Genomic DNA, 142,740 nt, shown 5'->3' with positions numbered 1-142,740 from the left:
CCACATGCACCTCGGACTGGGCCAGCCCCGGAAAGGCCCGTCCTGGCCACCAGGGGGCAGGGCATCTGGCTGCAGGGCCAATCGGGAGCAAGGGGCAAATCTGCATGTGTGTGAGAGAGAGAGAGATAGAGAGAAGGGAAGCACAAGTGCCTCTCTGTCTCTGTCTGTCTCTCTCTCTATGAAAATGGCGGAGAAGGCTCCGGAGCCGCAGGAGGTGGCTCAAAGAGCCGCATGCGGCTCCGGAGCCGCGGGTTGCCGACCCGTGACCTATAGAGTCCTACCAGGACCTGCGGATTAGGCAGATGTGGAGGTTCGATGGTATTACGATATCGTTGCAGGATGGAAGCAGTTCTGGCAAAGCAGTTCCTTTGCAATTGACTAATGGAGAATTTCTCAAATTCGATGGTGTTCAAGTGGTGCTCCAGTTGTTTTGGGATTGCACCCAAGGCACCTATGACTATTGGTACTACCCTTGCTTGCTTTTGCCACAGTCTTTCGATTTCTATTTGTAGGTCTTTGTATTTTGTTATCTTCTCCAGTTCTTTCTCTTCTATTCTGCTATCTCCAGGCACTGCCACGTCCACTATCCAGACTTTTTTGTCTTTCTTATCGACAATTGTTAAGTCTGGGGTGTTATGTTGCAGGTGCTTTCTGTTTGAATTCTGAAGTCCCATAGCAGTTTAATTTTATCATTTTCTATGACTTTCTCTATTTTATGATCCCACCAGTTTTTGCTTACAGGCAAATGATATTTTTTGCAGATCTTCCAATGCACCATTGTTGCTACTTTGTCATGCCGCTGCTTGTAGTCAGTCTGTGCAATCTTCTTGCAACAGCTTACCAGGTGGTCCACTGTTTCTTCAGCTTCTTTGCATAGGCGGCACTTACTGTCTGTTGCTGTCTTCTCAATTTTGACTTTGTATGCATTTGTCCTTAAGGCTTGGTCTTGTGCAGCCAGAATTAGTCCCTCGGTCTCTTTCTTCAATTTTCCTGCTCTTAGCCATTGCCAGGTTTTATTATTATCTGCTTTCCCAGCTATTTTTTTCATGTATTGGCCATGTAGTGCTTTGTCTTCCCATGCCTCTATTCTGTTCTTCATTTGGTCTTTCTTGTAGGCCAGTTTGGTCTCTCCAGTAGTTAGTAAGCCTTCCTGATATACTAATTTCAGTGCATCTTCATCATTGTTCTTCAGATATTCTTCCAAAGTCATTTTTTCTCTTCAAACCATCTGATGTACTTGTAGCATTCCACGCCCACCTATTTGCCTTGGTAGATAAAGTCTATCAATGTCACTGCGTGGATGAAGGGCGTGATTCATGTCATTATTTTTCTGGTCTGCCTATCCATTGCTTTTAGTTCTGCTTGAGTCCAGTCCACTATTTCAGCTGTGTACCTAATGACTGGATTGCCCAGTGTTGATTGCCTTTATGGTATTTCCTCCATTGAGTTTGGACTTTAAGATCTTCTTCACTCTCTTGATGTATTCACCTCTAATCTTTTTCTTGACTTCAGTGTGCTTGATGTTGTCAGCTTGAAGGATACCCAAGTATTTGTAGTACTCTTCCTCGTCCAGACTCTTAATGTTATTTTCGTGGGGCATCTTGATTCCTTCAGTTTTCACTATTTTTCCTTGTTTGATAGTAAGTGTGGCACATTTGTCCAAGCCAAACTCCATTACAATATCTTGGCTATATATACGGACAGTGTTGAGCAGCGATTCTATTTCAGATGATGTTTTTCCATACAGCTTCAGATCATATTATTATATATTATTATTATTCTCATCATCGCACAGTCAGCCAGATGTTCAGACTGGATTTGTATTTTGTCTACCTATCGAGTCCTTACAGGACCTGGGATAGGCAGATGTGGAGTTTGATGGTTATTACAGGTATCGTCGATGGAAGCAGTTCCTAGTAAGGCCGCCTTTTGCAATTGACTAATAGCGAATTTGTCAATGCCAATGGTGTTCAAGTGGTGCTCCAGTTGTTTTGGGATTGCACCCAAGGAGCCTATGACTATTGGTACTACCCTTGCTTGCTTTTGCCACAGTCTTTCTATTTCTATTTGTAGGTCTTTGTATTTTGTTATCTTCTCCAGTTCTTTCTCTTCTATTCTGCTATCTCCAGGCACTGCCACGTCCACTATCCAGACTTTTTTGTCTTTCTTATCGACAATTGTTAAGTCTGGGGTGTTATGTTGCAGGTGCTTGTCTGTTTGAATTCTGAAGTCCCAGAGCAGTTTAATTTTATCATTTTCTATGACTTTCTCTATTTTATGATCCCACCAGTTTTTGCTTACAGGCAAATGATATTTTTTGCAGATCTTCCAATGCACCATTGTTGCTACTTTGTCATGCCGCTGCTTGTAATCAGTCTGTGCAATCTTCTTGCAACAGCTTACCAAGTGGTCCACTGTTTCTTCAGCTTCTTTGCATAGGCGGCACTTACTGTCTGTTGCTGTCTTCTCAATTTTGACTTTGTATGCATTTGTCCTTAAGGCTTGGTCTTGTGCAGCCAGAATTAGTCCCTCGGTCTCTTTCTTCAATTTTCCTGCTCTTAGCCATTGCCAGGTTTTATTATTATCTGCTTTCCCAGCTATTTTTTTAATGTATTGGCCATGTAGTGCTTTGTCTTCCCATGCCTCTATTCTGTTCTTCATTTGGTCTTTCTTGTAGGCCAGTTTGGTCTCTCCAGTAGTCAGTAAGCCTTCCTGATATACTAATTTCAGTGCATCTTCATCATTGTTCTTCAGATATTCTTCCAAAGCCATTTTTTCTTCTTCAACCATCTGATGTACTTGTAGCATTCCACGCCCACCTATTTGCCTTGGTAGATAAAGTCTATCAATGTCACTGCGTGGATGAAGGGCATGATTCATTGTCATTATTTTTCTGGTCTGCCTATCCATTGCTTTTAGTTCTGCTTGAGTCCAGTCCACTATTCCAGCTGTGTACCTAATGACTGGGATTGCCCAGGTGTTGATTGCCTTTATGGTATTTCCTCCATTGAGTTTGGACTTTAAGATCTTCTTCACTCTCTTGATGTATTCACCTCTAATCTTTTTCTTGACTTCAGTGTGCTTGATGTTGTCAGCTTGAAGGATACCCAAGTATTTGTAGTACTCTTCCTCATCCAGACTCTTAATGTTATTTTCGTGGGGCATCTTGATTCCTTCAGTTTTCACTATTTTTCCTTGTTTGATAGTAAGTGTGGCACATTTGTCCAAGCCAAACTCCATTACAATATCTTGGCTATATATACGGACAGTGTTGAGCAGCGATTCTATTTCAGATGATGTTTTTCCATACAGCTTCAGATCATCCATGTAAAGGAGGTGGGATAGTCTAGCAGATGTTTTTGATGTTTGATAACCATGTCCTGAGTTATTCAGTATTGTTGACAGAGGAAACAGTGCAATAACAAATAGTAATGGTGATAATGAATCTCCTTGAAATATTCCTCTCTTGATATTAACCTCTCCCAGCTTTTCACCATTGATCTGCAACTGTGTCTTCCATTGTGCCATCGATCTTTGCACAAATTTTCTGATGTTTCTACTTACTCCTGTTATTTCTAGGCACTTGATTATCCATCATGTGGCAGAGAGTCAAATGCCTTTTTGTAGTCAATCCATGCCACATTCAGGTTGGTCTTCCTTCTCTTGCAGTTTTCCAAGATCATTTTGTCTATTAGGAGTTGATCTTTTGTTCCTCTGCTATTGGGGCGGTTTCCTTTCTGCTCAGGTGGAAAGAGATTGTTTTCAACTAGATGCTGTTGTACTGCATCAGCTACCACACCAGTTAGTAATTTGAAAGTTGTTGGTAAGCAGGTAATTGGCCTGTAGTTACCTGGTGTTGCCCCTTTTGCTGGATTTTTCATTATTAGGTAGGTTTTCCCAGTTGTTAGCCACTTTTCAATTTCTCCTCCTTGTAGTATATTGTTGAACTGCTTGGCAATGAGTGGGTGTATAACAGTTAGATGTTTCAACCAAAACCCATGCAGTTCATCTTCACCTGGTGCTGACCAATTTTTGATTTTCTTTGCTCTTTTTTCTACCATTTTTGTTGTTATTACTAGTTCTTTCATTTCAACTTCTGTTTTATTTGCATCCACCTCTTTTAACCAAGCCGCATCCTTGTTGTATTTCTTTGGGTTATCCCATATCTGCTTCCAGAACTGCACTGTTTCTTCCTTGTCAGGTACTGACTGATTCCTTGCAGTTTCTCCATTGATGGATTGGTAGAAACGTTTCTGATTGGATTGAAATTGGAGGTTCTGCCTATAGTATTATTATTATTATTATTATTATTATTATTATTATTATTATTATTATTATTATTATTATTATTATTTTATCTGTTAGATATATTTGCTCCTTTTTCTTGGTTAAGGTCCCCTTTTTTCACACAATAATCCTGCAAGGTAGGCTGGGCTGAGAGAGAAAGCAAAAGGCCCAAGGACATCCAAGGAGCTTCTATGGCGGAGGGGAGATTACAACCTTTTTAACTACTAGAGCAGGGGTGTCAAATTTAATTTCACTGAGGGCCGCATCAGCATTGCAATTGCCCTCAGGGGGTCGGGTGGGTGTGGCCAGGGTGGGTGCAGCCTACTGGGTGGGCGTGGATGGAATGGGTGTGGCCTACTGGGTGGGTGTGGCCAGGGTGGGTACAGCCTATTGGGTGGGTGTGGATGGAATGGATGTGGCCTACTGGGTAGGTGTGGCCAGCTCTACATCGTTCGCGTCAAGGGTGCCTATGGGGGCCTGGGCAGGAGTGGGATAGATCTGAGGGTCTCTGGCAGAAGGGGATGGGACCAGGGCAAGTGCCAAGGCATGGTCCACTGGAGGAGCCTCACTGTTCCTCTCAGGCCATGCAGGGGTGGGGGCTTATGGAGCTAAGACTGAACGTGTTTCAGCATAGATGGCCACCACAAAATTGTACATTGGCTCCAGACTGACCTGGGCCAGGGCCAAGGCAGAGGAGGCTGTTCCCTCACTGTTTCCAGGATGGCTTCGCGGGCCACATGAAACCACTTCGTGGGCTGCATCCGGCCCCCGGGCCTTATCTTTGACATGTCTGTATCAGAGGGTAAGCTTTTCACTAGTGTCCTCTGCTCTATGGAACATTCTCCCTTTGGAGATTAGAATGGTCCTAACCCTGTTAACCTTTACTAAGGCCTAAAACCCTGACTATAGTATGTTCCTGAGCCTGAGGCGCTGAATGGACCGACAGCCCCATTTCTTGGGTATATTGTTAACGAGCCAAATATCCAGCTCCTGTGTGCCTTGAATTACTTGTTTCAATGCTTTCTATTGTTTTTAAATGTTTTTGAAAATTTCAGTTATAACATATGCTCTCTCTATGTTGCTCAAGACAAGGTTAAAATACAAAACGCAAACCTCCCCCCCCCCAAAAAAATCCAAAGAAGACAAAAAAAGAAAGAGAAAATAACACAAAACAATAAAAACATTAAAAAAAGAAAAAGACGCATCAACCCACCCCAACACATATACACACATTATCCAGGCTAGTTGAATACTGATTAATACATTACTATGATATTACTTCCTACCCCTTGCAAAACAGGCCCTCTGAAAAAATTTAAACTACCAAATCTATTTGCAAATTATGGATCTGTCTTCTATATGTTATATAGAAGTAATTAATAGGAAGAATCAGTTGTAACATACTGTATGTTCTGAATTGCATTTCCTGTAAGCTGAATTACTTTGTGTAAGCTGTCCAAAGTCATTTACTGAGATAGACGGCTATAGTAATAGAACTAACAAACACATAAATAAATCTGGGTCTCTCCAGGGCTAGTCTAACCCCTTCATCAACCTGGCTGCTGTTATCCCTCAGAAGGGGGAAAAAGGGAATGCACAAAAAACAACCCCCCCCATAAAAATAAAAGCATCACTTATCTTGCAATATTAGCATTTGGATAACTTACCAATGAAGCATACAAGAGCAGTAAAAATAGAAGAAGCAATAGCAGCAACAACAGCGGTGACAATATAACCACGGTTCTCAATGAAACGATTTCCCATTTTTGAATATCTGCAGTTCTGCATATTATCTAAGGCAGAAAGAAAAAAAAAAACAAATTTTAAACCAACAAGGTCTCCAATGTCAGGTTAAGAGAAGGCTGACAAGAAGGTAAGAAGGTTCAAATCAAATACATTGCTGGATGGAAGTACCTATCTGGAAGAGAAGTTAGAATCAAGAGTTCTTTTGACCAGCCTCTGCCCTTTCTTTTCTTAGAAACCAACTGATGACTCAGCTACAATCTACGGAGGGAAGTTGTTTAATTTTGAATAACTTCCCCAGGCAGGAAAGAGATAAAGATGCACAGGATTTTGAGTTAAAAAGAAAAAAGAAAAATACAGTTTTATTGAAAGCGCCTCCAAAATATTTAAATTTTTCTCTGTGCGGGGGCAGGGAGAAGAAATGGCTATTCAGGCCAAATCAGTAGATGGGTTTTTCCCATCATGGGCAACCTAGAGATGTGTGGACTTCAACTCCCAGAATTCTTGGCTGAGGAGTTCTAGCAGACCAAATCCACACACCTCCAAGCTTCTCAATTCTTCAAGTTGGGCCACACACTACCACAGATGATCCAGAAGCTGAGTTAGATCTCTGCAGAATTTACTCAAAAGCAGAATGATCTTGTCTAGGTGTAGGCAACCTTGGCTCTTTTATGACTTGTGGACTTCAACTCCCAGAATTCCTGAGCCAGCATGGCTGACTCAGGAATTCTGGGAGTTGAAGTCCACGAGTCATAAAAGAGCCAAGTTTGCCTACACCTGGTCTAGTCAATAGATCAATGATAAATACAAGTGTGAAGGTTTCTTTTGCCTTATGTAAAAATACTACATAATCAATATAATGAAAGATCTCACTTCTCTGCTTTGAAAAGAAACCATGATTAAATTGGTATTTGGAATAAAGTGATTTATAAACCACCATTTATAAAGTACTGTTGAGATAATTCCTAAAAGAATAGAAGAAAATTGCCCCCCACTTTTCTCTGAATTGCCCATCACTGTTTAGCCTGGGAAATTTATGTTCTCATTCAGAAAATACTATGTCTTCATTCAAAAAAATGTAGAGTATACTGAACAATTGCTAAAAATCCAACCCAGCCACCACAACAAACTGGAGTACCGTAGACAAAAACTGAACACCAGGGCAAATGAAATCAAAAAGACAAAAACATCTATACCCACACTTCCTCCACACACAAGAGAAAACTCCAAGAACTAGATTGTATAAGGCAGTGGTTCTCAACCTTTTTAATGCCGCGACCCCCAACCGGTTGTAAGTTGAGGACTACCCAACTGGTTGTAAGTTGAGGACTACCCAACCGGTCATAAGTCGAGGACTTTCCCTGCCCTGGAGTGCCATGCATGCGTGGTGCCGCCCCCTGCGCCGGCCGAGGCGTAGCTGGCAAGCGGCAGAGACGGAGAAGGCCGAACACCAGCTGGGCCACCAGCTGGCCCAGCCCAAGGGAGGTAAGGCACCCGCCGGGCCCCACACATGCCAGCAGCCCTCCCTGCACCCACCGGCCTCCCACCTCCCACCCTTGGCCCTCTTTTACTTACATTTTTAGTAGTTGCTCAGCAGGGAGGGGTGGAAACTTCCAGACAGCTCGCCTTTGCTGCAGACAACTTGCAGCACCGTTTGCAGAATGGGACTTTTGGCGGGCTCAGCAGGGCAGAGACAGCCTGGACAATTCCTATTGGCTTTTGAAAGCCAATAGAATTAGACTCTATTCAAGAGAGTCTATTCTATTGGCTTTCAAAAGCCAATAGAATAAATGGGAGTAGCACAACTAAGGAAAAGGGGAAAAAATGGCGGACTGCGTTGTTTGGCGACCCCTGTGAAATGGTCGTTCGACCCCAAATGGGGTCCCGACCCACAGGTTGAGAACCGCTGGTATAAGGTAAGATAACCTTTATTGTCATTTTTTTACTATGGACACAACGCAAAAATTTCATCAAAAATGAAATTTAGTTACCCGCTGTCAAAGTGAAACACATACATGACACACACCCAAACAATACAATAAAAAAGGTAACTTATGGGTACAGAAAACAACAATTAAGATATTTCCCCTAGCAAGAGCAGCACTGAAATGATAATACACACACACACACACCCCCACACACACCCCCCATACAATTAACACGAAAGGGCTGAAAATCCTATAAAAACTTGATCGAAGTACTACCCTTTTGCTAGCTGCCCCAAAGAACAAGTCTCTTTGTTATTAGGAAAAAATGGATCACCTCCTTTCCCTCAGCATGTGCTTCTTGTCTTATTTACCTGTGACTTCATGGCTTGGGAAAAGGGAGCATAAAATTCTTTTAATGCTCCTTGCCTTTATTTTCTTGGAAACCAGTTGATGACTCAACTGCAACCTCCGGAGGAAAGTTTTTTTTATTGCTGAATAGCTTCCCCAGTCATAAAAGAGACAACGGCTTGTGGGATTTTGAGTTTAAAAAAAAGGGGGAAATACAGCTTTATTGTAAAGCTCCTCCAAATTATTTAAAGACATCCCTTTTCTCTGTGCAGGGGCAGGGAGCAGAAATGGCTATTCAGGCCAAATCAGTACACAGGTTTTTCCCATCATGGGCAACCTAGAGATATATGGACTTCAACTCGCAGAATTCTTGGCTGAGGAGTTCTAGCACAGGGCTTTTCAACCTTTTCACCCATTGTACCACTTTTAGGATATGGCAATATCCGAGTACCACCAGTCGCCTAGCAAAGTGTCAAAAACCTGATGACCCCCCCCCCAAAAAAGGAAAAAAGTGATAAAGTACAGGTAGTCCTCGACTTACAACAGTTTGCTTAGTGACTGTTCGAAGTTACAATGGCACTGAAAAAAGTGCCCCCCAAGCCACAGCTGAGCAAGACATCTGCCTGCCTGCCTGCTTGGCCGCGCTCTTCCTCCTGTCTGAGGTTTTCATTGTTGTGAGCATTTCTGTTGAGGGTTGGCAGCAGGGGTGGGGTGGGGTGTTTGGTTTTTATTCCCCCCCCCCATCTGCTGGGTGGTTGCAGCAGGTTTTGGTCATGTCACATGACCCTGGGACACTGTGACCGTCATAAATATGAATCAGTTGCCAAGCTTCTGAATGTAAATCACAAGACCATGGAGATGCTGCAACATTCCAGCTGATCAGTGCTTCTTCTGGGCTCAACAGAAGCACCAGGATCAGTGCCAAGCTCCAGCTGGAGCCTGGCGCTGATCCTGGTGCTTCCGCTGAGCCCTGACAGACCCGAAAAAGCGCCGATCAGCTTGAAAGTGGCACTGTTCCTGGCACTTCCACTGAGCCCTGACAGCCCTGCAGCTCCAGCCATCTCTCGCTCAAGCTTGTGCAGTGCTGCCACCAGTTCAGCTCATTCCCCTCCCCTGCTACCACTTTTCTAGGATGGTCACACACCACCTGCCGGGTGCCAATGTACCACAGGTGGCACCTTCTGCAAAAGCAGAATGATCTAGTCTGTAGACCAGTGATAAATACAAGTGTGAAGGTGTCTACTGCTTTATGTAAAAATATGTATCACACAGATTTCACTAGACAATACCTCCCTGCTTTGAAAAGAAACCATGACTAAATAGACATACACAGTACACTGATTTATAAACTACCATTTATAAACCACAATGCAGTGCTTTTATATAAGAGACAATCAACAGGTTGACTCCCTGCCCTGGGGTTATGCTTCATTCATATAACATCCCTGCTTTTCACTGACCTGGATCAGCACCAGAAAACCATAATTGTCACCTTTGTGTAGCTCTACACCTGAGTACACGAGAGGGCATGGAGATCCACCATCTCCTCTGAAGCAGGGATTCCCCAATCCCCCGGTCTGCAGCCACTGAGGAAGCAGGTGCACAGCTGGAAGTGCGCTGAAAGCACGTCTTCCACCTGCAGGAATGTGGCAAGTCTGCAGAGGTCTGGGCAGGGGCGGGAGAGTGACAGGGCAGAAGCTGGTCCTCCGACAGCTGCACTTGCAACTGGTTTGCAACATCTGAGATCAGCGTCCTTCCTCCTCTCCCCCCTCCTGCTTCTATCTCCTCCTCTTCCTCCACAGTGCCGAGCTGATTTGCCCCCCCCCCTTGCTGGTCTAATCTAATACAATAGAAATAAAGTGCATTATTTATTTGTTTATTTACAAAATTTAAAATAAATGTAATGCATTTGAATCATCCTGAAACCTCCCCTCTTCAGTCCATAGAAAAATTGACTTCCATGAAACAGGTCCCTGATGTCCAAAGGTTGGGAACTTCTGCTCTAAAGCACCAAGACCTCTTGCGTGGCTCACATTCTTCAGCCCAGCTCTGGATCACGTGCATAGCCTGACTCAGAAATTCTGGGAATTTAAGTCTATGGGTCATAAAAGAGCACCACACGCCCTACCTACAGGTACCGGTAGTCCTTGACTTACAGCTTATTCATTTAATGATCGTTTGAAGCTGTAAAGGCACTGAAAAAAGCGACTGATGATCGTTGTTCACACACACACGGTAGCTGAAATCTGCCCTGATGTGAAGGCGACGAGATAAATCAGGTTAAAAGCCTCGTTTGAAGTGAGGCAATGAAAAGCCCTTCACTGCGTAATCCATCACGGGGAGTGGGTTGGATTTAACGGCACGCAACCTAGCAATGAACTTGTAATTCACTCAACCAAAGTCCCAAAAAAAAAAGAAGCTATAAATGAAAGTTAAAACTTAGTAGCCGAAACGGCACCTCTAAGCATGCGGGCAACGCTCGGGCATGTGCCTCTCCCCCTCCCCACCTCCAGCAGGCTTACCCGAAAGCTGGGAAGCCCAGGATCTTTCTCTCATCCAGGGAAGTCTGCAAACAGTGCAAATCACGATTGCGCTGAAGCCGGCACCAGCGCACAGGTTATGTGTGGGGGACGAACCCAGGCGGAGCTCCAGCTGATAGGCGCGCACAAACAGCAGACTGAGCGGGGAAGGGCGTGTGGGACGGGGCTGCGGGGCATGGAGGGCAGTGAGGGTATGAGAGTAGGGCGGCCGCCGAGGCGGAGATCCACTACTAGAGCCCGAGGAGGGAGGCGCGCTCGGAAGAGAGAAGAGGGGCAGAGAGAGGAGGAGAGATTATAAAAGGAGGAAGTTTGGCGGGAAAGAGGGGAGCGAAGGATAGAGAAGGCGATAGAGCAGTGTTTCTCAACCTTGACAATTTTAAGGCATGTGGACTTCAACTCCCAGAATTCCACAGCCAGCAATGCTGGCTGTGGAATTCTGGGAGTTGAAGTCCACATGCCTTAAAATTGTCAAGGTTGAGAAACACTGTGATAGAGAGAGGACAAGGTTCTGTGGAGCAACCCTGAGGGAAAGGTAGAGAAAGGAATGAGTGGAGGAAGTGGAGAGAAAGAGATAGAGTGAAAGGGAGGCAAGCAGAGGAATCAATCAAGGAGCACAAATCCCTTCGTGGCCCTCCTTTCCCCAAAACTCATTTGTGCTCCTGGTTTGTTTGTTTTTTTTGTTGTTTTTTTGATAGCTTAATTTGGAGTAATGTTTCCTCAACTTACAAGTTAACTTAGTGACTGCTTGAAGTTATGAAGGCACCGAATACAGTGGCTTATGACCATTTTTCATTTCTGACCTTTGCAGCATCCCCAGGGTCAGGTGCCTCCCTCCTTTTCATTCCCATCTCCTTCTTTCCTTCTCTCTCACCCTTTCTCATTCCCATCTTTCCTCCTCCCTCCAGTGGTCCTAAGCCACTGTATTCAGTGCCTTTGTAACTTCAAGCAGTCACTAAGTTAACTGTTGGAAGTTATCACTTTTTTCCTTTTTGGGGGGGGTGGTCATCAAGTTTTTGACACCTTGCTAGGGGACTGGGAAAGCCCTGAGTTAGAGTAGTTGGATTGCAGCTGCTTTCTTGCAGGTGTGTGGAATGGCCCGTAACCCACAGGTTTTACAAAGTTAAATGAGGAAGTTGGTTACAGCTTATTACAGCGTTTCTCAACGTTTGTGTGACGGCGACCCCGTCACACAAACGCTATGCGCATGCGCGTGCGTGGCGCCGCCCCCATGCGTTGCGCGCATGCGCGGTGCCCCCGGAGGCACGCGCCGCCCCCATGCGTGGCGTGCATGCGCGGTGCCCCCCCAGGGGCGTGTGCCGCCCCCATGCGCAGCGCGCATGCGCGGTGCCCCCCCTGGGGGCGTGCGCCGCCCCCATGCGCAGCGCCCCCCGAGGGGCACGGCGGCACCCCCATGTGCAGCGCCGCCCCCGGAGGGGACAAAATGGCGGATTGCCGCCTTTGGTGACCCCCGAAAAGTGGTCGATCGACCCCAAATGGGGTCGCGACCCATAGGTTGAGAACCGCTGGCTTATTAGGAAAGATGAAATAGACAACCAAGAATGGTTTATTGACCATTCTTCGTCCAGATTTTATATCAGTTGCATCTGCTAGTACAGGCATTCTGCTTCAGATTTCTGTTATTTTCAGCCTCTGGCAAAATGAATGAGTACTTTTCCAACAACCTGTAAAATCCAAGACCCTGTGCTTTCATTGTTTAATTCCCCCCTCCTACAGTAGTGGCCAAAATTGTGGAAACCTTTTGGGAAAAGTGTACAGTAGAAATGCCACCTTTGGTTAAGTTTCCACCAATTTTTCTTCTAACTTCTTTATAACTGTAGCCTTGTTCACTTGATAATACTATTTTATATCGCTTTTTGGGCAACTAGTCAACTCTTTGCATCACTACTTTAATTTTATTATGTTTTACAAGCTCACTAAATGAAAGAACACAAAAAACCCAACCAACCTGATAGCGATCACATAACACACTGACAAATGTCCTCCTCTCAACTTCAATACCTGACATCAGTAACTGACTCTTACTGTAATCTGATTGGCTCATTGCCAAAAGAAGATGATGAGCCTCCTGCCCATTGCCCTACCCATAGAGACCCTTTGGATCTCCCCTAACCCTGGCTGGCCCCCACAGGCATCCCTCCTCAGGAGCAACATTGAGGTGGCCACACCCACCCTGACCATGCCCACCCACACTGCCATGACTACCATAGCCACACCCACTCAGTGGCCACACCCACCCGGCACTCGGCGATGCATAAGTGGGTTTCGGGTTGTAGTTTGGGCACTCGGTCTCTAAAAGCTTTGCCACCACTGCTATATGCTGTTCCTTATGGCCTTCCTGGTCATCATTATCTTCTTCTTCTTCTTCTTCTTCCTCTTCTTCTTCTTCTTCTTCTTCTTCTTCTTCTTCTTCTTCTTCTTCTTCTTCTTCTTCTTCTTCATTTATTTATTTATTTTATTTATGAGACTTATATACCGCTTTAAGTGCAAGCACTCTCTAAGCGGTGTACATCATTATCTTCTTCTTCTTCTTCTTCTTCTTCTTCTTCTTCTTCTTCTTCGTTATTGTTGTTATTGTTGTTATTGTTTTTTTTATTAAGTGTCTATATAGAGATTCTCAGTCATCCAGGTCATGGTTGTCCCAAATATGTTTTTTTCAAAAGGCAATTGGACTTTCCTTCATTTCTTCCTTGAAGACCTTTTGCTTCTCATCCTCAGTTCTGATTTTATTTATTAAACCAGCGGTTCTCAACCTGTGGGTCGTGACCCTTTTGGGGGTCGAACAACGCTTTCACAGGGGTCACCTAAGGCCATCGGAAAATATATTTCCGATGGTCTTAGGAACCGAGACACCGCTCCTCTATCCATCTCCAGGCGAGGGGAGCAGGAGGCAGAGGAAAGCCCGAGCAGGGAAGGATCTGGCCCGGCGAGGGCGATGTTGTGATTCCGTGCCAGCCTGTGCTCGCAACAGCTGAGTCTGAGGAATCTGAGAAGGAGGTGGAGGAGGCATTTGAAGGGCCATCAGGGGCAGAGGGAGGTTCTGATGAATTACAGGACTCACAGTTTGATGCAGAGCCTGGGCCCTCCAGTCGTTTTCCTGATGAAGCTCAGCTGTGTGAGGAGCATGAGTCAGACACGGAAGACCCACACCTCATGGACTTGCTAATTGATGCCCGCACACGTCGTCAATTAGCGAGAGTAAATCAACAGCAGTCAATGTGGCACCTCCAGAGTAAAAAGAGAAGGCAATGAGAGGCAACGCCTTGGGACTGCTGAATAAAGGGAGGAGATGTGGGCAGTCTGGTTGCTGAAGGCAACCGTTTACAAAGTGCTTCTTGGAATCCTGGTCTGTCTTGCTTGTGACTTCTCGTCTGTTTGCATCGTGTTTCCTTTGGACTTGAGTTTTGCTGTTTATGTTTTGGACTATTTGACAGGTTTGTCAACCATATTTAAAAGAGTTTTGTTTTGTTGTAAAGTCTCCAGCCTATTTCATCAGCAGGGGTTTGGTCCTTGTGCCTTTAACAAGGATGACAATAGGCTGGGATAGAACAGGCAGAGCCGCGTTTGGGCACTGCTTCTGGCACTCACAGATGCTGGCTTGGCTCTGGCGTGCTTCAGGGTAGAGGTTGTCTGCTGTGTTGCCGCTGGGAGCCTCAGTTGGCTAAAGCGCCTTTCAGAGAAAGAGCCCTGCTTTCCCCTGCAGGGTGACCCAGCCAGCAGCGTCCTACTCTTGTCGTTTCAGGGAGGAGGGAGAGGAAGAAGAAGAAGAAGAAGGCATCCGCTCGGCAGGCTGCTACCTCTGCCTCCTCGTGACGGAGAAGTGCTTTGAGGCAGATGGCAGGTTATAAAATTGACGCTCGACTCAAAGGGGGGATGGACGGGCCTACGAAGCCACTGCTCCTCCGTGGGCAGACAGATAGCTGGACGGCTAGGAAAGTTCCCCAACTCTTCTGCTGTGGAGGAAGAAAACCAAGCTTCGAGATCTCGCGAGCAGGCGCGCAGAAGTGACTGAGCTTGCAAGAAGCCTGGCAAGCTTTACGTTGAGGCGGGCGGTTTAGAAAAGGAAGGAGCAGTCTCCTCATGGCCCGGAGTGGAGGAGGGATGGTGGTATGTTTGTTCACTTCCCAGAAAAAGCTGCTTGGGACATCTCCACTGCTAAAAGATAATGCCCTTGCTTTCCTATGATGTCGAAGGTGTCCTACGTTAGGAAAAAACAAAACACAATCCCCATGCAAAAACAGTCCACCCGTGATAATGCAAAACCTAATGAAGAGCGTAGCTGTTTTTATTAGTTATACTTTAAAATACTAACTCTAGGCAGTTTTTATAGAAAATAAATCTTATATAAAATGAATAATATGTTATTTATAAGTTATATGCTATTCTACAATAGTGTGCACTATTCTATTATTATCTGGCTAGGAAAGTCCAAGTTACAATCCCTTTGGTTCCTCCCAGTGGAGCATAGGAGAATTCAAGGAGATGTTTGCAAACATGTAATGAATTCGCATATTTTGAAGGAAAAAGAATTTATTGTACAGACTAGAAGGGAAATGGATTATTTCTTTAAAGAAAACACAAAATAACAAACATCAATACAAACGATTTGGGACACAGCGAAGGTATTTAAGGGGACTAGCAAAAGCCTATATAGCAAGAAAAAATAGGGAGAAAAGACAAAGGCAAAATATACTACAGGAAGAGATTTAAAAAATCGAATCTAAATTACAAAAAGAGCCTCAGAATGAATCGATCAAAATGAGAATGGCATTAGCTAAACATAAACTAAATGTGATGGAGCAAGAAGAAAGAATTAAAGAATTGAAATTGGCCAAACAAAATTTTTTTGAACATGCAAATAAACCTGGGAGATGGCTCTCTTATAAACTAAAAAAAGAGAAAGAGAAAAAAATTATTCAGGAACTTTATGATAGAAAAGGAGAGTTACAACACAAAATGGACAAAAAAAGAAAGAAATAATTCAAACCTTCTTCAAGTCATTATATAAAAAAGATGAAATAGACCGGGAAAAGATTAAACAATATTTAAAGGTTAATGGTCTGCCAGAATTAAAAGAAGGACAAAGAGACATACTGATTGGGGAAATAACAGTTATAGAATTAAAAAGGGCGGTGCAAAAACAAAAAAACAATAAGAACCTGGGACTGGATGGCCTGGGGAGACTGGGGAGCTATATAAAACCTTCCACAAAGATTTTGAAAAGATATTACTGGAGGTGTATAATGATGTGTTGGAGAAATCTAAATTACCAGACTCCTGGATAGAAGCCATCCTATCTCTTATCCCAAAAGAAGGCACAGATCCCAAACAGGTTAAAAACTATAAGCCAATCTTGCTGCTAAATACGGATTACAAAATTTTTACTAATTAGTAAATTAGAATTAGTTAAAGATTGTATGGTTAAATGGGCTCAAAATTTTGAAGAGCCAATTTTATTAGAAACATGGGAGATAATTTGGGTGAGAAATGTTAAATTTACGCGAGCTCCAAATTTACGGGAAAATTTTTATAAAATGTTTTATAGATGGCACCTTGATCCACAAAAGATGTCTCATATGTATTCAAATTTGCAACCTAAGTGTTGGAGATGTGGTTGTCTAGATGTAACGTATTATCATATTTGGTGGTCATGTAAAAGCATAAAAGCTTTTTGGATTAAGATATGGTGGAATATTCAAAAATTTTTTAATAGAAGGATAAAATTTACCCCACAATTGTTTTTGTTAGGTATTATATCTGATTGTGATGATAAAGAAATTATTTTAATGTTAAACTTAATTATAGCGGCAAGGTTGTTGATAGGACAATACTGGAAGAAGGAATTTTTGCTGACTCTGGAGGAATGGTTTTTTAAAGTTTCTTATTTATCTGAAATGGCAAAAATTTCGGCTTATTTGAAAGACCAATCCCAAGAGAAATATTTATTGGTGTGGAAAAGATGGATAAATTTTATACAGTATAAGTATGATATTAGAAAATATTATTTAGCTTTTGAATAATTTATATTTAAAGTTTAAGATAATGATTAGAAATGCTTTTTTTTCTTTTTCATGTATATTGGAGTTAAAGTATTCAAAAATTTGTTTTTTGAATGTAGTTATATTTGTTTGAAGTGTATTTAAGTTTAAATGGTTTTCTTGGTTTTTTTTTAGTTCTAGTTAACCTTGTATTCAGCTCTGGGAAGAAGGGGGGAGGGTTTTGGGGGGGTTGGGAGGGAGTGGGAGAGGGATTTTATTGTAAAATTGTAAAAATTTATAATAAAAAAAAGAAAAGAAAAGAAATTTTTTTTTTACTAATATAATGGCTGAAACACTAAAGTTAATTTTACAGGATATAATACATCCAGACCAAAATGGTTTTTTACCCTAAAGACAAATTAGAAACAATATCAGAACGGTGTTAAATGTCCTAGAGTATTATGAAACACATGCAGGAAAACAGGCAGCTTTGATCTTTTTAGACGCGCAGAAAGCATTTGATAGCCTCAGTTGGCAATTTATGTTTCAACAGATTGAAAATATGAAATTTGGTGAGAAATTCAGTAACATAATAAAGGCGATGTACAGAACACAGAGGGCTAGTGTGATAATTAATGGAGAGAACACAAAAAGTTTTGAAATAAACAATGGGGTAAGACAGGGATGCCCAATTTCACCTCTACTTTTTATCTTGACTCTTGAAGTATTATTAGTTCAAATTAGAGCAAATAAAGAAATAAAAGGGGTCAAAACAGAGGAACATAAGGTACAGGCATTTGCTGATGACCTGGTTTTCTTCATTGAGGAACCTATAGAGAGAGGAAATATTTTGATGGGTGAAATAGAAAAATATGGAATAGTGGCAGGATTAAAAATTAATAGAGAAAAGACTAAAATGTTAGTAAAAAATTTAACTGATAAGCAAACATGTTTTCTCCTGCAGCACTCTTTCAGCGGTTAAAAGTTTGTAAAACATTGGGGAGTTGTAATTATTGAAATTATTGTTATTTGAGCTGTTGTTTCTAGAACTGGCAGGTACATATCATTTTATATGAAGGTAAATATGAAGGTACTCAGGATTGGTAATAATATTTTGTACACCAACTGCACAAATCATCATCATCATCATCATCATCTTTCTAGCATCATTCCCACAGGAGCAGGGTTTGCTTTTTGGACCAATGAATGCCATCTTGTACCATCAAATGCAGTATCTGAGGCATAGCTGCGTTTTGATGGAGATAGTTGTAGATCCATTGATTGCAACAACAACAAAAAAAAACTTGACTGACTGGCTTGTTGCATGGGCCTGTTAGAATACAGGTGAAAAGTGAAGCGGCATCATAGAAATTAATGTTTCATCAGGATCCACTTTTAGTTTTTGAACTTTGCCGTGAATTGTTGAAGTGATGGGTGGTGTTGCTGACCAAAGGCAGCTAATAAAGTGGATGGATGTCTTGCAATGTTCTAGGTACCTAAGTTCATGCCGATGACTGTTGGTCTGAGTGGAGTTTTCTGTTTGTGGATTTTCGGGAGTTCATATATGCATGGAGTGACCTCTTGAGGGTAAAGATGGTAGTATTGTGGCTTGTCATTGGCATTGTCCTTTAGTAGTTGTTGCAGGCAATCAATGACCTTTTTGTTATAACTGCTGGTAAGATCTCTCTTGGTGTATGAGAGCTTACTCAAACAGAAATGCATCTGTCTTTACACAAAGGGAAAAAACAGACCAACCCTTCAAAAATAGTGCCATAAAAAACAAAATAGAAATACAAGTTAAGATAGGCAAAAAAATGGTAAGTGAACACCTGTCCAGCCTAGACGAGTTCAAATCACCAGGACCAGATGGATTACACCCCAAGGTTCTTAAGGAACTGGCAGATGTGATCTCAGAAGCACTGAACTATATTTTTCAAAGATCCTTGAGCACTGGGGAACTACCAGAGGACTAGAAAAGAGCTGATGTAGTTCCCATTTTCAAAAAAGGGGGAAAAAAAGGACCCAGGAAATTACAGACCTATCAGCCTGACCTCAATACCTGGGAAGATTCTGGAAAATATAATCAAACAACGAATCAGCGAACACCTACAGGCAAACAAAGTCATTACTAAAAGCCAACATGAGTTTGTCAAAAACAGATCATGCCAGGGAAATTTTATTGCATTCTTTGACCAAGTGACAAAATTAGTGGACCAGAGGAATGCTGTGGATATAATTTACTAAGACTTCAGTAAGGCATTTGACAAAGTAACCACAACCTACTACTTGATAAGATAGAAAACTGTGGGTTAGACAGCATCACCACCAGATGGATCCGTAGCTGGCTGACTGGCCGTACTCAGTGTGTGGTCCTCAATGGAACCGCATCTACATGGAGGGAAGTGTGTAGTGGGGTGCCCCAGGGCTCTGTTCTGGGACCAGTGCTCTTCAACATCTTCATCAACGATCTGGACAAAGGGATAGATGGAGAACTCATTAAATTTGTAGACAACACCAAGCTGGCAGGAATAGCCAACACTCCAGAAGACAGGCTTAAGATACAGGAGGATCTGGACAGACTTGAACACTGGGTGCTATCTAACAAAATGAAATTCAATGGTGAAAAAAGTAAGGGTCTACATTTAGACAAGAAAAACCAAATGCACAGGTATAGTATAGAGGGTACCTTGCTCAACAGTAGTAACTGTGAGAGGGATCTCGGAGTCCTAGTGGACAATCATTTAAATACAGTATGAGCTAGCAGTGTGCTGCAGCTACCAAAAAAGCCAACACAGTGCTGGGCTGCATTAACAGAGGGATAGAATCAAGATCATGTAAAGTATTAATACCACTTTACAATGCCTTGGTAAGGCCACACTTGGAATACTGCATCCAGTTTTGGTCACCACAATGTAAAAAAGATGTTGAGACTCTAGAAAGAGTACAGAGAAGAGCAACCAAGATGATTAGGGGACTGGAGGTTAAAACATATAAGGAACGGTTGCTGGAATTGGGTATGTCTAGTTTAACGAAGAGAAGGACGAGGGGGTACATGATAGCTGTGTTCCAATATTTCACGGGCTGCCACAAAGAAGAGGGAGTCAAGCTATTTTCCAAAGTGCCTGAAGGCAGGACAAGAAGCAACGGGTGGAAACTAACCAAAGAGAGAAGCAATTTAGAACTAAGGAGAAACTTCCTGACAGAACAATTAACCAGTGGAACAACCTGCCTCCAGAAGCGGTGAATGCTCCAACACTGGAAGTTTTTAAGAAGAAACTGGACAGCCATTTGTCCAAAATGGTATAGGGTTTCCTGTCTGAGCAGGGGGTTGGACTAGATGACCTCCAAGGTCCCTTCCAACTTTATCATTATTATTATTATTATTAGAAAGAACCTTTTATCCAAAGGACTGAATTTTACAATAGTTGAGTGTGCCCTTTTATTCAGATAACTGGGATAGGGTTAAGATGGCTTGCAGGATCTATTTTGCTTTGTTTTTAAGAACTTTGAAGACCAGCAAGTGAAGCTAAACACAAATAGTGACCCAGACAGTAATTAAGCTCAGGAGTTTATAATTAGCATGAAAAACCATCTCTATACTTTTTTTTAACACACAAAACCCTTCATGGTCCTCCTTTCCCCAAAACTCATTCATGATTCTGTTTTTTGTAGTTTAATTTAGAATATTGTTTCTGATTCTTGGCAATTTCATTGATGGTTCAGCATTATGGAGTGTCAATCCTAGAATTCCATAGCCAATGTGGACATTGATGGGAAATTGACAAGATTGGACACATGTAATAAAACTTTGTTGGAATTAAGATTGCCAGAAGAAATATCAACAACCTAAGATATGCAGATGATACCACTCTAATGGCAGAAAGTGAAGAGGAACTAAAGAGCCTCTTGATGCGGGTGAAGAAGGAGAGTGCAAAAGTTGGCTTGAAACTCAACATTAAGAAAACCAAAATCATGGCATCTGGCCCTCTCAATTCCTGGCAAATAGATGGGGAAGAAATGGAGGTAGTGACAGATTTTATTTTTCGGGGCTCAAAGATCACCTCAGATGGGGACTGCAGCCAAGAAATTAAAAGACGCTTGCTCCTGGGGAGAAAAGCTATGGCAAATCTAGATAGCATACTAAAAAGCAGAGACATCACCCTGCCAACAAAAGTGCGTATAGTCCAGGCCATGGTTTTCCCAGTTGCAATGTATAGCTGTGAAAGTTGGACCATAAGAAAGGCTGAGCGCAAAAGAATTGAGGCCTTTGAACTATGGTGCTGGAGAAGACTCCTGCGAGTCCCTTGGACTGCAAGGCATTCAAACTGGTCAGTCCTAGAAGAGATCAACCCCAACTGCTCTTTAGAAGGCCAGATCTTGAAGTTGAAACTCAAATACTTTGGCCACCTAATGAGAAGGAAGGATTCACTGGAGAAGAGCCGAATGCTGGGAAAGATTGAGGGCAATAGATGAAGGGGATGACAGAGAATGAGATGGCTGGATGGAGTCACTGAAGCAATAGGTGTGAACTTAAATGGACTCCAGAAGGTGTTAGAGGACAGGAAGACCTGGAGGAACGTTGTCCATGGGGTTGCGATGGGTCGGACACGACTTCGCAATTAACAACAACAACAATAAAACGTTTTGGTGATAGCCAGCAGATGGCACCATTTAAATGATCATGAAGTTGGACTTGGTGAGTGCCTGGAAACAATTTTGCATTGGACTTCTGTACTACGAGTAGCTCTGAAAGTCTATTAGCTTATTAGCCCAATGGACAGCAGGGCAAGATCTAAATCAATAGTTAATCAATTATTAATTAATATAGTTACATGTTGAAGCAAACTGACAAAAAGGTAGAGTTTTATTGAGCTGAGTTAAGGAAATTCCCTCTTCCATAGAAATATCATATTCACAATCAATTAAAACAGGGCTTTTCAACCTTTTCAGAGATTGTACCACTTTTAGGACATGATAATATTCCAGTACCATCAATGCTTAGCAAGGTGTCAAAAACTTGAAGACTAAAAAAAAAAGATGGGGGGGGATTTTGGGTTTTACTGTTAGATTCATTTGTTGTTATAGAAATATCTAATTTATAATATTATGGAAAAGTAAAAAGTTGAGGTTCAATGTTAATGCTTGCTTCTAGTCAGTGCAATAGAGAAAGTCAGAAGTCAATGCCTTTTCTTTTTCCCTTCTCCCCCTCTCACACACAAACACATTCTCCCAGAAAGCTTTTTTTTTTCTCTCTCTCTCTCTATCTCATACACACTCTCCCCCAGAAAGCCTTTCCTCTCTCTCACACAAACATATTTTCTCAGAAAGTCTTTCCTCTGACTCTCTCACACACATTCTCCCCCAAAGACCTAAAGCAAATAATCAAGGCTCACTGCAGCATTTACTGTTAACAGTGCACACTAGAGAAATTCCCTCCAGAAAATAGTGGGAGGAACTCTTGCAGAAAAAAGGATGCTGTCAGAGCAACAAAGATGATTAGGGGACTGGAGGCTAAAGCATATAAGGAACGGTTGCTGGAATTGGGTATGTCTAGTTTAATGAAGAAAAGGACGAGGGGGGACATGATAGCAGTGTTCCAATATCTCAGGGGCTGCCACAAAAAAGAGGGAGTCAAGCTATTTTCAAAGGCTCCTGAAGGCAGGACAAGAAGCAACGGATGGAAACTAATCAAAGAGAAAAGCAGCCTAGAACTAAGGAGGAACTTCCTGACAGAACAATTAACCAGTGGAATAACCTGCCTCCAGAAGCAGTGAATGCTCCAACACTGGAAGTTTTTAAGAAGAGACTGGACAGCCATTTGTCTGAAATGCTATAGGGTTTCCTGCCTGAGCAGTGGGTTGGACTAGATGACCTCCAAGGTCCCTTCCAACTTTTTTTTAATGATGATGATGATGATGTTGCCTTCAGAAGTTGTGGGTGTTCCAACACTGAAAGTTTTAAAGAAGAGATTGACAACCATTTGTCTGAAATTGTACAGGGTCTCCTCTTGAGCAGAGGGATGGGCTAGAAGACCTCCAAGGTCCCTTCCAACTTAGTTATTCTGTTATTGAGACAAAGCAAAGTAGTTGCTAGGGAACATTTTGGTATGATAATGGACAAGTGGAGACCTGATCTGAGTTTACATTCAGGCCTATACATTTCTATGCCCTTATAAGACTGAAGTGCATATGTTGCCCTTTAAAAGGAAAAGTGTTTTGATGGAAGATTCCTATTTTTGGAGTGTCTTAGTGAGGGGGCTGTCCACTTCCTTTCTCTGCCAACCACATGCTACTTTCCCATCTCTGTATTTCCCTTTTCTTCATACTTCCCTTATCAGAGGATTGAATTAAAAGCAATCGCTTTAAAACTGCATCTCGGTATCAACTGCCTTGCAGACATGCTCATTTGGAGAAAGAGAGAAGAGGTTATTGCTTGAATTGAGACAGATGGGAAGCATGATTTAAAGTGAAATCTATAAATGGATTAGGGCTTTAACTTTTCCAGCCAGGAATTCCGAAGTCTAGCCCAGAAAGCAGCAGTTAGGAACGCACATTGACAGAAACCTACTCACATTCCAATGAGTTTGTGCCATTGTTTGATCAGCAGAGACCACAATGGCGAACTAGAAATGCAAGTCTACAGAAAAATCACCCTTACCAACCAGGTGCTCCACTGCCAAAGCAACAACCCAACCTCCCACAAAAGAAGCTTTGTAAGGCTGCAGTAACCCAGAACAGCAGAAAAAGGAAATAGAGCATCTATATAACACATTCCAACAAAATGGATACCCATGCAACTTCATCAAAAAGTCCCTGACCCCCTCAACTCAATGCAACAACTGTAAAAAGAATTACACTGTCATACATCAGGAACATCTCAGAAATGGCAGAGTACTATAACCACATAGAATCAGCGTAACACACAAGCCAACAAAAGCCCTTCAGAACATCCTAAAGCAAACCAAAAGACCCAGCAATCCCAGAAGAAAAAACAGGAGTCATCTATTCTACACAACATGCAATGTAAGAACTGCAACAACCACTAGGTGGGACAAACAGGCAGAAGGCTGGCAGAACGCATCCATGAACACCAACTGGCAGTCAAAAGTCACGACGAAAATTCTTTAATTTCCTAACATATAGACAGATTTAACCATAATTTCAATTGGAAAAATGTGACAATCCTAGATGGGGCCACATCCAAAAATGCCAGGGAATTTCTAGAAGCCTGGCACTCTGACAAATCAGCCACCAATAGACACATAGACATTAACAACATCTATAAACTATGCAAAAGAGACAATCATCCAGCCCAAAAGAACAAAAGACTCCAGCACCTCTCACCAGTAATCAGCACTCAGATCAGCATAGATTAACTCCAGGATCACCGTCAAGTAAGCAATAACCCAATCAAGAAACTGCCAAAGAGCCATTAGTAAACAGTCCAACCAAAGAATCCCTAAGACTGCCCCCCACCCACCCAGACAGGCAAGACACGAGAATATAAACTGACAGCAAACAGCACGCCTTACTAGTACTGAGGATGTTACCTAGTTAGGGGAATGAAACGTTTGCAAGAAAACAAGCTCAGAGAGCATCAAGGACCCCTCCTTTCAACCTTGAGCTACAAATATTCTCCTTCATTGGCACTGTTTACCTCTCTGTCACCTTCCAGATGAGTTGAGTTCCAACTCCATGCAAAGCCAGCAAGAGCTTCTTCTGGAGAGAAAGAGTCCTGGTACTTTCACCCCAAGGTAGCCAGTTTGGGAAAGTTTCTTTAAGACTGTGCAGGTCTTAAATCCATGCAGTATTAATGGAACCCACAGTGGAGAATAACAAAATAACAGAGTTGGAATGGACCTTGGAGGTCTTCTCGTCCAACCCCTTGCTCAAGCAGGAGATCCTATTTCATTTCAGAGAAATGGTTGTCCAATCTCTTCTTTAAAACCTTCAGTGTTGGAGCACCCAAAACCTCTGGAGGCAAGTTGTTCCACTGGCTAATTATTCTCACTGTCAGGAAATTTCTGCTTATTTCTAGTTTGCTTCTCTCCTTGATTAGTTTTCAGAAAGTTTATATTGGGTCTCCAGGCATATGAATGCCAGCAGAGAACAGCAGTAAATACTAAGTTCTTCGCCAGTTCTAAGAATAGGAATGGTAAATGCCAGTCCATCCAATTGGTGCCTATCAACTTTCCCATCTCATCTTACTTAAAAAAATAAATAAATTAACAAAATGGGAAACTAAGCCACTCCTCCAACCACCGACTACGTTTTCATTTAATAGACTCCACATTCTAGGATTGTCCTTTAAAAATTGGAGGTGTTGAAAAATGCAGCTCAGCGAATTGTTTAAAAGTGTATCTAATTAAAAAGAAAGGTTGAGTGGGAAAGAATAAAAAGGGAGGAGCAGAAGGAGTTCTTTGGAAGGGGGATAATAATAATAATAATAATAATGATGATGATGATGATGATGATGATGATGAAGTTGGAAGGGACCTTGGAGGTCATCTAGTCCAACCCTCTGCTCAGGATCCTCTATTGCTGGATTACTTATCACACCTGCCTCCCATCACCCTTTCAAACCACAGCCTCTACTTTGCCAGATCAATTTCTTCTCTCTCTTTCAGTTTTTAATTTAATGTCAATGTCATAAAAGTAAACATTCTGAGCCGTGATTCTCAGACTTGGCAACCTGAAGATGTGTGGACTTCAACTCCCAGAATTGTCCAGCCAGCTACAGTATGGTTGAGAAAGATTTTAGGAGTTTTAGTCCAACACAAGTCCAGTCCAAATCATAAAATATGAAAGTCTTGATTTCACAGATGGAGTGTGGATCCAGAGCCAATATTTCCCAAAAAGTTACTTATACAGAATAACAGAGTTGGAAGTGATCTTGGAGGTCTTCTAGTCCAACCCCTGCTCAAGCAGGAAACCCTGTACAATTTCAGACAAATGGTTGTCCAGTCTCTTCTTAAAAACTTTCAGTGTTGGAGCATTCACAATTTCTGGAGGTAAGTTGTTCCACTGATTAATTTTTCTGTCAGGAAATTTCTCCTTAGTTCTAGGTTGCTTCTCTCCTTGATTAGTATCCGTCCATTGTTTCTTGTCCTGCCTTCAGGTGCTTTGGAGAATAGCTTGACCCTCTTTTTTGTGGCAGCCCCTGAGATATTGGAACACTGCTCTCATGGAGAACTTGTTTCTCTCCCCTCCACTTTTAGGATCAGTGTCCACATTAGATGCCATCACCACAGAAGAAAAAAAAAAACATGAAAAATTGAAAAAAAAGAGAAGAATTGCATAGATTTATTGAACAAAGCAACATGCTCGTTCCTTTAATCCAACATCATTAAAAGTACTCTGCAGATCTGGACTTTTTGCATAAAACAGAAAAAAAATTTCTTATGATTTGTAGTTTTGATGATTAGATAGGTTAAATTAAAGAAAGAAGAGAGTTTTGATGTAATTTTGGAGAAAGGGGTAAATTTATAATTGTACCTATAACTACTGTAAAAAGGTTCAGAAACCACTTCTTTTCTCTTTCATTTTAGTTTTTTTTTCTTTCTTGCATTTTTAGCCCTCTGCTTTCTTTTTCTTTTTTCTTTTTTTTTACTTTTTAGTCATTTGTCTTAGCTCTTATTTAAAAAAAAAAAACTGGTAGAATAACATGATGGTAATAAAAAGAGAAATACTCTGCTAGAAGTTCCCTGAGGATGGGCTTCCATATGGCCTAATTTAATTCAGCCTTTAAATTGTAATGATCCACATTTAAGAACTTTATAATGAAGAAAAGTAGCAACATCTTGACATGTTTGGGCTCATGACGTGTTCGACTTCAGATTCTGAAGTTGGGAAATTTTGGGTTTTTTAACTTCTCTTTTTTCTATGATTAACTTCTTTTTTTTCTTTTCAGGAAACTTTCTTACTATAGAATCATAGTGTACATTTCAGCTGCTATTATCAACTGCTATGTTTTCATAAAAATTCAGCATTTTTTTTAAAAAAAGAGCTCAGTAAAATCCAAGTAATAATAATAATAATGATAATAATAACAATAATAATAATAATAATAATAATAATAATAATAATAATAATAATCCCCCAGTGAGGCACTACCTTGACGTGGTTGTGGGGCTTGTGTACTCTGAGGAAGATGAGAGCTATGCCAGAGGTTCAACCATACTGGACAGGTCTCATCAGAGGAGTCAGACAAAGAGTGTCTCTCCCATAAAAAATATGGTGAGACGTAAATTTCAGAATGCCATACCGGCTCGGACGTCGCCCGGGTTAACAAGGTCCGCACTAGATATTGGAGTTCCTGGATATCTGGTGAAAAATGGGTTACAGGACTCAGGACTGTTGGCTGAGCAACCAGGGCCAGCAGCTGCAGAACTACTGGAAGAAAAGGTGTTTACCCGTCGCAGATACACAGTGATGGAAAACAAAGAAATAATGATCTGTTACTACAGATCAAGTCCAACAAGACGAGGATATCTAAAACGAATGCACGAATTCTGGAAAGAACAACATCCAGAATCAGAAATAACAGAACAGAGACTAGCAGATCAACGCCGATTTATAACACGAAATAAAGTATTTACAGAAACAGAATTGGACGAACTGCAAAGGTTTACCCAGGGCAAAGAAATCAAAGCCTTACAAGAAGTAATTCAGAATGTAGAGGCAAACCAGGGGGAGTTGGCAGTGAAGGAATCCAGCAGAGATATACAACTGTTCTCATTTGGAAACCAGGCACCTCTTCCTCAGGAAGAACAAAACCCTCTAACTAAAGAAATAAAAGAATTGAAACAAAGAATAATGAGCATCTAGAACAGCACAAAAACAACAGAATAAGGCTGCCTGCATTGAAGCTTGTTCCAAAGAAACAGCTAGCACAAGCATTAAAAGATGCAAATACTGCAATAGCAAGTATAAGCACCAATTCACTGCAAGAAACAAACCAATTAATGTACAGCACAGCTGCAGTTATAACAGAATACCTGGGATGTAAAATCAACAAAAAAGAAAAACAAACAAACAGTGCACCACAAAAATGGAAGGTTAGACTAGAAAATAAGATCAGCAAGTTAAGATCACATGCAAGCAAGCTAGAACAGATGAAAGAAAAGAAGCTGAAGAACAAGAAGACCAAAGAATACCTAATCAAGAAATACCACTTAGAAACAAGGAAGATCAAGGAAGCACTGGAAATAATAAAGCAACAAATAACAGCTATAGCCAGGAAAATCAGTAGATATGAAGCTCGAATTGCAAACTATAGGCAGAACCTCCAATTTCAATCCAATCAGAAACGTTTCTACCAATCCATCAATGGAGAAACTGCAAGGAATCAGTCAGTACCTGACAAGGAAGAAACAGTGCAGTTCTGGAAGCAGATATGGGATAACCCAAAGAAATACAACAAGGATGCGGCTTGGTTAAAAGAGGTGGATGCAAATAAAACAGAAGTTGAAATGAAAGAACTAGTAATAACAACAAAAATGGTAGAAAAAAGAGCAAAGAAAATCAAAAATTGGTCAGCACCAGGTGAAGATGAACTGCATGGGTTTTGGTTGAAACATCTAACTGTTATACACCCACTCATTGCCAAGCAATTCAACAATATACTACAAGGAGGAGAAATTGAAAAGTGGCTAACAACTGGGAAAACCTACCTAATAATGAAAAATCCAGCAAAAGGGGCAACACCAGGTAACTACAGGCCAATTACCTGCTTACCAACAACTTTCAAATTACTAACTGGTGTGGTAGCTGATGCAGTACAACAGCATCTAGTTGAAAACAATCTCTTTCCACCTGAGCAGAAAGGAAACCGCCCCAATAGCAGAGGAACAAAAGATCAACTCCTAATAGACAAAATGATCTTGGAAAACTGCAAGAGAAGGAAGACCAACCTGAATGTGGCATGGATTGACTACAAAAAGGCATTTGACTCTCTGCCACATGATTGGATAATCAAGTGCCTAGAAATAACAGGAGTCAGTAGAAACATCAGAAAATTTGTGCAAAGATCGATGGCACAATGGAAGACACAGTTGCAGATCAATGGTGAGAGCTGGGAGAGGTTAATATCAAGAGAGGAATATTTCAAGGAGATTCATTATCACCATTACTATTTGTTATTGCACTGTTTCCTCTGTCAACAATACTGAATAACTCAGGACATGGCTATCAAACATCAAAAACATCTGCTAGACTATCCCACCTCCTTTACATGGATGATCTGAAGCTGTATGGAAAAACATCATCTGAAATAGAATCGCTGCTCAACACTGTCCGTATATATAGCCAAGATATTGTAATGGAGTTTGGCTTGGACAAATGTGCCACACTTACTATCAAACAAGGAAAAATAGTGAAAACTGAAGGAATCAAGATGCCCCACGAAAATAACATTAAGAGTCTGGACGAGGAAGAATACTACAAATACTTGGGTATCCTTCAAGCTGACAACATCAAGCACACTGAAGTCAAGAAAAAGATTAGAGGTGAATACATCAAGAGAGTGAAGAAGATCTTAAATCCAAACTCAATGGAGGAAATACCATAAAGGCAATCAACACCTGGGCAATCCCAGTCATTAGGTACACAGCTGGAATAGTGGACTGGACTCAAGCAGAACTAAAAGCAATGGATAGGCAGACCAGAAAAATAATGACAATGAATCATGCCCTTCATCCACGCAGTGACATTGATAGACTTTATCTACCAAGGCAAATAGGTGGGCGTGGAATACTACAAGTACATCAGATGGTTGAAGAAGAAAAAATGACTTTGGAAGAATATCTGAAGAACAATGATGAAGATGCACTGAAATTAGTATATCAGGAAGGCTTACTAACTACTGGAGAGACCAAACTGGCCTACAAGAAAGACCAAATGAAGAACAGAATAGAGGCATGGGAAGACAAAGCACTACATGGCCAATACATTAAAAAAATAGCTGGGAAAGCAGATAATAATAAAACCTGGCAATGGCTAAGAGCAGGAAAATTGAAGAAAGAGACCGAGGGACTAATTCTGGCTGCACAAGACCAAGCCTTAAGGACAAATGCATACAAAGTCAAAATTGAGAAGACAGCAACAGACAGTAAGTGCCGCCTATGCAAAGAAGCTGAAGAAACAGTGGACCACTTGGTAAGCTGTTGCAAGAAGATTGCACAGACTGATTACAAGCAGCGGCATGACAAAGTAGCAACAATGGTGCATTGGAAGATCTGCAAAAAATATCATTTGCCTGTAAGCAAAAACTGGTGGGATCATAAAATAGAGAAAGTCATAGAAAATGATAAAATTAAACTGCTCTGGGACTTCAGAATTCAAACAGACAAGCACCTGCAACATAACACCCCAGACTTAACAATTGTCGATAAGAAAGACAAAAAAGTCTGGATAGTGGACGTGGCAGTGCCTGGAGACAGCAGAATAGAAGAGAAAGAACTGGAGAAGATAACAAAATACAAAGACCTACAAATAGAAATAGAAAGACTGTGGCAAAAGCAAGCAAGGGTAGTACCAATAGTCATAGGCTCCTTGGGTGCAATCCCAAAACAACTGGAGCACCACTTGAACACCATTGGCATTGACAAATTCGCTATTAGTCAATTGCAAAAGGCGGCCTTATTAGGAACTGCTTCCATCCTGCGACGATATCTGTAATACCATCAAACATCCACATCTGCCTATCCCAGGTCCTGGGTAAGGACTCGATAGGTAGACAAAATGCCAAATCCAGTCTGAACATCTGGCTGACTGTGCGATGATCCATAATAATAATAATAATAATAATAATAAAGTTGGAAGGGACCCTGGAGGTCATCGAGTCCAACCCCTTGCTCAGGCAGGAAACCATATACCATTTCAGACAAATGGCTGTCCAGTCTCTTCTGAAAAACTTCCAGTGTTGGAGCCTTCACCGCTTCTGGAGGTAGATTGTTCCCCTGGTTAATTGTTCTAACTGTCAGGAAGTTTCTCCTTAGTTCTAGGTTGCTTCTCTCCTTGATTAGTTTCCATCCATCATTTCTTATCCTGCCTTCAGGCACTTTGGAAAATAGCTTGACTCCCTCTTCTTTGTGACAGCCCATGAGATATTGGAACACTGCTGGATGGTTCTGTGGAATGAACTACCTAAAAGAAATAGAGATCAGATACCAAAGTGCATCCAGCTTTGGCTGCCACAATGTAAAAAAGATGTTGAGACTCCAGAAAGAGTGCAGAGAAGAGCAACAAAGATGATTAGGGGACTGAAGGCTAAAGAAGGTTGCTGGAATTGGGCATGTCTAGTTTAATGAAGAGAAGGACGAGGGGGGACATGACAGCAGTGTTCCAATATCTCAGGGGCTGCCACAAAGAAGAGGGTCAAGCTATTCTCCAAAGCACCTGAAGGCAGGACAAGAAACAATGGACAGATACTAATCAAGGAGAGAAGCAACCTAGAACTAAGGAGAAATTTCCTGACAGAAAAATTAATCAGTGGAACAACTTACCTCCAGAAATTGTGAATGCTCCAACACTGAAAGTTTTTAAGAAGAGACTGGACAACCATTTGTCTGAAATTGTACAGGGTTTCCTGCTTGAGCAGGGGTTGGACTAGAAGACCTCCAAGATCACTTCCAACTCTGTTATTCTGTATTCTGTATAAGTAACTTTTTGGGAAATGTTGGCTCTGGATCCACACTCCATCTGTGAAATCAAAACTTTCATATTTTATGACTTGTACTGGACTTGTGTTGGACTAAAACTCCTAAAACCTTTCTCAACCATACTGTAGCTGGCTGGGCAATTCTGGGAGTTGAAGTCCACACATCTTCAGGTTGCCAAGTCTGAGAATCATGGCTCAGAATGTTTACTTTTATGACATTGACATTAAATTAAAAACTGTGAAAGAGAGAGAAGAAATTGATCTGGCAAAGTAGAGGCTGTGGTTTGAAAGGGTGATGGGAGGCAGGTGTGATAAGTAATCCAGCAATAGAGGATCCATATTATTATTTTTCTTGGGATTTTCCCTGCCCCATATGATGCAAAAGTACACTGGAGAAAAAAAAAGTAGGGAAAGGGGTGGGCAACAAAGTGGATGTGCTGAACATCTATTGGAGATGTTTTTATTTACTTGTTTGTTCATGCTGTTACTGCCTTTATTATTATTCTTATAAATAACTCAACACAGCAAACATACTCAATACTCCTTCCTTCTCCTAGTTTCCCCACAGCAACCACCCTGTGAAGTGAGTTGGGATGAGTGATAGTGACTGGGTCAAAGTCAACCAGTCAGTTTTCATGCCTAAGGTGGTACTAGAACTCATAGCCTTCTGGTTTCTAGGACAGCCCTTTAACTAGTAGCCCAAACGGGCATTCTGTTTTCTAACCAAGTTCTTGGCAAAGTTTACCATCCCTTCAGAGTTGCATAATGAAGCATGACAGGACTCAGGTGGACTTTGACAAACATGTTTTCTCCTGCTGTGCACACGTACATGCAGCTATCAAGCGCATATACATTTCTATTATAATTATGAAAATCACTATAATTGCCACTGTTGTTTTTTGTCCCTAGTGCTACTGCTGTTATTTGTCCCTAGTGCCAAGAACTTTGAAAATGTTCATGTGTCACTTCAGATGATGAAGCTGATGGTACTCAAAATCACTAATAATTTCCTGACCAAATCCAGAAAAAGAGTGGTAGATAATTATACCAATAGTTACTATGATTTGGGCTTTGAATTCCCATAAATTAGGAACTGCATAAGATCTATCTGTCCAAAGATCAGACTATCTTTTTAAATACTAAAGGTAAGCTTTCTACAAAGTCAATGTCTAAAACAATGATGGTTCTGTTATTACTGCTTTATTTGACTTTTGGGGCAGTAACAACTCAAAGACCAGGTCGGTCAATACCAAAAATGTATCCTTATAACTATTATCAACCGGGAGATTATCTCGTTGCTGGAGTTATACCCACCAGGACAGCTATGTATCCAACACACACTTTCACGTCTGACCCTTCCAGAGACTTTTTTCCGTAAGTTAGCTTTCAGTTTGTCTTCTCCAATCTAATTCTTCCTTGGTGCAATCACAACATAGGTTGTTTTTTTTTCTAGCAGCAGTATACTCTCAGATTACCAATTTTGGAAAAAAAAAATATGAGAGATGTTACAAAGTGAAAAGAGGAAAAGCCAAGTTTCACATGAGGAATTTAGTGAAGTATGAACTAATGGATAAGTCATAAGATATGTAGTCATTAAGAGTTGGCACCAACTTGAGAACACTTTATTAGCCAGCTAAAGGCCCGTATTTCCACATGCAATCCTTTTTCTTTGACCCCTATTCTTGGAAAGTTGCTGTTGACACGTGGCTTTTTATTGAGATTTCAGGAATGCTGATTTTTTTTTTTTAAAAAAAACTATCATCTAGCGTGACCTTCACTTCAGGAGCTACCTTATTTGGGAATCATATGTATCGTTAATAGCTTTTGAAAGAGCAATTCCAGTGAAACGTTTAGGACAGTGTGATTTTTAGTTGAAAAAAGCAAGCATTTAAACTGGCTGATGTCCAGTTTATTTTTTATTCTAGGTTACTAGAAAGGAACTTCCAGCATTTATTTGCCATCTTATTAGCCATAGAGGAGATCAACCAAAACCTCCTGCTATTGCCCAATATTACTCTTGGCTATAGCATCTACGAAAATTGTTTCAACAGAAGGACAACCTACGAAGCCACCATAGATATACTTTCTTCTAGTCATGAGATGGTCACCAATTTCAAGTGTGGAAGGGAAGAGATTCTCTTGGCTGTGATTCAAGGAGGGGACTTTGAAACCTTCTTTCAGGTGGCTACCATGTTAAGCATTTACAAGATCCCCCAGGTATGACACTCCTGGAGAATTCACACTTCAGTGGACCACTTGCATCAACTCTGCAAAATGTTGAAAAAGGACATTGTGTGGACACTGCAGTGTGTCAATTCGTTTCCTCAGTTTGGCAGTTTTTTTTACTGAGGTCTGCCACAAATAAGCCGTGATATATAAGAATATGAACGGACAGAATTTGAATGATGGCTCTGGACTTCTGATTGAAAAAGAAAGCCCATATAGAATGGACCTCTGAGGGTTCCCCTTACAACTCTTTCATTGATGCCACAAAAGGAACAAAGGATGGAAATCTCATGAATTGTTCTTTTTAGGAATAATGTTCTTAAGAAAGAACAAAGGATGCAAATCTCATAAATTGTGCTTTTTAAAAATAATGGAAAATAATTTCTACTTCATGGATTTGCTTTCAGAATGTTCTCTAAATTTCCTTCGTGTATTATTTATTATATATGTTCAGATTAGTAGTTTCCATAAACATCTTCTGTACAACTTAACTGATATAAATATATTTTAAAGCAATATCAGAAATATGGAAGAGAGAGAAATTTGCTCTTAGTTTTTATATTCTGCATGCCATGAAGCTATATATACAAACTGGAGTGGGCTTTACATGTTTGGGGTTTGTTTTGCAAGATGGTTAAATATTATATTATAAAGTTAAATATTTCAATAAACACACACATAGAAATGTATAGACTATGCAATATGAAAATATGCAAAAAATATTTGATTGCAGAAGGTCATTTGTAAAAGTGATCATATACAAAAATGCATACACTAGGAATAATGTATCATTGTTTTCATATAAAACACATACCTGCATGAGATATAATAAATTTCACAGAATTAAAAACACAATTCAGACTGGTAGACAGAAATGCAGAGTAATTCCAATTTTAAAACTTCAGAAAAACAATAATAAGGAATTGGGTTTGAATGTAAGATTGCCTTTTGTTACTTTTCCAATTCTAATCATGACAGTATGCAAGTTGTTTTAAAATTATCATAAATATATAGCAAGTTAATATGGATTTTTGAAAATCATTTTAATATGTAAAATGGCATTGTTTTTGCGTGACACTCTAACATGAAATATATTATTTATTATCCTGGAGCTTCTGCTACAAGATATTAAACATATTTTAGAATTAAAAAAATGAATAGCAATGAAAACTATGCTGAAAAACAATCATTTATAACCATTAATTATATTCTTGTAGTAAAATCTGATGCAGATCTGCTCAAAAGACTTAGAAAATCAGTGGTCCTTTTGGGATCTGGGAATAAGGAGCCCAGAACTAATCTGGACAGCTACATTCTTTTTTAAAATAAATGTTTACATTTTAAATACCCTTTTGATGTTTCAATATTTGATTTGTTCACTGCCCAGAATCCCTCTTTGAGAGAAATGAGCAGTTTTAAAATTTAATAAATAAAATAAAAATAAATTCTTCTAAGTAAAACTAAGTCAGTCCAGGAAGATAAGATTTTTGAACGACCCTTGATCAGACTTCACAGAAAAGCTAAAATCATTTCAGATTATTGTTTTTAAAGAGCCTGAATGCTATTTTCAACCCTAAGCATTGATTCCTTTCCTCACTAGCTCACTTATGGCTTTTGTAACCACATTCTGAATGATAAAACCCAGTTTCCTTCCTCTTTCTGGATGAGCCCAAAGGAAACCCCACAATATGTGGGGATCATAAAGTTGCTCCTTCATTTTCAGTGGACATGGGTTGGACTTGTTGCCCCAAAACATGATGGTGGAGATTGGTTTATGAGGACCATGGAGTCAATGGTCTCTGGGACTGGGATCTGTGTAGCTTTCACATTTAAGATTCCACAAATTCATATTGAGAAGATTAATGATTATTGTGAAGAATTATCGCATTTTGATGCTGTCCTTACACACGGGACAAGCAACGTGCTCATTTATTATGGGGATCTTGACACAATGCTTCTGTTGCCTCTTATATTGTTCAACATTGAAGAAGTCAATCAAACCCCTCTGGGGAAAGTTTGGATCTCCACAGCTTTGTGGGGTTTCACCTTAAGCACAACTTTTAGATACGGAGACATCAAACCTTTCCACGGAACACTAACCTTTGCCATCCAGGGAAACCAAAGATCCAAATTTCATGATCTTATTTTGATTCAAGATGATTCCCTTGAATTGGTTTGGTCAGAAATGTTTGACTTCCATGCTTCCAACTATAGATTGTCAAGGAGGACTTGGAAAAGGGGCATTGTGAGAAAAAACATGGCAGGCTTCCTTCCAGGTTGGCCCGAGAAAAGAATGTCCCCTGAGAGCTACAACATCTATCATGCAATCTATGCTGTGGCACATGCCCTCCAGGATGTCTTCACATTCTTATCTAGCCATGCTGTCATTTCACGAGAAGACAAGGTAGATCTTCCAAAACTCCTACAGCCATGGCAGGTAAGAGCACATTCCACTTAAGCTACAATTGAAGTGAATCTTGCATGTTGGATTGGTCTTCTTTTCTATTCCAGCTCTGGGGATATATGGGAATGTCCTCCCAGCATGCAGACTTGGCCCCTCTACATTCATTTTTTTCAACAATGGGCGATTGGGATAACCATTCTTATTTTCTGAAAGGCCTGAAGAACAGTTCCTTACAGACGCTATTGCCCTTCTGTGCTGCTAATCCTAAATCCCAGAAGGCCAACATAGTATCCTCCTTTATGGGTACTTGGAGAGTTGTAATGCTTAGAAATAATAGGAAATAGTTTGTAGCTTGGGGTTTTAGATTTGGCTGTGGTTTGTTCTTCAAGCTTATTTTAATATAGTTCCTAAATGTTTTGTTACCATATTAGGTAACATCATCAGCAGAATTTAATTGTCCTCTTCTCCTTAGTTCATAAATATTGTGCTAGTCCAGTATATAGCTAGCTTAGGAAACTGTGTGTAGAGCAAGTAGCATTTTAAGGGTTAAGGTGCTGCCCCTTTGAGGATGGCTTTCTGGGAAATGTAGTTTTAGTTGTTACCTGGTTATATCTGTGTTCTAATTGGCCACTGGGAGGGGCTTGTGTTTTATTACGGGACATCCTGTGTACGTTCCAGTTTTATTATCTCTCCATGAATCCCAGCCACGAGGCTAGAAGCTCTGTAGAATGGGGAAAATGTAACCAGAGCAGTATGTGATCTTTATGAAAATGGAGGAAAATTATTCTCTTTTTACCTGCATGAATGGACAGAATGTGAATCATGTGACAGATGTATCTATATAACTGTGAATTAATGCTTAGGATTCCTGATCAATAAATATTCTGGAATGTAGATGCTATCGCCCTCCTGTGCCGCTAATCCTAAATCCCTGAAGGCCAACATAGCATCCTCCTTTATGGGTACTTGGAACGTTGTAGTGCTTAGAAATAATAGGAAATAGTTGTAGCTTGGGGTTTTAGATTTGGCTGTGGTTTGTTCTCCAAGCTTATTTTAATATGGTTCCTGAATGTTTCGTTACCAAATTAGGTAACATCATCAGCAGAATTTAATTGTCCTCTTCTTAGTTCATAAGTATCTTGTGTAACAGTGTGGTCAGTTGTTTGGAGCTATATTTGAATTCCGAGAGCTGATTGTTGTAATACTTGTATACCTGAAGATTTGGAAAGGCTGGAATGGACAATTTTTGGATGGACAAATTGTGGTTATGACCACATCTAAGGATGTTTCCCAAGACTTGTTTTTCTATGTATCATAGACTTCTGTAGCGGAGCAGACTCATGATGAAACATGAGTTGTGGCAGCATGATGCAAATACTGTGACTTACACATCCTTATCTAGACTTTGTAAGGAAGAAAAGTTTCATCAGGCAAGAGTGAATGCCACTGAATGTGAAGAACATATATGAAAGGGTAAGGTTTCTGATGTAATGTTACGGTTAATCATTTTTGGGGGGGTTAAGTGAGAACCACTTAAATCAACCTGTGTGCCAGGACATCAGAGTAACAACCATGTATTTCTTAACATGTCATCAGAAAGAAAATTGAAAAGTCAGCATTTGCAATGTGATTCAAGCAACTCCATAGAGAAGACATGCCTCACAACTTCTCAATAACCACATTCATACAACACACTTAACACCACATCATTTTTAGTGTGTCAGCCAACCACATTTTAGCACTAAAAGTTGGGTGAAGTTAGGGGATGGCTGCCTTAGTGTGTTGTGCAACACATTATGTGGTTAGGTCAGTGTGCCATGTGAACTCAGAAATTGTTTAAGGCATTTGTAGGACTTTGTTTGTTTGATTGATTATTGAGTTTTATCTAGTATGATGAGCCAACAAGAATCTTCTATGACAGTGGTTCTGAACCTTTTTAATGCCGCGACCCCCAACCGGTCGTAAGTCAAGGACTAGTCAACTGGTGCAGCACCGTTTGCAGAATGGGACTTTTGGTGGGCTCAGCAGGGCAGAGACAGCCTGGACAATTCCTATTGGCTTTTGAAAGCCAATAGAATTAGATTCTATTCAAGAGAGTCTATTCTATTGGCTTTCAAAAGCCAATAGAATAAAAGGAAGTAGCACAGCTAAGGAAAAGAGGGAAAAAAATGGAGGACTGCATTGCTTGGCGACCCCTGTGAAATGGTCGTTCGACCCCAAATGGGGTCCCGACCCACAGGTTGAGAACCACTGTTCTATGATTACAGAAAAAATAGTAAATAAATACACCAAGTAAGCAAACAAGCTAATCATGTAAAATCATTGCTCAATTGGAAAACTTCTGAAAAAATATCTAGTATGAGCTGATATTTATTGACCAGCAAAGGTATTTTGAGTGGCTGAGATGAAACATCTATAGAATAACTAAATGATATAGAAAATAATGTCCGTATAAAAGATGTCCATATTTGGAATAGTATGTTTGATTTATTAAACTTCCTCAAAGATACTATGGAGAAAGTAGAAAAAATAAAGCTGGAATAATTTTCCCATAATGCAAACCGGGCCAGCTGTAGGGCTCAAGAAAACCACTTTAGGCAGCCATTTTTAAAAATGGCAAATTATTCATCCTTATCTTGCTATTTATTGTACATAAATACACTGTATGGTAATGAAGCAGCCAGTTTGGTGTGGTGGTTAAGCATCAGGCTAGGAACTGGGAGACCATGGATTCTAGTCTTGACTTGGGCTTGAAATCAGTGGTTGACTGACAGTCATTTTCTCTCAGCCTTACAAAGGAGGCAATGGCAAAGCACTTCTGGAAAACCTTGCCAAAAAACAGTGCTGGGATTTGTCCAGGCACTCTCTAAGAATCAGAAACTCTTGAATGGAATAAAGGCTTTCATGCTTCATACACTAATATAAAAATGAACCTAATGTGATTATAATGATGATGTTACCCATGCAGTCCTGTCCGACTCTAGGTGATTCTATGGGCCAAGTCTCTCCACCTCTTCCGAGAATCTAATAGAGGTTCATTTTAGACATACCAGAATTTAGTATTTTTATTTGGTATGCATTAATAGCACACAAGACCCATTTCTCCCCACAAGAAGTAGAGATAGACTGATCCAAAGACTTGCAGTGAGATTTGAAGGTAAATTAGATTCCCCCCCCCCACTCCCCCATTCCCCCACTTTTAGTCTACCATTTTCATCCCTACCCTATCCTAGGTCTTGGACCAAGACCCCATCTCCTTGCAGGGGCTTCCATGGTTAAAGAGGGACTAGAACCTGGGTCTCCTCATCCCACTAGAGCATCTTCACATTACGCCAATCTGACTATTGAATCGAGAAGAAGGGAATGGATAGAGTCCCCAAACACTTTTGTGGCTAAGGTGAGGACAAGAACCTGCGTCTCCCCATTCCCCAGCACCTCCATCCCTAGATTTCACTGGGCTTGGACAGAGGCAGAAGGACTAGCCCAGGGAAAGTCCATGGTGAAGAAAGTACAAGAAGATGGATCTTTCTGGCCCTATTCTATAATGCCATATTGTTTTTATACACTCTATCTCAAATGGGTACTATTGGTTGCCATGGCTCTGGCTGTGAACAGAACAGAACAGAACACAATAGAGCTGGAAGGGACCTTGGATGTCTTCTAGTCCAGCCCCCTGCTCAAGCAGGAGAACCAATACCATCTCAAACAAGTGACTGTCTAGCCTCTTCTTAAAAACCTCCAGTGATGGAGCGCCCACAATTTCTGGAGGCAAGCTGTTCCACTGGTTAATTGTCCTCACTGTTAGGAAGTTTCTCCTTAATTCCAGGTTGCTTCTCTCTTTGATCAACCATTGTTTCTTGTCCTGCCCTCTGGTGCCTGGGAGAATAATTTGATCTCCTCTTCTTTGTGGCAGCCCCTCAGATACTGGAATATTGCTATTCCAGTTGCCCCTGATTCTTCTTTTCTTTAGACTAGCCAAACCCAAGTCCTGCAGCCATTCTTCATTTAAAATCTGCTTAGCTTACGAGAGAGTTTGATAAGCAGGGTCATGGGAGATGTGCATAAATTGAAGCATGGTGGGTTGTGAAAAGAAAGGATGGGCAAATGTTTTTCTCCTTCCCTCATACTGGATTTCAAGAGGGAGGGCAGCAGAGGCATCCACAAATTGTGTAAATAAATAAACTTGGTCATTTAGGTGTCTTGCTCCCTTTATCTGTGTCTTCTGTAATCTTTCTTGATGTTTGATGATACTTGTACAAGGACTCTCGTGGTATTGCAGTTTTGTTTGCAAAGAGGCATTCCCCACCATGGTTTTTTCTTGCTGAGTTTTTTTTTTTTTTCTTGCTTTGCTACAACCCACAGTGGTTTCTTGTTTTCATTGCACTATTCTCCATCATCACTGCCATGGTGAAATCTCTTTCCTGTTTGGTCCTCATCCAAATATAGAGATGTAGAGAAATATCGAGAGTGGGAACAGGAAATGTCACAGGTCAAACAGCCCTGAGGTTCTGCCTGGTGATATTTCTGCAAATTCAGGGAAATTGCTTACTGGAGCAAAGTGGTTATTTTACTTCAGCATCTGCCCTTCTTAAGGAGGAGCCAATCTCTTTAATGGGTAATATAAACTATTTCAAATGCTCTAACATGCAATAACCCAGTCCTGCTGAGCCTGTAATGTCAGAAGGGGCATATCTGTCAGCATTGAAACAGACAATGTGAGAAGAACATTGGAGCAAAGTACTATGAAAACAGCAAGCAGGAATTCAAAAAGACAAACCTAATGAAACAGCAACCACTAACACATTACAATGTACACTATAACAAACAAACCAAAGATTTAATTTACTTGTCTGTCTGTCTGTCTGCCTATCTATGTATTTGTCTGTTTATCTCTCTCTCTCTCTATGTATTTATATCTGGGGATTTTATTGCGGTTTTATTTTTATAATCTGCCTCAAATCCCTGTGAATGAGTTGGGTGGCCATATCAATTTTCTTAATAAAATAATTATCTGTCTGTCTGTCTGTGTCTGTCTGTCTGTCTGCCTGCCTGCCTGCCTGCCTGCCTGCCTGCCTACCTACCTACCTACCTACCTACCTACCTACCTACCTACCTACCTACCTATCTATCTATCTATCTATCTAATCTATCGTCTGTCTATCAACTATATCTATCTATCTATCTATCTATCTATCTATCATCTACCTATCTATCATCTATCTATCTGTCTGTCTGTCTGTCTATCATTTATCACTCAATCAATCATCTATCTAATCTATCGTCTATCAATCAACCATCTATCTAATCTATCGTCTGTCTATCATCTATCAATCAATCATCTATCTATCTATCTATTTATCTATCTACCTACCTACCTACCTACCTACCTACCTACCTACCTACCTACCTATCATCTATCATCTATCATCTATCATCTATCTTTCTCTCTAGGAAATAACGGTCACTCTGATCCTGGGACGCTGCAATCATCATAAATAACTGCCAGTTGCCAAACTCCTGAATTTTGATTCCCTGATCATAGGGATGCTGTGTTGGTCATAAGTTTGAAGACCAGTCATCATCTTTTTCAGTGCTGTTGTAGCTAACTGAATGGTTGCAAATTGAGGAGTGTCTATATGTGTAAAATACAGTAGAATTACAGAATTACAGAATCACAGAGTTGGAAGAGGTCTTGTAGTCCAACCTCCTGCACAGGCAGCCGATCCTAGACCATTTCAGACAGAAGAATGAGAAAGTCCAGTTGTCTTTTGGAAAAACACCTTTGGCACACCCACAACCTAGATCCTCACTTTCTTAAGCTTTTCAGAAGCTTTCTGATAGCTTTGTGTTACATTTCTTATAAAGACTTGATTTCTGTGAGTGGCAGGCATTCCAGAGAAAATTATTGCAGGTATATTTTTCTGACATTATCAAATGATTTACCTGATTTGCTTGGGGGGGGGGAATTGTGTTACCTTTCTCATTCCAGCTTCACCCTTTCCTGAAAACTGTCCGCTTTAACACAATCATTGGAGAAGAGCTATTTTTTGATGAAGATGGGGAGTTGGTGGCCAACTATGACATTGTGAATTTGGTTGTATTTCCAAACAAATCAGCTGTACGGAAGACCGTGGGAAGACTAGAGAGCCAGGTTTCCACAGGTCTAGTGATCAGCATTCAGGAAGAGGCCATTGTTTGGCCCAGCTCGTTTAATCAGGTGGGAAAGAAACTTAAACTCCACTAAGGCAATTAACGTAGAACTCGGGTGTCAAACTCACCGCGTCATGTGACATGTCACAACGTATCGTGACTTTTTTTCGCATTGCCGGAGCTGGGGTGGGCATGGCCTCCACATGATGAAAACGACCCACAGGCCGGCATTTTGACACCCCTGATGTAGAAAGTAAAAGTGTGAGTTGAAATTCAGGCAGAATTCACCAAATAGCCTTAGCCAGCTGCTATCTCCCAGGTGTCACCTTTTTTGTTGTTGTTCAATTGCTAAGTTGTGTCCGACTCTTCAGGATCCCATGGATCACAGCATAACAGGCCCCCCTATCCTCCACTGTCTCTTGGAATTTGCCCACACTCATGCCCCTTGCATCAATAACACTATCTAACCATCTCATCCTCCGCCATCCCCTTCTCCTTTTGCCTTCAATCTTTCCCAACATCCGGGTCTTTTACAATGAGTCCTCTCTTTTCATTAGCTGGCCAAAGTATTTGAGCTTAAGCTTCAGTATCTGTCTTTCCAAACAACAGTCAGGGTTGGATTTCCTTCAGCATTGACTGATCTGATCTCCTTGCTGTCCAAGGGACTTTCACGAGTCTTCTCCAACACCACAATTTGAAAGTATCAATTCTTTGGTGCTGAGCCATCCTTACGGTCCAACTCTCACAGCCATACATTACTACTGGGAAAACCATAGCTTTGACTATACACGGTTATCTATTAGGGATAAAATAACATTGGGTGTTTGTAACCAACCTTATCACATAATTCACACACAAAATGCCTTGATTAGGCTTAGCAAGGCATTTTGTGTGTGAATTATGTGGTAAGGTTGGTTACAAACACCCAATGTTATTTTATCCCTAAGAGATAACAGTGTATAGTCAAAGCTATGGTTTTCCCAGCAAGATATAGGCAAAGATATCTTTAGCAAGATATAGTCAAGCCTCCTTGTTACTGGGAAGATATGGAAGAAATATTTTGCAACAAAAATGAAGTTTAACAGATAAATAACATAAAGTTTTATGGATCAGAATCCATTTCATATGGCCAGGCCTACCATTAGACAGGGGGCAAGTGGTTACCTCAGACAGCAGCTATTTCTAGGTGATAGAATTGCTGGGTGATAGGCTGCATGGCCATTGGGGACCGCTGACATAGAACCCTCAAATAAAACACAGATCCTCAAGCATTGTTGTTTTCTTGACACTCTTCAGACAAGGCCCCGTTCAGTCTGTACGGAATTCTGCCAACCAGGATACCACAAAGTGATCCCGGAAGGACGCCAAGTGTGCTGCCATGATTGTGCCCCCTGCAGAGAAGGGACAATTTCTACCCAAACAGGTAGACTGCTATGAGAATATGGCAAGTGTTGAATGACAAAAAGGCAGATTCACTGAGATTTTTTTTTCTTCTGTAAGTCTTACAGCTACTTTAATCATCTTGGCAAGTACAAATCTAGAGTGTTTGGATCCAAACATTTTATACCCCAACATATTGAGCCCAAATGCACACCTTAAAAAGGAAAGGTATAAACAAGCCCCAGCTAGAATCTTTCTAATGGTGCTGCCTATGATTCTCAGCTACACCATATTTGTCCATGGACAACACCCACGGTAATCTGTGGAGACTTTTGGCTGTTACATTAAAATAAATATTGAACGGGTGTATGTTTTAATTTCAAAAGAAACAGCTTTGGAGCTATTTTTTTAATGACTGGAAGAGAACTGGGACTGTGTAAAGCAGTGTTTCTCAACCTTGACAATTTTAAGGCATGTGGACTTCAACTCCCAGAATTCCACATGCCTTAAAATTGTCAAGATTGAGAAACACTGGTGTAAAGCATTTGAAGAAAAGCAATTTGGCCCATGGGCATGAGAGAAGACGAAAATCCTTGTATGTCTTGGAAAGCTTTGTGTGGCTGTTTTGCCCAGTTGTTTCTGTAAGAGGATGCATGTACAGCTACTTGGCTGGTAGCTCCCTCAGAAGTGCTGCCCACCATAAAATATATTAAGACGTCCTGTTCCTGGTCTATCTATTTAGTGATCAATTAATTATATGCCATTAAATCATTTTCGACTCCTAGCAACTACTTACAATAAATAAGATTTTCTTCATGACAATCGGTCCCCAAGCTGTTTTCTCATGTCTTCTAATGGTACACTAGTCACCACTGTAGTTGAGTTTGTCCATTTTACAGGTGGTCCATGACTTAAATGAGTGGTCGCTTAGCGACTTTTCAAAATTACAATGGACCCCCTCCAAAAGAGACTTATGACCCAGTTTTGAAGTTCTGTTGTCACTCCCCCTGCAGTCAATCAGTCAGTCAATCAGAATAGAGCTAGAAGGGACCTTGGAGGTCTTCTAGTCTGGCCCCCTGCTCAAGCAGAAGACCCTATTCCATTTCAGATAGATGGCTGTCCAGTCTTTTTTTAAAAACCTCTGGTAATGAAGCCCCTACAACTTCTGAAGGCAAGGTGTTCCACTGATTAACCGTTTTTACTGTTAGGAAGTTTCTCCTTGATTCCAGGTTGCTTTTCTCCTTGATTAGTTTCCATCCATTGTTTCTTGTCTTGCCTTCTGGTGCTTCGGAAAATAGTTTGACCCCCTCTTCTTTGTGGCAGACCCTCAAATACTGGAAGACTGCCATCCTGTCACCCCTAATTCTTCTTTTCTCTAGACTAGCCATACCCAATTCCTGCAACTGTTCTTCATATGTTTTTGTCTCCAGGCCCTTAATCATTTTAGTTGCTCTTCTTTGCACTTTTTCCAAAGTCTCAACATCTTTTTTTGTACTGTGATGACAAAACTGGATGCAATATTCCAGGTGTGGCCTTACTAAGGATTTATATTTTACAAGCTTGGCAACTTGCCTGCATTTACAGCTATGTGCAGCACCTCACAGTCATATGACTTTGATTTACAACATTTTTGCCAGAAATTGGCATTTGCTTCTAGTTTCCAGCAAAAACAGACAAACACTGAACAATGGGTTCACTTAATGACTGCCATGTTTACTTAATGACTGCTGCATTCATTTTACAGCCACCATGTTTACTTAATGACCACTGCTAAAAAGGTCAGGTCCAGTCATGTGGTGTCCCACTTTTTGACCATCATGACTTACGACCATAATTGCCAGACTTAATTATGGTTATAAATCAAAGACAACATGTCACCAGTACTAACTAGAGCAGGGATTCCTAAACCTTTTGTTATTTAATGTAATCCTGATCTTCCCTAAAAATCCAAATACCAAAATGAAAATAATATGATGAAACTTTGGGAATAGTTTTATTGTGACAAATTAAAAAATGTCTTCAGATGTCCCCAGAGTCTGTCTACACTTTCTCAAGGGAGGTGCACCTCAAGTATGGAAACTCTGGTTTAAAGCATACCTCTTCCTCTCTTCTGTGTTCTAGCAATTACAGCTACATTTAACTAAAGTAGCTACCGAAAAGCCCTTGATGCAAAAATAGAAAAAAGCACAGGCATACTACTAGTTTACCTTCACAGCTGTAAGAAATTATTAAATACACCATAGGATGAGGAGCTGTATAGTCAGAAACTTCCAAATGTTCAGATAGCTATTTTGTTTACATGTTTGTTTTGCAAATTACCAGAGAAATGCATATGAGTATGAAAAAACATGGATTGGATGTGCTTCAATTTCTCTTAATTGAAAAATTAATGAAAAATTTTGCTGTGCCAGGACTTGTAGCTGTAAGACGCTAAAAAAAAGATGCAGGCATGTCTTGAATAGAGGTTTGAAGCTGCAGGACACAGCTTGACAAACTCTGAGTTTATTGCTTCTTATATACTTGTTACATACATAGGCTTTACCATTAAATGCTGACATAAAGTTTTCTAGTAACATATTACCTGTTCAAAGACCAGATAAAAACAAATACAGTTGATCAAAAGGAGAAAGAACTGACAAAGGCAGGAAGAGATAGGAAGCAACTTAATTAAGCATATTATCTATTTAAGTAGGTGAGGCATTAAGTCAAAAGGTATGACCTTCTGGCTGCTTCATTGGGACAAAGGGTATCAAAAGGTTATGAGATTTGTGGGGGGGGGGGGAAGCATGGCAGTTTGCTGCGAGTGCATTTTTCCCCACATGTAGCAACTTTGGCCAAGGCACTGTCTGAAAGATTGATTGACTCAAGATGTTCTCTACAATAGTCTGACATGGCTAGGCACAAAACAATTGCAATTAACTATACCTTGCTATATTACAGACGAGCAGTTGCAAATGCCAAATACATGGAAATATCTCTGCAGTCAGATGCATTAGTATTATCTCAGCAGTTTTCAGTCTCTAGATCTGACTTCTTCTCCGAGATTCATATTCTAATGCTTTTTAAGGAATTACAATAAAAGCCAGAATAAAGGAGAAAATGTCAATTATTGTGGAAAAATACCAGGTGGCAAAGTTTCTAAATATATTGTGTTTTTCAGATGCAGTTGATTGTCACGAGTGCTCCAAAACTAAATATCCAAACAATGGCAGAGATCAATGTATCCACAAGATTATAGTCTTTCTAGCATATGATGAACCTCTGGGAATCACTCTGAGTTTCTTTGCCCTGTGCTTAAGTGTAACTACAATTCTGATTTTAGGAATCTTCATTAAATATCTAGACACACCACTGGTCAAAGCCAACAACCAAATGCTCACCTACACCATCCTTGTCTCCCTCCTGTTTTGCTTCTTAGCCTCCTTCTTATTTATTGGTCCCCCTCAGAAAGTGACTTGTCTCCTGCGCCAAACTGCCTTCAGCATCATCTTTTCAATTGCTGTCTCTGCTGTGCTGGCCAAAACTTTGATTGTGGTGCTGGCATTCGTGGTTACAAAACCAGGAAACAAGATGAATACATGGCTGGGGAAGAATTTGGCAATGGCTGTTGTATTCTCTGGGTCCATAATTCAGTGTGGCATCTGCATGATTTGGATTGGAATTTGTCCCCCCTTCCCAGAACTTGACACTGATTCTCAGATTACACAGCTGGTACTGCAATGCAACGAAGGGTCTGTCGCCATGTTTTACAGTGCTCTTGGTTACATGGGCATTCTGGCAGTTATTTGTTTCACTGTGGCTTTCCTAGCCAGAGAGTTGCCAGGGGGTTTCAATGAAACCAAGCTAATCACTTTCAGTATGCTGGTCTTTTGCAGTGTTTGGGTATCCTTCGTGCCAAGCTACTTGAGCACCAAGGGCAAATATATGGTAGCTGTGCAGGTTTTCTCCATTTTGGCTTCCAGTGCTGGGCTAGTGGGTATCATCTTCCTTCCCAAGTGTTACATAATTGTATTGCAGCCTCATCTGAATACCAAAGAGCACCTAATGATGAAAAGAAGAAAGTAATAATTTCAAAAGGTATTCCATGATGAAGGTTTTTTTCAGTGAATCTTTTGCTATTGGGAAGAAAGCCAACCACTGGATTATAAATGCATACCAATGAAACCAGTAGCAATTATATTGTTACAACGTCTCTTTTTGTAATAGTCAAAGAAGGACCTAGTGCATTACTTGGACAAATAAAATTGTAAGATTATCATGGCAGAGAGAATTTACCATTTGTTGATTTATTACAGATTATTAAGGTTCATATATGACATTCAGATCTAATAAAAGGTGAAGAAAGCGATTTTTCTTGTTAGGAACTCAGTGACTTTCTCTATTATCAGATAAACAGATCCTCCCATTAGTCATTGCTTCTCTAAGATTTCCAGGGCCATAAACAAGTAAACCAGGGTAAAAGAGTGGGGCAAATTAGAATGTCAACAAATAAAAAGAAAGAAAATACTCTAAGCCCATTACACTTACTCCTCAGGCAAATCACATTTTACATGAAATCTTCCCAAGAGGTTTGGAGAAATGAACAACCCTTTTAGAAAAGGCAAAGAGATTCAAGATTAGATAGCTAAATAAGATGAATAACTGAGAGACCAAGAAACTCTAGGTGGTTTATGTTTCTTTAATTGATTGCGGTAACAGTTCCCACTTCATAAATGCTACTTCTCCATTCTCAATTGATTTCTTCTTTGCATCTGTATGTGCATTAACATTTTCTAAATGTTTCTAAATACTTCTTCCTTATTTCTGGAACATTCACAGCAGCTTCAATGGTTAACAATCTGTTAACCATTCAGTCAGGTCTGCTTCATGAAGAGTCACTCCTTGAACTTCAGGATAGTATTATAACTTTGACAGTTTGTGAACAAGCTTTCTCTTTTTCCAGAGCAGGGGTATCAAACTGCCGGCCCACGGGCTGGTTTCATCATACCGGAGCCGCACCCACCCCATTGCCGGCAATGGCGAAAAAGCTCCGATACGTTGCGCGACATCACGTGATGTCGCAAGTTTGACATGTCTGTTCCAGAGCCTTATCCCAGAGCCTCAAAACAAAGTGACCAACATTAGAAATGAGAGACTTCTCACTTGGGCCCTTCAGGGCTTCTCATATTTGCATTTCTTTTATTTATTTTTTTAATGAATCAGAATTAAATTGCCTATCACTATAAGACAGTCCATGTCAGTTGCTTTTCACCCAAGCTGTCTGATTTGCATAGATTCTGAAAGTTGTTGATTACAAGCCACTCACAACTTATGAACACAATTGGGACTAGAATTTCCATTGCTGAATGATACAGACATTAAGTGACTCGTCATGTGACCATGCACAATTTTACAACCTTTTTTGCTGCAATCATTAATTGAACCATGCCATAGTTAAGGATATCCAGCTTCCCCCTTTGACTTTGCTTGTTGGAAGTCAACCAGGAAGGTTGTGAATGGTGATTATGTGATCCTGAGATGCTGCAACCATCATAAATACATGTTAGTAGCCAAGTGTCCAAATTGGAGTCATGTGACTGCAAAAGACACTGTGACGGTCCTAAGTATGGGGAGCAGTCATAAATCATTTTTTTTTAATGCGGTTGTAACTTTAAGTGATCACTAAATGACTGGTCATAAGTCAAGAACTATCTGCAGTTCTATTTTAGAGGACCATTGTTCAGATTCAGGACTTTCCAGTTTTTTAGTTGCCCGGTATTTCAACCCCATCTCCTTGCTGAATACTGTTTCTTTCATCACTGTATCAAAATTGCACTGGATGCAATTTTCACATATCCTTACCCCTAGTTCTCTTATATGTGGTGGAATGTAGTCTGGATTCACAGGAGGGAGGGGGAGCATTCCAGAGGAGCAAGAAATCGCAAAATTTAGATAGCTTGATTGGGAGGAAGAGAGATTAGGCAGCTGCTCCCTAGGAGTTCTCAGAGTATATCATTAATGTTGCAAGTAGCTTGTTTTAGTTTGGCAAGTTAGAAGAAACTCAGAGTATATTTCTTGGTTTTTGCAGCCTGACCTATAGAGTAAAAATGTAGTAACTGTTGGTTAGAAATCTCCAGTTGAGAGGTATCTATGAATTATTGGAGGATGGTTCAGGAAGAACTAATGAAAGCAGAGCTGTCACAATGGAATCCCCACCTCTTTTGGAGGTACATTGTCAGGCACAAAGAATCAGGACCACACAATTGGTTCCAGTTAAGATGATTTATTGCTTATGCCCAAACACAAGAATCGCTTCCATTAACAATCAGCACTAAATTGGTGCTGGAGAAGACTCCTGCGAGTCCCTTGGACTGCAAGGAGTTCAAACCAGTCAGTCCTAGAAGAGATCAACCCCGACTGCTCTTTAGAAGGCCAGATCCTTCTGAAGTTGAAACTCAAATACTTTGGCCACCTAATGAGAAGGAAGGACTCACTGGAGAAGGGCCTAATGCTGGGAAAGATTGAGGGCAATAGAAGAAGGGGATGACAGAGAATGAGATGACTGGATGGAGTCACTGAAGCAGTAGGTGTGAACTTAAATGGACTCCAGAAAATGGTAGAGGACAGAAAGACCTGGAGGAACATTGTCCATGGGGTCGCGATGGGTTGGACACGACTTCGCAATTAATAACAACAACAACAACAAGAGTTAACTGAATACAAGCTTCAATTAGAGTCCACCAATGTAATAAATTACTTAATATGAACCACAGGGAGAGAAAAAGAAATATTTATTCTTTCAATAAATGGGTTTGAATAAACAAGACTGGTTTTGTCTGGAAGCTGACACATGCTAAAGTAAAAAAAAAAAAAGGAAAGTTAAAAAAACCTCCAAAATAGTTGACCAGCAGTTTAATTCAGGAGAAAGCAATCAGAAAAATCAGCCTCTAGATACTTCACAAGTCTATCTACAAATGGAGTACTTTGAAGATCAAAAAATGACTATAAATGAAGTTCTCCCATTGCCAAAATTAACAAGAATTGACAGCCAGACGCGATCGATTGAAAGTTATGACAACCTGGATAAGCAAGCTGAAATATGGAATAAAATGGACTATACTGCGTATATGATACTGGAAGAAGGGGAAAAGAATTTTGATTAGATTGATTTGTTGATAAACATTAATACTCAAATACTGAGATTTGATGACATAGAAGCGACAGTACGGAAACCAGCTTGGTATAGAAAAAAAGCCAGAGTTAGACTTAAAAATGTGATTTAAAATTTTAATTATTGGGTCAAAAAGGCTTTAGAAATTTGGACTGATTGGACAATCTAATTGAGTAAATGAAAGCAGTAAGATAATAATTGGTGTAATAATATGTCTGTCTTAGATACGATACTTAATTTGGTTGAGAGTTAAATTTTACTTAACAGGTCAAAATGATTCTTTTTTCTTTTTACTCTGTTTATATAGAAAACTATTTTGTAATAGCAGAAGAATTAGAGAGATCTATGATAAGAGAAGAAAGGGTATTAATTAATGATGTATCAAATTAAGAGATGGAATATATGTGAAAATGTTATTCTTGGAATATTATGTGTTTAGAAGGGATACCCAAAATTTTATTACTATGTTTGTTTAAGATCAATTGGAATATTTTAATTGAAATTAGTGGAGCTTAAAAGCAGGAGTGATTTATATAGATGGAATAGTAGGGATGATTCTGTGGATTGATTGAATTTTAAGAAGAAATAGATTAAACTAAATGTGCTATATTATGTGACGAAATAGAGGGGGGGATTTTTTTTAAGGTATTAATTTTAGTTATATATATATATGACTTGTTTTGTTATGATTGATTACCCTTTCACCATGGTGTTTTCCTGAGCATTTTAATGTTAGAATTAAAAAAACCAATAAAATGTATATTTTAAAAAAAATCAATCTCTACTTTGTTGATAAAAAAAGATAGAGGCTGCTAAGGAATGGAAACGAAGTAGTTACATAAATTGACTTCCCTTTTTTGGGAGGCTTGGTTTTTTTCATTTTCAATTTTTGTTTTGATGGGCTTCTTTAAGGCAGAGAGATGCTCAACATGAATCGTCAACCACCAGGAGTTCACCCCACACTAACATCAACTCAGCCCAAAGGTACTGAATTAATATTCTAATTGCCTTCACTTTTTTGAACCATGAGGCTATTCTTGACTGCATCTTTTGATATTAGCATAAAATACAGTAAAGCCCAAAGAAAGACCCAGTTTTTTTCTTTTTAAAGGAATTAAATTTAAATTGCTATTTTGCAAGCAAATTTCAGCAGCTACATTGTTGAGAGACAAGAGACTTGCAGGGCCAAAAAAAAGAGATGAGAGGTGTAGGCCAGAGGCTTCGAACTGTGCACCCCTGCTGTCTAATTTCAATCTCAAACAGGGCAAAAAAATAAATTAAAAAAATGCAGCTGTCTCTTTTTACTCTCATTTCAAGTTTATTGAAAAATACTTACATTTGACAAGGGCTTGTTTTAGCAATAAGACGCTTTTATGTGGTTTTAAGAGAACAGTTATATCAGTCCTTGAGGCTGATTTTGTCTGTCTTTTTTGTGTAGGTTTCAGAAATGGTTTTGTTTCTGAAAAGTTTAGCCACGCTTGACATCGGCTTGCTGATATGCAAGGCTGTAGCTGTAGGTCAGTGGTGGCGAACCTATGACACTAGTGCCAGAGGTGGCACTTGGAGCCCTCTCTGTGGGCACGCATGCTGTTGCCCCAGCCACGCCTCCTCCCGTAGCCCCCTCCTCATCAGCAGCCCCCCCAAAGAAGAATCACCCCCGGGTGCGGCCTGTGCAGAGCTGCACAGCCTAGCACATGGCAGCTGGGCAGCAGATGATGCTGCGGGGTGCTGGTGGAGGGCGTGGCCCCCATGGCGCTGCAGGACCGCCTGGGCAGAGCGGGGGTGGGCCGGTTTTTGGGCACTCAGTCTCTAAAAGGTTCGTCATCACTGCTGTAAGTTATGCACCAGGGTGCATGTGTGTAAAAAAAGTCAAGATGCTGGCATAGCTGAAGCTTCATCTCATTTTTTTTACATCTCTTGCACGGCAGGGCTTCAGTTATATTGCCCTAACTGCCATCTTATCAGCTCTATGAGGTGGACCCTATTAGGAAATCAACTCCACAGGCATATTAGAACTACAGGTAGTCCTTGACTTACAACCATTTGTTTAGTGACCATTGGAAGTTACAATGCCACTGGAAAAATGTGACTTATGGCCAGTTCTCACCCTTACAACCTTCGCAACATCCCCACGGTCCACATGATCAAAATCTAGGTGCTTTGCAATCAGCATATAGTTATGACCATTGCAGCATCCCGGGGGGGGGGTCATGCAATCATCACTTGTGACCTTCCCAGCCAGCTTCAGACAAGCAAAGTCAATGGGGATGTCAGATTCACTTAACAAACGTGTGATTCACTTAAGAATGGCAGTGATTTGCTTAACAACTGTGTCAAAAGAGTCATAAAATTAGGCATCTCATTTAACAACTGCCCTGCTTAGCAAATGAAATTCTGACCCCAATTGTGGCCATAAGTCGAGGACTATCTGCATATTTCATTGAAATACAGTAACGGAATCGTGCCAGTTTGGCTGGTTTTTTGCCCTTCTGTCCCTCTTATACACCCAGGAATTGAGGGGGCAATCTTTTTAAAAATACTTTCCCAATAACCTGGACTTAATACATGCTTCTTCTCTACCTGCCACAAAGAAGAGGGAGTCAAGCTATTCTCCAAGGCGCCTGAAGGCAGGACAAGAAACAATGGATGGAAACTAATCAAGGAGAAAAGCAACCTAGAACTAAGGAGAAATTTCCTGACAGTTAGAACAATTAACCAGTGGAAAGACTGGAAGAGAAGAGACTGGAAAACCATTTGTCTCAAATGATATAGGGTTTCCTTCCTGAGCAGGGCATTAGACTAGAAGACCTCCAAGGTCCCTTCCAACTCTATTATTTTGTTATTCTGTTGTATTCTTATGGCTTCTGGATGGCTTCTGCAAGGTCATCTCCATGGCTTCCTACTCATCTTGGTTTTTTGACACACATACACACCCTATACACACTGCAGATGTCTCTCCTATACCTATCAATATTGTGCAGGTGATCCATCAGCTACAATGAATCCAGCTGTTTCATAAGAACGCTTTACATTTCCCAATGTTATTGATTTGTTTTTACTGTATTTATTTCCCAATGCTCCACAGATGCTCCGTCTTGCTTCTGGCCCAGAATTGCTATTTTGATATTGCTGATTGCAAGCATTGCTCTGAAGTGCACGCTGATCGTTCTGATGTTCTCAGGTAATGATCTGGTGTCATCCTATAATCTGAAAATCAAAACTGGCCCTAAAGTCAGCACCCAACCCCTGACTAATAACAACCAGGACTGACTCCACTGTGCAATTGCAACAGCTCATTCATGCAGTCACCAGGAATCAACACTGATCTGAAAGCACCAGTCCTGCCCCCTTTAGCATTTGCCCCCAGGGTTACATTTTCTAAAAATAAGTCTGTTGATTTCTCTTTGTCTTAAAGATGATACAATTCTATTTCTAAAGAAAAGAAAACATAATCTTTGAAACATGAGTTGTCTTCAGCATACCGTGAAAAAGGGGATTGAAGACCTATGTAAGAGCACTATTTTCTCCAACTAACGCTCATTTTTTTTCCTCCCTGATTAATACATCAATATGTCCATTAATTCTTTTCCTCCTCTGTCTTTCCCACTTCTCTCCAATACTTGGTGGCAGGAAAATCAATATTTGATCATTCACTAGGAACATCTTTTGTTCCTTCCCCCCCCCCCGGGAACAAATCAAAGTTGAAGAGAGCGTTGTTTTCGTTCCCCATTTTAAGAGGCAGAACTCTGGGGAGCAGAGGTTATAAATATCTTAGTCTTCCCATTTCCCCTCACAATATTTTTCTTTGGCTGCAGAGGAGTAGCATCAGGGCTGCCATTCAGCTATGCTATGCATTGCTTGCTGTTAACCCAGTGGTTCTCAACCTTTTTAATGCTGCAACCCCCAACCGGTCGTAAGTCGAGGGCTACTCAACTGGTCGTAAGTCGAGGACTATTCAACTGGTGCAGCACCGTTTGCAGAATGGGACTTTTGGTGGGCTCAGCAGGGCAGAGACAGCCTGGACAATTCCTATTGGCTTTTGAAAGCCAATAGAATTAGACTCTATTCAAGAAAGTCTATTCTATTGGCTTTCAAAAGCCAATAGAATAAAAGGGAGTAGCACAGCTAAGGAGAAGGGGGGGGGGAAATGGTGGACTGCGTTGTTTGGCAACCCCCGTGAAATGGTTGTTCGACCCCAAATGGGGTCCCGACCCACAGGTTGAGAACCATTGTGTTAACCTGACATAGCAATGGGGGGAGGGATTGTCGGGGTGGGAGAAGGGGGAAGGTTAGCAGGAGGAATTGAAACTAAGCATTGCACCATCCTGGGAGAATTGCCAGCTGTTCCAAGGTCAAGCAAAGGACTGCAGAAACATTCAGCCTGTGGACACAGGGTCTATTTCCCAAATACTTTGTTAGCACCTAACTGGACACTCTTTGATAACCAGGGGGGTGGATGGGAACAAGGGAAAGTTAACCATATGCTTGAGTGCAAAAACCTCAAATCTAGCTTCTCTTGTTCTGTAACCACTTAGCTTTAGTAAAGTATACCTTTGGCTAACTATAGGCCTGAGAATCTTTCTTTTCTAACAAGTTGGGACAATTGACAACTAGAGCGTGAGGTACAGATTACACAGATCACCATGAAGCTTCACAAAGAAAACACAAATTCAAGAGGGTCACTGCAAAGCCCCATCTCTCTCTCTTTTTGTCTGTGTGAGTAAAGTGGCATGCACACATGTGAATCATGTGTGCATGACACATAAGGAGTGGCAGAGCTTCAATCTCATAGTCCTGACTATCTTGCCTGTCACCAGAGAAAGCTCAGAGTATTGCAGCAAACTGCCCACAGCCTGGAGTTCAATCCTGACCAGCTCAAGGTTGACTCAGCCTTCCATCCTTCCGAGGTTGGTAAAATGAGGACCCAGATTGTTGGGCGTGCGATATACTGACATGGTAAACTGCCCAGAGATTGCTGTAAAGCACTATGGAGTGGTATATAAATTTAAATACTATTGCTATTATTATATAATAGTATTTTTAATTATATTCATTCAATCAATCAATCATTCAATCCAGTGTCAATATGGCCACCAATCTCAAAAACATGGTTCTGCTTACAACCATTAGAAATGATATCAAAAGAACAGAAGTCTAAATAAAATGGGAGGAATGAGTATTAGGTATGTTCGCTCCCTTATTTATAAAGTAACAAAAGCAGGATAAACATTCAATAAAGTTAAAAAAAAATAAAGTGGTCCATTAATGTGATGAAAATGGAGAAAGAATTAAATCAATGATTGGAAAGTAGCCGAATTGAGTATGGCTGTTTTTAAAGGGATAACAAAATTAAATTCAGCTAATTTTTGGTCCCAACATGCCTTTCAAAGCCTGAGTAAAACTTTTAGCCCAAGAAAAGCCCTCCACACTTTGAATTTAGAGGAAAGCGAGGTTCAGCCAATGGAACCTCACTTTCTATTCCTCCTCCACTCGCTTCAGAATCAGTGCTGCAAATTTTGGCAAACACTTAGTAGCATTGGTGATCTGCTCCATCTATCACTTCCTTAAAAAGCCAAATCAAAATATTTATCGTTCAGATTCGAACACTGCTTCTCCCCTCTGAGAATGAAATTGCCCAAAGTAGTTTGCAAATCACAAAAGAAACAAATCCACATCTATCCCTGAAGAGTCTCCAAACAGCCAAACACGGGGTGAGAATTAAGTAGCTGCTAGTCCTTAGACAAAGCTAGTCCTTTAGCCAAAACTGCCCTTGAAGCAGTAGGACTCCAACACACCTTCTCCAAAAGATATATTAGATATATTAATAAACTCCTTACAATGTCTTTGTAAGAAAAAGAAGAAAACCACGATAACTGTGTTCTAACATCAAGCTATTATCTAAGCTTCACAGGTTCCTAGTGAAGGAATCAAGGCAAGAAAAGAGATCCAAAGTTGTCTACAGAATTGTATTCCTTGTGGATCAGCTAAAGGCCACATAACAGGTAACCCAGGTTATTTCCATCACTAAACATCAGCTATATCAATATCAGCTATGTTTTTTTTAAATGTTCAGAGCACATAAGGAGAACTGAAAGCCAGATGTAAGGATCCATCTGAGATATCTCCTCAGAGATATCATTAATTTACAGAGTCAAGAATACTTTTTACAGGCTTCTGATAGGTTAAGAGTCCCAACCTAGAGGAAGCAAGGCCAATGGAATTCTAGAAGAGAAAGAAAAGTGGGAGGGAGCAGAAGCATAGAAGTTGTCCAATGAGAGAGTTTGAATCCAGGCAGAAGATTTTGCAGCTGTTGTCCAAATGATTCAAACAGGAGCAGCACAAAGTAGAGGTGTGCCTTCTGTGGCTTCCCACTTTAAGTGCAAGAAGAGAAATGTGCAAGGAAGAGAAAACAGGGAGTAATTTTACAACCTGGCTCAATCTTGGATGTGTTTTATATTGAAATAGGAAGGATTAGGAAACAGAAAGTCTGATCCATAGGAAGGATCCCTAAATCTCCTCCTAGCTCTTCTGACCTGCTGTGGCTAAGCCATAAAATTGCAAGCTGGGCAAAAATATTAACTAGGTTTAAAATAAAGGCACTCAGCATTTCACGTAGCGGCATCCATTCTCATCCGAGTGTCGATATCAGAGAGTTTCAGTTCCGCAGTTGTTCAACTTTGAAGGAAATAGTTGTGTGCATGCATGCATGCTATTTCCTTTTCTGTTTGTTTTAGTGGCCTCACAAATCAGTCTTTTAGCTGGCATACTTTGATTTTTGTGTCTCAAGCTAGGTGAACCATTTCAAGAAGGAGGCTAACCACACTCGGTTTATCTCTATTTTAACTTGTGATCTTCGTGTGAACCAAAGCTCTGTGATTCTAAGACAGATAAAGAGATAAACCACATGAATTGCGATCTATTGTTTACAATCTGCATTGGGAATTTTTTTTCTCTCCCTGCCCCCATTCTACGTTTCAAAATAATTTTAGTCCAGATTTCGCAACTTGCCGCCCTTGATTTCTAATGGGGTCTTGCCTAGAAGACAAGGTATCTTCATGTAACATCAGTTCCATATATCCCTGCGATATGAGCTCTATAGTACTGAACACTTTTGAAATTACTTATGGTTTTCAATTTTATTACGTATTTAAAATCAACATCATTGTAAACTCCTCACTGAAAAATCCCCTGAACTGAGGAGAGATCCCACCTCTAGATTCCTACTCTTGTAAAACAAACTGATAACTATAAAAATTATTTGAAGAGCTATACGTTCCACACTTGAGGGTGAACTTTTTCCCATCCTTTCTTTCACACAGCAAATTTGACTCTGAATCCAAGCACAGCTCATCCCCAGCTCTACGTATCCTCTGATTTGAAAAGTGTTAGATGGAGAGGAATGAATCAGCAAGTGAACAGCAGTCTTCTGAGATATGACGTTATGGCCAGTGTCCTAAGCCACGAGAGCTTCAATTCTGGGAAGCTTTGCTGGGAGGTGGAAGTGCTGGAGGGAGGGGAGTGGTGGGGGGTGGGAATTGTTAGGGAATCTGCAAACAGAAATGGGCCGATTCTCCTTGAGCCCCGAGGGGGTTACTGGGGAGTGCAGCAAATGAATGGGAAGCATGAATCAATCACTCAGCCCAGGACAAATCTGCAGTTGTGCCATCCCCCAAGAAGGATTCGAGTTTCTTTGGACTATGTAGAAGGTCTTGTGGCATTTTTTGATGGCGATACAAATGCTGAAATCTTCACTTTCCCAAAAGCAAATTTTGCTGGAGAGAAGATTCATGCATGGTTCTTGATCTATAAGTGGAATGGACAGCTTCTCCTCCACCCGTGACACAGTGGGACAAAGATGATCATCCTGCTGGAAGAACTTCAGACCACCTGCCTTAACCTCTCTTCCATTTATTCTGTTTCTCTCTGCCTTCCTGTACGATGTGCCCTTTGACTTCTTTTGTCCTTCCTCTCTGCTACCACCTTGTTTAATTCTAAATGAAAGATCCTTTGAGTTGCAGTAATAAGCTTCATGTCAAATAATACTCCTAACTGAAAGACTAGAACAGTGGTTCTCAACGTTTGGTGACGGCGACCCCCGTCACACAAACGTGCCGCGCATGTGCGGTGGCACCCCCATGTGCGGCGCGCATGCGCGGCGGTGCCCCTGAGGGGGGAAAATGGCGGATCGCTTTCTTTGGCAACCCCCGTAAAATGGTCGATCGACCCCAAATGGGGTCGTGACCCATAGGTTGAGAACCGCTGGACTAGAAGGAATAAATCATGTTTCAATCTGTCTCCTAAATTTGAGAACAAGTGTGCTAGGCAGGACTAGGACGCAACTAATTATCTTGATTTTGAAAGCTCATCTGCCAATCCATCCCTCAAACCATGTACCTTGTAGCCATTGGCTCTCTTTATGCTGCTGGCCACTCACAATTTTAAATTTTCTGATCCCATCATCCAATGGGACCTGCTTTGGTTGGTTCAGATATTGAAAGCCAGGTTTTCACAGTTCAGTGTTTTCCATGCTGAATTTGAAGAAGCAATTTTTTTTTTCAGAATCTTTCTATGGGATTCATCTCAATTAACAGCTGATGCCTATCAGTTTTGATGGTTTTGACACAGAATTCATCCATTCATGGCTGTGGTAACTAAATAGACTTTTCTTACACAATAGCACTAAAGGTTCCTGGGAGCAATATGGAAGATCCATCACCTTAAATGTTTCCTTCTGAGAAGATTGTGTGGGAACTAACTGTTGAACTATATATGAGTACCTTTAACTGCAGGAGTCTAAGATAGTGGGGTTGGATCAAGGGTGCAACTGATTTTCTAAGATGGATGGGTCCTAGGTATGTGCCAGGAATCAAGATACAAGGGCAATTCGGAAATAAACCTCTGTTTGGTTATCAATGACAGACACTTGCAGATATAGAACTTTTATATACACAGTAGAAAACTACAACATTACATTACTTTTTGACATAATCACCATCCAAATTGAGGCACTTGTCATAATGTCTTGCAAGGTTTGAAATTGCTTAATAGTAATCGCTTAGCACCAAATCTGGGCTATGGGTGTGTGTGATTAAAAACATCCCAATGGAATGGCTTCAAAAGTTCTTCGGTATGTCTAGCGGTGTGCGGGTAAGCATTAACATGAACCAATACCACACCGGAAGTCAGCATGCCCCGACCCTTGTTATGGATGGCTCGTCTGAGTTTTCGTAACATTTCATAGTAGACTTCTGAACTGATGGTCGAACCACGCTCCATGAACTTCACTAGCAGTAATGTGGTGGACTAGTATGTAACCATCTGACCAGAGCGTGTATAAGTAGCATTTTAAGGGTTAAAAAGCCGTCTCCTTAAGAAATGGACTTCTGGGAAATGTAGTTTAGTTGTTACATGGTTATATCTGTGTTCTAATTGGCCAGTGGGAGGGTCTTGTGTCTTTATTACCAGATATCCTGTTACGTGCCAGGTTTTATTATCCTTCCATGAATCCTAGCCTCGTTGGCTAGGCTAGGAGCTCCGTATCAGCATGAAAGATTTGTGTAGAATGGGGAGATCCATTATTCCTTTACCTATGAGATGGGTCCAGATTATAACCTACATTCTAAAAGAACTTCTGCAATAACTGTGAGTTAATGTTTTGAGGATACCTGGAAAATAAAAGTAATTTTATATGACCTCATCAGTTGAGTTTAATTCTGCCTGTTTCAAGTGGAGTCCAGCAACCTTCTCTGCATGGGACAGGAAAAGTAATCCTCTGGCATCTTCGCATTTGGCATATCTTCACATTTTCTATGGCACCACTTCTAGTGTGGTGTTGGTTCACGATAATGCTTGCCCACACACCACTAGAATTAGGTAAACTTAACTAAATAAAATAAAGTAGAATTAGCTCATCTGGTCTTGTTTCCTGTCTAGTCTTCCTGGGAGGGATGACCACAACCTTGCAAGTTTGATAAGACAAATCTCTCGCCAATCCTTTTTTAACTCCTTGATGAGTCACGGATATTCCTTTCTTTCTCTGCCCATTATACAACTGTGGGTTATGCCCCCTTTTATCTCATTGTTCCCTAGGAGAGATACTCCCCACATACCATTACAGTAGAAGATGCAGAGACTGGAAAAAAACAATCTTGGCTTTGGAGGGATAGAAAAAGAAAGGATGGAACCAGAATGAACACTACATTTAACTCCCAATGACATGTTGACACTAATATATTTTATGTCTGATGGGTGTGTCAACATCCAGCTCGAGGATCCAAATAAATCACCGGGTTCATGCTGTTTCCAAAAACCTTGCTGTTTATTGAATACACGGCATGGTACTGCTGAAGCAAAATTAATTCTGAGGTTCCAAGACTCCAATTCAGACAATTAAACAACCAAACCCAGTAGTTGGATTCAGCCGGTTCACACCAGTTCGGTAGAACTGGTAGCTAATTTTTTGTTGACTTTGGCAAACCGGCTGATGCCCTAGCCCTTTTTCACAAGACCCAGAAGTGCATGGATGCCACTTCTGGTGGGCTGTTCTGGGCCTGGGAGGCCTCCCGAGCTCAGAACGGACTTCCAGAAATGGCGCCCATGCAGAGAACCAGTTGTTCAGGTATTTGAATCATACCACTAGCCAACCCCCACCCTCTCACGTAGTCTCTATAAACAATTTTATTTTGTTATAGGAACTGTCTGCTTCTCCTTCACACCTGCTGCAATGTTCTTGGAAACGGTTCAGACTCTCATGGTCTTCAGCAGAATCATAAAGGTTTCATTTCTCCATCTAAACACTTATAAAGCAACACATCCCCCCTTACTTTAATGGCAAGTAAAAAAAAAGTGGCACATAACTGCCAAAGTTTCATTCTTGACAGGGCGATTGTCTACAGCAATTGTCATTTGAGGGAACTATAAGAGGGCCTCCAAAATTACAATACAGGTAGTCGGTGACTTACGACCACAATTGAACCCAAACTTTTTGTTGCCAAACAAGATAGTTGTTAAATGAATTTTGTCCCATTGCAGTTGTTTAGCTAGTAACACAGTTGTTAAGTGAATCTGGCTTCCACATTGACTTTGCTTGTCAGTAGGTCACAAAAAGTGATCACATGGCCCCAGGACACTCCAAATCCTCATAAATATGAGTCAGTTGCCAAGCATCTAAATTTTGATCACGTGACCACAGGGATGCTGCAATGATTGTGTGAAAAACGCATGTAAGTCACGTTTTTCAGTGCTGTTGTAACTTTGACTTGTCACTAAGTGAACTGTTGTAGGTGGAGCACTATCTGTATGCAGAGCAACTCATGATCCCATGGAACCCTCACTGACAGGTTGTCAATGACTATAACCTGAACCAGGAATGAGTCTTCTATCACTACTTTATTGTAAAAGGTTAATTAGGAGATGGAACAGCCATCCCGTTTTTCCCAATCCAGTCTTCCAAATTTTTTTTCTCCAAAGAGTTGTCATGAAACTATGGAGTTCAACTTTCTTAAATCTGGTGGGAAAATGGAATCAAATAGAAATAGGATGTTTGTCCCCAGAACTTGAGGTTCTGGGTCTCAATAAAGCTAAAATTATCTGCTGTCAACTCATAAATTGTCTCCTGGTCATCTTCAAGCCATAATTGTCAACAAGGCATCAGTTGTATATTAATGATTGCAATTAAGGAATTACCCTATCCATCCCCCTTTTGAATGAAACATCATTTATGGGGCTGGATTTCTAAGAAAATTATGCAATTGCTTCAGATTGGCTTTTTAAAAAGCTCAAGGAATTGGGACTTTCTCGTCTGAAGATTGTGAAACTTGCTACCGCCATTAACAAGCTCTGGAAGATGGACGCAGATGGGTATGTATATATGGATCCACCAAAGAGACACTTGCAAGCTTCTAAACAGAGCAAAGGTAATGACTTAAAACTATTTTTTACTTGCTTCTGTATGTGGACAGTATTTTTTTTTCCCTAAGGCAATCTAAGAAGATGGTAAAAGTGAATCTAGTCCCTAGGAGTTTTATATTTTTTTACTGTAGAAAAAAAAGGAGAAAGTTAACAATGTTTTCCTTAATATCTACAGGTTCATGAAGAATTATTTTTCTTTTTTGTTCGTGGAGACTACAAATACAAAATTTGCCATTTTGACTGATTGGCATGGTGAACAACTGAGGTTTTAAACATTGAAGCAAATTTGTTCAGTTGCTACCATGGGACAAGAAACTGGAGAGATTAAAAAAAATAGATTTAAAATTTGTCATAATGGTGGGAAAGTACTACCCACAATGGAGGAATGGTTGCTGAAGATGATGGAAAAATTAACTTCAAATGAAGTTAATGTTCTAATAAGGATGGCTAAGTTAACTTCTTTGATCAGAGGAAAAACAGTATCTACATCTGTAGCTGGTTGGAAACCCCTTTTAGATTTTTTGAATCAATTGGAAAAAAGATGTCCTTATTGATGTATGGCTCTGATGATTAAAAAAAACTGTCTAATAGAAAAATGAGAGGGTTTTTTTGCAAACATAGGCAAAAAGATACTTTTATAATAGTACTTACATTTACTGCAAAGGAAACCAGATGTTTCTTATATTTCCTTCCTTCTTTCTGCACTTTTTCTTCTTTTTCTTTCTTTCCTTGCTTCTACACTTTACCTGTGTTAGTTTTTGAGCTTTTTGTAAACTTTTAATAAAATTGTCATAAAAATTGAAGCTTTTCTAGATTGACCTTCCCCTATTCCATCATCTTCATCATCATCATCATCATCATCAAGTTGGAAGGAACCTTGGAGGTCATCTAGTCCAACCCCCTGCTCAGGAAGGAAACCCTATATCATTTCGGACAAATGGCTGTCCACTCTCTTCTTAAAAACTTCCAGTGTTGGAGCATTCAAAGCTTCTGGAGGCAGGTTGTTCCACTGGTTAATTGTTCTAACTGTCAGGAAGTTTCTCCTTAGTTCTAGGTTGCTTCCCTCCTTGATTAGTTTCCATCCGTTGCTTCTTGTCCTGCCTTCAGGCACTTTAGAGAATAGCTTGATTCCCTCTTCTTTGTGGCAGCCCCTGAGATATTGGAACACTGCTATCATGTCCCCCCTCATCCTTCTCTTCATTAAACTAGACATAACCAATTCCAGCAGCCTTTCCTTATATGCTTTAGCCTCCAGTCCTCTAATCATCTTTGTTGCTCTTCTCTGTGCTCTTTCTAGCATCTCAACATCTTTTTTACATCGTGGTGACCAAAACTGGATGCAGTATTCCGAGTGTGGCCTTACCAACTTCTTGGTGTCTGTATAACAGCTCTTCGTAATACTTTTTAAAATTTTTATTACAAAATATTACTCCTTCCCTATCAGATTTTTATGAGCTAAATTTCATATTGTTTTCCTCTTCTCCATCATCTAATGATCTGGTCATATTAGGCAGGAGAAAATATTTAAAAAGCAAAGAAGATGGAATACATGCAGATACCCATATGATCTGAATTCCTAAAGATAAGCATGTGTGCTTCAAGGTTCATCTTTAATTTTATCTTTAGGAAAGGGGAGAAGACTGCGGTGTTTAGTTTGCCCCAAAGTTCATATCCTGCCATTTCTTGTGTATTAAGTGGAATAATGCATATTAAGCAACTCAACCAAATCATTATTACAGTCATAAACCAGCATAAGAAGGATGGAATACAAACAAATAATAATTTTAAAAGCTAAAAAATAAATATATATAAAAATATATAGCGCACTAAATCTTTCAAAACACAAAATACTCTCAACAAACAATTCAAAGACATGTTAAGGCTGGTTTGAGGCACAGGTCATCCATCATCTGGCGGATTTTAATCACTGCTGTGCAAAATCTGGCAAGATTATACGTTGTGGCAGGATTGGTGTCCGTGAGCGCACAGAGGCATAAAATTGTCCTGTGCGCCCTACTATTTATACAATATTGGTGAAATGAGGCTAGTATGAATGTCTCTGTGGTGCAGGCATAGAAGGAACATTTTAAAACTTACTTACTAAATTTATCGGCATCCCCATCTCACTGTTACAGTGACTCTGGGCTCTGCTCTGTTGTCTCTAGATGGCCAGAGTCCCAGTGACATTGCGTCTCTGGGTGGGGAATTTTCCTGTTTCCATTTAAGCAACTAAATGGACTTGTTCCACATTTTGTCAGTCCTGTGACAAGGGAAGGCGAAACAAAGCCAGGGGTATCCACTAACCAGCTTCCTCAACTACTGAAGCCTTTTCTTAACCCTGTAAGGACAGCACCATCCACAGGTCTTTTTCCTGAAAGAGAAGAAGATCTCAGAGCAAATTTTATGCTAGAAGACTTTCTAGGCTGCTCAAATGCATTGCAGGTTGACATGGCTGTGCCTGTAGAAAAGATCTCTCACCGAAAAGATTCAAAGCACATCACCGCATCCCATGATTTTCTTTGCTAAGTTGCACCTGCCTATAATTTATTCTCTCTACAAAATACATATTCAAAGCAGTCTGCTGCCAGCTACACCTAAGGAAGCAAAAAACAAAAACCACTTATGGCTCCCACTTATGGCCAAAGTGTGATTAGCTGCTCTGAAAATAATTGAAATTCTCCCTAAGAAAGACTGTAAGTTGCTTGTTTTTGACCTTTGCAAAAATCTAAGTCCTCCCTTAAGGCTTTCCCAGCTCCAAGATCACTGCAGATGGGACTGCAGCCAAAAAATTAAAAGACGCTTGCTCCTGGGGAGGAAAGCTATGGCAAATCTAGACAGCATACTAAAAAGCAGAGACATCACCCTGCCAACAAAAGTACATATAGTCAAGGCCATGATTTTCCCAGTTGCAATGTATGGCTGTGAAAGTTGGACCACAAGAAAGGCTAAGCGCCAAAGAATTGAGGCCTTTGAACTATGGTGCTGGAGAAGACTCCTGTGAGTCCTCTGGACTTCAAGGCATTCAAACGGTCAGTCTTAAAAGAGATCAGCCCTGACTGCTCTTTAGAAGGCCAGATCCTGAAGTTGAAATTCAAGTACTTTGGCCACCTAATGAAAAGGAAGGACTCACTGGAGAAGAGCCGAATGCTGGGAAAGATTGAGGGCAATAGAAGAAGGAGACGACAGAGAATGAGATGGCTGGATGGAATCACTGAAGCAGTAGGCGTGAGCTTAAATGGACTCCAGAAGATGGTAGAGGATAGGAAGGCCTGGAGGAATGTTGTCCATGGGGTCACAATGGGTTGGACACGACTTCGTAACTAACTAACAACAACAATTTAGTTTCTATGTGCAAAATTGGACTGTCGTGTCTCTTGCTTTTATGTTTCAATTTAAATGTCTACTTTGAAATTGTTTTTATGACTTTTATTTCTGGGTTCTTCTTGTTACAATACACTTTGCTGAGGAATTAGTTAAACCAAAAGGAAATAGAGTGGAATGCAGAGCAATGTCTCCTTCAGCATCCTCCTCAGGGGTTGAAGAATGATGGACCCCCTTTTGTAGGTCTGTTATTACATCACACATAAGTACAAGAGGAACAGAATTTGTAGTGCAACTAAACAATGCTGTTTTCATGATTTTCTTCAAGACAACAAGATCCTGTGGACACCCGTGGCATCTGCTTTACTTCCCCATCCATAGTCCCTGTGAAGTAGGTCGGGCTGAAAAGTGAGCCTGGCCCTCAAACCATTCTGTGAGTTTCCATGGCTGAGGGTAAACCTGGGCCTAATCACAGTATTGTAATCACCGCAACATAGTTATGGAAGCTGGTGGAGGGATGGAAGGCTAAACTCTATGATTTATATCCACAGGTTGTTCCTTTAATCTCTGCTGCAAGATTGTGCTTGGCATTTCGGTGGTGGGAAATGTAGCTCTGGCTGTGCTTTTGATTCTTCTCATACATGGTAAGACAAGTATAGACTAGACTAAACTAGACTAGACTAGACTAGACTAGAATAGAATAGAATAGAATAGAATAGAATAGAATAGAATAGAAGCTGGAAGCAGTGGTGGGATTCAGCCAGTTCGCATCACTTCAGCAGAACTGGTAGCTAATTTTTTGTTGCCCAGGCCCAGATTGGACTTCCAGAAGTGGCATCCACACAGAGAACCAGTTGTTCACATATTTGACTCCCACCACTGGCTGGAAGGGACCTTGGAGGTCTTCTAGTCCAGCCCCCCACTCAAGCAGGAAAACCTACCATCTCAGACAATTGACTGTCCTGTCTCTTCTTAAAAACCTCCAGTGATGGAGCGCCCACAATTTCTGAGGACAAGCTGTTCCACTAGTTAACTGTCCTCACTGTTAGGATGTTTCTCCTTAATTCCAGGTTGCTTCTCTCTTTGATCAGTTTCCAACCATTGTTTCTTGTCCTGCCCTGTGGTGCTTTGGAGAATAATTTGATCCCATCCTCTTTGTGGTAGCCCCTCAAATACTGGAACACTGATATCATGTCACCCTTATTTCATCTTTTCTTTAGACTAGCCAAACCCAAGTCCTGCAGCCATTCTTCATATGTTTTAGTCTCCAGGCCTTTGATCATCTTAGTTGCTCTTCTTTGAACTTTTTCCAAGGTCTCAACATCTTTTTTGTAGTACAGTGACCAAAATTGGTTGCAATATTCCAGGTGTGGTCTCTGAAGTCTTCTCCTAGCTTGTCATGCTTTTCTTAGCTATAGGAATAACCAGCACCATATTCACACTCAAGATATTTTATTTAATTATTAAATTCAGAAACCACCCATCTTCCTCTCAGAGGGACTCTGGGCAGCGTACAAATAAAATATTAAAACATAAAAATAGTATATAAAATGTTTAAAAGAGGCAAGGATGAGTACAAGTTAATCAAAAGGGGAGGGAAGAGTTTTCAGTGCTAACCAGCCCTATGGCTGTGTGCTCCACTGTAGAGCCATGTTTTTACACCTTTCCAAAAGGCCAGGAGAGCAGGGGCCTGCTTCACCTCCGGGGTGGGGGGGGGAGGATGTTTCAAAGGATGACAACAACAGCAGAGAAGTTTCTCTTCCTGGACTCTGCCAGTTGGAATTCTTTGATGGGGTCATGTCTATGGCGATTCTCAGTCATCCAGGTCAGGGTTGTCCCAAAGTTGCTGTAAGGACCCACCCCACTTTGCATCTTAAGAAGACAGAACTCTTGGAATAGTTCTTCCAACAGGAATCCTTTATTAAGAGAAAATGGTTGCAGGTGTTCTAGATGGGGACTTGGGGTCCAAGCTCTCCCATTCAAGGTTTTAAGGGGTTTCCCAACAGCCCCACCCAATCAACCCCTTCTTCCAGCGACAGTCTCAGGCATTACACTCCCACCCCCTTTTCCTTACTGCCGGCTGGATGGAGACTTCAGAGAGAACTACATGAAAGGTAATAGCCCCCTTTGTTATGGTTAGTCCTTTTGGTACTATCCAGATTCAGTTCCTTTGAAGTATACTGAAGGAAGTGAGGGCCATAAAGCCCCTTTGTTCACCCCCTTCCCTTCATCATATGACAGAATCCAGAGAGGGCAGAAATGGGGTTTTCTATAGTTGATAATTAGAGATGAAATATAATTGGATTCTGACAGTTGCTTTTCCAAAAAGTTGCTTTTTCCAAAAAGTTGCTTTTTCCAAAAAGCAACTGGACTTTCTTGGTTTTTTTTCTTCTTTGAAAACATTTTGCTTCTCATCCAAGAAGCTTCTTCAGTTCTGTCAGTTGTCTTTTGGAAAAAGCACCTTTGGGACTTTGATGGGGTCCGCAACATGCTTTTCTTACCTGATTGGGCAGGACGAGCTGAGGTAATGGGGCAAAGATGATTCTGGTTCCACACCATGTAAGGTTTTAAAGGTCATAACCAACACCTTGTATTAGACCAGGAAACATCAACTGGCATCAATGCAACTTCTGCAACAAAGGTGTTACATGCACCATTCTTTGGGCATCCAAGATTGCCTGCACGGCCACATTCTGTACCAGCTGAAGCTTCTGTATATTTTCAAGGGTAGCCCCATCTACAACATAGTGCAATAGTCCAAACAGTAGATGACCACAGCATGAGTGACCAAGCAATTAATAACTTGAATTTGTGAATTGGCCTCATTGGTGAGGAAATCCTTTGAAATGACTGAATCTGAGACAAAAATACTTCTTAATATTTTACTTTTATTCATAGAGACTTTGTTTCTTAAAATAATTCAGAATACCAAAAGTCTAATGGGTTTTCTACTTTCCTGAGCAGTTTGTGAACCAATACAAACCAGATGGTGTTGTTGGATGGCATTACACTCAAATTATTTTTTTTTTAAAGATTTTCAGGTTTATTCTGTTTCAAAATCTGCACCTTACCAAATCCAGAGTTGCTTGCTTAACTGTATTCCTTGTCGATCAGCTACAAACAGTGTAAAAGGTAAACTCCAACTGCTCTAGCATTGAGCAACATATTTATTCCTCTTTGTGGTTTCAAAGACATAGAAGATGTAGTAGGAAAGCTCACCTACTGATGAGGTGTTTTCAGAAATAGACTTTGCTCCAGCGACAGGATGATCCAGTGTCCTTCAAAGTTCCAGGGTGATCATTTTGGCTTCCTAGCAAAATGGGCTTTGGACTGCAAAATAAAGCAAGGTCATCTGATGTTGCTCAAAAGGGATACAGTCCCTTTTGTAGTTATTATACTGTCCTCTGGCAATATGCATTGCTGAAGAAATTGGCCATTCAGTTGCAACAGGAACTACAGTAAGAACAAAGGTAACTTTGCAACAGGAACTTAACAGGGGTGTGAGCTGTGTTTGCCTGCCTAGTCTTTCCATCTGAGTTAAGAAATTAGGTTGCTGCTGTTTTTCTCCCTTTGGGCACAATCCAGCAGAAAATGAAATGCTTTCTTCAGGTATCAAGGAGAGAAATGTCCCTCAGAGGTTTCCAAATGAGGCCAGTTTGAGGGAGATCTATTTCAAGCCCATCCCCAAAAGTAAAGAAATAGAAAAGCAAAGTGATGAACTTGAGTTCAAAAGAAATGTGCATCTTCCAGTGCAGTGGTTCTCAACCTGTGGGTCGGGACCCCATTTGGGGTCGAACGACCATTTCACGGGGGTCGCCAAACAAGGCTGACCGCCATTTTTTCCCCTTTTTCTTTGGCCACGCCCCTGGCACCCGGTGATGTATAAGTGGTTGGGGGTCACCACAACATGGGGAACTGTATTATGGGGTCGCAGCATTAGAAAGGTTGAGAACCACTGTTCCAGTACACAATATCAGCCATCCGAGAATAATTGTGGGTTAAAAATCATAGCTGTGTAGCTCAATGCTAGTTATAATAGGTTCACGTCTTGAATTTAGATCCACATCTATTTCAAAGTGAGACCTCCCGTTTTAGAGGAATGGTTTATAAACACTCTGGATAGGTGCACTGCATAGGCATTAACACAAGGGAAGCATATCCCCAAGTATCATATTCCTTCTGCCTAAGTTTCACAATATCTGGGTGGGGTTAGTCCTCTAGATGAAACAGTCCTACATCAGGAGCTATATACTCCTCTTCCTGCTGGTTGGAGACATGCCTCCCTTTCCTGGAAGAAGGGCAAAGATAAACAAGATAAAACTTCTAGACCAGTGGTTCTCAACCTTTTTAATGCTGCGACCCCCAGCCGGTCGTAAGTCGAGGACTACCCAACTGGTCGTAAGTCAAGGACTACCCAACTGGTCGTAAGTCAAGGACTTTCCCTGCCTGGGAGCGCCGCGCATGCGTGGTGCCACCTCCTGCGCCGGCTGAGGCATAGCTGGCAAGAGGCAGAGACAGTGCAGGCCGACCACCGGCTGGGCCACCAGCTGGCCCAGCCAAGGGAGGTAAGGCACCCGCCGGGCCCCACGCATGCCAGCAAACCTCCCTGCGCCCGCCAGCCTCCCACCTCCCACCCCTAGCCCTCTTTTACTTACATTTTTAGTAGTTGCTCAGCAAGGAGGGGTGGAAACTTCCAGACAGCTCGCCTTTGCTGCAGACAACTTGCAGCACCGTTTGCAGAATGGGACTTTTGGCGGGCTAAGCAGGGCAGAGACAGCCTGGACAATTCCTACTGGCTTTTGAAAGCCAATAGAATTAGACTCTATTCAAGAGAATCTATTCTATTGGCTTTCAAAAGCCAATAGAATAAAAGGGAGTAGCACAGCTAAGGAAAGGGGAAAAAATGGCGGACTGTGTTGTTTGGTGACCCCCGTGAAATGGTCGTTCAACCCCAAATGGGGTCCCGACCCACAGGTTGAGAACCGCTGTTCTAGAACAATGGCTTCAGTGCTGTGGTGCTTCAGCAGATTCTGCAATGGAAGGTAGAAAAATAAAGCACTGAATGATTTAACTTTAATACAGGTAACCCTCAATTTACAACCTGGACTGAGCCCAAAATTTCCATAGCTAAGCAAGGCAGTTATTAAGTTTGTCATGTCCCATTTTATGACCTTTTTTCCATGGTCATTAAGCAAATCACCACAGTTAAATGAATCATGTGATTGTTACACAAATCTGGCTTCCCCCTTTTACTTTGCTTGTCAGAAATTCCCTAGGAACGTTGCAGATGACAATCCCAGGAACCTGAGATGCTATAACCCTCATAAATACATCCCAGTTGCCAAGTGTCCAAATTTTGATCAGTTGACTGTGCGGATGCTGTAACGGTCATAAGTTGAAGAACCAGTCATAAACTGCTTTTTGTAATTTTGAACAGCCACTAAGCAAATGATTGTAAGTTGAGAACCATCTGTAGAGGCAAAGAAAGAGAACATGTGAAAAGACAAGTTTACATGGTGCTGCAATCAACACATCAAAACTAGCAATCATTAATTTGAACAAGAGAGAATTAGGGGGAGGGAAAGTAGGAACAAAATTAAAGTTTTAATCAAACCTCACGTTTACAGAGAAATGGAAGGAAGAAGATGTCTGTTAAAACCAAATATCTGTTAAATCAGAATTTATGGAAATTTTACACAAGAGCCATTTTGTGCACAATGTAGGCAAATCTTATGTAAATGATGCAAACTGTATCTTAATTATGCAACATGACTTTGTAATTTATTTTAAATTCCTAATTTTTGCATTACCCAGGTAACATTTATATAAAATATGAAGTCTGGGGTTTTTTTTTTCAATTGCATCCAGAGGCAACTGATAGAGTGTCCATAAAACAGAAAATTTACTGTGTACAATTGAGCAAAAGCAATTCTGAAAAGACATGCAGTTCTTTGATTCAATTGCTTACTTTTCCCAGCCAACCTTATCTTATTACTTCCAGTTCTCCCAAGATTTGGGGGCAGAAAGCCTTAATCCTTCGCCCAATCAGACAAAATCTGTTGTTTTGGGGTTTTGTAAATTAATAACGTAAGAAAAACTAGATGGCATGCAAAAGATGGTAATTTCTTCTCCCTAAAACTATTTTCTTTCTTTCAAACAGCAAATCTGACTCTGGATCCAAGCACAGCTCACCCCCAGCTCCATGTATCTTCTGATTTGAAAAACGTGAGATGGAAAGGAATGAAACAGCAAGTGAAGGGCAGTCTTCTGAGATACGAACTTTGGCCCAGTGTCCTAAGCCACGAGAGCTTTAACTCTGGGAAGCTTTGCTGGGAGGTGGAGGTGGTAGCAGAAGGAAACTGGGGGGTGGGAATTGTTAGGGAGTCTGCAAACTGAAATGGGCACATTCTCCTTCAACCAAGAGGAGGTTACTGGGGAGTGCAGCGAATTAATGGATACCATCAAGCCACCACTCAGCCCAGGACAAATTTGTTACTGAGCTATCCGCCGAGAAGGATCCGAGTTTCTCTGGATTATTCACAGGGCCTCATAGCATTCTTTGATGGTGACACAAATGCTGAAATCTTCACTTTCCCTACAGCCAATTTTGCTGGGGAGAAGATCCATGCTTGGTTCTTGATCTATAAGTGGAATGGACAGCTTCTTCTCCATCCGTGAGATGGTGGAGCAAAAGGGTCATCACGTGAAGATCTCCAGACTATCTGCCTTCAGTTCTCCTCCGGTCCTTGTGTTTCTCCATGCAGACCATTGTCACGGATGTCTTTGATTTCCTTTGACCTTCCTTTGCCAGCTTGATTTAGAAGATAACTGCATTATCTTCTAAATCAAAGGTCTCTTTCTACCTCACCTTCCTCATGTCTCCTAGTGCCACCCCTAGCCAGCTAACCAGAGTCAAATATTTAAGGGATGAAACCCCCAGATTTTTTTCAGACATTCAAATATCAAAAAAACAACAGATCCACGGAGATTAAAACACAGGGAAAATGGATATGTCTGGGAAACCCCAGCAAAGGATAATTCTAGGATATTTTTAAAAGAAAAGAGATATTTTAAGAGGGGAACCCACCAATATACTTCTATGAGTCAGATCACTATGGAAGCATCTTAGATGCCATTTAAGTCTTCACACAATGCTGACTTCACTTTCTGAGGGCCACCTACTGCATGTCCTGTCTCCCATTAATCTCTGCATTTAGCGGCTCAGCAAGGCATTTGCTGGATTGCTCTTTCATTGCTTTTTAATATTACTCCTCGGCCAAAAGAGAAGAAATAATTGAGACTGCTGGCTAAGTATCTAACATCCAGAACATCAAAGGAAAAGGGGTAAATCACGCCTCATTTTTAGCAAGTTGTGCAAAGCCAACCACTTGTTTTTAATCAATAAATTATGATTATAAAACTGTGTTTTAGCATGACTCAGCAAGTTGTTCACTATGAATTGGAAGAAGGAACCTCATGAGCATCTGGAATTCACCCATTATGAATAATGCCAATTGATGAGATCTATAAGCCCCCAAACTACATATTATTTCAGTGGGCAAACAGTAGATGAAACTGAGATCTCCTCTAATAATTGGGAATCCGGAGACAAAAATCACTTTTTCCTGGTCTTCTTTGGGAAACCCAAAATCAGTTAAGTTTGGAAATTGTTGTAGGCTCATTGGAAAACAAAGAACTCTCTTTTGTTTTCCTAATTAAGTTGACAAAGTGTGTTAGACAATTATTGCCATCATGTATGGAATTTCCTGACCCAGTTCTACACATTAACCACCCATTGCTTCAATGAGGTGTATCTACACCAGTCATTAAAAGGCCTTGGTTCTTTGGTATAGATCAGGGGTAGGCAACCTTGGCTCTTTTATGACTCGTGGACTTCAACTCCCAGAATTCCTGAGCCAGCCATGCTGAGGGGAAAGGGGGAGGTTTCCAAACTGAGCCATGCTGGCTCAGGAATTCTGGGAGTTGAAGTCCACGAGTCATAAAAGAGCCAAGGTTGCCTACCTTTGGTATAGATAGACCATTTTCCTGTTCTTCTCGTAAGTGCCCACACACAGTCAAAGTGTTCCCAGACTCCCATATTCAGAGTTCAATTAAAACAACTTTAAACTCCTCACTATCTGTAACTACTTCTTTGCCCCTATCAAGTCTCAACTTTCACGGAGCCTCTTGCTGGGAAGACAGATGGCTGCCCAGATACACACTGAGATCTGCTTAGTTGGTTCAGATGCTCCATTGCAATCGTGTTCACTCTTCATCTCTGTTTCCTATACTGAATTTAAGAAAGAAAATAACTCGGACTTGGAGAGATAGAAACCAAATGAGTGAAACCCAAACATTTAGTTCCCAATGAAATATTGACACTAATTTCTAATGGAAGGAGAGCCTATCTGCCTACAAAGAGGCTCTTAAAGCTAGATAGAACTTTTTATTTCAAGGCACCTTCTTCAACAATGCAGTTGTGAGTCATTAGGGGCTCATCCCCATATCCTGGGATGATTCATTCTGTTGCATAGGAGGTGTGCCAGCAACAACTCCTTCCGACTACTTTCCCAATCCAGCCACCTGACTTCTTCCTCAAGACTTGCGGTAAACACTTGCAACTAAGCTTAAAGAAACAGGTTGGGCAGTAAGGAGCAGAAACAGCTACGTCCATGTCTGAATCAGACTGAAAACACATCTCAGCTAACTCTCCTATGGGCAACTTCAAGCATCATTGTGCATCAATTCACTACTGATGATTGTAACTAAGGGACTCTTATCCCACTTGGGCAAAAATTATTTACTAACTTGGAGGCTGGTTTTGTGAAACCAGTTACACAATTGTATCAGACTGGCTGTTTGAAGAACCTCAGAGAACTGCCACTTCCTCTTGCGAAGACTATAAAACTTGCTGCCACCAAAATTAATCAAAAGTTCTAGAAGATGGATGAAGATGGATATATGAGTATAGATCCAAGTAAGAGAGACCATCCCTTGCCAGCCATTAAAGGAAAGAAAGGTAATATAGCTATTTATTTTTCTTTATTTTACTCTGCATATTGGCACTAAGATTTTTTTTAAAGGGAAGTTGAATAAAAAATGAAAATTAATCTGGTCCCTATTGTTCTTGGAGAAAAAAAAAAACCAGAGACAGTGAATTCTAGTTCTGCCTTAGCCATAAAAACCAGCTTGGGGACTTTGGGCTGGTTACTCTCTCTCACTACACAGAGTTGTTGTTGTGGGGAAAATAGGAGGAGGAAAGGGTATTAGATATGTTCATCACCTTGAGTTGCTTATAACAATAATAAAGGTAGAATATTAAATAAATGTATAAATTACATCCAGAACCTAGAAACTAAAACAGAGATGTTGGCTGGCTGGCAAGATAAACAACCGAGCTTTTAAAAATGGCAATAAATCTCATTTCGTACAATGGAACAAAATTCTGGAAAGATAAAAATCATTTTTAAACTTTACAGAATTACAGAATAACAGAATGGACCTTGGAAGTCTTCTAATCCACTTCCTGCTTAAGCAGAAAATCCTATACAATGACAGACAAATGGCTGTTCAATCTCTTCCCACAATGTCTGGAGGCAAACTGTTCCGCTAATTAATTGTTCTCACTGAAAGGAAATTTCTTCTTAATTCTAGGTTGGATCTCTCTCTGATAAGCTTCCATCCATTACTTGCCCTCAGGTGCTTTGGAGAATAGGTCAACCTCCTCTTCTCTTGACAGCCCCTCAGATATTGGAAAACTACTATCATGTCGCCTAGTCGTTCTCTTTGTTAGACGAGACATACCCAATTCCTGCTACCCCTCTTCATATGTTTTAGCCTCCAGTCCCCTAATCATCTTTGTTGCTCTTCTCTGCACTCTATCTAGAGTCGCAACATCTTTTTTATATTGTGGTGTCCAAAACTGGACCTGGTGTTCCAGGTATGGTTTTACTAATATAGGATGAAGTGGTAGTAACCTTCATAGGATCTTGATGCTATCCCTCCTTTGATGCAGCTTAGAGACTGCATTGGGGTTTTTTGGCAGCAGCAGCACACTGCTGGCTCATACTTAAGTTGTGGTCTGGTAGGACTCCAAGATCCCTCTCACAGTTTGACAACTCATCATACGAGTGGAACACTAATATTGCACTATTCTCATACTGGTGTATTACTAGTATGTATTATCACTAGTATCATGCTAGTGGAAGTCGTATGACAACTTGTCGTGCTAGTGGAAGTTTTTATAGAATGAATTTCCTATATTAAGGTTCCTTCTCTCCCTGGCACAGCACTGTATAACGTGTTAGGTTTCTTGTTTTGCAAACTGTGCTTCAGAGAGATCAAGTAATCCCATTCTTGCCTCATCAAATTGTCTACAATATTGTTTTCCTCCTTCTCCATCACCTAATGATCTAGTAATCTTAGACAGAAAAAAAAGAAAATGGGAGAAAAAGGAATACAGATTCACATCCACATGACCAGAGTTCTCTCAAGATAAACTTCCATACTTCAAGATTACAGTTTAATATATGCGGGAGGAAGAGAAGTCTGCAAAAAAGTTTACTTTCCTTTTCCAATCATTTCTGTTTTATAAAAATAGCAGATTGAAGGGAAGAATGCATATGAAGCAACTTAACAGACTTCTGCCACGTTTTGAGTATTTAAAAGTCTGATTTGTCTTCCTCCACGTGAATGGAAAATAAAGCTACTGTGTGCCATGATGTACTTTGCTGGCGCTGCCTGGAGAAAGGTTCTAAGTGGGAAATTCCAGCTGCTTCATATCTGTTCCAATAGGTGTGTGGTATCTACTTAGGGTGGGTTTGCTTTTTCCTGTAGAGCAGTTGATCCCAATCCACTAGACATGATTGATTGCTAAGATTGTATGAGTAGAATGGCACTGTCTATAATCATTTACTGCAAGAAAAAAATCGGGGTGACTATTGTAGTCTGATCAGGCTACGTGTAGAGAACTGAGCAACGAAGCAACTTTAGAGAAATACCTCATTTATATACCAAATGTCTCTTAGTTTAATTAATATATGGTCTTTTTATGCATTTTTAATATTCAGGATTTACAAGTCTCATTTTCAGCTCCGAGGGATTTTCCTGGAGATCAGGTGCTGGGATCTGCCCAGATTTTCTCAATCACAGGAAGCTGGGGTCAACATAACTTCTCCTTTCTGGTTCCTGTTTTCCACAGCCATTCTCTCTGGGCACCAGGAGAGAGGGGCTGTTCAGATGGGCTTGCATCTCATCCACAAGGAACCCAAAGGTGTTTTTTCAAAAGGCAACTGGACTTTGTTTGAAGACATTTCACTTCTCATCCAAACAGCTTCTTCAATTCTGAAGAAGCTTCTTGGATGAGAAGCAAAACGTCTTCAAGGAAAACAAAGTCCAGTTGACTTTTGAAAAAGCCCTTTTGGGACAACCATGACCTGGATGGTTGAGAATCTCTCTAGACAGATCCACAAGGAAAGTGGTAGAACTTCACTGCCTCAAGACACATCTATCCCTCACCCACAAAAGAAGTACTGGGTTTGAAGATGATCCCAGGATGGTGGAGGTTGTTCTCTAAATAAACCTAATAATAATAATAATAATAATAATAATAATAATAATAATAATAATAATAATAATAATAATAATAATAATAATAAGAATAATAAGAAGAAGAAGAAGAAGAAGAAGAAGAAGAAGAAGAAGAAGAAGAAGAAGAAGAAGAAGAAGAAGAAGAAGAAGAAGAAGAAGAAGAAGAAGAAGAAGCAACAATGGTGCATTGGAAGATCTGCAAAAATATCATTTGCCTATATCATAAAATAGAGAAAGTCATAGAAAATGATAAAATTAAACTGCTCTGGGACTTCAGAATTCAAACAGACAAGCACCTGCAACATAACACCCCAGACTTAACAATTGTCGATAAGAAAGACAAAAAAGTCTGGATAGTGGACGTGGCAGTGCCTGGAGATAGCAGAATAGAAGAGAAAGAACTGGAGAAGATAACAAAACACAAAGACCTACAAATAGAAATAGAAAGACTGTGGCAAAAGCAAGCAAGGGTAGTACCAATAGTAATAGGCTCCTTGGCTGCAATCCCAAAATAACTGGAGCACCACTTGAACACCATTGGCATTGACAAATTCGCTATTAGTCAATTGCAAAAGGCGGCCTTACTAGGAACTACTTCCATCCTGCGACAATATCTGTAATACCATCAAACATCCACATCTGCCTATCCCAGGTCCTGGGTAAGGTCTCGATAGGTAGACAAAATGCCAAATCCAGTCTGAACATCTGGCTGACTGTGCGATGATCCATAATAATAATAATAGTAATAATAATAATGTTGGAAGGGATCTTGGAGGTCGTCTAGTCCAACCCCCTGCTCAGGCAGGAAACCCTATACCATTTTGGATAAATGGCTGTCCAGTCTCTTCTTAAAAACCTCCAGTGTTGGAGCATTCACCGCTTCTGGAGACAGGTTGTTCCACTGGTTAATTGTTCTAATTGTGAGGAAGTTTCTCCTTAGTTCTAGGTTGCTTCTCTCCTTGATTAGTTTCCATCCGTTGCTTCTTTTTGATTATTCTTCTCTATTTCCTCCCATACTTCTTTCCAGTAGAGCAGTTTGTAAAGAACCTGGTCTACCCAATATTGGACTGCCATTGTCTGGATTGGTGGAAGGATTTCTGTCCTTGATAGGGAGTTGGAACAGAGGAAGTCCAAGTCCCCTTTCGATCCTGTGAATGATGCTATGGTTCTCTCTCCATATGGAAGGTCTATATCCTGGATTTTTTTCTCCTCCTGCCTTATAGGTAGTCCTCGACTTACAACGATTCATTTAGTGACCGTTCAAAGTTACAGTGGCCCTGAAAAAAGTGACTTACAACCATTTTTCACCCTTACAACCACTGCAGCAGTCCCATGATCATGTGATCAAAATTTGGATGCTTGACAACTGGTTCATATTTATGATGGTCGCAGTGTGATCTCCCTCGGTGACCTGACAAGGAAAGTCAATGGGGAAGCCAGATTCACTTAACAACCAGGTTACTAACTTAACAACTACAGTGATTCATTCAACAATAGTGGCAAAAAAGGTCGTAAAATGGGGCAAAATTCACTTAACAAATGTCTTGCTTAGCAACAGAAACGTTGGGCTCGATTGTGGTTGTAGGTCGAGGACTACTTGTATATTGTCATGGACTGCAGCCACTTTTATCGGAGGCACCCGGTGTCAGCACTTTAACAAAGGGAGGAGAAACAAAGCCAGGGGAATCCACTAATCACCTTCCATTGCTGGTCTTTCCTTAACACTGTAAGGACAGAACTATCTACCAGTCTCTGAGGCAGAAGTGGACTCGGAAATCTGGACAGCAAATTTTAGGCTAGCAGACTGCTTGAAGGACAGATGCATTGCAGGTTAACATGACCATCTAGAGCAGTGGTTCTCAACCTGTGGGTCGGGACCCCATTTGGGGTTGAATGACCATTTCACAGGGGTCGCCAAACAAGGCTGTCCGCCATTTTTCCCCCTTTTCTTTGGCCACGCCCCTGGTACCCGGTGATGTATAAGTGGTTGGGGGTCACCACAACATGGGGAACTGTATTATGGGGTCGCGGCATTAGAAAGGTTGAGAACCACTAGTCTAGAGTAAAATAGAATAGAATAGAATAGAATAGAATAGAATAGAATAGAATAGAATAATAACTTTATTGTCACTTTGAATGTACACTAATCAGCATACATTAAAATGAAATTTTGTTGCATATAACTCTCAAAGGGTCACCACCTCCAATATAGAATACATAAATATGACATAAATAAAATAAAATAAATCTGGCAGTGGCCCTAAAAACATCTTTCCTAGGAAAGATCCAAAGAACACATACCTCATCCCCCTAATTTTTGTTTGAGAAGCTGCGTCTGCCTATAATACCTCCTCTTTGTAGAACTTGAACTCAAGACAGTGTGGTGCTAGACATGAATAAGGAAGCAAAACGTCCCCTCTCTAAATTACCCTGTGCTCTGTAAAATTATCTTCACAGACTCCAACCTAAGGATCACGAGTTGTTCTTTCTGGTCTTGACAAAGGCTGCTAATCTAATTTTTTTTGTCACGTTCTTACCTCTGGGCTCATTATGTCACATAAAGCCTTTCTAAGATATTAGTAAAAAGGCAAGCTATTTAATGCCGAGCTGGGAAGCTTGGCTGCATTTTTTTAAAATAAGCTTCTCTAAATGAATGGTATTAGTGTTTTGTTATTGTTGCCTTATTCACTTCGTGCTTCCAGATGTACATAACAATGTGCACAGCACACCTGTCTGTTTTATTTTCTAACTGAAACATCCTTTTAAGGTAAACTGGGCTGAGGGAGGGAGTATGATCAGCCCACAGTCACTCAAATTTCTGTGGAGGCAGATGGATTTCAACCTATTCAAGAACTTTTATGTTACAATACTTTATATATAACATATGCCAGTGAAACATGGACACTAACCTCACAATCGATACAAAAGCTATGAGTGGCACAAAGAGTCATGGAAAGATACATGCTTGGCATTTCAAGACAGGATAGAAAGACCTGCACCTGGATTAGAGAACAAATGAAAGTATATAATAATATCATCAAGAGAGTAAAAGAATTGAAAAGAAAATGGGCTGGTCACACAGAAAGGAAAACGGATGGCAGGTGGACCTAGACCAGCGGTTCTCAACCTATGGGTCGCGACCCCATTTGGGGTCGATCGACCATTTTTCAGGGGTCACCAAAGGTGGCGATCCGCCATTTTTCGTGGTGCCGCGCATGGGCGTCGCGCACGGGGGTGGCACCGCGCATGGGCGTCGCGCATGGGGGTGCCACGCATGACGCCGCGCATGGGCCCCACCCCCATGCGTGCGGTGCCGCGCATGCGCAGAACGTTTGTGTCACGGGGGTCGCCGTCACACAAACGTTGAGAAGCACTGACCTAGACAGTCATAGAATGGATCCCACTTGATAAAAAGTGTCCATGAAAGAGACCTAAAACAAGATGGATCGACGACATCAGCAAGTATTGTGGGCCCAATTGGCAAAAGAAAGCCCAGGACTGTATTGGTTGGAAACATGCGGAAGAGGCCTTCATCCTGCAGTGGATGGAACAACAGCTAAAATAAGGTGACCAACCGTCCTCCTTTAGGGAGGACAGTCCTCCTTTTGTAAGTTCTGTCCTCCCTTAAAAAGTGTCCTCCTACATGTCCTCCTTTTCGATATTTGAAGACTAATCTGCAGGGCTTTTTTTCTCATAGAACGCTCAGAACGGTGTTCCGGAACCTTTTTTTGATGGTTTTTTTTTCAACTTTTACATGAGCTGTGCTACTTCCGCTATTGGCTTTCAAAAGCCAATAGGAATTGCTGCTGAGCGTGCCAAAACACCCAACCGGCAAACTTTGCACATGCAAGTTGTCTGCAGTGAAGGCAAATTGGCAGGAACTTAGCACCCCTGCCTGCTACCCAACTACACCATCTCCTAGTTAGTTCTGAAGATATCGTGCTGTGGGAGCCGTGGGGCCCTCTCTACATGGGGCTGCGCAGGGTGGCTGGTGAAGCTGGCAGGGCAGCTGCAGGTGGGGTGTGTCGACGGCAGGCTGCCCCCCAGGGCCGGACCTGGCGTGGCTGGTGCTTTGGGAGCCGCGGGGCCCACTCTACATGGCAGGGCAGCTGTGCTGGCAGGGCGGCTACGGATGGGGGCACGGCAGGCGATTGACCTTCCATGGGCCAAGCCAGTTTTTACGATATTTTTTTCTTCAATTTATTTGTGTCCTCCTTTTTATTGTAAAAAAGTTGGTCACCTTAGCTAAAATGATTATGATCATGATGAAATGTCAAAAGAATCTGTGTTCAAACACCAATGACTAGGCCAGGAGTGTCAAACTGCTGGCCCACGGGCCTGACATATCATCCTGAAGCCACGTCCACTCCATTGCCGGCAATGGCAAAACAATCCCGATACGAGTTTGACATGTCTGATCTAGGCCATCTAATCACTGAAGCACAGCATCGTTTATATTTAAAAAATCAGACACTGGACAGGTATGTGCCCTGAGCTTACAGCTGGTCACAGTGTGACTTACAGTTTGATATGGGATCCCACAGGCCCACTTAGGGGAGGATACTATATCCCGTTTATATAGAGAGTGCCAGCAGATGTCATGTGAGGGACGAACCCTATTCTGGGTTGTCCATAGCTGAGGTGGTTGTTCAAAGCCTGGCACCTTTTTTTGTGGGGTCATTCATATGTCTTCCTATGTCTGGGCATTCAGCCACCCATTTGGCTTTCCATTGGGAATTGACGCTAAAGTTACAATATTTCATGTAAATCAAGGAACGGGTGATGAACTTCACAATTCCCTTCCAATCCCACAGATCCTTCAGTGAATCCTCTCGTATGGAAAGTTCTGCTTGGCATTTCGACTGTGGGAAATGTGGCCCTGGCTGTGCTTTTGATTGTTCTCACTCTTCCAGGTAAGGAATGTTCTGCTTTCTTCCTTGAACCTGTCATCCTTCTCTCCAGTCACCCTATACAGGTAGTCCTCGACTTATGACCACAACTGAGCCCAACATTTCTGTTGTTCAGTGAGACATTTGTTAATAGAATAGAATAGAATAGAAAATAGAAATAGAGATAGAGATAATAGAATAGAATAGAATAGAATAATAACTTTATTGTCACTTTGAATGTACACTAATCAGCATACATTAAAATGAGATTTTATTGCATTCAGCTCTCAAAGGGTCACCACCTTTGATATACACCGCATAAATATGTCAAAAATAAATAAATAAATACAGAATTATGCATATACCCACATATGTTATATGACACAGAGAAACAACAGTTAAGTGAGCTTTGCCCCTTTTTACAATCTTTCTTGCCCCAGTTCTTAAATGAATCACTGCAGGTGTTAAGTTATTAACCAGGTTGTTAAGTGAATCTGGCTCCCCCATTGACTTTGCTTGTCAGAAGGTCGCAAAAGGGGATCACATGAACCCCCGGGACATTGCAACCAGTTGCAATGTGAAATTTGTAGTGTGAACCAGTTGCCAAGCATGTGAAATTTGCATCATGTGACCATGAGAACGCTACAAAGGTTGTAACTGTGAGAAATGGTCATAAGTCACTTTTTCCAGTGTCATTGCCATTTGAATGGTCATTAAATGAACTGTTGTAAGTTGAGAACTACCTGTAGTGCTTAGAATGCAGTATTGCAGGCTACTTCTGCTGACTGCCAGCTGCCAGCAGTTCGGCAATTCGATTCTCACCATCTCAAGGTTGTCTCAGCCTTCCATCCTTCCGAGGCTGGTAAAATGAGTACCTAGATTTTTGGGGAGCAACACACTGACTTGATAAACCACTTAGAGAAGGCTGTAAAGTACTGTGAAGCGGTATATAAGTCTATGCGCTTTTTCTATGTAAGTGCAACTCATCTGCTAAACAGGAGTGATTTAGACAAATAATGGTAATTTAGGATTATTTCTATTACTCAGTAATATTTTGCTGTCAGTATAGGTAGTCCTTGACTTATGACTAGTTGCTTGGTGATCGTTCACAGTTATGATAGACCAGGGGTGTCAAACTCAAATTCTTTGAGGGCCGCATCAGCATTGCGGTTGCCCTTGGGGGGCTGGGTGGGTGTGGCCTACTGGGTGGGCATGGATGGAGTGGGTGTGGCCTACTGGGTGGGCATGGCCAGCTCTATATCGCATCAAGGGTGCCTGTGGTGGCTGGGCAGGAGTGGGCAGATCTGAGGGTCTCTGGCAGAAGGGGGTGGGACCAGGACAAGTGCCAAGGCACGGTCCATTTCTTCATTCCTCACAAAGGGTGACACCTCCCCAGCATGCACCCAGGGGGCGGGGCCGACACAGCAGGGGCTGGTTCCTCGCTGTTTCTAGACGGCCTTGTGGAGATAAGACTGAATGTGTTTCAGCATAGATGGCCACCACAAAATTGTACATTGGCTCCCGGCCGGACTGGGCCAGGGCCAAGGCAGCAGGGGCTGTTCCCTCACTGTTTCCAGGATGGCTTTGCAGGCCACATGAAACCACGTCGCGGGCCACATCCGGCCCCTATGCTGTGTTTGACATGTCTGCGATAGACCTTCCCAGAACTATTTATGAACCAGTTGTGAAGTTCAGATTTGGGGGGCTTAGCAACTGGCCCAACTTTATGGATTTTTGCAGCATCCTGTGGTCAGGTGATCCCCATTTAAGAAGTTATTGGTCGGCAACTGGCATATACTTCCAGTTTATGCAGCAAAAAATGTCCCTTGGGTACAATGGGTTTGCTTCGTGGTCTCAGTGCAAACACACACAAAAATCCTGAAAACAGGAGCAGTTGCATGGTGACCTGCTTAATGACCTCCATGATCTAACATCAAAATTCGGGCTCAGTTGTGGTCATACCCTGCTGTATATTCCAAGATATACTGGATGATCAGAAAATATGCGGAGCGTCATAACATTTTAAGTTTTTCCCATCCCTTTTGCTGAAATGCCAACTGCATAGATCTGAACAGACTGTCAATATGCAATCCATCAGTCCGAGTAAAAAATATATATTATGCTGCATACATCACTCGTAATGTGTGAAATTGCAGAGGGTAAGACAGATAGCAATAGCACTTAGACTTATATACCACTTCACAGTGCTTTGCAGCCCTGTCTAAGCAGTTTACAGAGTAGCGTATTGCCCCCCAACAATCTGAGTCCTCATTTTACCGACCTTGGAAAGATGGGAGGTTGAGTCAACCCTGAGCCTGTCAGGATCAAACCCTTGGCAGTCAGCAGAATTCGTCTGCAATACTCCATGCTAACTACTGCACCACCACGGTTCCTTCAAGATGCGCTTGAAAAAAGATAGGGCAGATCTGTTTCCAAATTGACAAGAGGAAAAACATGGCTTAGGTCCAAAAGAAGAAGAAGGTATGTGATTAGGCAGACACCTCCCTAATTCACATGTATATAGATCATACCTTGTATTTGAGAGGCTTTATATGAGATCCTATGAGATTAGATTGGGCTTGTCACTGTGAGCTTCCAGAGATCTCTCAAGATCTGGTTTTGCCAGCAGCCCAGGGAACAGGTGAAATAGTCTAATATATCTTTGTCTATTATTCTTTGTCTTAGCTTGGTTTTTCTACTGTTTAATGTATTTATTCACTGTGGGATCCCTAAGCTTGAATGTTTTCTAGCAGACATTTCATTACCCAACTCGGTAACATCAACCGTGTTAGAAAGAAGTGAGGTTTGCATTCTGTTTATATGCAAATGGCTCGCCTTGTCGGTGTTGGTGGGAGTGTTATTAACTCTTGTTGATAATTATTAATGTATTATTATAATTCATTATTAGTATAATGATAATTAATTTTTAACAGTTAACTCTTTTTTAATTTTGTTTTACACCATGCAAACTCACTTGTTTGTGAGATGGGCAAATTACTGTTCTGCCCAGACGGAACTCGTGGCTCTGAATTCAATCTAAACAGACAGATAACTCGATAGAAATGATTTAAACAAACATTTATTGTCCAGGAATTCTAAGCAGAGGCTTACTATGCTGTAAATGCATCTGGTTTTCCATATTTGTTCATTCCTATAGGTAATTTAATATTGAATTTCCCCCTCTTCTTCTGCTGAGAGTCACACGTTGGCAAAACACATGTGGCTGGATGAACAAAGGCTTCCATCTGGCTTGTGTCCAGGAAGTCGCCCAATGACCCTTTTTGACTCCTCCCACTGACCCATCAACATACCCAGCATTTAACCCAATAACTGCCAGATATTCTAACATACTAACACATGCTCCCTAGTTAGAGTTACGTAGGTCTATGCTAAGTCCAGAACAGGCAGCTGTATAAATTAATTTAATAAATAAGTCATATTTGAGATAATTTAACACTAGGCAAGAGGAGCGGTGATTCAGTGGCTTAATGCCACTGAAGGTGGTCTCAGTTCTGGCAGTTCGAGCGTGGCAGGGTGAACTTGTTTCAGCTTCTATCCACCTAAAAGTTGGAAAGCATGTTTTATGTAAGTAGATAAATAGGTGTCACTTCAGTGGGAGACGAGCTGGTGTTCTGTGCAGGCAGGCAGTTTCCTGACAGCTCTGAACCTTCCCGATTGCAGTGCCCACCCAAGGGGGCTGCAGGAAGAGCCACTTGTCTTTCTTTCTGGTGCGCTTCACCCTCCTGTGGTGCACCTTGAGAAGCACACCATCATGTCTTTGCCAGGGCTGGTGCCTTAGCAAGCCAAACTACTTCTCTGTAATAGCATTGTGATTTCCTGGCTACTGTAACAACATCATACACCACTACTACTACTACTACTACTACTACTAATAATAATAATAATAATAATAATAATAATAATTCAAACAGACAGGCATCTGCAACATAACACCCCAGACTTAACAATTGTCGATAAGAAAGACAAAAAAGTCTGGATAGTGGACGTGGCAGTGCCTGGAGATAGCAGAATAGATGAGAAAGAACTGGAGAAGATAACAAAATACAAAGACCTACAAATAGAAATAGAAAGACTGTGACAAAAGCAAGCAAGGGTAGTACCAATAGTCATAGGCGCCTTGGGTGCAATCCCAAAACAATTGGAGCACCACTTGAACACCATTGGCATTGACAAATTGGCTATTAGTCAATTGCAAAAGGCGGCCTTACTAGGAACTGCTTCCATCCTACGACGATATCTGTAATACCATCAAACATCCACATCTGCCTATCCCAGGTCCTTGATAAGGACTCGATAGGTAGACAAAAATGCCAATTCTAGTCTGAACATCTGGTTGACTGTGCAATGATCAATAATAATAATAATAATAATAATCCCCCAGTGAGGCACTACCTTGACGTGGTTGTGGGGCTTGTGTACTCTGAGGAAGATGAGAGCTATGCCAGAGGTTCAACCATACTGGACAGGTCTCATCAGAGGAGTCAGACAAAGAGTGTCTCTCCCATAAAAAATATGGTGAGACGTAAATTTCAGAATGCCATACCGGCTTGGACGTCGCCCGGGTTAACAAGGTCCGCGCTAGATATTGGAGTTCCTGGATATCTGGTGAAAAAGGGGTTACAGGACTCAGGACTGTTGGCTGAGCAACCAAGGCCAGCAGCTGCAGAACTACTGGAAGAAAAGGTGTTTACCCGTCGCAGATACACAGTGATGGAAAACAAAGAAATAATGATCTGTTACTACAGATCAAGTCCAACAAGAAGAGGATATCTAAAACGAATGCACAAGTTCTGGAAAGAACAACATCCAGAATAAGAAATAACAGAACAGAGACTAGCAGATCAACGCCGATTTATAACACGAAATAAAGTATTCACAGAAACAGAATTGGATGAACTGCAAAGGTTTACCCAGGGCAAAGAAATCAAAGCCTTACCAGAAGTAATTCAGAATGTAGAGGCAAACCAGGGGGCAGTGAAGGAATCTAGCAGAGATATACAACTGTTTTCATTCGGAAACCAGGCACCTCTACCTCAGGAAGAACAAAACCCTCTAACTAAAGAAATAAAAGAATTGAAACAAAGAATAATTGAGCATCTAGAACAGCACAAAAACAACAGAATAAGGCTACCTGCATTGAAGCTTGTTCCAAAAAAACAGCTAGCACAAGCATTAAAAGATGCAAATACTGCAATAGCAAGTATAAGCACCAATTCACTGCAAGAAACAAACCAACTAATGTACAGCACATCTGCAGTTATAACAGAATACCTGGGATGTAAAATCAACAAAAAAGAAAAACAAACAAACAGTGCACCACAAAAATGGAAGGTTAGACTAGAAAATAAGATCAGCAAGTTAAGATCACATGCAAGCAAGCTAGAACAGATGAAAGAAAAGAAGCTGAAGAACAAGAAGACCAAAGAATACCTAATCAAGAAATACCACTTAGAAACAAGGAAGATCAAGGAAGCACTGGAAATAATAAAGCAACAAATAACAGCTACAGCCAGGAAAATCAGTAGATATGAAGCTCGAATTGCAAACTATAGGCAGAACCTCCAATTTCAATCCAATCAGAAACGTTTCTACCAATCCATCAATGGAGAAACTGCAAGGAATCAGTCAGTACCTGACAAGGAAGAAACACTGCAGTTCTGGAAGCAGATATGGGATAACCCAAAGAAATACAACAAGGATGCGGCTTGGTTAAAAGAGGTGGATGCAAATAAAACAGAAGTTGAAATGAAAGAACTAGTAATAACAACAAAAATGGTAGAAAAAAGAGCAAAGAAAATCAAAAATTGGTCAGCACCAGGTGAAGATGAACTGCATGGGTTTTGGTTGAAACATCTAACTGTTATACACCCACTCATTTCCAAGCAGTTCAACAATATACTACAAGGAGGAGAAATTGAAAAGTGGCTAACAACTGGGAAAACCTACCTAATAATGAAAAATCCAGCAAAAGGGGCAACACCAGGCAACTACAGGCCAATTACCTGCTTACCAACAACTTTCAAATTACTAACTGGTGTGGTAGCTGATGCAGTACAACAGCATCTAGTTGAAAACAATCTCTTTCCACCTGAGCAGAAAGGAAACCGCCCCAATAGCAGAGGAACAAAAGATCAACTCCTAATAGACAAAATGATCTTGGAAAACTGCAAGAGAAGGAAGACCAACCTGAATGTGGCATGGATTGACTACAAAAAGGCATTTGACTCTCTGCCACATGATTGGATAATAAAGTGCCTAGAAATAACAGGAGTCAGTAGAAACATCAGAAAATTTGTGCAAAGATCGATGGCACAATGGAAGACACAGTTGCAGATCAATGGTGAGAGGCTGGGAGAGGTTAATATCAAGAGAGGAATATTTCAAGGAGATTCATTATCACCATTACTATTTGTTATTGCACTGTTTCCTCTGTCAACAATACTGAATAACTCAGGACATGGCTATCAAACATCAAAAACATCTGCCAGACTATCCCACCTCCTTTACATGGATGATCTGAAGCTGTATGGAAAAACATCATCTGAAATAGAATCGCTGCTCAACACTGTCCGTATATATAGCCAAGATATTGTAATGGAGTTTGGCTTGGACAAATGTGCCACACTTACTATCAAACAAGGAAAAATATGAAAACTGAAGGAATCAAGATGCCCCACGAAAATAACATTAAGAGTCTGGATGAGGAAGAGTACTACAAATACTTGGGTATCCTTCAAGCTGACAACATCAAGCACACTGAAGTCAAGAAAAAGATTAGAGGTGAATACATCAAGAGAGTGAAGAAGATCTTAAAGTCCAAACTCAATGGAGGAAATACCATAAAGGCAATCAACACCTGGGCAATCCCAGTCATTAGGTACACAGCTGGAATAGTGGACTGGACTCAAGCAGAACTAAAAGCAATGGATAGGCAGACCAGAAAAATAATGACAATGAATCATGCCCTTCATCCACGCAGTGACATTGATAGACTTTATCTACCAAGGCAAATAGGTGGGCGTGGAATGCTACAAGTACATCAGATGGTTGAAGAAGAAAAAATGGCTTTGGAAGAATATCTGAAGAACAATGATGAAGATGCACTGAAATTAGTATATCAGGAAGGCTTACTAACTACTGGAGAGACCAAACTGGCCTACAAGAAAGACCAAATGAAGAACAGAATAGAGGCATGGGAAGACAAAGCACTACATGGCCAATACATGAAAAAAATAGCTGGGAAAGCAGATAATAATAAAACCTGGCAATGGCTAAGAGCAGGAAAATTGAAGAAAGAGACCGAGGGACTAATTCTGGCTGCACAAGACCAAGCCTTAAGGACAAATGCATACAAAGTCAAAATTGAGAAGACAGCAACAGACAGTAAGTGCCGCCTATGCAAAGAAGCTGAAGAAACAGTGGACCACTTGGTAAGCTGTTGCAAGAAGATTGCACAGACTGATTACAAGCAGCGGCATGACAAAGTAGCAACAATGGTGCATTGGAAGATCTGCAAAAAATATCATTTGCCTGTAAGCAAAAACTGGTGGGATCATAAAATAGAGAAAGTCATAGAAAATGATAAAATTAAACTGCTCTGGGACTTCAGAATTCAAACAGACAAGCACCTGCAACATAACACCCCAGACTTAACAATTGTCGATAAGAAAGACAAAAAAGTCTGGATAGTGGACGTGGCAGTGCCTGGAGACAGCAGAATAGAAGAGAAAGAACTGGAGAAGATAACAAAATACAAAGACCTACAAATAGAAATAGAAAGACTGTGGCAAAAGCAAGCAAGGGTAGTACCAATAGTCATAGGCTCCTTGGGTGCAATCCCAAAACAACTGGAGCACCACTTGAACACCATTGGCATTGACAAATTCGCTATTAGTCAATTGCAAAAGGCGGCCTTACTAGGAACTGCTTCCATCCTGCGACGATATCTGTAATACCATCAAACATCCACATCTGCCTATCCCAGGTCCTGGGTAAGGACTCGATAGGTAGACAAAATGCCAAATCCAGTCTGAACATCTGGCTGACTGTGCGATGATCCATAATAATAATAATAATAATTGCAAGTCCAGGTGATGCATGAATTGAAGAGAAACAGCTAGAAAAAAATAACAAAATATTGTGATTTGCAAATTGAAGTTGAGTGGCTGTGGAAGAAGAAATCAATGTGTCAATGCTGCTAACATCGGATGTTTTTGCTTTGACAACAGTTGGAGATACAACCATTTTCTTCTTATGTTTTACTTTTAGAGTTAGAGCTAGAGTTAGATGATGCTGGGGGGAGGAATGTGCATGAGAGTTCAGCTAGATATAACAATACTGGATCTAGTGTGGGACCCAAGGTTATTGGAATAAGAGATGATAAGAATTGGCCGGGCTGGAGGTCTGGAAGAAAAACCTGCATTTCAAACTAATTGGAGAATGTGATTTATGACTGTTAATTGGAGGAGGGAATTGTGTTGAGATACTATGTGCTGAGGAGAGGGGAATCCAGTTGACTATGTTAGTACTGATGCTATGCTTCTCAAATAAAGATTCTTTAAGGTAAACAATGCCTCAAAGTTCTTTGAAGAATTTCATCTGTCGCAACCATGACACATGGTTGTACTAATACTTATAGCAGCCCTTGGAGCAATACCCAAAGGGTTGCCTAGATACATGGAAATTTTGAACATTAGATCTGAATATCCTGACTTTGCAAAAAACCACCCTACTCGGTACTGCCTATATACTCAGATATTACCTTAGATTCTTGTTTAGGACTTGAACTGTTAGGTATTTACCAATCCCAGACTATGAATAAATTGAAGATTAATCGTAACAACAACAACAGCAACAACGATATCAGATGCTACCTTAAGAGCTCTTGGGTCCTTGATTAGGACTCGAGCTGTTAAGTATTTACCAGTCCCAAATTGTGAATAGAATTGAAGATTAACCATAATAATAACAAGGCTACACAAATGTAGTTTGTGATATTTTACTCTTATTCATACAGGTTTTCTTTTTAAAATAACTCCTTAAACCATCCCCCAACCTTCAAAATTCCAATGTTTTCTATTAGTTGAGGCATTTTTTTTGTGAACCAGGATGAAGTATCACAAAGGTATTTTATTTTGTGAATCAGAATAAATTATCTCGGATGGTGTCCTCGCTCTAAAGCTGATTTATTTCTTAAGCTTCAGAGAAATTCAGTGAACCGAATCTTCCATCAAAGCCAATCCCCAGTTGCCTGATGAATTGTATTCCTTGTCGATCGGCTAAGGACAGCGATACAGGTAAGCTCTGCTTTTTCCAGCATGAAAATGGGACTCTTTTCGTCTCCGCTTTCAAAGTTTTGCCACATAAAAGCTCATATACTGGTAGATGTACTCCTTGACTTATAACTATAATTAGGACCAGAATTTCCCCTGCTAAGCAAGGCCGTTGTTAAGTGAGCCATGCCTCATTTTATGACCTTTTTTGTTAAGTTGTTAAGTGAATTGTATGCATTAAGCAAATCCAGTTTCCCTCATTGACTTTCCTGAAGGTGGCTGTAAAGGTCACAAAAGGGGATCACGTGATTCTGGGACATTTCAACGGTCATAAATATGTGCTCGTTACCAAGCAGCTGGATTTTGATCATGTGACCATGGGGATACCACAACAGTCATCAGTGAAGGATTAGTCATAAATCACTTTTTTCATTGTTGTTGTAACTTGGAACGGTAACTAAACAAATGGTTGTAAAACAAGGACCACCTGTAAATGATTTCAAGAAATACATTTTGTTTCATTGACAGGGCCAGAATATTTTTTAATGGAATCCTGTTATGGCCCAATAAGGTTCCCTATCAAAATGGGCAGAGAATTGCAGAATAAAGCAAGGAACACCTGGTGTTCAGATCTTGCTGAAGACCTATAGGACTATATCAGGGGTAGGCAACCTTGGCTTGTTTAAGACTCATGGACTTGAACTCCCAGAATTCCTGAGCCAGCCATGCTGAGGGGAAAGGGAAAGGTTTCCAAGCTGAGCCATGCTGGCTGAGGAATTCTGGGAGTTGAAGTCCACGAGTCATAAAAGAGCCAAGGTTGCCTACCCCTGGATTATATCAACTGGTCATTTCTCTCTGTAGTAACTACACTCTGCTCTTGCAGTGAGCCTTGCTAGACAAATGGCCACATGAATTAAGCCCGAAGAAAACAGGGATCACCCATCTGGGGCTGGGACCGTATCCTCCTGCCTGATTTTTCTGCCTGAAGTAAGAAGATAAGTTGCTCACAATTTTTCTCTCTTTGGGCACAACCCAGCAGAAAGTGAAATGCTTCCTTCCAATATTGATCGGAGAGGTGCACTCTAGGAGTGGTGCATTTCCAGACGAAACAAATTCAGACACGGATGTATTTTGGACTATATCCCATATCTGAACCCTATTAATACAAATAATCCTCAACTTACAACAGCTTATTTAGTGACAATACAAAGTTACAATGGCACTGAAAAAAGTGATTTGCGACCGTTTTTCACGCTGACAACCATTTCAGGATCCCCATGGTCATGTGATCAAAATTCAGACACTTAGCAACTGACTCGTATTTATAACAGTTGCAATATCCCAGGCCTTTTGTGACCTTCTGTGACAAGCAAGGTCAATGGGGAAGCCAGATTCACTTAACAACTATGCCACTAACTTACAACAACTGCAGTGATTCTCTTAACAATTGTGGCAAGAATGTTCGGAAAAAGGGGAAAAACTCAGTTAACAAAAGTCTCGCTTAGCAACAGAAACTTTGGGCTCGACGGTGGTTGTAAGTCAAGGACTACCTACAACAAACTCACTTCCTGAGTGTGGAATTTTATAAAGCCTGAATGGTGAGATTTTAGGAGAGGAGAAGTAAATGAACCTTGGCACGGAGTGTGTAGCCTCTCTCTCACAAACACCAAGACAAGCCAGAAGGATCCTGATTTGAGATCCCCACTTTCTCTCTTGAGTTCCAGGGTGTCTGTAGGGAGCTTAGTTTTCTAGATGAATTGCTAGTAGCTAAATAGGTAGTCATGCAGATAGTCCTAGGTTTACAACCACAATTGAGCCCAAAATTTCTGTTGCTAAGCGAGACAGTCGTTAGACGGCTTTTGCCCCATTTTACGATCTTCCTTGCCACAATTGTTCAGTGAATCACTGCAGTTGTTAAGCTAGTAACAAAGTTGTTAAGTGAATTTGTTTTCCCCGTTGATTTTGCTTGTCTGGAGGTCACAAAAGGTGATCACGTGACCCCAGGACGCGGCAACCGTCGTAAACATGAGCCGGTTGCCAAGCATCCTAATTTCACTCACGTGACCATGGGAATGCTGCAAGGGTCGTAAGTGTGAAAAATGGTTATAAGTCGCTTTTTCCAGTGCCATTATGTAACTTTGAACAGTCACTATGCGAATGGCTGTAAGCCGAGGACTACCATACTGTCACCACATGGTTACTGAATGGGGGGATTTCCCCATCACTGGAATTCAGGCAGAGCAGAGGATTAGCCATCCTTAGTAGAGCAGAGCACTTCAATCCATGGCTCAGTTTTCTCCTTCTGAGAAGAAGGCTGGCAAGGCCCAAGGAGATTCTGGATGAGTAATGCTAGACTGCACACACACACACACACACACACACACACACACAGATAGAGAGAGAGATAGAGAGAGATAGAGAGAGAGAGAGAGAGAGAGAGAGACGAGAGACGAGAGACGAGAGACGAGAGAGACAGAAACAGAGAGAGACAGAGAGAATGAGAGACAGACACATGGAATATCTTTATTTTAATAAATTGCAACTAAGGGCAGATGTGAAAAAGAGTGCTAAACATCAAGTTTACATGGCATACCTTTATACTAGTTAATATTTATTAATCTGAGCAAATCAAGGAAGGGAGAGTTGGGAACAAAATTGAAATGACAATCAAATCTGCAATGCAAGGAAAGAGTACCTCTTAAAGCCAAATGTCTGTTGAATCAGCATTTATGCAATGTATATACCAGTGGTGGTGAACCTATGGCATGGGTGCCAGAGGCGGCAGTCAGAGCCCTCTCTGTGGGCACGCGCGCCGTCGCCCCAGTCCTAGGCCTTCAGCTGGGTTTTATAAAACCTTTTCGCTTTAGGCCTCCGCCGCTATGTGCAAAAAAAAAAAAAGTTCAATCAATCAATCAGTTTTAACTTCTTGCGGGAAAAAAAAGATCTTGCAAAGTTGGAATTGATTGATTGAACTTTTTAGTCCCACCCAGTCTGCCATTACCACCGCAGTCGTGCCTTCCCAGTTGGCCACGCCCACCCGGCACTCGACAATGCATAAATGGGTTTTTTGGTTGCAGTTTGGGCACTCAGTCTCTTAAAGGTTCGCCATCACTGGTATATACGGTAGATTTTGCAGATTGGACATGATTTGTAGATAATATATGCAAACGATGTATAAATAAATTACATAAATTATGCGATGTTTTTGCTTTCACTACATTAAAAGATGTATTGCTTGGGAGCAGAAAATAAAATAAATTTTAGTTTGTGGAGCCAAGACAATCACTATTTGAAATTATATTATAATTAAACTCTTTGAGGTACTTGTCTATAATTTCTTGGGTAAATTTACCTTGCTCCCAGGGCTTTCCGTTAGAAAGCCTTCATCTAATACTGAGCTAGGAATTTTTTTTCCCCCTAAACCGACTTGCTTTTCTTGAGGACTAGCTGCCAGGTTTCCCAGGGATCAAAGAAACTTTTAACTTCTTTTCTTCATGGATCCCCCTGGAACAGAGTACTTGTTTGAGAAAGATAGAATTACCAGTTTATGAGCAAGCCTCTTGGTCTATTAGAAGACATGATTGCAGCACAGTCTGGCCACCAATTGTAATATCTTTACTAATTAAATAAATTAAATGGCATTAATAAATGGTCATTCCTTCTCCCCCCACAACTTTTCTTTCTTCAACACAGCAAATCTGACCCTGGATCCAAACACAGCTCATCCCAAGCTCTACGTATCTCCTGATTTGAAAAGTGTTAGATGGACTGGAACGAATAAGCATATGAACAGCAGTCCTCTGAACTATGATGTTATGGATAGTGTCCTTAGCCACCAGGGCTTCAATTCTGGGAAGTGGTGCTGGGAGGTGGAGGTGGTAGAGGGAGGGGACTGGTGGGCTGTGGGGATTGCTAGAGAGTCTTCAAACAGAAACGGGCCGAGTCTTCTCGATTCTCGTGGGGGCTATTGGGGAATTCAGCGAATTGAGGGACGTTATGAGGCGATCACCCATCCCAGGACAAATTTGACCTTGTGCCATCCCCCAAAAAGGATCCGAGTTTCTCTGGACTATTCAAAAGGCCTCTTAGCATTTTTTGATGGTGACACGGACGCTCAAATCTTCGCTTTTCCAAAAGAAAATTTTAATGGAGAGACGGTTTACCCCTGGTTCTTGATCTATACATGGAATGAACAGCTTTTCCTTCACCCATGATACGGTGGAGCAATGGGCTCATCGCGTTGGAAGAGCTTCACACCATCTGCCTCCAGCTCACCTCCACTTGTTCTGTTTCTCTTTCTGTTTCTCCACCCCATTTCTCTTTCCTTTGCCTTCAATTTCTTTTGTCCTTCTTTTTCCCCCATCTCCATCCAAAATAGCCCCTCCTCCATAATCACCAAGATCTCTTTTAGATCAACAATTTCCTGAACTGCAATAATTAGTTATGCTTCAAAGTAAATAATAATAATAAAAATAACGAAAAAGAACTGGAGGCATAAATCATGTGTCTGTGTTTCTCCTGAATTTGAGGATTGTGCTGAATACTTATTTGTGTGGGGTCCTTGGTGTTCTCTGAACTTGGTTGTTTTCCTGCAGACGTTTTTCTACCCAAACTAGCTAACTTCATCAATGCTAGTGATGCACTGATAACGTTACCTAGTTTGGGCAATGAAATGTCTGCAAGAAAACAACCAAGCTCCGAGAGCATCGAGGATCATTTCAACCCTGAGTTACAAATATTCTCCTTTACTGACCCTTATTTATGGACTGGGGGAGGGGGCATGATGGCTCAGCAGTTAAAGAGGCTGGGCTTGTTTGCTGGAAAGTCAACAGCCCAGGTTAGAGGTCCGAACACCATGCAATGGGGTGAGTTATTTGCCCCAACTCCTGGCCACCTAGCATTCGAAAGCATGCAAATGCGAGTAGATCAATAGGTACCACTTCAATGGGAAGGAAACAGCATTCCGTGTACCTTAATGTACAGCCATGCTGGCCACATGACCACAGAAGCATCTTTGGACAATGCTAACTCTCTCAGCTAAGAAACAGAGACAAAACACCATCTCCTAGGGCAGTGATGGCAAATCTTTTAGCGACCAAGTGCCCAAAAACTGGCCCCGCCCCTGTCCCACCTCCTGCCCTACCCCACTCCACCCCTGCCCCACCTCCACTCTGCCCCATCCTGCCTGCCCACAGGGCCACTCACCGCCTCCAGGGCCTGCCGCAGATCGCCCAGGCAGCCCAGCAGCGCCATGGCAGCCACGCCCTCTGCCTGCGCCCCACAGCATCAATTGTGTGCATTGGGGCATGAGGGCAGAGTCTTGCCTACGCTGCCTGGCTGCCATGTCCTTGGCTGAGCTGCTCCACATGGGCCACGCTCGGGGGAGACTCTCCTCCAGGGGGTTGCTGGTGAGGAGGGGGTCACTGGCGGAGGCAAGGCTGGGGCAATAGCACATGTGCCCACAGAGAGGGCTCTAAGTGCCACCTCTGACACCCGTGCCATAGGTTCCATGCCACCACTGTCCTAGAATCAGACAGGGGAAACCTTTACCTTTTTAAATAGACTAATACACAAGATGTTACCTTGTCTTTGAAAGCTCAGCTGCCACCCCATCACTCAATCATGTATCTTGGGGCCACCAGCTCCCTTTATGCTGCTGGTAGCTCCTGATCTCAAACTTTCAGCTCTGACTCCATTATCTGTAAGTGAAAGAGAGTGTTCTCAGTGAAGGAATATTGGCATAAAGAACTCTGGACCCTTCCTTCTCTTATCTCTATACCCTTTTATATATTACTATTACTGCTACTACTAGCCAGATAACTGGAGTCAAATATTTATGGAAGGATAGAACCCCGGATGTCTTTAGATGGCAATAGCACTTATATACAGCCCCATAGTACTTTACAGCACCTCTGGGCATTTACAGTGTCAGCATGTTGCCCCCAACAATCTGGGTCCTCATTTTACCAACCTCAGAAGGATGGAAGGCTGAGCCATTCTTGAGCCGGTCGAGATCGAACTCCAGGGTGTGGGCAAAGTATGGCTGCAACACTGCATTCTAACCACTGTGCTACCACACCTCACTTAGATGCTCAGCAACAGAGAAGCACAGAGGTTTAAGCACAGAAGTGAGGCCATACTGGGAAACTGAGAGCCAGTTTGGTGTAGTGGTTAAAGCGCTGGCCCCCAAACCAGGAGACTGTTACCATCTATGGTGGATGTGTGATAAAGCAAGAAAATATTGGAGTAGGATTCAAATTCTTAATACAGTGAATATAGAAAGAAAACCAGAGACTTTTCTCTTGGGGCTAATGGACAAAGACCTGGAAAAAAAATAGGGAACTTTGATGTTATGTATGTTGACAGCAGCAAGATTACTCTATGCTCAGAAATGGAAGACTGCATCGATTCCCACAACGGAGAAATGGTTACAGAAGCTGATGGAACTAGCAGAGATGGCCAAACTGACTACACTGTTTAAAGAAAAGAATACGAACACTTTTACTGCCACAAGAATTTGTGCTTGAGGTGGAAAAAAAATGAAATTTTGATCGTGGGTTTTACCAATTAGATAGATTTGATGTTACCGAAATGACTAGTTTATATTATTTTGTAAAAAGTTGAGGTTTGAGGTTGATACTCTACTTTGCTGCACCCAAGGAAGTCGGAAGTCAATGCCTTTTTTTCCCTCTTTTTTTTCTTTCCCACCTCGCTTCTCTATTCCCTTTTTCCCTTCCCCATCTTACCCGCTATTTACTTTTGTATTTTCATTGTATCGTATACTGTTGCAAACTAATAAAACTTTATATAAAAACCAGGAGACTGTGAGTTCTAGTCTCCCCCCTTAGGGACGAAAGCCAGCTGGGTGATCTTCAGCCAGTCACTTTAGAGTTGTCGTGGGGAAAAATAGGAGGAGGAAGCTGCATTATGTATGTTCTCCATCTTGAGTTACTTACAAAGTAATAAAGACTGGATAAAAATCTAATAAAGGAATATACAAATCCTGACACAACTAAAATATGAAAAATATCAAACTTTTTCATTCCACCCCTGAGCAAAAGACCTCAGAAAGGCCAAAGTTTAATCTCTTGTATGATGCCCTTTCAAACAAGAAGTTTACGTTAGGGTTTGCAAAGACCAGAATTAAAATAACCTGCAGACCTAGAGTTGAAAAGTGAAAACACGAGGAGAAGAAGTGGGGGAAGGAGGTGTGAAAAATAAAATCCTACCAGCACTAGAATCTTACTTATCAAGTTTGGCAATTGGACCAGGGTACAAGTAGTCCTTGCCTTACAACCATCTGTTTAGTGACCATTCAAACTTACAATGCCACTGAAAAAAGTGACTTATGACCGTTTTTCACACTTACAACTGTTGCAACATCCCCATAGTCACGTGATCAAAATTCAGACGCTTTATGATTTATGATGGTTGCAGTGTCATGTGATCACCTTTGGCGACCTTCTGACAAGCAAGGTCAATGGGGAAGCCAGATTCACTTAACAACCAGATTACTAACTTATCAACTGCAGTGATTCACTTAACAACTGTGGCAAGAAAGAGGCAAATCTCACTTAACAACAGTCTTGATTAGCAACGGAAATTTTGGGCTCAGTTGTGGCCATAGGTCGAACACTACCTGGATCAATAGGTTTGTTGACCCTTTACTGTCCCATTCCTCTTCTGTTGATGCAAACAAATATAGAGAAAATTGAGAATGCAAAATAGTAATTCTAATTTCAGCCCTGATATGTTATCTCTTCTCACTTTTGGATGAGTGTGGAAGCTCTTCCATCTTTTGTTCAGTGCTTGTCCTTCACCCTGTCTATAATCATCAGCTGCATATATTTTGGACCTGATGGTCCTTTTTATATGCTGTACATTGAGGGCATGTTCTGCAAAGCTAATCAATTGGAGATTAATTAACAAGTGATGGTTATTAAGATGTGGCTTAGCATGATCAATCAAACAGAGCTTTGAGAGGTTCCAAAAGGAACCTTTTGGACAATATGCACACTTCACTCCATTATTGCTAGAAATTCTGTTTATACAGTATATAGTCAAGAATTAAACTTTGGCAGTTATGTGCCTCTTCACGTCAACGTGCCATTAGAGTCAGGGGGGGGGAGAGGTGTTGCTTTCCAATGGGTTAGATGGAGGAATGAAGCTTCCACGATTTTGCTGAAGACTGTGAGAGCCTGAAACATTTCCAAGAAGACTGCAGCAGGTGTGGAGAGGAAGCAGACAGTTCCCAAAACAAAGTGAAATTGTTTACATGGACTACATGAGAGGGTGCAGCTTTGGCTGGAGAAATTATTGTTTAATTCTATGAACTGATAGTGGGAACCTTAGAGTTAGTTTTGCTTCGATATTACCATGCTGTGTATTCAATAAAAAGTACATTTTTTGGAAACGGAATGAATCTGGAGTTTTCTTTGGATTCTCGAGCTGGATGTTGACAGCACCTCAGAGCAAACAAAGAGTACAGTCACCATGTACATCTTGAATTTCCAAGACTACTGGTTATGGCTTGTCAGATTTGCAATTGAAATCTTTGCTGCAGCTGTATTACTGGCCATTTTGTTTTATTCTGTTGCAGTCTTCTTTCTGTTGCTATATCTTCCTCTTATTTACTGTAGCTGGCTATGACTGGGCTATTTATGCTTCTGCTGCATATTTGGATGCAGTCTCTTGACCCGTAACCTGTTTCTCTGGATTATTCACAGGGCCTCATAGCATTCTTTGATGGTGACATGAATGCTGAAATCTTCACTTTCCCAAAAGCAAATTTTGCTGGAGAGAAGATCCACACTTGGTTCTTGATCTATAAGTGGAATGGACAGCTTCTTCTCCATCTGTGAGATGGTGGAGCAAAAGGGTCATCACATGAAGATCTCCAGACTATCTGCCTTCAGTTCTCCTCCGGTCCTTGTGTTTCTCCGTTCAGACCATTGTCACGGATGTCTTTGATTTCCTTTGACCTTCCTTTCCCCATTTGATTTAGAAGATAACTGCATTATCTTCTAAATCAAAGGTCTCCTTCTACCTCACCTTCCTCATGTCTCCTAGTGACACCCCTAGCCAGCTGACCAGAGTCAAATATTTAAGGGATGAAATCCTAGATTTTTTTCAGACATTCAAATATCAAAAAAACAACAGATCCATGGAGATTAAAACACAGGGGAAATGGATATGTCTGGGAAACCCCAGCAAAGGATAATTCTAGGATATAATAATAATAATAATAATAATAATAATAATAATAATAATAATAGTTGGAAGGGACCTTGGAGGCCATCTAGTCCAACCCCCTGCTCAGGCAGGTAACCCTATATCATTTCAGACAAATGGCTGTCCAGTCTCTTCTTAAAAATTTCCAGTGTTGAAGCATTCATCGTTTCTGGAGGCAGGTTGTTCCACTGGTTCATTGTTTTAACTGTCAGGAAGTTTCTCCTTAGTTCTAGATTGCTTCTCTCCTTGACCAGTTTCCATCTGTTGCTTCTTGTCCTGCCTTCAGGCACTTTGGAAAATAGCTTGACTATTTTTCTTTGTGGCAGCCCCTGAGATATTGGAACACTGCTATCATGTCCCCCCTCGTCCTTCTCTTCATTAAACTGGACATACCTAATTCCAGCAACTGTTCCTTATATGTTTTAGCCTCCAGGCCTCTAATCGTCTTTGTTGCTCTTCTCTGTACTCTTTCTAGAGCAGTGGTTCTCAACCTTTCTAATGCCGTGACCCCATAATACAGTTCCCCATGTTGTGGTGACCCCCAAGTGGGTGTGGCCACCAATAAGAGGGAGTAGGACAGCTAGGGAAAAGGGAAAAAAATGGCGGACAGCGTGGTTTGGCGACCCCCGTGAAATGGTCGTTTGACCCCAAATGGGGTCCCGACCCACAGGTTGAGAACCACTGTTCTAGAGTCTCAAAATCTTTTTTACATTGCCATGACCAAAACTGGATGCAGTATTCCAAGTGTGGCCTTACCAAAGCATTGTAAAGTGGTATTACCACTTCACGTGAACTTGATTCTATCCCTCTGTTAATGCAGCCTAGCACTGTATTGGCTTTTTTGGCAGCTGCAGCACACTGCTGGCTCATATTTAAGTGATTGTCCACACTAAGACTCCGAGGTCCCTCTTTTTAAAAGAAAGGGGATATTTTAAGAGAGGAACCCACCAATGTACTTCCATGAGTCAGATTGCTATGGAAGCATCTTAGATGCCTTTTAAGTCTTCACACAATGCTGACTTCACTTTCTGAGGGCCACCTACTGCATGTCCTTTCTTCCACTAATCTCTGCATTTAGGGGCTCAGCAAGGCATTTGCTGGATTGCTCTTTCATTGCTTTTTAATATTACTCCTTGGCCAAAAGAGAAGAAATAATTGAGCCTGCTGGCTAAGCATCTAACATTCAGAACATCAAAGGAAAAGGGGTAAATCATGCCTCATTTTAGCAAGTTGTGCAAAGCCAACCACTTGTTTTTATCAATAAATTATGATTATAAAACTGTGTTTTAGCATGACTCAGCAAGTTGTGCAGTATGAATTGGAAGAAGGAACCTCATGAGCATCTGGAATTCACCCATTATGAATAATGCCAATTGATGAGATCTATAAGCCCCCAAACTACATATTATTTCAGTGGGCAAACAGTAGATGAAACTGAGATCTCCTCTAATAATTGAGAGTCTGGAGCCATAGTCACTTTTTCCTGGTCTTCTTTGGGAAACCCAAAATCACATAAGTTTGGAAATTGTTGTAGGCTTATTGGAAAACAAAGAACTCTGTTTTGTTTTCCTAATTAAGTTGACAAAATGTGTTAGACAATTATTGCCATCATATATGGAATTTCCTGACCCAGTTCTACACATTAATCATCCATTGCTTCAGTGAGGTGTATCTACACCAGGGGTAGGCAACCTTGGCTCTTTTATGACTTGTGGACTTCAAATCCTAGAATACCTGAGCTAGCCACGCTGAGGGGAAAAAGAGAGGTTTCCAAGCTGAGCCTGTTCTTCTCGTAGGTGCCCACACACAGTCAAAGTGTTCCCAGACTCTCATATTCAGAGTTCAATTAAAGCAACTTTAAACTCCTCACTATCTGTAACTACTTCTTTGCCCTTTCAAGTCTCAACTTTCACGGAGCCTCTTGCTGGGAAGACAGATGGCTGCCCAGATACACACTGAAATCTGCTTAGTTGGTTCAGATGCTCTATAGCAATCGTGTTCACTCTTCATCTCTGTTTCCTATACTGAATTTAAGAAAGAAAATAACTCGGACTTGGAGAGATAGAAACCAAATGAGTGAAACCCAAACATTTAGTTCCCAATGAAATATTGACACTGATTTCTAATGGAAGGAGAGCCTATCTGCCTACAAAGAGGCTCTTCAAGCTAGATAGAACTTTTTATTTCAAGGCACCTTCTTCAACAATGCAGTTGTGAGTCATTAGGGGCTCATCCCCATATCCTGGGATGATTCATTCTGTTGCATAGGAGGTGTGCCAGCAACAACTCCTTCCGACTACTTTCCCAATCCAGCCACCTGACTTCTTCCTCAAGACTTGCGGTAAACACCTGCAACTAAGCTTAAAGAAGCAGGTTGGGCAGTAAGGAGCAGAAACAGCTACGTCCATGTCTGAATCAGACTGAAAACACATCTCAGCTAACTCTCCTATGGACAACTTCAAGCATCATTGTGCATCAATTCACTACTGATGATTGTAACTAAGGAATAAGCTGGACTCTTATCCCACTTGGGCAAAAATTATTTACTAACTTGGAGGCTGGTTTTGTGAAACCAGTTACACAATTGTATCAGACTGGCTGTTTGAAGAACCTCAGAGAACTGCCACTTCCTCTTGCGAAGACTATAAAACTTGCTGCCACCAAAATTAATCAAAAGTTCTAGAAGATGGATGAAGATGGATATATGAGAATAGATCCAAGTAAGAGAGACTATCCCTTGCCAGCCATTAAAGGAAAGAAAGGTAATATCTTATAGCTATTTATTTTTCTTTATTTTACTCTACATATTGGCACTAAGTTTTTTTAAAAAGAAAAGTCAAATAAAAAGTGAAAATGAATCTGGTCCCTATTGTTCTTGGAGAAAAAAAACCAGAGACAGTGAATTCTAGTTCTGCCTTAGCCATATAAACCAGCTTGGGGACTTTGGGCTGGTTACCCTCTCTCAGCCCAACTCACTACACAGAGGTGTTGTTGTGGGGAAAATAGGAGGAGTATTAGATATGTTCATCACCTTGAGTTGTTTATAACAATAATAAAGGTAGAATATTAAATAAATGTATAAATTACATCCAGAACCTAGAAACTAAAACAGAGATGTTGGCTGGCTGGCAAGATAAACAACCCAGCTTTTAAAAATGGCAATAAATCTCATTTCGTACAATGGAACAAAACTCTGGAAAGATAAAAATCATTTTTAAACTTTACAGAATAACAGAGTGACTATTGTAGTCTGATCAGGCTACATTTAGAGAACTGAGCAACGAAGCAACTTTAGAGAAATATCTCATTTATATACCAAATGTCTCTTAGTTTAATTAATATATGGTCTTTTTATGCATTTTTAATATTCAGGATTTACAAGTCTCATTTTCAGCTCCGAGGGATTTTCCTGGAGATCAGGTGCTGGGATCTGCCCAGATTTTCTCAATCACAGGAAGCTGGGGTCAACATAACTTCTCCTTTCTGGTTCCTGTTTTCCACAGCCATTCTCTCTGGGCACCAGGAGAGAGGGGCTGTTCAGATGGGCTTGCATCTCATCCACAAGGAACCCAAAGGTGTTTTTTCAAAAGGCAACTGGACTTTGTTTGAAGACATTTCACTTCTCATTCAAGAAGCTTCTTCAGTTCTGAAGAAGCTTCTTGGATGAGAAGCAAAACGTCTTCAAGGAAAACAAAGTCCAGTTGACTTTTGAAAAAGCCCTTTTGGGACAACCATGACCTGGATGGTTGAGAATCTCTCTAGACAGATCCACAAGGAAAGTGGTAGAACTTCACTGCCTCAAGACATATCCATCCCTCACCCACAAAAGAAATACTGGGTTTGAAGATGATCCCAGGATGGTGGAGGTTGTTCTCTAAATAAACCTCTTTTTGATTATTCTTCTCTATTTCCTCCCATACTTCCTTCCAGTAGAGCAGTTTGTAAAGAATTTGGCCTACCCAAGATTGGACTGCCATTGTCTGGATTGGTGGAAGGATTTCTGTCCTTGATAGGGAGTTGGAACAGAGGAAGTCCAAGTCCCCTTTCAATCCTGTGAATAATGCTATAGTAATAATAATAATAATAATAATAATAATAATAATAATAATAATAGTAGTAGTAGTAGTAGTAGTAGTAGTAGTAACAACAACTGCTCTGGGACTTCAGAATTCAAACAGACAAGCACCTGCAACATAACACCCCAGACTTAACAATTGTCGATAAGAAAGACAAAAAAGTCTGGATAGTGGACGTGGCAGTGCCTGGAGATAGCAGAATAGAAGAGAAAGAACTGGAGAAGATAACAAAATAAAAAGACCTACAAATAGAAATAGAAAGACTGTGGCAAAAGCAAGCAAGGGTAGTACCAATAGTCATAGGCTCCTTGGGTGCAATCCCAAAACAACTGGAGCACCACTTGAACACCATTGGCATTGACAAATTCGCTATTAGTCAATTGCAAAAGGCGGCCTTACTAGGAACCGCTTCCACCCTGCGACAATATCTGTAATACCATCAAACATCCACATCTGCCTATCCCAGGTCCTGGGTAAGGACTCGATAGGTAGACAAAATGCCAAATTCAGTCTGAACATCTGGCTGACTGTGCGATGATCCATAATAATAATAAAAGTTGGAAGGGACCTTGGAGGTCATCAAGTCCAACCCCCTGCTCAGGCAGAAAACCCTACACCATTTCAGATAAATAGATATCCAGTCTCTTCTTAAAAACTTCCAGTGTTGGAGCACCCATAACTTCTGGAGGCAGGTTGTTCCACTGGTTAATTGTTCTAACTGTGAGAAAGTTTCTCCTTAGTTCTAGGTTGCTTCTCTCCTTGATTAGTTTCCATCCGTTGCTTCATGTCCTGCTTTCAGATTCTCTCTATATATGGAAGGTCTATATCCTGGATTCTTTTTCTCATATTTATGATGGTCGCAGTGTGATCCCCCTCAGTGACCTGAAAAGGAAAGTCAATGGGGAAGCCAGATTCACTTAACAACCAGGTTAATAACTTAACAACTGCAATGATTCACTTAACAACTGTGGCAACAAAGCTCGTAAAATGGGGCAAAATTCACTTAACAAATGTCTTGCTTAGCAACAGAAATGTTGGGCTCGATTGTGGTCATATATTGAGGACTACCTGTATATTGTCATGGCCTGCAGCCACTTTTATCGGAGGCACCCTTTGTCAGCACTTTGACAAAGGGAGGAGAAACAAAGCCAGGGGAATCCACTAATCACCTTCCATTGCTGGTCTTTCCTTAACACTGTAAGGACAGAACCATCCACCAGTCTCTGAGGCAGAAGTGGACTCGGAAATCTGGACAGCAAATTTTAGGCTAGCAGACTGCTTGAAGGACAGATGCATTGCAGGTTAACATGACCGTCTAGAGTAAAATAGAATAGAATAGAATAATAACGTTATTGTCACTTTGAATGTACACTAATCGGCATACATTAAAATGAAATTTTGTTGCATACAGATCTCAAAAGGTCACCACCTCCAATATACAATACATAAATATGACATAAATAAAATAAATCTGGCAGTGGCCCTAAAAACATCTTTCCTAGGAAAGATCCAAAGAACACATACCTCATCCCCCTAATTTTTGTTTGAGAAGCTGCGTCTGTCTATAATACCTCCTCTCTGTAGAACCTGAACTCAAGACAGTGTGGTGCTAGCCATGAAAAAGAAAGCAAAACGTCCCCTCTCTAAATTACCCTGTGCTCTGTAAAATTATCTTCACAGACTCCAACCTAAGGATCACGAGTTGTTCTTTCTGGTCTTGACAAAGGCTGCTAATCTAATTTTTTTTGTCACGTTCTTACCTCTGGGCTCATTATGTCACATAAAGCCTTTCTAAAATATTAATAAAAAGGCAAGCTATTTAATGCTGAGTTGGGAAGCTTGGCTGCATTTTTTTAAAATAAGCTTCTCTAAATGAATGGTATTAGTGTTTTGTTATTGTTGCCTTATTCACTTCGTGCTTCCAGATGTACACAACAATGTGCACAGCACACCTGTCTGTTTTATTTTCTAACTGAAACATCCTTTTAAGGTAGACTGGGCTGAGGGAGGGAGTATTATCAGCCCACAGTCACTCAAATTTCTGTGGAGGCAGATGGATTTCAACCTATTCAAGAACTTTTATGTTACAATACTTTATATATAACATATTTTGTATTTTTGTATTTAATTTTATTTATATGCCGCCCAATCCCAAAGGACTCAGGGCGGCGTACAGAATTAAAACAATCATAAAACAATAAAATAATACAGTCATACCGCGAGTCCGATCATATCCCGCCCCCCCGGGGACATCAGCCCCAGGCCTGCCGGAACAGGAGGGTTTTAACGGCTTTCTTAAAGGCCGGCTTTGTTGTGCTCAGGTTAGTCTGAGTTGCAGAGGGATTTAAGATGGTGGGCTACCTTGCTATTTTTTGGCTTCGTGTTCATGGTCGTGCCTCATCTTCATGGTGGGTGTCAGTTTGCTTCATGTATGGATTGGAGGGGTTTAAAGTGGTTAATGATGCAGCTGTGGTCTGGCTTCTGGTTTGTGGTCGTGCCTCATCATCGGTGTGGGTTTGGGTTTGCTTTTTGCGTGGACGTGTGGGGGGTGACATCCTGTGTGGCTTTCGTGAGTGTGGGTCTGGTGTCATTCTTTGTGCTAGGGACTCGTTTGTCAATAAGGGCGGGTTTCCAAATGGCTGGTAGGCGGGAGGTATCATCTCATTTCTTCATGCTGTGTGGGCGTTTTTCTATCTCAATGGCTTCTCTGATTATTCTGTTATTAAAATGTTCAGTTTTGGCGATAGTTCTGGTATTTTTAAAGTCAATTTCATTTCCTGTGGCTTTAAGGTGTTGGACCAGGGAAGAAGTTGGTTCCTCTTTTTTGACTGAGTTCTTATGTTCTTCAATGCGTGCACTTATTCTTCTGTTGGTTTGTCTGATGTATGTGGTGGGACAAGCGGTGCATGGGATTTCGTATACTCCTTGATTTTCTAACTCTATTCCGAGATCCTATTACAAACATCCTGCATGCACTCGCACTATCTGACTTCCCTTCACACTCGGTCTTTCTAATCACCCCCCTGCTGTAATTCTTGACAGCATCAATCTCCTTCTTTCTTGTAATAGTTCCTATTCCATTTGGGGAACCAGTCCGTGATTCCTGCTGTCCGCTAAGCAGGGTGGCAGATACTCTCCGGGGTGATCGTTTCAGTGCCCGACCTAATTGGTATCCAATAGTCACCCCGTCTTCTTTCGTCGCTTGAAATGCTGCTGTCCAGGGATGTATGATTGTTCCTGAGGCAGGGAGCTCACAAGCGCTCTCCTCCCATGCAACCGCAGGGGGTGTGGCTTTCCTTGAATGCAGTGAATAGGGAGGTGGGTTGAACCCGCGTGTCGTCATCCTTCTGTCTTGTGGCAATTCCGCTGCTCTATACGGGTGCGAGTGCATTCCAGATGGGTGGGTGAGGAAGTCCACAGTAACGGGGGCTTCCATACAAGTGGGGGGAGTGTTCAAGCTGACGGGGGTGAGGTGTCTAAGGTTTTTGGGTTGCCTCATACACGGAAAGTGCGTATCCATCCTTAAGGTCGGGAGGGTCTCTGATCTTTGGCTGTTATTCTCACGAGTATCAGTTCTCTGAGGTGAGGGGATGGGACTACAATTATTGGGTCGTCCATTCCATAGTGATCGAGTATGAACTTCCCATGCTCTTAAAGCTAAATGCGCAGGGCGTAGGTCAATGTGGCGATTGATGGATCCTTCACACGAAAGCCAGGCCTCTTTTAATAGCCTGCCACTTTTCGTGATGTCATTAGCTATCACCTGCACCCCATCAAAATCAAAGCTATGACCAGACTCTATCATGTGTGTAAGCATTTGGGAGTACTGCTCCCCTCTTCTTATGGCCAGCTTGTGCTCTTGGATCCTGGTCTTAACCCTATATTCGTAGATTTTAACGGGTATAGGTATGCAGGTCTTGGTGTATTCGGGTCTTTTCCCGTGTAAGATTGAGAGTATCTTGGCGATGTTTCGACAAGGTCCCAGTTGTCATCTTCAGGCTGGGGTCTTCGGCTTCGTGCTTGTGTGAGCAAAGTGTGATCGGAGCTGCCATCTCTCTATATACAGTATATTGGTGTGTGTGTGTGGAGTGCTGGCTTAGTTGCTGTAGGTGGATTGGTTGGCTGTGTAGGAGCTATTGTTTGTGGATTGTTTGGCTATTTCGTAACATCCTGAGTAGTTGAGTTGCTGGCTGTGTGCCCATTAGTCTTTTCTGTAGTAACAACCTGGGTAATGGGTTGTGTGATAACATCCTGAGATCTAGTGTAGTGATATCCTGAGTTCTGTGTTGCACCATCCTGGGTGGTTGGCTGTGTTGTAACATCCTGAGCTTTGGCATTGTAGCCTCCTGAGTTCTGTGATGTGATGTCTAGGGCTGAAGGCTGTGAAGTAACATACCGGGCTTTGGTTTGGCTCCGAGTTTGTGATCTAGCTCTGTGTTCATGGCGTGTGTCTGTTTGCTTCAAGACCTGTATAGATAGATAGATAGATAGATAGATAGATAGATAGATAGATAGATAGATATACCAGTGAAATACTAACCTCACAATGGCACAAAGACCCATGGAAACATACATGCTCAGCATTACAAGACAAGATAGAAAGACCTGCATGTGGATTAGAGAACAAACAAAAGTATACAATAATATTGAATTGAAAGGGAAATGGGCTGGTCACACAGCAAGGATAATGGATGGCAGGTGGATCAAGACAGTCATAGAAGGGATCCCACTTGATAAAAAGTGTCCACGAAAGAGACCTAAAACAAAATGGATCAACGACGGGGGCTTCTGGTTCCGGTTCGTGGCAGTGCGGTCAAGTGAAGGGAGTTGTCCCTTTGCCGACTGAGTTTCCCCTGCCAGTAAACCCCTGAGAGGGTTGAAAAGTTGCTCTGGAGGAGCGACTACCATTGAGGAGGCTTCTCGGATAGTTACAGAGGAGCGGCGGTGTCCTCTGTGCACTGAGTATCTCCTTTGGGCCGACAGGTTAAAGATCAGCCAGTAAAATGGCCGCTCATTTAGCTGCGCCAACCGCAAACCACAAGATCAGCTAAGCAAATGGACCCACCGTGGAAGACTCGGTGAGACTTTCCTTTTACCTCTATTTTCTTTATGCCTGTGAAAAATTTTTTTTCTTGGAATCATTCCCTTTTTTGATGAAGCGGCTTTTTAAATGGGGGAAGAGAAGCTCAAAGGATTAAAGCTATTTTTGTTTTAATGGTTGGTTTTATTTTTGGATATTGGGAGCCTCAAGAAAGTTTTTTATAATATTTGGAGAATATTGCTTTCTTTTACCTTTATGGTGTCTGGAAGGATTGAAGATCTGACTAATCTTGACTATTTTCCGGGGGACATTTTCTGATGAAAGTATTCATTGTACCTGCCATTCTTTTGTCGCCGGGAAGGCTTTCATTTTGTATAAAGGAAAAAGACGAGGAAGCTGGGAGGAGATGGATATTGTGATCATTTTTCAAATATAGCCTCCCTCAAAAGGGTAAGGATTTTAAATATGATAATAATGGAGGAAACCAGTTCAGACCTTACTTATAAGTATATTTTGGACAAAATCTTGGAAAATATGGAGAAGATAATTGCTTGCTTAAGGGAGATCTCTTTGTATCGACAAGGCAAAGCACAAGGATTAAGTGAAACATCAGTTTATGCTCAAGAGACTTGTTCTCCGCCTACCGAGTTGGAAGATGTAAACTCACAGTTGGATTATCCATCCATATGGGAAAAAAGACTTGATACCAATGGACAAATGACTTACGATAAGGAAATGGAGGATCTTACTTCAGAAGGACAAGCCAGCCTGCAGACGCCATTTGACTTTGATAGAGAAAAAAAATCATGGGAAGTAGAGCAAAATCTGACCAAAGAGGATGATATAAAAGAAAGGATTTTAATTGAAATTTATGTAATGTTAAAAGAAAGGGGAAATGATGTTCTGCTACGAGTTACTCAGATTAGCTATAACCTTTATACTAACTTAATAAAATGCACAATGGGAGTTTCTTTTTTGGTGTGTATAATGTGGCAGGTGGAGGCCCAATTATGGAAACCTATTTGGAACAGAAAGAAATCCAGAATAAGATATAAATACTAAATTTGATTATAGTAATGTGGTAAAGGTTTCACAGTGACCCGGATTGATTTGGATTTGGACTTTGTTAAAAGGGCTTTATATGTTTTTAATATTAGAGATGGTATAATGAGAAAGGGACTGAAATATGGGAAAAGATGGAATTAATCATTGGAGATTTGGAGAAGTATTGAAAAAAAATAGAATATTGGTGAGAAAGAGAAGAATTTAGTTTTGAAGTTAATAATGTTTAAATAAGAAAATACTTGGGGCACCTGAACAGTAAATGAATATGTTAGTTTAAGATTAAATATTTGTAAAATTAAGAAAGCATAAAACAGGATCTTTGGGATAGATAATGAGTTTTCGTAAATTTTTATTGATTTATGAAATTTATATAGAGTGATATATTCAATGAAAACTTGTCTTAGAAATGTTTTAATGAGCCTATAATAATATAAATAGATAGAGAATGTTAGTTTATTTTTAATTATTTAACTGGATGTAGCGATATATTAGTGAATGAATTGGTTTTAGAAATATATTAATTTGATTATAATATCTTAAATAAATGGAGAGTTCTTTAAGTTTAAGTCTAAATGTGTGAAAAAGTATGAAAACTTTTACTGATTAATGGAGTTGATGGTTAGACATAGTAATGAATGAATTTATTTGTAAATGTATTAATTTGATTATAATATTGTATATACCAGCGGTTCTCAACCTATGGGTCGCGACCCCATTTGGGGTCGATCGCCCATTTTTCGGGGGTTGCCAAAGGAGGCGATCCGCCATTTTTCACGGCGCCGTGCACACGCGCCATGCATGGGGGTGGCACCCTGCACACGCGCTGCGCATGGGGGGGCGCCGTGCGTGCGCGCCGCGCATGGGGGTCGCGCATGCACATTGCGCATGGGGGCGGCGCCATGCATGCGCGCCCGCATGGGGGGGCATGCGCGCGACCCCGCGCATGCGCAGAGTGTTTGTGTGACGGGGGTCGCCATCACACAAACGTTGAGAAGCACTGGTATATACAGTAGATAGAGAGGGAAAGTTTTAAGAAATATTGTGTATATATTTATCATGTTTCTGTTTTTTTTAAAAAAAATTGATCACCATGTTTCCACGTGGGTTCTTAAGCCGTGTTGATATAATATGGAAAACTAATAAAAATTGGGGAAAAAAAGATGGATCAACGACATCAGCAAGTATTGCGGGCCCAATTGGCAAAAGAAAGCCCAGGATTGTATTGGTTGGAAACATGCGGAAGAGGCCTTCATCCTGCAGTGGATGGAACAACAGCTAAAATGATGATGATGATGATGAAATGTCAAAAGGATCTGTGTTCAAACACCAATGTCTAGGCCAGGAGTGTCAAACTGCTGGCCCACGGGCCTGACCTATCATCCTGAAGCCACGTCCACTCCATTCCCGGCAATGGCAAAATCATCCCGATACGAGTTTGACATGTCTGATCTAGGCCATCTAATCACTGAAGCACAGCATCGTTTATATTTAAAAAATCAGACACTGGACCGGTATGTGCTCTGAGCTTACAGCTGGTCACAGTGTGACTTACAGTTTGATGTGGGATCCCATAGTCACACTTAGAGGAGGGTACTATATCCCGTTTATACAGAGAGTGCCAGCAGATGTCATGTGAGGGACGAACCCTATTCTGGGTTGTCCATAGCTGAGGTGGTTGTTCAAAGCCTGGCACCTTTTTTTGTGGGGTCATTCATATGTCTTCCTATGTCTGGGCATTCAGCCACCCATTTAGCTTTCCATTGGGAATTGATGTTAAAGTTACAATACTTCACGTAAATTAAGGAACGGGTGGTGAACTTCACAATTCCCTTCCAATCCCACAGATCCTTCAGTGAATCCTCTCGTATGGAAAGTTCTGCTTGGCATTTCAACTGTGGGAAACGTGGCCCTGGCTATGCTTTTGATTGCTCTCACTCTTCCAGGTAAGGAATGTTCTGCTTTCTTCCTTGAACCTGTCATCATTCTCTCCAGTCACCCTATACAGGTAGTCCTCGACTTATGACCACAACTGAGCCCAACATTTCTGTTGTTTAGTGAGATATTTGTTAATAGAATAGAATAGAATAGAATATAGAATAGTATAGAATAGAATATAGAATAGAATATAGAAGAATAGAATACAATATAGAATAGAATACAATATAGAATAGAATATAGAATATAGAATAGAATATAGAATAGAATAGAATATAGAATAGAATAGAATGTAGAATAGAATAGAATAGAATAGAATAGAATAGAATAGAATAGAATAGAAAATAGAATAGAATAGAACAGAACAGAACAGAAAAGAATAGAATAGAATAGGGAATAGAATATAGAATAGAATAGAATATAGAATAGAATAGAATAGAATAGAATAGAATAGAATAGAATAGAATAGAATAGAATAGAATAGAATATAGAATAGAATATAGTATAGAATAGAATATAGAATAGAATAGAATAGAATATAGAATAGTATTTGTTGTTGTTGTTGTTGTTAATTGCGAAGTCGTGTCCGACCCATCGCGACCCCATGGACAACATTCCTCCAGGTCTTCCTGTCCTCTACCATCTTTTGGAGTCCATTTAAGTTCACACTTACTGCTTCAGTGACTCCATCCAGCCATCTCATTCTCTGTCGTCCCCTTCTTCTATTGCCCTCAATCTTTCCCAGCATTAGGCCCTTCTCCAGTGAGTCCTTCCTTCTCATTAGGTGGCCAAAGTATTTGAGTTTCAACTTCAGGATCTGGCCTTCTAAAGAGCAGTCAGGGTTGATCTCTTCTAGGACTGACCGGTTTGAACGCCTTGCAGTCCAAGGGACTCGCAGGAGTCTTCTCCAGCACCATAGTTCAAAGGCCTCAATTCTTTGGCGCTCAGCCTTTCTTATGGTCCAACTTTCACAGCCATACATTGCAACTGGGAAAACCATGGCCTGGACTATACGCACTTTTGTTGGCAGGGTGATGTCTCTGCTTTTTAGTATGCTGTCTAGATTTGCCATAGCTTTCCTCCCCAGGAGCAAGCGTCTTTTAATTTCTTGGCTGCAGTCCCCATCTGAGGTGATCTTGGAGCCCAGGAAAATAAAATCTGTCATTACCTCCATTTCTTCCCCATCTATTTGCCAGGAATTGAGACGGCCGGATGCCATGATTTTGGTTTTCTTAATGTTGAGTTTCAAGCCTACTTTTGCACTCTTCTCCTTCACCCGCATCAAGAGGCTCTTTAGTTCCTCTTCACTTTCTGTCATTAGAGTGGTATCATCCGCATATCTTAGGTTGTTGATATTTCTCCCAGCAATCTTAATTCCAACTTTTGATTCATCTAGCCCTGCCTTTCTCATGATGTGCTCTGCATATAAGTTAAATAGGCAGGGCGACAGTATACAGCCTTGCCGGACTCCTTTTCCAATTTTGAACCAATCAGTGGTTCCGTGTTCAGTTTTCACTGTTGCTTCTTGACCCGCATATAAGTTTCTCAAGAGACAAATGAGATGGTCTGGTACTCCCATCTCTTTAAGAACTTGCCACAATTTGTTGTGATCTACACAATCAAAGGCTTTTGCATAGTCAATGAAGCAGAAGTAGATGTTTTTCTGGAACTCCCTAGCTTTCTCCATGATCCAGCGTATGTTGGCAATTTGATCTCTAGTTCCTCTGCCTCTTCGAAATCCTGCCTGTACTTCTGGTAGTTCTCGATCCACATACTGCTGGAGTCTAGCTTGTAGGATTTTAAGCATAACTTTACTAGCATGTGAAATGAGTGCAATGGTGCGATAGTTTGAACATTCTTTGGCATTGCCTTTCTTTGGAATTGGAATATAAACTGACCTTTTCCAATCCTGTGGCCACTGTTGAGTTTTCCAAATTTGCTGGCAAATTGAGTGTAGCACTTTTACTGCATCGTCTTTTAAGATTTTGAATAGCTCAGCTGGAATACTGTCACCTCCACTAGCTTTGTTGTTGCTCAGATTTTCTAAGGCCCATTTCACTTCACATTCTAGGATGTCTGGTTCGAGGTCAGTGACCATCTCATTGTGGTTATCTGGGATGTTAAGCTCATTCTTGTATAGTTCTTCTGTGTAGTTTTGCCATCTCTTCTTAATCTCTTCTGCCTCTGTTAGGTCCTGCCATTTTGGTCCTTTATCATGCCCATCTTTGCATGAAACGTTCCCTTCATATCTCCAATTTTCTTGAAGAGATCTCTGGTCCTCCCTATTCTGTTGTTTTCTTCTATTTCTTTGCACTGTTCATTTAAGAAGGCATTCTTATCTCTTCTAGCTACTCTCTGGAATTCTGCATTCAATTGGGTGTATCTTTCTCTTTCTCCTTTGCCTTTCGCTTCCCTTCTTTCCTCAGCTATTTGCAAAGCTTCCTCAGACAGCCATTTTGCTTTCTTGCATTTCTTTTTCTTTGGGATGGTTTTAGTTGCTACCTCTTGTACAATGTTGCGAACTTCCATCCATAGTTCTTCAGGCACTCTGTCTATCAGATCTAATTCCTTAAATCTATTTGTCACCTCTACTGTATATTCATCAGGAATATGATTTACTTCATACCTGAGTGGCCTAGTGCTTTTCCCTACTTTTTTCAATTTAAGCCTAAATTTTGCAACGAGAAGCTCATGATCTGAGCCACAGTCAGCTCCTGGTCTTGTTTTTACTGACTGTATACAGCTTCTCCATCTTTGGCTGCAGAGCACATAGTCAATCTGATTTCTATGTTGACCGTCTGGTGATGTCCATGTGTAGAGCCGTCTCTTGTGTTGTTGGAAAAGAGTGTTTGTTATGACCATCGTATTCTCTTGACAAAATTCTATTAGCCTGTGCCCTGCTTCATTTTGTACTCCAAGGCCAAACTTGCCTGTTATTCCGGTTATCTTTTGGCTTCCTACCTTAGCATTCCAATCCCCCATGATGATAAGGACATCATTTTTTGGTGTTAATTCTATAAGGTGCTGTAGGGCTTCATAAAACTGGTCAATTTCATCCTCTTCAGCACCAGTGGTTGGGGCATAGATTTGGACTATTGTGATATTGAATGGTTTGCCTTGGATTCGAATTGAGATCATTCTGTCATTTTGGGGATTGTACCCCAGTATTGCTTTTCCTATTCTTTTATTGACTATGAAGGCTACTCCATTTCTTCTGAGGGATTCTTGCCCACAGTAGTATACCTGATGGTCATCTGAGTTAAATTCACCCATTCCTGTCCATTTTAGTTCGCTGATTCCTAAGATGTCGATGTTCAGTCTTGTCATCTCTTTTTTGACTACGTCTAGCTTGCCTTGATTCATGGATCTTACATTCCAGGTTCCTATGGAGAAAAAATCTTTACAGCATCGGACTTTCCTTTCACCACCAGATATATCCACAGCTGAGCGTCCTTTCGGCTTTGGCCCAGTCGCTTCATTCTTTCTGGTGCTACTAGTACTAGCCTTCTGCTCTTCCCCAGTAGCATATTGGACACCTTCCGACCTGAGGGGCTCATCTTCCAGCGTCATATCTTTTTGCCTTTTAGTACTGTCCATGGGGTTTTCATGGCAAAGATACTGGAGTGGTTTGCCATTTCCTTCTCCAGTGGATCACATTTTGTCGGAACTCTCTGCTATAACCTGTCCGTCTTGGGTGGCCCTGCACGGCATAGCTTATAGCTTCATTAAGTTACGCAAGCCCCTTCGCCACGACAAGGCAGTAATCCATAAAGGGGATAGAATAGTATAGTATAGAATAGAATATAGAATAGAATAGAATAGAATAGAATAGAATAGAATAGAATAGAATAGAATAGAATAGAATAGAATAGAATAGAATAGAATAGAATAGAATATAGAATAGAATAGAATAATAACTTTATTGTCACTTTGAATGTACATTAATCAGCATACATTAAAATGAGATTTTGTTGCATTCAGCTCTCAAAGGGTCACCACCTTTGATATACACTGCATAAATATGACAAAAATAAATAAATACAGAATTATGCATATTACCCACATATGTTATATGACACAGAGAAACAACAGTTAAGTTGGGACCACTACAAAGATTGTAACCATGAGAAATGGTCATAAGTCACTTTTTCCAGTGTTGTGGTCACTTTGAATGGTCACTAAATAAATTGTTGTAAGTCGAGAACTACCTGTAGTGGTTAGAATGCAGTATTGCAAGCTACTTCTGCTGACTGCTAGCTGCTAGCAGTTCGGCAGTTCGATTCTCACCGTCTCAAAGTTGACTCAGCCTTCCATCCTTCCGAGGTCGGTAAAATGAGGACCCAGATTGTTGGGGGGCAATAGGCTGAGTTGGTAAACCACTTAGAGAGGCTGTAAAGCACCGTGAAGCGGTATATAAGTCTATGCGCTTTTGCTATATAAGTGCAACTCATCTGCTAAACAGAGTGATCTAGACAAATAATGGTGATTTAGGATTATTTCTACTACTCAGTAATATTTTGCTGTCAGTACAGGTAGTCCTTGACTTATGACTAGTTGCTTGGTGATCATTCACAGTTATGATAGACCTTCCCAGAACTATTTATGAACCAGTTTTGAAATTCAGATTTTGGGCGCTTAGCAACTGGCCCAACTTTATGGATTTGTGCAGCATCCTGTGGTCAGGTGATCCCCATTTAAGAAGTTATTGGTCGGCAACTGGCATATACTTCCAGTTTATGCAGCAAAAAATGTCCCTTGGGTACAATGGGTTTGCTTCATGGTCTCAGCGCACACACAAAAAATTCCTGAAAACAGGAGCAGTCGCATGGTGACCCGCTTAATGACTTCCATGATCTAACCTCAAAATTCAGGCTCAGTTGTGGTCACAGGTTGAGGACAACCTGTATGTACCCCACTGTGTATTCCAAGACATACTGGATGGTCAGAAAATATGCGGAGCGTCATAACATTTTAGGTTTTTCCCATCCCTTTTGCTGAAATGCCAACTGCACAGATCTGAACAGAGTCTCAATATGCAATCCATCAGTCCGAGTGAAGAATACTGTATATATTATGCTGCATACATCACATGTAATGTGTGAACTTGCAGAGGGTAAGGGAGATAGCAATAGCACTTAGACCAGGGGTAGGCAACCTTGGCTCTTTTATGACTCGTGGACTTCAACTCCCAGAATTCCTGAGCCAGCTGTGTCCACGAGTCATAAAAGAGCCAAGGTTGCTTTCCCCTGACTTATATACCGCTTCACAGTGCTTTGCAGCCCTCTCTAAGCGTTTTATAGAGTAGAGTATTGGCCCCCAACAATCTGAGTCCTCATTTTACCAACCTTGGAAAGATGGGAGGCTGAGTCAACCCTGAGCCTGTCAGGATCAAACCCTAGGCAGTCAGCAGAATTCGTTTGCAATACTCCGTGCTAACTACTGCACCACCATGGTTCCTTCAAGATGCGCTTGAAAAAAGATAGGACAGATCTGTTTCCAAATTGACAAGGGGAAAAACATGGCACCTTGGGAAGCACACCAACATGTCTTTGCTAGGGCTGGTACCTTAGCAAGCCAAACTACTTCTCTGTAATAGTGTGATTTCCTGCTACTGTAACAACACCATACAATGACGATGACGATAACAACAACAACAATAACAAGAATTATTATTATTATTATTATTATTATTAGTATTAGTATTAAAACAGACAAGCACCTGCAATATAGCACCCCAGACTTAACAATTGTCAATAAGAAAGACAAAAAAGTCTGGATAGTGGACATGGCAGTGCCTGGAGACAGCAAAATAGATGAGAAAAACTGGAGAAGATAACAAAATACAAAGACCTACAAATAGAAATAGAAAGACTGTGACAAAGGCAAGCAAGGGTAGTACCAATAGTAATAGGCGCCTTGGGTGCAATCCCAAAACAACTGGAGTACCACTTGAACACCATTGGCATTGACAAATTCGTCATTAGTCAATTGCAAAAGGCAGCCTTACTAGGAACTGCTTCCATCCTGCAACAATATCTGTAATACCACCAAACATCCACATCTGCCTATCCCAGGTCCTTGGTAAGGACTTGATAGATAGACAAAAATGCCAAATGCAATCTGAACATCTGGCTGACTGTGCAATGATTAATAATAATAATAATAATAATAATAATAATAATAATAATAATAATAATTGCAATACCAGTTGATGCATGAATTGAAGAGAAACAGCTAGAAAAAAATAACAAAAAATTGTGATTTCCAAATTGAAGTTGAGTGGCTGTGGAAGAAGAAATCAATGTGTCAATGCTGCTAACATCGGATGTTTTTGCTTTGACAACAGTTGGAGATACAACCATTTCCTTCTTATGTTTTACTTTTAGAATTAGAGCTAGAGTTAGATGATGCTGGGGGGAGGAATGTGCATGAGAGTTCAGCTAGACATAACAATACTGGACCTAGTGTGTGACCCAAGGTTATTGAAATAAGAGATGATAAGAATTGGGGGGCTGGAAGTCTGGAAGGAAAGCCTGCATTTCAAACTAATTGGAGAATGTGATTTATGACTGTTAATTGGAGGATGGAATTGTGTTGTGATACTATATGCTGAGGAGAGGGGAATCCAGTTTTTCGCTTTGACTGTGTTAGTGCCGATGCTATGCTTCTCAAATAAAGATTCTTTAAGGTAAACAATGCCTCAAAGTTCTTTGAAGAGTTTTATCTGTCGCAACCATGACACATGGTTGTACCAATAGTTATAGCAGCCCTTGGAGCAATACCCAAAGGGCTGCCTAGATACATGAAAATTTTGAACTTATTAGATCTGAATATCCTGACTTTGCAAAAAACCACCCTACTCGGTACTGCCTATATACTCAGATATTACCTTAGATTCTTGTTTAGGACTTCAACTGTTAAGTATTTACCAGTCCCAGACTGTGAATCAAGTTGAAGATTAATCATAACAACAACAACAGCAACAACAATATCAGATGCTACCTTAAGAGCTCTTGGGTCCTTGATTAGGACTCGAGCTGTTAAGTATTTACCAGTCCCAAATTGTGAATAGAATTGAAGATTAACCATAATAATAACAAGGCTACACAAATGTAGTTTGTGATATTTTACTCTTATTCATACAGGTTTTCTTTTTAAAATAACTCCTTAAACCATCCCCCAACCTTCAAAATTCCAATGTTTTCTATTAGTTGAGACATTTTTTTTGTGAACCAGGATGAAGTATCACAAAGGTATTTTATTTTGTGAATCAGAATAAATTACCTCGGATGGTGTCCTCGCTCTAAAGTTGATTTATTTCTTAAGCTTCAGAGAAATTCAGTGAACCGAATCTTCTATCAAAGCCAATCCCCAGTTGCCTGATGAATTGTATTCCTTGTCGATCGGCTAAGGACAGCGATACAGGTAAGCTCTGCTTTTTCCAGCATGAAAATGGGACTCCTTTCGTCTCCGCTTTCAAAGTTTTGCCACATAAAAGCTCATATACTGGTAGATGTACTTCTTGACTTATAACTATAATTAGGACCAGAATTTCCCCTGCTAAGCAAGGCCGTTGTTAAGTGAGCCATGCCTCATTTTATGACCTTTTTGTTAAGTTGTTAAGTGAATTGTATGCATTAAGCAAATCCAGTTTCCCTCATTGACTTTCCTGAAGGTGGCTGTAAAGGTCACAAAAGGGGATCACGTGATTCTGGGACATTGCAACGGTCATAAATACGTGCTCGTTACCAAGCAGCTGGATTTTGATCATGTGACCATGGGGATACCACAACAGTTATCAGTGAAGGATTCGTCATAAATCACTTTTTTCATTGTTGTTGTAACTTGGAACGGTAACTAAACAAATGGTTGTAAAACAAGGACCACCTGTAAATGATTTCAAGAAATACATTTTGTTTCATTGAAAGGGCCAGAATATTTTTTTAATGGAATCCTGTTATGGCCCAATTAGGTTCCCTATCAAAATGGGCAGAGAATTGCAGAATAAAGCAAGGAACACCTGGTGTTCAGATCTTGCTGAAGACCTATGGCTCAGCTTGGAAACCTCTCCCTTTCCCTTCAGCATGGCTGGCTCAGGAATTCTGGGAGTTGAAGTCCACGAGTCATAAAAGAGCCAAGGTTGCCTACCCCTGGACTATATTAACCGGTCATTTCTCTGTGTAGTAAGTGCACTCTGCTCTTGCAGTGAGCCTTGCTAGACAAATGGGCATCCAATGGCCACATAAATTAAGCCCAAAGAAAACAGGGATCACCCATCTGGGGCTGGGACTGTATCCTCCTGCCTGGTTTTTCTGCCTGAAGTAAGAAGATAAGTTGCTCACAATTTTTCTCTCTTTGGGCACAACCCAGCAGAAAGTGAAATGCTTCCTTCCAATATTGATCAGAGAGGTGCTCTCTAGGAGTGGTGCATTTCCAGACGAAACAAATTCAGACACGGATGTATTTTGGACTATATCCCATATCTCAATCCTATTAATACAAATAATCCTCAACTTACAACAGTTCATTTAGTGACAGTACAAAGTTACAATGGCACTGAAAAAAGTGATTTGCGACCGTTTTTCACGCTGACAACCATTTCAGCATCCCCATGGTCACATGTAGCCTCTCTCTCACAAACACCAAGACAAGCCAGAAGGATCCTGATTTGAGATCCCCACTTTCTCTCTTGAGTTCCAGGGTGTCTGTAGGGAGCTTAGTTTTTCTAGATGAATTGCTAGTAGCTAAATAGGTAGTCATGCAGATAGTCCTAGGTTTACGACCACAATTGAGCCCAAAATTTCTGTTGCTAAGCGAGACAGTCGTTAGACGGCTTTTGCCCCGTTTTACAACCTTCCTTGCCACAATTGTTTAGTGAATCACTGCGGTTGTTAAGCTAGTAACACAGTTATTAAGTGAATTTGTTTTCCCCGTTGACTTTGCTTGTCAGGAGGTCACAAAAGGTGATCACATGACTCCGAGACGTGGCAAATATCGTAAACATGAGCCAGTTGCCAAGCATCCTAATTTTGCTCACGTGACCATAGGGATGCTGCAAGGGTCGTAAGTATGAAAAACGGTTATAAGTTGCTTTTTCCAGTGCCATTATGTAACTTTGAACGGTCACTGTGCAAATGGCTGTAAGCCGAGGAATACCGTACTGTCACCACATGGTTACTGAATGGGGGGATTTCCCCATCACTGGAATTCAGGCAGAGCAGAGGATCAGCCATCCTTAGTAGAACAGAGACTTCAATCCATGGCTCAGTTTTCTCCTTCCGAGAAGAAGGCTGGCAAGGCCCAAGGAGATTCTGGATGAGTAATGCTAGACTGCACACACACACACACACACACACACACACACATACACACACACACAGAAAGAGAGAGACGAGAGAGACAGAAACAGAGAGAGACAGAGAGAATGAGAGACAGACACATGGAATATCTTTATTTTAATAAATTACAACTAAGGGCAGATGTGAAAAAGAGTGCTAAACATCAAGTTTACATGGCATACCTTTATACTAGTTAATATTTATTAATCTGAGCAAATCAAGGAAGGGAGAGTTGGGAACAAAATTGAAATGGCAATCAAATCTGCAATGCAAGGAAAGAGTACCTCTTAAAGCCAAATGTCTGTTGAATCAGCATTTATGCAATGTATATACGGTACATTTTGCAGAATGGACATGATTTGTAGATAATATATGCAAACGATGTATACATTAATTACATAAATTATGTGATGTTTTTGCTTTCACTGCATTAAAAGATGTATTGCTTGGGAGCAGAAAATAAAATAAATTTTAGTTTGTGGAGCCAAGACAATCACTATTTGAAATTATATTATAATTAAACTCTTTGAGGTACTTGTCTATAATTTCTTGGGTAAATTTACCTTGCTCCCAGGGCTTTCCGTTAGAAAGCCTTCATCTAATAATGAGCTAGGAATTTTTTTTCCCCCTAAACCGACTTGCTTTTCTTGAGGACTAGCTGCCAGGTTTCCCAGGGATCAAAGAAACTTTTAACTTCTTTTCTTCATGGATCCCCCTGGAACAGAGTACTTGTTTGAGAAAGATAGAATTACCAGTTTATGAGCAAGCCTCTTGGTCTATTAGAAGACATGATTGCAGCACAGTCTGGCCACCAATTGTAATATCTTTACTAATTAAATAAATTAAATGGCATTAATAAATGGTCATTCCTTCTCCCCCCACAACTTTTCTTTCTTCAACACAGCAAATCTGACCCTGGATCCAAACACAGCTCATCCCAAGCTCTACGTATCTCCTGATTTGAAAAGTGTTAGATGGACTGGAACGAATAAGCATATGAACAGCAGTCCTCTGAACTATGATGTTATGGATAGTGTCCTTAGCCACCAGGGCTTCAATTCTGGGAAGTGGTGCTGGGAGGTGGAGGTGGTAGAGGGAGGGGACTGGTGGGCTGTGGGGATTGCTAGAGAGTCTTCAAACAGAAACGGGCCGATTCTTCTCGATTCTCGTGGGGGCTATTGGGGAATTCAGCGAATTGAGGGACGTTATGAGGCGATCACCCATCCCAGGACAAATTTGACCTTGTGCCATCCCCCAAAAAGGATCCGAGTTTCTCTGGACTATTCAAAAGGCCTCTTAGCATTTTTTGATGGTGACACGGACGCTCAAATCTTCGCTTTTCCAAAAGAAAATTTTAATGGAGAGACGGTTTACCCCTGGTTCTTGATCTATACATGGAATGAACAGCTTTTCCTTCACCCATGATACGGTGGAGCAATGGGCTCATCGCGTTGGAAGAGCTTCACACCATCTGCCTCCAGCTCACCTCCACTTGTTCTGTTTCTCTTTCTGTTTCTCCACCCCATTTCTCTTTCCTTTGCCTTCAATTTCTTTTGTCCTTCTTTTTCCCCCATCTCCATCCAAAATAGCCCCTCCTCCATAATCACCAAGATCTCTTTTAGATCAACAATTTCCTGAACTGCAATAATTAGTTATGCTTCAAAGTAAATAATAATAATAAAAATAACGAAAAAGAACTGGAGGCATAAATCATGTGTCTGTGTTTCTCCTGAATTTGAGGATTGTGCTGAATACTTATTTGTGTGGGGTCCTTGGTGTTCTCTGAACTTGGTTGTTTTCCTGCAGACGTTTTTCTACCCAAACTAGCTAACTTCATCAATGCTAGTGATGCACTGATAACGTTACCTAGTTTGGGCAATGAAATGTCTGCAAGAAAACAACCAAGCTCCGAGAGCATCGAGGATCATTTCAACCCTGAGTTACAAATATTCTCCTTTACTGACCCTTATTTATGGACTGGGGGAGGGGGCATGATGGCTCAGCAGTTAAAGAGGCTGGGCTTGTTTGCTGGAAAGTCAACAGCCCAGGTTAGAGGTCCGAACACCATGCAATGGGGTGAGTTATTTGCCCCAACTCCTGGCCACCTAGCATTCGAAAGCATGCAAATGCGAGTAGATAAATAGGTACTACTTCAATGGGAAGGAAACAGCATTCCGTACACCTTAATGTATAGTCATGCTGGCCACATGACCACGGAAGCATTTTTGGACAATGCTAACTCTCTCAGCTAAGAAACAGAGACAAAGCACCATCTCCTAGGGTCAGACATGACAGGGGAAACCTTTACCTTTTTAAATAGACTAATACACAAGATGTTACCTTGTCTTTGAAAGCTCAGCTGCCACCCCATCACTCCATCATGTGTCTTGGGGCCACCAGCTCTCTTTATGCTTTATGCTGCTGGTAGCTCCTGGTCTCAAACTTTCAGCTCTGGCTCCATTATCTGTAAGTGAAAGAGAGCGTTCTCAGTGAAGGAATATTGGAAAAAAGAACTCTGGACCCTTCCTTCTCTTATTTCTATCCCCTTTTATATATTAATATTACTGCTACTACTAGCCAGATAACTGGAGTCAAATATTTATGGAAGGATAGAACCCCAGATGTCTTTAGATAGCAATATCACTTATATACAGCCCCATAGTACTTTACAGCATCTCTGGGCATTTACAGTGTCAGCATGTTGCCCCTAACAGTCTGGGTCCTCATTTTACCAACGTCAGAAGAATGGAAGGCTGAGCCATCCTTGAGCTGGTCAAGATCGAACTCCAGGGTGTGGGCAAAGTTTGGCTGCAACACTTCATTCTAACCACTGTGCTACTACAGCTCACTTAGATGCTCAGCAACAGAGAAGCACAGAAGTTTAAGCACGGAAGTGAGGCCATACTGGGAAACTGAGAGCCAGTTTGGTGTAGTGGTTAAAGCGCTAGCTCCCAAACCAGGAGACTGTTACCATCTATGGTGGATGTTTGATAAAGCAAGAAAATATTGGAGTAGAATTCAAATGTTAATACAGAAAATTCTTAATACAGTGAATATAGAAAGAAAACCAGAGACTTTTCTCTTGGGGATAATGGACAAAGACCTGGAAAAAAAAATAGGGAACTTTGATGTTATGTATGTTGACAGCAGCAAGATTACTCTACGCTCAGAAATGGAAGACTGCATCGATTCCCACAACGGAGAAATGGTTACAGAAGCTGATAGAACTAGCAGAGATGGCCAAACTGACTACACTGTTTAAAGAAAAGAATACGAACACTTTTACTGCCACGTGGAAACCGCTTCTAGAATCTGTGCTTGAGGTGGAAAAAAAATGAAATTTTGATTGTGGGTTTTACCAGTTAGATATATTTGATGTTACCGAAATGACTAGTTTATATTATTTTGTAAAAAGTTGAGGTTTGAGGTTGATACTCTACTTTGCTGCACCCAAGGAAGTCGGAAGCCAATGCCTTTTTTTTCCTTCTTTTTTTTCTTTCCTACCTCGCTTCTCTATTCCCTTTTTCCCTTCCCCATCTTTCCCGCTATTTACTTTTGTATTTTCATTGTATCGTATACTGTAAACTAATAAAACTTTATATAAAAAGCAGGAGACTGTGAGTTCTTGTCTCCCCCCTTAGGGACAAAAGCCAGCTGGGTGATCTTCAGCCAGTCACTCTTTCTGATTTCTGATTTCTGATGGTTGCAGTGTCATGTGATCACCTTTGGTGACCTTCTGACAAGCAAGGTCAATGGGGAAGCCAGATTCACTTAACAACCAGATTACTAATTTATCAACTGCAGTGATTCACTTAACAACTGTGGTAAGAAAGAGGCAAATCTCACTTAACAACAGTCTTGATTAGCAACAGAAATTTTGGGCTCAGTTGTGGCCATAAGTCGAACACTACCTGGATCAATAGGTTTGCTGACCCTTTACTTTTGGATGAGTGTGGAAGCTCTTCCACCTTTTGTTCACCCAGTCTATAATCATCAGCTGCATATATTTTGGACCTGATGGTCCTTGATATATGATGTAGGGCATGTTCTGCAAAGCTAATCAATTGGGGATTAATTAACAAGCGATGGTTATTAAGATGTGGCTTAGCATGATCAATGAAACAGAGCTTTGTGAGGTTCCAAAAGGAACCTTTTGGACAATATGCACACTGCACTCCATTATTGCTAGAAATTCTGTTTATATATAGTACCAGACAGCAAACAAAGGGGATAGTCACCATGTACTTTACTGCTCAATTGTTTAACTGTAACAGGAAATAGGAAACTCTGTTTAGAACAAAAGAGCATAGAGTCTATACCATAGAGAGTATATTTTATAGATCCAAACTTGAAAACACTGCCATGTATTGGCTGAATATCACTGTAGTTGCTACATAGAAATACATTCCAACAATGAATTCCAACAATTATGGATAATTCCAGCTGTTGAGATCTGCAAACCCACAATATGAAAACTATGCATCATGTTTCAGAGGGGGGAAGTACAGTAGTCCTCAATTTACAATAATTCATTTAGCAATTGTTCGAAGTTTCAACAACACTGAAAAAAAGTGACTTTAAATCAGTATTCACACTTACAACCATCGCAGCATCCTCAAGGTCACATGATCAACATTCAGATGCTTGGCAGTGTCCTGGGGTCACATGATTAATATTTGTGACCTTCCCAGCAAGCTTCCAACAAGCAAAGTCAACTTGAGGGGGGGAAGCTGCATTTGCTTAACGCAGTGGTTCTCAACCTTTTTAATGCCACGACCCCCAACCGGTCGTAAGTCGAGGACTACTCAACCGGTCGTAAGTCGAGGACTACTCAACTGGTGCAGCACCGTTTGCAGAATGGAACTTTTGGCGGGCTCAGCAGGGCAGAGACAGCCTGGACAATTCCTATTGACTTTTGAAAGCCAATATTCAAGAGAGTCTATTCTATTGGCTTTCAAAAGCCAATAGAATAAAAGGGAGGAGCACAGCTAAGGAAAAGGGGGGAAAAAATGGCGGACTGCGTTGTTCGGCGACCCCCGTGAAATGGTCTTTTGACCCCAAATGGGGTCCCGACCCACAGGTTAAGAACCACTGGCTTAACGACTACATGATTCACTTAATTGCAGTGATTGCAGTGATTTGCTTAACAAAATTAGGCATGACTCACATAACAACTGTTTTGCTTAACAATGGAAATTCTGGTCCCAGTTGTGATCCTAAGTCAAGGACCGCCTATAGATGAAATTTTGTCTCCTCCTCTGGAACCCAGAGGCAAAGCCATTTTGTCCCATCTTCCTTGGGAAATCCAAAGTCTTGTAAGTCTGGAAATTATTGTAGGAAGAGAAAGAGCTCTTGTTTTGTTTCCCACGTCATGGCTAATTAAGCTGATAAGGTGCATTGGACAATTATTATCAGAGAATAATTGAGAGAGAGAGAATTTCCCAACAGGGATCTGTAGATTAATCTTCCACATCCTTCACCTACATTGTAGAAAGGACTGTTACAGAGAGGAATATCTACACTCCAGTCAGCAAATGCTGTTGTTCCTTTGGTATAGACCTCCTTCTTCCTGTTCTTCTCATAGGTGCCCAAGCCACAAAGTCAAAATGCCCCTGGTCTCTCATATTCAGAACCTAATTAAATCAACTTTAAATTCATACCACCTACAGCTTCTTTGTCAAGTCTCAACTTGCACAGAGCCTCTTCCTGAGAAATAAAATGGCTGACGGGACCTGCTTGGCTGGTTCAGATGTACTTTTGCAATTTAGGCATTTGGTGTTCCAACATGTTTTCTGTATGAATGTAAGAAACAGAATAGCTTTTCATGCTATATATTATTCTTCCAAGCATAGAATTCATTGGTACCAAACCTGAAGCTGGGAGGAGTAACTAGGAAGAAGGAAATGGAATGGCAGGTTCTCCTTCCGTATAATGCTGATCTCAGCCCATATAATGCTGAAAACATCTGTCATCATTGTGCAAGCTAGCCTTCATTTTCAAGTACTCAAAGATAAACTTGAAATATGAGCTCTGGCAGCAATATTACATGTTCATGACCTTAAACCCCTGATTGGAAAAAGTATCTGAGTGGCTTCTGCAGGAAGTCAACTTCATATATGAGAAGCCAAAATGAAACAGTGGTAACAGATTAATGCTTTGAGGAATAGCTTGCAAGGTTTTTCTTAGCTGAAGGTTGCATTTGACCTTTGAGAGAGATGTAGGGAAGCGGAATATAAAAGAGTGTAGGTGGAATCCAAACTAACAGCATGTTTTAATGCACACTGAAATACTTACAGTAAGCTCATATTTATTGCCTATAATTCTGATGGGAAGGAGAAGAGGGATTGTTTCCAACAAGTTATTTGAAGAAATCTCAATGAAGTTTCCCATGATATACAGAGGAATTCATGATGCCATCACATGCTCTCACCAGCAATGGAGTCCTCAGCTAGAAGGGACCCATGGCCACTAATTGGACTGGTTCTTTCTCTCACTGCTTTGTCACAAGGGAAGAAACAGGAGATGCAGCAACCACAACATCTTCCCATTCCTTTCCCAATTGACCATTTCTTCAAGAGTTGTGATGAACTCCTGGGGCTATATTACAACAGGCTGAGAAGAGAATCCATATGGAAAGAGTAGGAAGGCTGGATCTCAGCCTGAATAAGGCTGAAAATAATTATCTAGTGATCATCCTCAGGTCAGAATTGGCCTACAGGGCCTCAGTTGTCTATAACTGATTATTATTAAGGGAAATATTTATTGGTATTAAAGTTGGTTTTGCCAATGCATTAAGTCCCAATAGTTTTAGAAAAGACTTCTAGTGTTCCAAATACATTGAGCTAAAGCAGTGGTTCTCAACCTGTGGGTCGGGACCCCATTTGGGGTCGAACGACCATTTCACGGGGGTCGCCAAACAACGCAGTCCGCCATTTTCCCCCCCTTTTCCTTAGCTGTGCTCCTCCCTTTTATTCTATTGGCTTTTGAAAGCCAATAGAATAGACTCTCTTGAATAGAGTCTAATTCTATTGGCTTTCAAAAGCCAATAGGACTTGTCCAGGCTGTCTCTGCCCTGCTGAGCCCGCCAAAAGTCCCATTCTGCAAACGGTGCTGCATCAGTTGAGTAGTCCTCGACTTACGACCGGTTGAGTAGTCCTTGACTTATGATCAGTTGGGGGTCGCAGCATTAAAAAGGTTGAGAACCACTGAGCTACAGTATTTATTTTTACCAAACCAGTGTTTTATTGTACTGGATTAAATTTATACTTACGCAATACTTTCTGGTGAAAATTATTTTTACTTATATATTTATTAGATTTTTTTTTTTAGTGCCCATCTTGCTTTGAGGAGAGATTTTTAGTCTCTTCTTCCCTGTTTATTAAGCTGAATAAAGGATTTCGGGACTGATAACAGCAGGCAGCATTTGCAATAGGGATTTTTCCACAGGGTTTTTACCTTAAATAATCAGACCTGCTCAGGAAGTGCATGATAGTTACGGGGACAAGCAAATATTGACAATAAAGGACTGCTGAGGCAACAAATAAAAATGAAATGCCAGATGTAGAAAGTAAAGGAAAACCTAATTCTTCTTCTAATGAGTTTACATTTCCATGTGTGGCTGATAAAGCTCTGGCAGAAAGTAAGGCAAATAGATGGCTAAATGTAGACCCAGCAATGAACACGCTACAACGGTAGTTTCTTCCAGAGACATTTGCAGTGAAAGCGAGAGAGAAATTGCATTTAGAATGAGGCAAGCATGAGAAATGATTCTATCTAGGCGCGATTACTATAATACAAAAATCTTGTTGATCTACATAGGATTCCCTCAGAGCTTTCTACTCTCTTCACTTGTTTCTAAGGTTTGCAAGAAACCATGTAAAACTGCAGGAGTGAAGTCTGTGGTGGGATTCAGCCGGTTCGTACCGTTTCGGCAGAACTGATACCTCTTTTTTTTTTTTTACTTTGGAGAACCGGCTCTGAAATGGCCAGACTAGCGTGAATTCACATGCTCCCAATCCCTTCCTTGCTGCAATCTGGCTTTGAAGCAAGCAAGGTGGTTGGAGGCATGTGATTGCACACTAGTCTGGTGTCTAAAAAAAACAACGGGAGTTTCCCCCCACTCCTGGCAGTGAAAATCCTTCCTGTAGGTGGGACTGGTTTTTTTTTTTTCTCTGTTCCCCATGGCTTTTCACTGCCAGACTGTTTAACTTGATGCAGAATGAGATCATCAAGAAAACTTTAAGAAAGCTGAACCGTCTGGCAGCAAAAAACCCTGGTTTTTTTTGAGACTCCAGAGTAGCATGCATTCACATGCCTCCAACCCCCTTGCTTGCTGCAAAACCAGAGTGGAGGGATTGGAGCAAGCAAGGGATTGGAGGCATGTGAATGCACGATAGTCTGGCCATTTCGGAGCCGGTCCAAAAGCGAAGGAAATGGTTCCTGCCCCACCCGATCACTGCAGGGCTTCATTTCCAAACACCCTCTGCACAGGCTCTGGACAAAACTCCGGGACTGAAAAAGCAGCAATGGGAGTGAAGAGTTGTTCAAAGGAGGAGGAAGAAGGAGAAAGTGGGAGAAGCCCAAGGGAGAGTTCCTCCATCACCCTGCAAGCAGAGGCGGGGGGGGGGGAGGCAGGCAATCTGGATGTGCTGCATGGCAGCAGCAAGCAGAGGTGGAGGGGAAGCCTCCCCCCGCCTGTCTCTGTTTGCTGCCATCATGCAAGCATGTACAAGTGCATAACAGCAAGTTGTAGTCATGTAAGTCCTTCTTTAGTATTGTGTCCTTTCTAGTCTTTCCGTGCTTTCCAACAGCTTTCCACAATTCATAGCATCCAGTAGTTTTCCCAGAATATTTATGTGGCTCAAACAGTGGGACTATAATTGAATGCCTCTATAACCTTGGTGGCAAACCTATGGCATGCGTCCCACAGATGGCATGTTGAGCCCTCTCTGTGGGCATGCGTGCCATTGCCCCAGTCCTAGGCCTTCAGTTCCATCCATGAGCAACCTGCATCAATACCCACGCAGGGTAAGGTTGCTGTGCCCGCTCCTGCCTCCCCAAGAGTTTTTTACTAACCTGTCTTTCAGCTGCACTCCATTTCTCCGTTTGCTTCTCAGCCTTCGCCACATGTTTGTGGGACTATCGGTAAAAAAATAAAGTTCCATCAGTCTTACTAACTTCTCACGAGAACTGCAAGGGGGCCAAGGAGATGACCAGCAGCAACCTGTTCTCCAACTGCAAGCAAAAACAGATGGGATGGAGTAGGCACGTCCGGCGGTCTGCATCACGCGTTTCCCCCCTCCCCTACTCCACCTGTTGCTGGAGGGCTGGTCCTGTATTCACAGTGAGCTGTGGAGCCCCAGAATGCACCTGTCGAAGGGTGGGCAGGCTGTGGCTGCTCGCTGTGTGCGGTGTCAGGCAGCAGCTGCCCCGGCCCCTGCCTCGCCTTGTCTTGCCCTGCGGCAATGGCACCCCTGAACTGCCGCTGCCTTGTAGTGGGGTGCCCCAGGGCTCTGTTCTGGGCCCAGTGCTCTTCAACATCTTCATCAATGATTTGGATGAAGGGATAGATGGGGAACTCATTAAATTTGCAGATGACACCAAGCTGGCAGGAATAGCCAACACTCCAGAAGACAGGCTTAGGATACAGGAGGATCTGGACAAACTTGAACACTGGGCGCTATCTAACAAAATGAAATTCAATGGTGAAAAAAGTTAGTCTATATTTGGGAAAGAAAAACCAAATGTACAGGTATAGTATAGGGGGTACCTTGCTTAATAGTAGCAACTGTGAGAGGGATCTCGGAGTCCTAGTGGGCAATCACTTAAATATGAGCTAGCAGTGTGCTGCAGCTGCCAAAAAAGCCAACACAGTGCTGGGCTGCATTAACAGAGGGATAGAATCAAGATCACATGAAGTATTAATACCACTTTACAATGCCTTGGTAAGGCCACACTTGGAATACTGCATCCAGTTTTGATCACCACGATGTAAAAAAGATGTTGAGACTCTAGAAAGAATATAGAGAAGAGCAACAAAGATAATTAGACGCCTGGAGGCTAAAACATATAAGGAACGGCTGCTGGAATTGGATATGTCTAGTTTAATGAAGAGAAGGACGAGGGGGGACATGATAGCAGTATTCCAATATCTCAGGGGCTGCCACAAAGAAGAGGGAGTCAAGCTATTCTCCAAAGTGCCTGAAGGCAGGACAAGAAGCAACGGATGGAAACTAATCAAGGAGAGAAGCAACCTACAACTAAGGAGAAACTTCCTTACAGTTAGAACAATTAACCAGTGGAACAACCTGCCTCCAGAAGTGGTGAATGCTCCAACACTGGAAGTTTTTAAGAAGAGACTGGATAGGCATTTGTCTAAAATGGTATAGGGTTTCCTGCCTGAGCAGGGGGTTAGACTAGATCAGTGGTTCTTAACCTGGGTGATATTGCCCCCCAGGGGGTGATTTCATTTTTCAGGGGGGCGATGGAACAAAAAGGAGCGATGTGGGGGTGAAGGAATGAAAGGGGGGCGATATGTGGGCAATTGAGCGAGAAGTTTTGGGGACACTTTTCAGACTTTTTTGTACAGTGAATTGTTGTATATCTGTCATACAAAAACATCAGATCGCTCGCTATTAGTGGATTGAATTGTGTTTTCAAATGTTCCTCCAGCTAGCTTCAGTACAGAACGCCGTACATATGTGAATATGCATTGCTTATCTTCATGCGCGTTGCGCAGCAGCCTCTACCCATACAGTGGCGCGCCATTGGCCAGAATATGGGAGACATGGGGAAAAAGATTGGAAATAAATTATTTGCATCAATATGTCCTGATGACAATTTTAAAGAAAACAAAAAAAGTGTTTGCATAAATTGAAGAATTATTTCCCATGTTGTGATTGAGAGGTTATGTTGGGGGAGGGGGGCGATGGTAACTTCCTGATTGGCTCAAGGGGGCGATTCGTTCAAAAAGGTTAAGAACCACTGGACTAGATGACCTCCAAGGTCCCTTCTGACATTATTATTATTATTATTATTATTATTATTATTATTATTATTATTATTACCCCACAGGATGAGCCTCCTGCCCACCATCCCACCCACAAGAGACCCCCTGGATCTCCCCCAACCCTGCCAGGCCTCCACAGGCATCCTTCCCCACGCCCACCCAGCCACGCTCTCTGCAGCCCAGCCATGCTCTGCAGCCACGCCCACCTGGCACCCGACAATAAATAAGTGGGGTTTGGGTTGCAGTTTGGGCACTCGGTCTCTAAAAGGTTTGCCATCACTGCTTTATAAACTCCCAAAACACAACTCAGGCTCATCCTTTGGCACGTTATGTTTAGGAAAATTTTGTGCTATAGTATTCACAATATGTGTGCCAGCTGGCTGAGTTAGTTCACCTGGAAGTCAGATCCCAATACCCCACCCCTTCTCTAGAATGCCCTAATTCCAGGAAAGATTTCAACATTACAATATAATTTTAACAGATTATATAATATGATAATCATTACCCAGAGGCCTATTTGCATAGCTAGTGTTCCCTTCATGGAGAAGAGATTTTATTAAACTGAAGGTTGGAAGCATGCCCACTGCTGTTCTAGATGAGCAAAAACAATTACAGGTAATCCTTGGCTTACAGCAGTTCATTTAGTGACTGTTCAAACTTACAACAGCACTGAAAAAAAATGACTTATAACCTTTTTTCACAGTTAAGACAGTTGCAGCATCCACATGGCCAGGTGATCAAAATTCAGACTCTTGGCAACCGACTCATATTTATGATGGTGGCAGCATCCTGGGGATCATGTGATCACCTTTTGTGACCTTCTGACAAGCCAAGTCAATGGGGTAGATTCACTTAACAACCGTGTTACTAACTTAAGAACTTCTGTGATTCACTTAAACAACTGTGGCAAGAATGGTCGTAAAATGGGGCAAAACTCACTTAACAACTTCTTGCTTAGCAACAGAAATTTTTGGCTCAATTGTGGTCGTAGGTCGAGGACTACCCATACTGCATTCATAGTGACGGGGAACTCTACTGTACTGAGATAACAGAAAATATTTTGTTACTATGGTAACACTTTTAGCAATTTTATTCCTATTCAAACAAAAATGTGAATATATATATATATATATATCAATAAAAATAGAAAAACGAACACCAGGAGAAAAATAAACAAGACCGTTTAATATAAACAAGCTTGTAAGTAAAAGAGTTACTGAGCTTTCGTCCGCCACACTGCTGATGACAGTGTGGCCGACGAAAGTTCAGTAACTTTTTTACTTACAAGTTTGTTTATATTAAACGGTCTTGTTTATTTTCATCCTGGTGTTCGTTTTTCTATTTTTAGTGATATGTGTATGCCCAGAATTTGCATTTTTAGTATTAAGGATATATATATATGTTTTCTGAGGTTTTCGCAGTACGTCTTTGGTTATTTGGGTTTTCTCCCGTGTCAAATTGGAAGTGTCTTGGCGACGAAGTCTCATTCGTCATCTTCAGGCTGGTGTTTTCGGCTTCGTGCTTCTAGGAGCACGAATATATATATATATATATATATATGTTTTCTGAGGTTTTCGCGGGTATTTGTATATAGGTCTTTGGTTGTTCGGGTTTTCTCCCGCGTAAAATTGGAAGTGTCTTGGCAACGTTTCGACGAAGTCACATTCGTCATCTTCAGGCTGGTGTTTTTAGCTTCTTGCTTTGAGCAGCAATGTGTGGTTTTAGCTGTTTCTTCCTTTTAACTGCCAGTGAGGGTATGAACTGATTGGATGGGAGCTTGGCTGTGTTCTGATTGGGTGGAGGTGTGTTCTGAATGGTTAGGGGCTTGGCTGTGCTCTGATTGGCTGGGGGAGTGTTCTGTTTGGTTGTGCTCAGGTTAGTCTGAGTTGCAGAGGGGTTTAAGATTTTGGGGTTAGGGAGTCGTTTGTCAATAAGGGCAGGTTTCCAAATGGCTGGTAGGCGGGAGGTATCATCTCGCTTGTTCATGCTGTGTGGGCGTTTTTCTATCTCGATGGCTTCTCTGATTATTCTGTTATTAAAATGTTCACTTTTGGCAATGGTTCTGGTATTTTTAAAGTCAATTTCATGTCCTGTGGCTTTAAGGTGTTGGACCAGGGAAGATGTTGGTTCCTCTTTTTTGACTGAGTTCTTATGTTCTTCAATGCGTGCACTTATTCTTCTGTTGGTTTGTCCGATGTATGTGGTGGGACAAGTGGTGCATGGGATTTCGTATACTCCTTGATTTTCTAATTCAATTTTATCTTTGGGGTTTCTAAGGATGGTGGATATTTTTCTGTTTGTGCAGAATGCTGTTTTGATGTTGTGTTTATGGAGGATCTTACTGATTCTGTCTGTGGTGCCTTTTATGTATGGGAGGAGGGCTTTGCCGTTTTCTTGTTCTTTGTCTTGGATTTTAGTGGGGGTTTCTTTTTGGATTAGGTTTGTAATCTTATTTCTATGGAATCCATTGGATGTTAGTACATTGGTGAGAGTGTGTAGTTCGGGTTTTAGGTGTTGTTCGTCAGCTAAGCGTTTTGTTCTGGAGATGAGTGTCTTGGCTACAGAGTTGATCTGTGCTGGGTGGTGGTGTGAGAGAGCGTGCAGATAGCGGTTTGTGTGTGTTTTCTTCTGGTAGATGGTGTGTCCTAGGGAGCCATTGGATTTCTTGTAGACTAAGACATCCAGGAAGGGAAGTTGGTTGTTAGCTTCTGTTTCCATGGTGAACTGTATTTTGGGGTGTAGGCTGTTGAGGTGTGTGAGGAAGTTGTCCAGTTTTTCTTTCCCATGTGGCCAGATTATGAAGGTGTCGTCTACGTATCTGAGCCAGAGTTTGGGTTTGTGATCCGATTTTTCTAGAGCTTGGGTTTCAAAGTGTTCCATGTAGAGGTTTGCAATGACAGGTGAGAGGGGTGATCCCATGGGTGCTCCTTCTGTTTGTTTGTATTTTTGTCCATTATAGATGAAGTATGTGTTGGATAGGCAGTGGTTGGTCAGATCTAAGATGTGTTTGGGGGGGTTATATTTGTTTTGAATAGCTGTCAAGGCTTCTTTGATAGGCACTTGGGTGAAGAGGGATATGACATCGAAGCTCACTAGTAGGTCGCTGGGCTGTAAGCTTTGTTTCTTTATGATCTCTATAAACTGGAATGAGTTTTTTACGTGTGAGGTGATGGATTCTGCATAGGGCTGTAGTTGTTTGGCGAGAAATTTGGCTAGGTTTTGTAGAGGTGAGCCTATGGAGCTGACTATAGGTCTGAGTGGGGTTCCTTCTTTGTGTATCTTGGGGAGACCATAGAGTTTAGGGCATCTGGATGATTTCTCTCTGGGAATGATTCTTTGCTGGATCTCTTCGCTAATGGGGGAGGCTTTTATCTTGGTTCTGGTGGTTTTTTCCAGGTAGGTGGTGGGATCTGTATTTAGGGGTTTGTATGTGGAGTCTTGGAGTAGGTTGGTTAATTTGGTTTGGTAGTCAGATGTGTTCATAACCACCGTGGCGTTGCCCTTGTCTGCTGGTAGGATTATTATGCTGGTGTCTTCTTTCAGGTTACGTAGTGCTGTCTGTTCCTCTTTGGGTAAGTTGCTTTTGGGTGGCTTGCTGGTGCAGAGGATGTTGGTGATTTTGAGTCTGATTTTGTTAGCGTCATCGGGGTTGATTTTGGTCAGGCTGGTTTCAACTTCACATATAATGGTTTCAGTGGGGATGTGTTTGGGAGCGACTGCAAAGTTGAATCCTTTGGAAAGGACATTGGTTTCGGCTTTGGTGAGGATCCTATCTGAGATGTTATGCACTGTTTGTTTCATGTGTGGCTGTGAGGGAGGAGGGGTTTGTTTCTGGCGTTCTTGTAGTCTTCGGAGTTTGTTGGTGTGTGTATCTGTCTTGAGGGTGGTCTGTGTTTCGGCTCTCCAGACGGCGAGTTGTTTGGATTTGTCCCAAAGTGCGGGGTGGATCTTGTTGCTGAGTTTGAGGTGGAGTGTGAGGAGATCTTTGTTAATTCGGTCTAGGAGGAATCTTTTTGTGTGAAGTTCATTTCTGATTAGGGCCAATTCTGTTCTTTTCAGGATCCGTTTGGTGGCTGCAGAGTTGGAGTGGAATTTCAGTTGGAAACATGTGGGGATTAGATTTTGATCTCGGCAGTTGCGTAGGAATGCGAGGTCGCATAAAATGGAAGCTCTTTGGACTTCAAGTTTTTCATAGGTCCTGGTCAGATGGTGGATTTCCTCCCCGTAGAGGTTCGATATTTGTTTTCTGAGGTTTTCGCGGGTATTTGTATATAGGTCTTTGGTTGTTCGGGTTTTCTCCCGCGTAAAATTGGAAGTGTCTTGGCAACGTTTCGACGAAGTCACATTCGTCATCTTCAGGCTGGTGTTTTTAGCTTCTTGCTTTGAGCAGCAATGTGTGGTTTTAGCTGTTTCTTCCTTTTAACTGCCAGTGAGGGTATGAACTGATTGGATGGGAGCTTGGCTGTGTTCTGATTGGGTGGAGGTGTGTTCTGAATGGTTAGGGGCTTGGCTGTGCTCTGATTGGCTGGGGGAGTGTTCTGTTTGGTTGTGCTCAGGTTAGTCTGAGTTGCAGAGGGGTTTAAGATTTTGGGGTTAGGGAGTCGTTTGTCAATAAGGGCAGGTTTCCAAATGGCTGGTAGGCGGGAGGTATCATCTCGCTTGTTCATGCTGTGTGGGCGTTTTTCTATCTCGATGGCTTCTCTGATTATTCTGTTATTAAAATGTTCACTTTTGGCAATGGTTCTGGTATTTTTAAAGTCAATTTCATGTCCTGTGGCTTTAAGGTGTTGGACCAGGGAAGATGTTGGTTCCTCTTTTTTGACTGAGTCTATATATATATATATATATATATATATATATATATATATATATATATATATATTCAAAAGATAAAGACGAGCACCAGGAGATAAAACAATTAAATGTTTAATAAATAGATAACCTAGCTTTCGATGACTGTATTGCTGCCATCATCGTCAGAGTGTTATATATATCCTGGGCTGTGGGAACAGCTGATGAGTATGTGCACGTGTGCGTGCATTCCCCCCCCCCACTCACACTAGTGGCCCTGCTTACGCATGCACGCGGACGCTAGCGCTATCAGGGTGTAAGCAGCCTGTTTGTTAATGCATATGCACACGCGTAAATTTTCGTGCTCCTCCCTTTTCCTCCGGGCTGCCAAACTGGAAAGGTTGGGGACCTCTGGACTAGACCGCCAAAGTCACTTCCAACTCTGTTATTCTAATGTCCTTGAGATTGCTAGCAGCTAGCTTTTATGGGAGTTGGTGTCCCAGCCCAATCTGTGTCTTTCACTTTGTCCTACGTTCAGTTAAAAACAAATATTCTTAATACCTTTCCACTCTGTTAAATATACATGCATATTCTGTATTTTATTTTTCTTTGTAAGCAATAAATAACACCCTTGACTGTATAAGCTTTAAGCTTTCAACAATAGTCAGCAGCATTGTATTATTATTAATAATTGGATTTATTATGGCTACCAAATATAAAAGATGTGGGGGGGGAGGTCTTCAAACCTAGAAACAATTTGGAGCTTCCGGTGGGAGGCGACGGCGATGGCGGCTAGCTTTTAGCCGTCCAGCTGGGGAAGTGTCAGAGCCGCGGAGCGCAGCGCGCATCAGCTGGCCCGCGGCTCGGAAATCCCTTCCCGGGCAAAGGGAAGGGACAGAGAACGCAAGAGTAGAGGTAGAACCCCTGAACCCCCTCTGGATTTATTTCTAGAGGGGGTGAAAGGAGTGTTCCCTCGGAGCTCTTGCTGATCTCCGCCTCCCAGCTGTTTTTGCTTCCTAGGAAGCAAAAGAAACCGCCGCTTCTATCTCCGTGTTTACAGCATTTTGGTGAGTAATTTTTAAACGGACGGAGCAGTTTAAAGGATTTTTTGTTATATTTTAGGTGTTTATTTTTTTATCTTTTGATTTTTACTATTTTTCCTCCTTTTTTTTGTTATACTAGTGAAAGGATTTAAGATGGCGTTTTGAAACTGTCGGAGTTTTTTTTCCTTTCTCTTTTGTTTTACTTTCCCTTTCTAAGGACTGTTTTTTGCTTCTGCTTTTGCTTTTGGTTTAGAATTTTTTCTTTTGAACTGTTTGCTCTTTTACTACTTATTCTTTGGATTTACTCTGGACTTTTAATGACTATAGTTTGTCTCTTTTTAAAAAAATTTTTTTTTTCTTTCCTCCTCCCTTTTTGGCTGGAGGGGAAAGGGAAGTGACAATTGTGCTTTTTAAAATGGCTTCAAAGAGGCAGCAGCCTTCCTCAGCACCTAAGGTTATTTCTTCTCCTATAACTTCCACTGCACAGCTACAACAACAATCTAAACATGTACCACCGGCTCAGCCACCACCCTCCCCTCCTCTACCTGGACTTTCAGTACAAGAGGTTAGAGGCATAATGGGAGAGATTGTAGTTCAAATGAGAGAGGAAATGAATCAATTTGTTTCACAGATTAAATCAGAAATTAAATCTGATCTCAAAGAAGAGATAACGGGGATAAAGTCTAAATTGCAAGAAAATAATAATGAACTACGACAAGATATATTGGCAGCTGTTTCAGGTTTGGCTACTGTGGTGGTTAAGCTCGACGCAAGGCTTGAGGAAGTGGAAGACAAAGTTGACTCTTTGGATGACAAAATTCAAGACGTGGAAAGGAAGGTGGACTCCTCACAAGAAGATGAAAGGTTGTGGGTCAGGGTACAGAAGGACTTGAAGAATTGGGAAAAGTTGCAATTATCCCTCATGGGAAGAATTGCAGTGATAAAAATGAATATTCTACCCAAGTTTCTTTTTTTGTTTCAAATGTTACCAATTTTGAAAAATGAGATTAATTTAAATGAGTGGCAGAAGGGTCTCAACAAATTTATTTGGGCAGGGAAAAAACCAAGGGTTAAGTTTAAAATTATGCAAGACTTCCGTGAGAGGGGTGGACTTAAGGTACCAAATTTGAAATTATATTATGATGCGGTGGTTTTAACATTAATTAGTGATTGGGTAAATTTGACAAATTCTGAGATACTTTACTTAGAGGGATGGGATTTACTTTATGGGTGGCATGCCTATTTAATATTTAATAAAAAAATAGATTGGGCTTTTAAATCTCATATTTTAAGAATTTCTTTACTTAGGATTTGGAGAAAATATTATAAAAGTGATTTTAAAGTACCATTATGGGCTATACCTTGGCATGCGATAGAAGGAATAAAAAGAGGGGTTAAAATGGATATGGTGTCTTATAGACAGTTACTTAAATGGGATGGACAAAACTGGCAACTAAAATCCACGGGAAGAGTTAGCACAAGAAAATTTTACTTATTCTTGGTTCCAATATAGGCAATTATTAGATAGATGGAAGATGGATTGTAAGGTGGGTTTTCTTAGAGAAGATGAAAACCTTATTAAGCAACTGAAGGATCAAAGACAAACCCACATTAAGAGAATTTATGGGGTTTTAGTTGAATTGGACTCAGAAACGGAACTAATTAAAGATTGTATGATTAGATGGGCGCAGAATTTTGGTGAGCCAGTTTCATTGGACACCTGGGAAACTATTTGGGTGAGAAATGTCAAATTTACTCAAGCACAGAACTTAAGGGAGAATTTTTATAAAATGTTTTATAGATGGCACCTTGATCCACAAAAAATGTCTTATATGTATCCTGACGTGCAACCCAAATGTTGGAGATGTGGTTATAAGGAGGCTTCTTATTATCATATTTGGTGGTCATGCAGAGAGATAAAAGCATTTTGGATTAAAATATGGTGGAATATCCAGAGAATTTTTAGAAGGAGGGTAAAATTTACTCCGCAATTATTTTTGTTAGGTATTGTTACAGATTGTGATACAAAGGAGGTTGTATTGATGTTAAACTTGATCACAGCCGCTAGGCTGTTAGTAGGACAATACTGGAAGAAGGAATCTTTGCCTACATTGCAGGAATGGTTTCTTAAAGTAGCTTATCTGGCAGAAATGGCAAAGATTTCGGCTTTCTTAAAGCAACAAACGCAAGAGAAGTTTTTTGCTGTTTGGGATAAATGGATAAAATTTATACAATTTAGATTGGGTATACAAAAATATTATATAGTTTTTTCATAAGTTTTATTTTCATATATATTATAGATAATTTTTTATATATATAAATATAAAGTTTTTAATTTAATTTTTATTTTTATTTTTTAAGCCTATATTCTGCTCTGGGAAGCTCAGGGGGGGGGGGAAGGGAGGGTTTTTTTTTTTTGGGAGGGCTGGGGGATGGGGTTTTTTTTTTTATTTAATATATGTATTGTTTAGTTTTATTTTTCTGTATATGTTGCCTCTTGTTTTGTATTATTTTTCCTTTTTTGTAAAATTTATAAAACTTTCAATAAAAAAAAAAAAACAAAAACCTAGAAACAATTTGGAAACCAATTTTTCCTTTTCAAGCAATGATCTTTCCTTCAGAGCAAAACTCAAACATTTTTCCACTTCTATGTAAAATAGATCTTTTTACCAGGCTGTGTTGTTATCTAAATAGAGTTGATAGCTGTTGTCCCTTCATAGTGATTATCAGATAACCATGGGGAAAAAATACTATGAATTCCTGCTCTGAAGAAATTACAATTTAAAAAAAAACATACTGGGAGTGGCATTTAATGATAATGATAATAAAAAGTTGGAAGGGACCTTGGAGGCCATCGAGTCCAACCCCCTGCTCAGGCAGGAAACCCTATACCATTTCAGACACATGGCTGTCCAGTCTCTTCTTAAAAACTTCCAGTGTTGGAACATTCACAGTTTCTGGAGGCAGGTTGTTCCACTGGTTAATTGTTCTAGGTTTCTTGGTATGGAGGAAGAGATGGTGGTCAGGCTCAGGAGAATAATATATTTTCTGTTTGCAAAATAGCTTTTAAGCCTGCCTTTTTTTCTGACCAGAGTTCATAGCTATCTTGTCTTGTGATGCACAGGAAATAAGAACAATCGTTCCAAAATGTGTGGTTTGAGCCAATGCAGCAAATAATATCTATCTTTTCAAAACTGGAGTATTTCAGCAACTGAGAACTCTTAAGAATCTCTCCATGATTGTAAGAAGTAAAGAAAGATCTGAAAAACAACTGCTTTAAGGGGGCTGCTATAATCTGGTCAATACAAGGCTGGGCTGCTAAATGCAATACAGATGTGCCAGATGTAATATAACACGGTTAAGCAGCCATAGCACATCTGATGTTCTCTAATATTAGGAT

The 142,740-nt window shown here is 41.1% G+C and overlaps 4 protein-coding genes across 6 annotated transcripts; all 4 read left to right on the top strand.

The window, feature by feature from the left end:
* The first annotated feature begins 51,711 nt into the window (after window positions 1–51,711).
* On the top strand, window positions 51,712–61,613 carry LOC120314280 (butyrophilin subfamily 1 member A1-like). Its single transcript, XM_039357208.1, has 5 exons — window positions 51,712–51,794; window positions 53,896–53,991; window positions 56,714–56,812; window positions 58,130–58,331; window positions 61,502–61,613. Exons 1-5 carry the CDS (start codon window positions 51,731–51,733, stop codon window positions 61,611–61,613), a joined length of 573 nt encoding a protein of 190 aa, XP_039213142.1. The 5' UTR covers window positions 51,712–51,730.
* Window positions 61,614–62,624: 1,011 nt separating this feature from the next.
* On the top strand, window positions 62,625–72,693 carry LOC120314268 (butyrophilin subfamily 1 member A1-like). 2 transcript variants are annotated; one of them, XM_039357183.1, is made up of 4 exons: window positions 62,625–62,725; window positions 66,593–66,685; window positions 69,075–69,173; window positions 72,202–72,693. In XM_039357183.1, exons 1-4 carry the CDS (start codon window positions 62,656–62,658, stop codon window positions 72,435–72,437), a joined length of 498 nt encoding a protein of 165 aa, XP_039213117.1. In that variant the 5' UTR covers window positions 62,625–62,655; the 3' UTR covers window positions 72,438–72,693. The 2 variants fall into 2 exon arrangements, with proteins under 2 accessions (XP_039213117.1, XP_039213118.1); XM_039357184.1 differs by lacking the exon at window positions 66,593–66,685 and having other exon boundaries at window positions 62,657–62,725.
* A 1,962-nt stretch (window positions 72,694–74,655) lies between these two features.
* LOC120314279 (putative butyrophilin subfamily 2 member A3) lies at window positions 74,656–100,673 on the top strand. Its single transcript, XM_039357207.1, has 5 exons — window positions 74,656–75,060; window positions 82,445–82,543; window positions 91,738–91,836; window positions 95,506–95,714; window positions 100,539–100,673. The coding sequence occupies exons 1-5, from the start codon at window positions 74,985–74,987 to the stop codon at window positions 100,671–100,673; spliced, it is 618 nt and encodes a 205-aa protein (XP_039213141.1). The 5' UTR covers window positions 74,656–74,984.
* A 2,711-nt stretch (window positions 100,674–103,384) lies between these two features.
* Window positions 103,385–124,195, top strand: LOC120314271 (zinc-binding protein A33-like). 2 transcript variants are annotated; one of them, XM_039357189.1, is made up of 4 exons: window positions 103,385–103,805; window positions 113,070–113,168; window positions 120,487–120,585; window positions 123,403–124,195. In XM_039357189.1, exons 1-4 carry the CDS (start codon window positions 103,730–103,732, stop codon window positions 123,921–123,923), a joined length of 795 nt encoding a protein of 264 aa, XP_039213123.1. In that variant the 5' UTR covers window positions 103,385–103,729; the 3' UTR covers window positions 123,924–124,195. The 2 variants fall into 2 exon arrangements, with proteins under 2 accessions (XP_039213123.1, XP_039213124.1); XM_039357190.1 differs by lacking the exon at window positions 113,070–113,168.
* Window positions 124,196–142,740: the final 18,545 nt, after the last annotated feature.

This window comes from Crotalus tigris, unplaced genomic scaffold (assembly GCF_016545835.1).
Source record: "Crotalus tigris isolate CLP2741 ecotype Arizona unplaced genomic scaffold, ASM1654583v1 scf7180000018867.1602434, whole genome shotgun sequence".
Classification (NCBI taxonomy): domain Eukaryota; kingdom Metazoa; phylum Chordata; class Lepidosauria; order Squamata; family Viperidae; genus Crotalus; species Crotalus tigris.
This window is presented reverse-complemented; position numbering and strand designations above follow the sequence as displayed.

Bases quoted from the DNA above. Each gene is read 5' to 3' on its own strand.
- LOC120314280 (XM_039357208.1), top strand. From the start codon at position 51,731: ATGCTCAACATGAATCGTCAACCACCAGGAGTTCACCCCACACTAACA. The intron at 51,795-53,895 runs GTACTGAATTAA...AATGCTCCACAG, and splicing joins AACATCAACTCAGCCCAAAG to ATGCTCCGTCTTGCTTCTGG. The intron at 56,813-58,129 runs GTAACCCAGGTT...TCTTTCACACAG, and splicing joins AGCTAAAGGCCACATAACAG to CAAATTTGACTCTGAATCCA.
- LOC120314268 (XM_039357183.1), top strand. From the start codon at position 62,656: ATGGACGCAGATGGGTATGTATATATGGATCCACCAAAGAGACACTTG. The intron at 66,686-69,074 runs GTAAGACAAGTA...TTTTTTTTAAAG, and splicing joins TTTGATTCTTCTCATACATG to ATTTTCAGGTTTATTCTGTT. The intron at 69,174-72,201 runs GTAAACTCCAAC...TCTTTCAAACAG, and splicing joins AGCTACAAACAGTGTAAAAG to CAAATCTGACTCTGGATCCA.
- LOC120314279 (XM_039357207.1), top strand. From the start codon at position 74,985: ATGGATGAAGATGGATATATGAGTATAGATCCAAGTAAGAGAGACCAT. The intron at 82,544-91,737 runs GTAAGGAATGTT...TTATTTCTTAAG, and splicing joins GATTGTTCTCACTCTTCCAG to CTTCAGAGAAATTCAGTGAA. The intron at 95,715-100,538 runs GTGGGGATTGCT...GATTATTCACAG, and splicing joins AGGGAGGGGACTGGTGGGCT to GGCCTCATAGCATTCTTTGA.
- LOC120314271 (XM_039357189.1), top strand. From the start codon at position 103,730: ATGGATGAAGATGGATATATGAGAATAGATCCAAGTAAGAGAGACTAT. The intron at 103,806-113,069 runs GTAATATCTTAT...CCAATCCCACAG, and splicing joins AGCCATTAAAGGAAAGAAAG to ATCCTTCAGTGAATCCTCTC. The intron at 113,169-120,486 runs GTAAGGAATGTT...TTATTTCTTAAG, and splicing joins GATTGCTCTCACTCTTCCAG to CTTCAGAGAAATTCAGTGAA.